Genomic DNA, 144179 nt, shown 5'->3' on the forward strand with positions numbered 1-144179 from the left:
ACTCCCATCCGGTCAGTGGCTTGGAGATGAACTCACACTGGACAAGGCTCAGAAACTTCGTCCGCCTGTTGAAGGACAGGCCTGCTGTGAACTCAGTCCTCACATGGAAGAATTAGGAACTTAGGGTACTCCTTTCCTGGAGTGATCAAATGAGCATCACCCCACGCCCTGGATTGCTTCCGTACAGATGACTTGCTCATGGTGAAATTGATGGCCTTGATGGTAAAGATATTTGGGGATAGAGGTGCACTTTTTAATGTCTCTTAAATCAAACTGTGACAGTAACTGTCTATGGTTCAGTATAAAACCAATGTGGTTGGAGGGCTGGCCCCATGGACGTAGCCAGAGAGGTCCTCAGCAGCAAAGCTCCTGCAGCCTCTTTGCTCCCTTGCTTCACCTCCCTGGACCAGCACAGTTAACCTGGCATCAATGATCTCCTTCGGTCCTCTCAATAGCCTCACAAGGGAGGTGCTGTTGTCATCCCCATTTTGCAGAATACTCACTGAGTCTTAGAAAGGTTAACTGTCTCACCCAAGTTCACACAGCCAGGAAGTGGCCAAGCCAGGACTGGAACCCAAGGCTTTGCCTTCACTGTCCTCTGCTGCCTGGAACAGTGCAGGTTTTGCACCGTTGTCCCCCTGAGAGGTCCCATGCCGAGAGCCAGGGAGGAGGTCTGCCTGGGGAGCCATCCAGCACGGTCTGCAGTTCGGCCATGAGGCTGGCTCCCAAAGGAGCTGCAGAATGGGGCAGTCATTAAGAATTTCTATCGGAATTATGAAGGAAAGAAACAGCAAGGGTAGGAGGGAGGAGGAAAGAAAGAGGGAGGTGGAAAGAAGGAGAGGGGTAGGCCAGGCAGGACAGGCACCCACTACGTGCCCCTGTCCCTTGAATACTTGCCCCGTGCCTCTAATTTCCCACACGTGGAGCCTGGGCGCACACTGTTACAGTTAAAGTGCGTCAGCGGTTTCATTAGAACCCAGATTTTGATTTATAACTTTCCCTGCAAAAATGTGCTCCTGGCTGAAAGCTGGCGTCGAGGTCTTGGCCCAAAGAGCCATTTCTATAGACTTATGAGACACGGTCTAGGAAGGAGGGCTCTCTCTTGAGTCCAGCTTTCCGGCCTGAAATAAAGAGAAGGGGGTAGGGGCCTTGTTTAGAATCTCAAGGAATCAGCTTCGATTTCAGGAGTGCTCCAAGGGTCAGTTTCTTCATCACAGGCATGCATAGATTTCGGTGAAAGTACGTAAAAACTGCCCATAGACATGGTACTTTGGAGTAGTTCCCTCTTGCAAATATCATTATGAATAATCATGATGAAAATAATGATCATGATGCTAATATTCCCTTGTGCAAGGATGCTTTAATCTCATCACAGAGCTTCCACGTGCGTGGTCTCACCGAATCGGCAGTCCTGAGATAGTTGGGGAGAAATTAGCATCCCCATTTTGTAAATGACAAAACTGAGTCCCCAGAGGCTGAATGGTGTGCTTGGAGACGTGACACTCAGTTCAGTGTCCTCTTGCTTCAGCCCCCCATCTCAACCAGGACTTCGATAACAGAAAAGCAACGTAGGTCTGGGTGCCAGCTGTTCATTTTTATTCTTTCATTTTTATTTTAGAAGAATACGCATCGTTGGAAACGGGTCCCATTTGAAGCCACAAGAGGCTTGAGAAAAATAAATGTGAAAATAAAAGTGCTATTTAATACAAGCATCATTATTACTATTATTATTGCAAAGAGCCTATTTGGAACTGCCTAAAACCCTAAAACTGAATAATACTTTTAGAGCATCAGAAGGTATTGTTTTCCAAATATAAATCCCTTTCTCCCAAATGGTAGAATAATCATAATCATAATCATTATCGTCATCATCATCATCAACCCTTCATTAATTTATTGCTTTGTACCCAATTTTCCATGAATTAGCACGTTTGCTGCTCCGATATCCCCATTTAACAGATGAAGGGATGGAGGCTCAAGAGCGGATAGGAAAGCGGAAGAGGGTTTGAGACTGAAACTCAGACGGTCAGCACGCTCACCGCTAAGGCTCTCTGCTTCCCACAGCAAATGCTTTACGGGGTGAATGTGTTGAAGCCCGAAATTGCACTGGATCAGAAATGAGAAAACAGTTCACCATCAAGGATAGAACGAATGCAGCAAAGCCAGTCGCTGTGGGGACAGATGTTTTAGTGACAGGTCCCTCCATGTCTCACCAGCACGTTCACTGTGCATGGGGTCCAAGGCCCTCCTGCTGGAACTCTGTCCCATAAAGTCCTGCCCCAGGGGCTGGGAGCCGGGCGGAGCTCCATCCCTCCCACTGAGCAAGACTTGGGCTGTCACTGTGCTGTTATTTATGAGTCCCCCTTGCCCAATGAGTGGCCTCGAAGGGGCCCAGCCTGGGCCTGCTGTCTGGCCACACTTGTCACACGTCATTAGATGTTTGGTTGCCGCTGACCCCTCTGCCATCTGGCTGAGTGGCCTCGGGGTGAGGGGAGGCAGGCGGGAGCTCCTCGCACAGCCCCTGAGTCTTTGTGGTGCTCAGAAAATGGAAGGGATTCAGAGCTGTCGTGCTAAGCTGCTGAGGAGAAGCCAGAGAACTGGAGGACGCTCTCTTAGAGAGAGGGGCCCTCCATCAGGCTCTCCCAGACTTGGCACTATTGCCATTTGAGACCAGATAATTCTTTGTCGTGGGGGCTGTCCTGTGCGTTGTGGGATGTTTAGCAGCATCCCCGGCCTCTACCCACTAGAGGTCATTGGCACCCCTCCCCTCAATGGTGACAACCCAAAAGGGCTGCAGACATGACTGAATTGTCCCCTGGGCGGAGAGGCATAGTCCTCCCCTCCAAGAGCCGCTGGCCAGCTCTAATTGTGAGATAAATTGGGCAGTGGGTACCTTAAGCAATGACTGTGGCAGACCTGCAAGGCCCCCAAACAAGTACCATTTACTGAGCAGCAGAGATAGACACCAGGTGTTTGATAGACAGCGTTTTGCTTCCTCCTCAAGACTATCCATTGTGTGGGTTGGAATTCCTGACCCACTTTGCAGATGAGGAAACCGCAGTTCAGAGAGGGAAAGTGGTTTGCTCGAGGCCACTCAGCTGGGAAGTGACAGGGCTGGACTTGAAATCAATATATCTGATGTCCCATTCTGGATCTTGCTGGGGCTTTGTGACCTGTTTCCTGTGTAAGGGCTTGGTAAACTCAACACATGGGCCTCCCCATATTTTAGCATCACCCACTTGGCCTGGGGCAAAGGATCTTTGTAGCATGTCCTCCCACTGTTTCCACTGCCCCATGCAGGCCTCTTTATCCCCATAGCCCACCTTCCCTAAGGCTCCCCCTGCCCCCACAACAGTGCCTGACACAGGACCTAGGATGGTGGGAGGGCCTCAGTACCCCTCCTAGGGACACCGACATCATACAAAGATCCCCAGGGAGAGGAACCCAAGCAATGCCGCTCTGAGTGTGACATGTCAGTCACTTTACCAGGTTGGTATAGAACCCTCGGGCAGAGTATTCAGAGCTCCTTAAATCACAGTATAAAGCTAGGGGATCAGTCACCATAAAAAGTGAAATATTTATATCAAAAAAACGGAAACTTCGTTAAGTGGTTGCCATGGCCATGTTAACAGTTGTATGTTAAGCCTTCAATTATAAGTCACCTCAAACTCTCTACTACGTGGCAAATTGCTGAACCTCTTTTGTACTTGTTATGTGAAACGGACGTGTCCCCAGAAGTGTTTCATGGATTCTGGAATAAGCATTAGGTTATATATAAGCCACTAAAACAGTCCCGCCCTACCTATAAATTGCACGACCCTGAACTCTTCTCGACCCCCTTCCCTGAACCGCGTGTCCTGCGTGCTGTCTAGCAGGCTGGGGCGCCCTGCTGGGTCCTGCTCTGGGTGCAAGTGTGGCTGAGAGCCTGGTTCATGGCCTCCCCCAGAGTCTTGGCCTTCCCTTCGGCACCGGTGGCTAATCTGAGTTTCAGGCTACTCCAGCCACTCTTGCTTCTCTGATTTTGATGAACAGATCACCTCCTTTGCCAAATAATTAATTTGTCGACATTTCTAATTTCTGCTTATCCTCCCTTCAGGACATGCAAACTCTATTTCACGTCCCCCTGTTCTGCAGAGCCACACAGGCCATCTCGGGGGTGAGATGTGCAGGTAGAGCCAGAAAGGGTCAGACATTTGTGCTGGAGGGACGCAAAGAAGTGCTGGAAGCTGGCAGCCTCAGCAGCTTTCCTTAAGCCAGACTATTCAAAAAACGCTTTTTTAAAAAATTCAGACTCGAGGTGAAAACTATTCACATCTATGTTCAGAAGTAAGGCTGAAAGCATGTTCCAAAGCTAAATAGAAAGGACTATTGAGTTAATTCCAGGATTGTATGGGCTGGGGGATCAGAGCAGGATGCAAGAAGGAGCGGTGGGGGTGCTTACATAGCTCGAGGGGAGAGAAGGTGCATTGTGGGGAGTGCCTGCTGGTACTGATGGGGAGTAGAGGTGCAGGCCAGGTTTCAGGGATGGTATGTGGCTGTTAGAGCCAAGCCCTGAACACCAGGTGAGGCAGTGTGGACTCCATCTGTCTTCCTGGCAGGGAAGGCAACAGGCAAAGCTTTTGAGAACCAGCAAGTTCCTTGAGCTCCTCCCTCTCTCATGCCTCTGCTTGCCGTAAGACCTCAGGATGCTGCAACAATCTGAGGGGCTTCCTGGGTGATCAAATAAACAGGTGATGTAATTAAGTTGAGTTTTGTGATTAGCAAATTGTAATACCTTGGAAACGTGGATACTAGTGGCACCACCTTCTTGTTCTGTGATGTACACAACTCAGCACACCTCCATCAACTCATTTATTTGGACCACAGCATTGCAAAATGGGGAGGGATGTGTGAGTGTGTGTGGATGGGGCAGAGGTGGGGGTGGAGGTGGGGGTAACAGGTCCAGACTGGTGACACCAGCTGTCCAAGACCACAACGAGAGTCGCCTATGGGTCTCTGGGACCTGTAGTAGTTGTCTGTTACCAGAATGCTCAGCTTAGGAGGACAGCCCTAGGCTTTGCCGGAAAGCAAATCTAGGACATTTCAGGCCCTGGCAACTGCCACCACCTGAAGCCTTCAGCCCAGCTACCCTGCAAAACAGAGCCCTGTGGGCATCCACAGCACCCTGGGTCTGGGGTCGGGCAGGGTGCAGGAAAGGCAGGTGGTCACTCAGGGTTGAAACCCTATCAGTGGGAACAGGCCACATAAAAGGAAGCTAGGGCTGCCAATTTCCATTTTCATTGGAGTTGCTGGTGCTTAGTAATCCAGAAGCTTTATTTAAGGGCTGACCTCCGACCGGGCCTGTCACTCCAGTGGCGGGCGCCTGATAGCCACTGGAAATCAATAGTCGGCATGAAGGTCACTTCCTAGAAAAACTGGGGCTATCAATGTGTCAGTTCCAATGAAAGATTGTAACCAACCAGCAGAGAAGTTTATCTGTGGCTGAGAGCTCATCTGGCTGGGCTTGTTGTGGCCTGTACATGTGCACATGTGAGTTTCTATGCATGAGTGGGCATGTGTGCATGCATGCATGAATGTGTGCATTTATGAAACAAAGCATGTGTGTGCATGAAAGAATGTGCGTATACATGCTTTTGTGTTTCTACATGAATGGGCATCTGGGTGCATATGAGTGGGCATTCATGTTTGCATAGGCGTGCAGGTGTGTTTAAGGGCATGCGACAATGTGTTGTCAGCGAGTTGTGTGGATGTGCTTTTGTGTATATATTCATTTTCATGTATGTTTATGTATATATGTAAGTGGCATGTGGGTATGTTGAACACATGTGTGCCTGTGTGTGCATGCATAATGCGTGGTTGTGTGTGTGAACACTCACATGTTTAGGTATATGGCAGAAAAGGTGCATTTGATTGAGTGCACACATCTTACCACGGCCTGTAAGGCCTGAAATAATCTGGCCCCTGTCCATCCCTCCAGGCTCACCTTTGGTCTCTCCTCTCCCCTCGTGACTGACTCCACAATGGACTTTCACTGGCCTCCTTTCCCTTCCTTGAAGATGCCTGCCACCTTCCTCCTCTGGGTGCTGGCACATGTTCTTCCCTCTGCAGAGTTTCCTCATCTCACTTTCCCCATACCTGGCTCTTTCCCACCATGTTGTTCACAATTTAATGCCAGCTCCTTAGAGACACACCCCCTGCCACCCTGTGGCTTTGCCTACGTGTGCTTCCTCCATGGCAGTTTTAACAATGGGTGAGAATTTCAGCTTCTTATTTAGTCAGTTCTTTGCTGCGGCCTCCTCCCAGGCCCGCTCGCCTGCTCTGCACAGCGGAGCCCTCACTCAGGTCTCTGGGCTGTCCAGCCAGTGTCTGACTCATACTGGTGCTCAGGCTTCAGTCTCTCTCCAGAGAAGGGGAATTCTGTCTGCTGAGGAATTCCACGCCAGCCCTGTGACCTTCACCTCCTGGCCTCGGTTTTCCCGGCTGTAAAATGGCGATGCTTGCCCTATCTACTTTACAGGATGAAACGAAATAAATGTGGTGTAAACCTCTTGGGAAGCACAAGTTGCCAGGAATGTGTAACATATTTTCGTTTGATTAAGGGTTCTAATTACTCAGAAAGAGATCTACAGATCGGGCAGCAAAGATAAGCCAAGGAATTCCAAACTGAGATTCCAGAATGGTTTTCCCCAAGCCATTAATCCACTTTAGATACACTCCCAAATCCAGATGCCACCCCCAGGCCTCCGTCAGCTAAGGTCTCCGTTTCCTGCCTGGATACCTGTTTTCTGGAAGGTGTCCTGTCTTTTCCGTTCATGAACGAGTCCATTTGGGGAGGGTGAAGAGTGTACGCAAATATATTTCCCCTTAAAGAAAAAAATGCAGCAATATAAAGAATGATTCAACACTACCCAAAGAGGATGGTTTGTTCCACAAGGTTGCCATGGGAACCTGCGGCCGGGTACCAGGCCTGCTTGAGCTCCACGATTGTTAAGCAGCTCTGGACCATGATTTGGGAGCTGGAATCTTGTCTCCACCGCACCACTGCTGAGCTGTGGGACTGAATGCCATCATCACTGAATTCCTTGGGCCTCAGTTTCCTCATACATAACACTAAGGAATCTAAGACACGAAAGGGGACTGCTGGTCCCTTCCTGCTTTGCATATGTAAAATTCTAAGTCACATCTCTTCCCTGAGCCTCAGTTTTTCCATCTGTTCAGTGGGAGTTGCCTCCTGTGAATGGTTAAAGGGCAAGGGGTAGGAAATGAGAGCACAAGTTAGAAGTCAGTTCCCAGTCTTCTGGATCCCCGAATGGTATGTCCTTGTTCCTACGACAGACCCTTATGATATTTGTTCTAGTAGGTGCAAATTTCATTCGTTTGTTCATTCATTTAACAAACTTGTAATCAACAACTACAGCATCATAGTGTCAGGCACGATGGAAGGAGCTGAGAATTTGGAGGTGACAAAAACACAGACTCTTCTTTCAAAAAATTTGCCATCTCATGCAGGAAACAGACAGGGAGAGAGCTGACGTCAGAGCAGAGAGGGTCCAGTTCTATCTGAGGTCAATACTGAGTGAGCAATAGCACCTTTGAGACTCTCCTTCAGGGTCATCCCTAGGTGTAGAAGGAGGAGGTGACCCGTCCTCCCAGCCCCAGTGCCATACTAACTGTCTAACTGCGTCTGAAATTCTTCTTAAGGGCCTGTGAAGACCCTTACCTCTGAGATGAGCCCAATGCTAGTGCTAATACGTGGAATCACAGCGTTAATGCTGGAGGAACTCTCAGATCTCATTTGAGAGGATGCTAGGGTCCAGAGTGGGAGAGAGACATACCCAAGGTCACACAGCCCAGAGCTCCTGGCCAATGAGCCATAGCTGCTCTGATCCACTCTGGATTTTTGTGGCTGGATTCCAAACAAATTCACCCTTCTCACTTCCACTGGGTGGGGAGCCAACACTCCTGATTCTCTCTATGACCTGAAGTCATGGGCAGAAGTCCAGTTATAGTCATAAAGAGAAGTGAGTGGAAGCGTGCTTTGTTCTAAGTCATAATCCTCTCCATTCCCTGAATCCAGGCCTCTGTGGGCCATCAGGACCCAACATGGCCTGCTTTCCTCACATGACTGTCCCCTAGTCCAAAATCATTCCTCCTATCATTCAGCCGCCGTTAACTAAAATCCCTTCCTTCAGATGCCTGGGTACTGGGCAGCTGTCAGGGAGGAAATCCTTATTAACTCACAGTAAGATGGGAATGAGTGACAATCAGCTCTCCAATTGTACTTGTGTTGTCAAAGAGCATGTCTTGGGTCCAAAACACACCTAATTCTTTCCATGTGTTGACAATTATGGTTTTAGAAGTTTTGCTCAAATCTGGATTTAGTCACCTAGGAGCTTTGAACTTATTAAAGTCATTTAACCTCTCTGAGCCGCAGATACCACATTAGGAAAACAAGGATCATAATTAGACCCCAAAGTATCAGGTGAGAATTAACTAGACCTGCAGCATAATCTCTGACTGGTTATAGATGCTTAAAAATAAATGCTAGTTCCTTTTGAAAGATGGAAGTTGCCACCCATGGAGATTTTAGAACTCGCTCAAGAGCACTGCCTAGTGGGAGTCAGGCTGCAACCAGGAGTTCAGCAGCTTCTGGTGGAGTTGCAAAGTCCCTCCTTGCAGGACAATGGCATTGGCCTCATCTAATGCCATGTGTCTGAGGCAGGTGGTTGGGTACTGGGAATGTGGGCAGTGGGAAGAGGCTGGTGGTGGCCACATGGGCCCGGTCACAGAACATCATTGCTCTGGGGGTCTTCAGGAAGGAACAGGCTCCCCACACCATGGCCAGGTTGGGGAGATCAGGGTGGCCCAAGGGAGCCTTAGGTGTGGGTCGTTGGTGCCCGAGCAGTAGTGTGGAGTTGTTGATGTGCCAGCTTATCTTGGGCAGAGTCTCTTGGCTTTCCCCTCTCCTGGGGGCTGTGAGGGCCAGGCTTCATGGGGAATGAGCTGGACCATCCATCACTATGTTCTTGCAGCAAGAAGCTGCTGAGGGCCCCTGTATCCTCTGCCGGGCTCCACACCTGGGGGTTGGGAGGGGAAGGCTGACTCACTCTTGGGGAGGAATCATCTCCTCCTGAGCCGAGGAATGAGTCCTGACACCACCTTGCATCAGCCACGAGGCTCTCTTTTCTCTGCTGTCTTAAGAGCGGCCTTTGAAAGCAGAGCTGCTAAGAATCCTACCGTAAAGCAGAGCCTCCTTCCATGGGCTCAAAGTTAATTTTTGATTTTATGTACGAGGTTTGCTGAAAATGAGACCCTTGTTTTTCTTAGGGAAACCTGGGCTGAGGACTCACAGCAGAGAAAAGAAATTTTCTTCATTATAAAAGTAAAACACATCCATTGCAAAGGATATGGATAATATGAGAAAGGAGAAATGTTAAAATGCACAGTGTCACTGTCTCCAAACCCTGATAACATTCTCTGCATTTCCTTCTACGATTTTTTCCACATCCATTTTTGCAGGTGCAATCTTAGTTTGTTCTCTGCCTTTTTCCCACATGTATAAACATTTTCCATATTATTATAATCAGTTTATACATTTCCTTCATCTGTTCTTTTCTCCCCCAACATTTTACTACGAAAAATTTCAAACATACAGCAAAGATGAAAATTTTTACAGGCAATACATCACCATCCAGACTCAGCCATTATCATCTCTTCTCTCTATGGATATTTATCAGGGGCCCAGCGTATGTTGGTCCCTTGTTAAGAGTAGGGATTCAGGGTTGGGTAAAACAGAGTCTCCACCCTCAGTAATCAGAGTGTCTAGCAGTTAGGCAGACAGACAGACAGACAGACAGACAGCCACACATACTCTTTGTTAAGGTGGAACAATACACGGGGCAGGTGGGCCCTGGGAGAAGGGAGGTCTCAGACTGACAGGTGTTCATGGCAAGACATGGACACCTTTTTGCTGGCAGGTAAGTTTTCTCTCTCCACCTATTAAAATGATACTGTGAAGAGCATCTTCATGATACATAGTCTTGATTCTGCATTGTTTCTTTAAGTTAGAGCCCCAAAATTGTGTCAAAGGGAATGAACTTAAAAAAACTGTGATACGTGCTTTTTTCTAGGGTGTTTTCCAAAAAAGATTGGGCCAAAGAGTTGTGTTCCATCTGAACGGGGACCAAAGGAGGCCCAAGTCTCCCCATCAGGCTTCCTGCAGCGGGGCCTCTGTGCAGAAGCCAGACCGCCTGGGCTGGAATCTGAGCTCTCCTGCCTGGAGGACCTCGGGGAAGTGAGAGAAGCTCTGAGCTTCAGTTTCGTCCTCCGTAAAATGGTGACTCAATTGCATCCACCTCGCAGAGCTGTCACGAGGAGAAGATGAGCTGATTTACAAAAAAGGCTTAAAAAGAAGGCGCACTCTCAAAGGGCTGGCTGCCCATTGTTATCCTGCAGAAGGAAGGTTCCGTGAGGACAGGGGTTTGTGCTCACCGATTCCTCTTCCATGGCCCTGGAGCTTGCTTAGATGACAAACACCTCAAGGACAGGACACACCTGCCTCCCTGACCTGGGAGAGCTGCTTCCTGTGAAATAGGAACTGAGCTCTGGTTTATTAAAGGTGAAGATCCCATGTCACTTCCCCCAGCTGTGTGCAGAGCTGTCTCTAGGAGGGCATGGGACACACACGGAACTGAACCGTGACTGCAGAAAGTAGCATTGGCGGCAGCCCGAGCCTCGCAGCCACATGAATTCTCTACCCCGGCTCCCTGTCCACATCCCAGCTACGGCTGGAAGTGAGGGAGGGAAAGAGGGGACGAGGGAGGGAGGGAGGGCTGAATGCTTCCTGTATGCCAGGTCCTTTCATGAACGTTTTCTGTTATTGAATTCTCTCCAAGATCCTAGAAGGACACTAATAACAGATAAGGAAACTGAGGCTCAGGGTGGCAATGTAATATAGCAAGCCCTAAGAGGGTCAGCAAGTGCTCCCCTGTGCAGACAGGAGAGAAGAGGAGAGAGAAAGCGCAGCTTGTCTTGCCCTACGGGAAGCTACGCCCACAGCAAGCCACCAAAAACCCAAGGAGAGGTGGGGAATCTGCTGGAGGAGAACCCCTAACAGAGGCAGAGCAGAGACCCCATGGGCACATAAGAAGCCAGCAGGAGAGGATATAGCAGCTCCAACTCCCCTGGAAACCCAAGGCCCGGGCAAGCACCAGAATGAGAGGCAGTGAGAGGCTGTCCCTGGGGACCTGGGTGCTGAAAGCCTGGATGCCCTGGAGATGTGTGCAGCTGGGCTGCAGAGACAATGCCTTGGCCAACCCAGACATTCGGCAAGGAAAGTACTGGTGGGTGAGCAATCACAGGGTAAGGGGGTCCTCACCTCCTCCTCTAGACAAGTTTACACAAACACAATGCTCAGGCAGGGCTCTGCAAACCTTTCTGGTCTGAGCCTGAGATTAAGATACACATTTCACTTTGTGATCACATGCACACACACACACACACACACGTGTTTCCTGAAACCAGACTTCACTTTACTATGCATGATGCATCCTGGCATTTCCTACGCTGTTTGCTTCTATTCCTCCTTCTCTTCCACCTCCTCCTTCTCGTCCTCCTGGTCACAGCCCACGAAATTGATTTCACAGCCTGTGGTTTGAAGGAGAAAACAGGTGCAGCCAGGAGAGAATCAAGTGCTCTGTGATGCATGGCAGATTGTGTCAGCTACACAGAGCTCAGAGAAGAGAGAGATTAGAGAGCGCTGGAGCAACCCAGGAAGGCTTTCTGCTGAGGAAGCAACTAGAGCTAGACCTGGAAGGGTGGATGATTCCACGAACAAGTTTTTATAGCTCTGTCACATGCAGGGCTCTGCACTTGGCCTGAGGTACCAACAGAGGAGGGAGGGAAATGGACATCCAAACCTGGGCTCATAAGTAAAGGCACGGGGGTGGAATGCTGTGGTATCTGGGGGCTGACAGGGTTGCCCATTGTGTGGAAGGTGGGTTGTAACGCTACTTTTTTTTTTTAAAGATTGGCCCTGAGCTAACATCTGTTGCCAATCTTTCTCTTTTTCTTTTCTTCTTCCCCTCAAAGCCCCAGTACATAGTCGTATATTCTAGTTGTGGCATGTGGGACACCGCCTCAGCATGGCTTGATGAGCAGTGCCATGTCCGCGCCCAGGATCCAAACTGGTGAAACCCTGGGCCACCGAAGTGGAATTCGCAAACTTAACCACTCGGCCACGAGGCCGGCCCCAGTAAGGCTACTTTCAACTAACAATCACACCTGTTGTTTGCACAGACCCACAGCATTTTAGACATATGCACACAGAAAAATGACGAGGTGTGGGGGCTGGCCCCGTGGCCGAGTGGTTAAGTTCGCGCGCTCCGCTGCAGGCGGCCCAGTGTTTCGTTGGTTCGAATCCTGGGCGTGAACATGGCACTGCTGGTCGGGCCACGCTGAGGCGGCGTCCCACATACCACAACTGGAAGGACCCACAACGAAGAATATACAACTATGTACCGGGGGGGCTTTGGGGAGAAAAAGGAAAAAATAAAATCTTTAAAAAAAAAAAAATGATGAGGTGTGTGAGATTTATTGTTATCTCTACCTCCTAGGTAAGCAAAGTGTGGCCTACGGACCTGGTAATGTGGCCAAAGATACACCACTGATATGTGGCAGAGCCAGGCCTGGAGGTCACATCTTCTGGCTCCAAGCTCTCTCCTCTTTCTGGACTTGAGATCCAGACCTCCTGGATTGGAGTCCTGCCTTCCCCAAGACAAGTTATTTCACTTTCCTGGGCCTCCGTGTCCTCATTTATAAAATAAGGATATAATAGTACCCGTCACATAAAGTCCTAGTGAGGTTTCATGAGTAAAATTTGTAAACCATTTAGAATAGCACCTGGCACATGGACAGTGCTATTTAAGTGTGAGCTATTCTTACTGAACAAATATTTATTGAAGACCAAATCCAGACAGGTCAGGGTGGGAGTGGGGAAGGAGGTACATTGAATACACAACCACACAAATAATTTAATTATAATTGTGTGAAGTAATGAGGAAAAGCACAAGATGCTATGAAATAGAATAACAAGGGGCCCTACTGTAATCTTGGAGATCAGAGAAGGCTTCCTGGAGGAAGCAACATTTAAGCTGACATCCAAAGTACTAGTAGGAGTGAGCTGGACCCCAAAGGAGGGCACAAGCTTTCTGGGCAGAGGGACTGGCCTGTTCAGGAGTCTGTTCCAGGACATTAGCAGCATTCAGAGAACCATTTATCTCCCTTCTGCTGGAACAGTCAAATCAAAATGCCAGAAAATCTCATCTGCTCATCCTCATGTCTCTATTACCTAGCTGGTGCTCATGCGGTGTTTATTGAATCCATCACTTCCCGGACACAGGTAAAGATCCCTGTCACTCACATATATCAGCAGGACACTGCCAGCAACAGGGAATGTTTGTAAACACAGGGGTGGATCCAGCTAGCGAGAGGCCTCTCTAAGTACTGTGTGCTCATCAGAGTAGTCGTGTCTGATGGCATGCCATTGGCACAGCGTCTGTCCATTCTCCTCACCTGAGTGGGGTGACCATGCCACCCAGTTTGCTCCAGATAGTCCCAGTTTCCTCCTGTGGCCCCAGCATGATTATTCAGCGTGCCTCCTTTCACTTCCTAAAGTGGCCCTGTTTGGATGATAAACTATATGGGCGTCTTAACTCTGGAACACATAGAAATATCCTGGTAGCCTGACAGACGTATCCAAAGGTGCCACTTGGCCAACTGATGTTCTATTTCAGGAGTTCCCAGTTCTGTGGGGTTTTCAGCCTCTCAGTCTCTGCCAAGAAGTCCCCTCTTTTTCCAGAGTTATTCCAGCCCCTTGAAGGACAACTCACACTTATTTCCACCTTGGGATGCTTCAGCCCAGCTACAGGAAACCATTCTGCAGTGCTCCCCTGGGCAGCGAGTGGAGTGGGAAGAGGAGAGAAGGTGCCCGGTGACCTGTGTAGCTGTCAGCCCCAGCTCTGCCATTCCTGGCTCACGGACCTCAGGCACATCCCTTGGAATGCCCAGCCTTGGGGCTTCCCTTTGTTGAATGGGGATAATAAACACCTCGCCCTGTGTTCCTACCTTATGAGGGTGAGGTGCTCCATACACAGGCAAGGAGGGAATACTGGATGTCCCGGCGTGGGACCTCTGGCTATGGTTTGGAGATATTGATAATGGGAGAAGTGGCTTACTAATCAGGCTAATGATAATAACGCTTAAAACACCAGGACTGCCCCTTCGGAGGCTGTTCTCTGAGCAAGAACCTGCACCTTCACACCACCCTGACTTGACTCCCATAGCCAGGATTAAGCCCAACTGTCAGCAAAGAAGGAAGAAGATAAAGGCCTGGGTGCACATGGAAAGGGGACTGCGTGGGCAGAGGCCATAGAATGTTGCTCCAGCCGCTGCAGAAGCCATCTGGGATTCAGAATCCTGGTTGCCTCTGACCATTTTTTTTTTCTTTTTGGAAGCTGGAGATCCCCGTGCCAAGCCCTCGAAGCAGCCCCGACTTTCGGCGCAATAAAGCGGCAGTGAGAAAGGCTCAGAGTAATTAAGTGGCTGACGCACAGAAGAAGCCGTTACAAAGAATTGACTAAATTGCCCATTCATTAGCAGCTCGGCATGGAAGGAGAATTACAAATAGACGGCGGAGCCCGCAGTAATTCAATCTAACCTTGTACTTACAGAAAACAATGAGATAATGAACAGAAAAATTACCAGGCACATATTGTATTTTGTTAAAGGGGCGGGAGGGGGGCGGGGGGAGCACAGGGACGGACCGGCACATGCAATGCTAATGGCCTCGCTCAAGCTGAGCAAACGTTTCTCCAACACAATCATAGTTCTCAGTCTAAGGGCCTCTGGGGAGCTGAGATGAGGCAAGATCGCGAACAAAAAAATGTAATTTATAAGGCGTCTGTGGACTGGAATTTATCATCGGATCCGCTCGCCGCCGCTCAATTGATATGTAGTTGATTTCAAACAACACCCCCCGGGCGCCCAGAGGGAACATTTTTTAGATTTTACGCTTGGATATATCTGTTTAACTCGCCATTTACCAAAACAACGGCTGATGACAGCACAAACCAGTCACTCTGGAGAGAACACGCACACGCTCTCCTACACACGCGCGCACACACACAGGCGTCCAAGAGCAGCGGCAGCCATAATAACAGCAGACAAACCTGCTCAGCCCGCAGAAGCCTGCTGTGAATCTGGAAAGGCAGGCGGGAGGGAGAAAAAAAATAAATCCAAAAGATCTAGCCTTTCTCTGTGGCTTCGCAGGACTAATGCTTGTAGTTGGTGTTGATAACTCACCCCTTGGTTTTCTTGCCTGACACCTCCCACCCTTCTTGGTTGAGCAGCTTAGAAAAGCTCACTGCCGTCCCAACTCACCTCTTCCAGGGTCTCAGGCATTGCCGGTCCCTGTCTGGGACCAGATCTGGCTTCACCTGGGATCCACAAGACCCTGACCCTCAGTAGGGAGGAATGAGTTGGGTTTCCATTAAGGGGTGAGGGGAGAGGATAAATGGGTTGCAGACTGAAGCACTGATGGTCTCTTCCTGGTCCTCCAGATGTGGTGTTGGCAAAGGGCAGTTTTAGAAGAATGTGGATAAATTGCCCATCACTCCAAGAATGAGAGTTCATAGGCTAGGTCAACAGTCATCCAGTTTTGAAGACACCAGCAGACGTGGCCCTTGGTGCTCAGGCTGGGCACAGAAGGAGGAGCATCAAGTACATTTCTGGCATTAAAGAAAAATAATTCGCCAGACACTTGTCAAAAATGGTGAGATAAATTTTATTTAAGACTATTGCAATAGGGGAGAGAGACTAAACTCAACTCTGAATACAACAGGGACCCGGGGGGTTTATTGCCAGGGGGTGGGGTGAGGAAGAAGGGGGACAATTGCTAAGAGGAACTTGTTTAGGTATCAAGAGTGGAGGAAGAGGAGTTTGATGGGATATCAAGGGGGCGGCCTTCTGGATAAACTGGGTTAGCAGGATTCCTTGCTAAAGCTGCGCTCTGCAGGCCCGGGATAAGGGCTAGTGGAGAAGAAGGCTCAAAGGAGCCTGGCTGAAGTTTGGCCAAGGGACTGCTGGTCACTGGGTCCAGGGAAGCAGCGTGGGTACGAAGTTAGCCGCAGCCTGAGGACTTTGTCTTCCTGCAGAGTGCCTGCTCCTTAGACAAACAGCTAGCACGGGGAAAGAGGAGGGACAGATGAGACAGTCTCCACCTGCAGAATCTGATAAACACGGCGGCTGTGAAAGTGGGAACTCATTCCTTGACTACACACCTTCCATCAAAACAAACGTGCCTCAGAGCACCAGCTGCCAGAAGATGCTTGCAACACTGAAACATTTGCAACACTTGCTACACTTGCAGCCTTGGGACTTGTCACCAGCCCAAGCTCCAGGGGCTAGTGGCCATGACGGACAGCCAGTAGGGGGCAGTCCAGCCCAATGGGAAGGATACTGAAATAGAAATCCAGAAAAATCCTGATTTTATTCTCATTTGGCCACTGATTTACTGTGAGGCCCTCAGTACATCATCACTTCCAGTCTCCGGGCCCTATTCTGTGCATTTATAAAATATCCCTAATCTGCCTGACCTTAGGTCCATTTAACAGGGATGATGGGAAATATCTGGGAAGTAGTGAAGCTGTGAAAAATCTACGTAAATACTAAGTGCATCAGAGAATTAGACCAGTATCTCTCAAAGTGTAGTCTGGGACCAGCAGCAGCAGCATTACCTGGAAACTTAGAAATGCAAATTCTCAGGACCCACCCGAGACCTACTGAATCAAAGACTCTGAGGACAGATACAGGGATCTGTTTTTAACAAGCTCTCCAGATTCTGATACATGTTCCAGTTTGAGGACCACTGACCTAGTGGATACAGACTGTGTGACCTACTGAGAGTACAAAGGTCAGCTGAGAAAAATAATTTGGGAGGCTGGACAATCCTTTATAGTCAATCAAAAAACTGCTCCAGAGATTATAATTCATACTACTAATCAAATATTAATGTTTGTGTTTGAATAATGTTGTGTACTTTTCAAAGCATTTTCTAATACCCAATTTCATTTGATTCTTTAATTCATTCTGGGAGGTAGGCAAGACACATAATATTGTCCCAAGAAGCACAATGATTCAACAAAGTTTCCTCGGTAACAGTTGGAGGAGTGGTAATGATGAGCAGAATAAACTCAAGACTTTGCAAGACCCCACACTGCCTTTCAATCACAGCATTATAGATCTTTAAACCCAGAAGGAACCTTAAAATTGGTATATCTTCATATAGAAAATTTTCTCATTTTTCCCCTTTCTTAAGAACACTCTCATTTATGACCACATTTCAGCTGATTATCAAGTATCTGTGTAATTCTTTGACCTGTGTGGAACTCCAGAGAGCTGGGGAAAGAAGTGGATTTTGTCCTTGACCTCAAGAGGACCATGGACCCAGCAATCTAGCAAACACTAAAGGTACCATTGTTGTCTCCATTTTAAAGATGAGCAAGCCAAGCATCAGGTGATGAAGAAATTTAAGGTTACATGGCTACTTAGAGAGAGAACCGAGACTAGAAACCAGGAGTCCTGACTCTTTGGTGAAAGACCCACAGGGATGTGGAAAGCAGGCTGGAACTTGATATCTTCAAATGCTGATTGTTAAATAATAGCCACCAAGTGTCCAGAGGGCTTTAGGTATTGACTCAGTCTCCATCTACTTTTTGTGTCTCTCGGGTACATGTCCGCATCACATACATGCTTGTGATGTCCTACAAGAGTCACGGCATCTTGGAGATCATGTAGCCAAATGGGCAATCTGGCTTAGGAAATCTTCCTTCCTTGTGGGTCGTTCCACCTTCTTCAATATCTGCTGTGATGGAGATTTCACTGTGGCACAAGGCATTTGGGAGGTGCCGCACCAAGTCATCATGTGTTTCTCAGAAAAAGCTTTGGGGATCCTATGCCAATTACCCCCATCCCTCACCTCTGCTCTGATGTGTTTCCTTCTTCCAGTAGCTCATTGGAGGTTGCAGAGTCCTTGGGCAGTGTCAACTTAAGTCATCATTGGCTGAATACCTGCCAACACTTCATGAGGGAACCCAGGGAACACCATGTCTGGAGTTAGTAAATGGGTAGCATGAATCCTGTGTGGAAAGAAGACTCATTGTGATTAGGGTCAGAGGAACCCTCCCATGACTTTCAGCTCACACATCTCAAGTCAGCGGTTCTCCACACAGTTCGCAGGAACTCCACTCCTCATCCCTAAACCTGTCAATGAGGAAGACAGTTTTGGGATCCTTAGCGAGCCAGTGATGAGATACAAAGGAATCACTGGAAATCCACCTGGGGAGCCACTGGTGCCCAGCCCAAATAAGGGCTTTCATTTTCTTAATCTTTCAATCAACTTGATAACCTCGATTTGCCAGCCCTCGCAATGGGAGCACGCACAGACTCTGTGTAACAAGTCCTCCTGGGCAAGGGGCCACCATTTAGTGGGACTGTCAGTGAGTGACCATTCCTAGGATCATTTTGCCTATGAAAAGCCAAAATCAGCCCAGATCTGACTCAAAAATCATACACACAGAATTAATTGGATTATGTTTTTAATGATATTCTCATCCCATGCAAAGATTAACGACTTACCCTTGACGTGGAGTGAAAGACACCTTTTTACGGAGGAACGATAAGTTATCTCACTCTGCCCTCCTCATCAGGCGGCTTCCTTGCACTTCTTCCATTTCCTGCCACAGGTCCACTCAGGCTTTGGAGGCCAGGAGACGAGGAGGAAGGGAGCTTTTGAGTTCACCTGCCCTGTGTGACCTGAACCACTAATGGGCCAGGTTATGTCACAGAAGGGCAATGCTGGGATGACTGTGTGCACCAACGAGCACCATTTTCCAGAGTGGAGGTGCCTGGACTGTCCGTGGGAACTGGGTCCTATTCATATAGCAACGCCTCGTGTCTTCAGCCTTTCCGAAGATGGACTGGCCCCACATCTGAGTTTGCCTGAGCATGATATTTCAGCTCTGATATATTTTCAATATTCATCGATAAATATCTCTTCAAAATTTATCACATATTTCCTTGTCATACAAATAACATTTGCCAAGTATAATTTACCCTTTTCTTACTGTAATTAGCACCAACGTCTTCTTGCATTAACGAGCTGAGTCAGAAAAAATGATATTGAGGTATTCGGGGTTTTTTTTTATCCCTGCACCGAATGGCCCCAGACTGCTAATACTTTGGCACTTTGGGGTCTGAGTTTAATAATCCTATTTCTTTCCTTGCTGTCAGCCTTTCATATATACCAAGAAGCACAGTGACATGGAAAGAAGAGTAGAGAGGGAATCCATAGGCTATAAGACTATGAGCCCAGGGAGCACCTTTTCTTGCTCCCACATGTTTACGCAGTGCCTGCTCTAGTGCTTGGGACAGAGCAGAGGATCAATAACTAGTTGATGACTAAATGACTACCATGACTTAGTTTCTCATTCTGGTTCGCTACTTACCAGCTGCATCACCTTGGGCAAGCTCTCAGTCTCAGTTTCCAAATCTGCAAAATGGAAATAATAATCATACCTTATTTTCAGGACTCCTACAAAGATCAAATTTATTAAATAAAGGAAATTGATATGAAAGTGTGGACTACAGAGTGCTATACACAGCCCCTGTTTCTAGTTTATAACGAGATCATAATTCACAGTATATAGCACAGGTTTCTGGAGAGTTGTCTGCTCCTCTGGAAGCAGGTCTGATATCAATGACCTTGGTTGGTCCAGGCAGGGGTAAAGGGCCAGGTGGTTTCAACATGGATGCAGTCGTTGTTGTGTAGTCCACTTGGCTCACCTTGGTGGGTGACGTGTCCCAAGACCCACTCCCCCCTTCCTTGGCCCTGCAGTCACCTCATTACTCCTCCCTGTCCCCAGGCCCCGCATGTGTCCTGTCCCTCTGGTCTCACTGGATGCGAGGAACTCATCCCTGAAGAGGTGAATGGGACTTAATCCCAAGTCGCGTCCCCGGAGATCTAGATTGGGATCACTAAAACTAGAGACCTTTAGGCCTTCTTTCTAATCAGGATTCACATGGGTTTTGATTAGGGACAGAGCACTTTCTAGGAGCCTCTCAGCATCATCAATCTCCCTAAAGAATTTTCAAGAGTAGGAGATGTGCATTTCAAACAAGGAAAATGAAATGCTCAGCCACCTAAAATGAGTAGCTAACAGTGGAATTTCCAGGAAGCATCAGCAGATAGAGAATATTTGGGCCATAGGTGGGCCAAATCTCAGGAGGCAGGGGTCTAACCTATCACTTCTCAAATCCCTCAGTGAAAGGGGCTACCTATCTGGCCAGGAATTTAAGATCTAAGAACCTGAGTGACACTGCACAGAATCACATCCCAAATGCCTGGCATGTCCTGTTCATCTGGATTCCAAGACAAGCTCAGATATCCTGACTCTCTTCCAGCTTGTGATGAGTTCCCTCCTCACCCTGAGAGGTCAGGGCAAGAGCCTAATGCTAACAGTCTGGACATCTCACACCTTACTACTTCAAAGTCCTTATTAATGTTGTTCCCGGGGGTCTTCTTTAAGGAAGATTCAGATACTAGCTACAACCACTATCAGCATTAGCATCACCACCAAAACCACAACCACCACCATCATCACTCAGCACCACCAACAACACAATCATCACCATTCCCACCAACAACACAATCACCAATGCCAACAACAACACAATCGTCATCACTCCCAGCAACTCCATCATCACCGTGAATGAACAACAACAAAATCATCACCACCACCACCAACACAATTGTCACCAACAACAACACAATCACCACCACAACATGACAATCACCACCAAACCCAGGACTTGGTTTGAATTAGATTCCAGTCAGTTCTTAGGTTTGTGACCTTCTGAAATGTATTTAAACTGAGTCTCAGTGTCCTGATAATAGTAACTCCTAGAGCTATGAGGATTAGAAGCAATACATGTACAATAGCACAGGATAGCCACCACGTACATGTAGCTACTATTAGGAGGGTGCATTTGTCAAGAGAAGACTAAATTAATTGCTCAATAGTTAATCATTTCAGGGAAAAAGGGCAAGTTCTCACCCCAGAGTTTTGGGGCTCTTTGCCAGCTTGAGAAAAGAATGTATGTCTAGTGGGGTCTAGCTCTTGGCCCTGCCCTGTCCTGCCAGAGTGTGCTGACTGCTTTGTTTCCTTTCTCGGTTCTGTTTCCCCCAGCCTGGGGAGACACACTGTTAGAGAAATGGTGAATTTGCTGGAGGAGATGCCTCTATTCTTCTTCCATCACTTGTTGTAACAGATATGCACAATATGACAGCCAGATTTACCCTGCCAAATTCCGGGAGCCTGGGGCATTTTGAATACAGAGATGCCAAAATGTAGAGCCCCGTCCAGCTTCCTCTAACTCTTGCACCATCTTGGGAACTTGCTGGTTGACACACTGACCTGGGAGCCACCAGGCCCAGTCAAGCACTATTGCTGGGTAGCATTCTGCCTGCCTACACCCTCCTTCCCTCCCTCCTTTTCTCCCTCCCTTCCCTCTTCCTCTCTTCCTTCCCTCCTTCCACCCATTCCTTGTCATTAGTCCACAAACCACTGCTGTGTCCACAATGGCCCTGAACCCGAGGGCACACTCCCTGTCCACATTCTCCCTCTCGCTCTGAGGCCTGCATGATGGCACCTCTGCCCACCCTCCATCCTCTGGGAGGGCACAGCTCTTGGCAGATGCTTGGTTGTGAACTGCCGGAGGCGCCACTCCGTGTGCATGCCAAACACCATCTCCTCTCCCTCCCGGCATGCCAGGCTCCTCTGACAAGGAAGGGTAAAGACCCTCCAGGGTTCTCAAGAACATCAATATGTTTTGTATTTAATGTGCTGGCTCTGTTACAGCAAATTAAAGCGAGGGGGCCTGGTAGAAGGGAACACAGCCCACCATTCCCCTGTCCCTTGTCGAGCAGGAGGCTCTGGAAACGGCACTCCAGTGCGGAGAAGGAGTGCACATTACACCCCCCTGCAGGAACAGAGCAGACATTAGACAAAGCCCCGAGTCTTAATGGGACGCATCCGGCAAACATCTGAGCTTGGGCCTTCAATCACAAACGCTGCAGGATTTAAAAATGAATAAACTTCACATTGTGTTTCTCTTATTTATCCTTTATGCAAATTGTCCCTGGGAGGACCCATTATGCGCACTGCATGGGGACAGCAGAGGCCGGCTCGAGGCTTGTAGGACCACTTGCAAGCAATTCCTGGAACGCCAGGCCCGTCCTGGTGCTTTACAGAGGGAGAGAAAGTGATCATAAAAGGGAAATAAACAGATTCTGAGTGGTTGGCTCATGCAGAAAGCACAGGCGTGTGCATGCACACACATAGTAACACACCACACACATGAGCTACGCATGGACCACATTCAAACAGCCACTGCTGACATGAACTAGGGTCTCTGTCCGGAGAGCGTACGTCATCCCCCTATTTACTTTCTTCCACTGCTAATTGGAGAAAGGGGGGCCTTTTATGAGACAGAGGGAAGAGATGGGCAAGACAGTGAGGTGCATTCACATGGTTACGGAGCAGTCACTGTGAGCCAGGCACTGTTCTAGGGCAGCCCCAGCCCCTGCTCTGGTCCTGCTCTTGGCTCCCTGGGAGCTTCTTGGCTGAGGTAGAGTTGGGGAGCAGTGGGTCAGGGAGTTGGAGCTGTGAGCCTGGACTGAGGAGCCAAGAGTCATCAGAGTCAGACCAGGGAAGCCCCGGCCCAAAAAGTGGAGAGCCAAGTCCAGTGACACCATGGGGCTCTCAGGAGGGTGGAACCATGGAAAGTGAAGAAAACTGAGACTGAAGTGGAAGACGCCTGCCACTCCCTGTCTTAACGGGAGCCGTCCCCTGCTCCATCCAGTCACTCTCAGGCACCTGTAATTGTGACCAGAGCTCACCCACTGCCAGCTCCCAGTTCAGGAAAGACAGCAGCCGGTGCCTGCCCCAGAGTCAACCCTGTGGCCATTGGGTCTGGATGGCCTGGCAGCATGCCCTTTGCCCCGGCACAGGACCGGGTGCAAGGCAGGTGTGCTGTAGAAGCTTGATGACTGAGCGGACATCAGGTGAGCACCGGGCTCTCTACTGGGCTAATCCAGCTGAGGAAGCTGGTGTCGGAAACAGTCTGCTAGTCTGGCATAACAAGTGACTCAAAGTACTCAGATAGACACTGTAAACTGAAATTGATCACCTGGTACCCTGGGACCTCATCCTGCGGGACTGCTCCTTACATCTTCTGGGAACGTGTGACTCTCAGAATGTTTCTGGTCCTCCTCCACTCCTCCTCTGTCTGTTTATAGCCTGGGTGGGATTTTCTCCTCTCTAAAGAGCATTGTATGTAGATGGGCACATGCTCTGCCCCCACTTGCACCCTCACCCTCGTCCTCAAGCTGTTGCCATCCCTCTGTCATGGGGTCAGAGGAGCCACCACACTTCCAAGCTCAAGATCAGAAAGCCGGGCACCACGTTTCCAATTTCTCCTGCTCTTCCATCCCCTCTGTCTAAGCAGTGGCCAAGCTCACCAATGCTTTTCGCAAAAGGTCCCTGCGTCTCACACCTCCTCTCCACCATCCTCCCCTCCACGGCCACTGCCAGCCCCTCCTCAGCCCTCCTTTCCAGGTAGCCTTGCTCTGGCGCCCCCTTCAGCTCACCCCCAGCACAGCTTCCTTGCTGAGGTAATGCTTTGTCCATGTGCCCTTCCTCTCAGAGCCCATGCTGGCTCCCTGCTCTTAACACATCCAGCCAGAGCCTCTGCCTGATTCTTGAGGGTCTTCATAATCCCTGCCCACAATTTACTTAGACCACGCCTAAAACCAACCACCTACTTAATAAATTAAATTCCTCCCTTCAATCACTCAGTAAACTTTTATTGAGCACCTTCTGTGTGCTGAGCTCTGTGCTTATCAGAGGTTCACAGGTGAAGGAGGCATAGTCTCTCCTCAAAATGAGCAGAGTCTTTGGGGAATACAGTTTGGAAAATCAACTATTATCACATAATGAGATCTTTTAAATTCTCAAGATGGCGGGAGGAGGAGTTGAGAGAGAAAGAAAAGTAGGTGGAGGTAAAGAATGGATCCTAGGCAAATATATCTTGAAGATAATATCTTTTTAAATATGCCATTTAAGTTAATAACGTATTTTTCTGAAAAAAGCACAATATGATTTTCTATGACAAAGTGAATAGACATTGAGACTAAAGTGAGCATGGACGAGAAGAAAAGGGGGATAGAAATGTAAATTCTTTGGACTCACCTGCCTTATGACAGACACCACACTGAGAACTTTACATTTAAAATCTTATTTAAATGGTACAGAATTCCAGGAAGTTGGTGCTGAAAAGGACTTTGAGTAATGCTGAGTGATTACTACCAGACAGGGCAGGACAAGGCAGCATCATAATTCAGATCCTCAGCGCTGGCACCAGATGGCCTGGATTCTAGTGCCATTTGGTCCCCTGTTGGCTGTGTGACCATTGGAAAGTGGCTTAACCTCTTTGTCCTTCCATTCTCTTGTCTGTTAAATAAAGATAGCAATTGCATGCATTTCTTAGGGTCGTTGTGTGGTTCACATGAGTTATTATAAGTGAAGCTCATGCAATAGTGCCTGGCACAGACTAGTGCTAGCTGTTATTACTGTTCTAAGTGCTTTAGATGTACGAATTCATTTAACCCTCACAGTAACTTTTGAGGTAGATATATTGTGTACCCATTTCACAGATGGGGAAACTGAGGGACAGAGAGGTCACTCAGTTGATAAATGGAGGATCTACGACTTGAATCCAGCCAGTCTGCCTCAAAGTCCACTCCTAAGTTCTCATGTAGGCAGGGACACCTGTAGAGGTACAAGAGGAGCTGCCCAGGACATAGGCACCACTATCTAAGAAAATGTCCAGTTTAACCTTGGTCATATATTGGCTTTCTAAAAAATAAAAATTAAGAAAAAGGCATTTTTTGAAATAATGTTGACAGTGCTATTAAAAAAGATTTCGAAAACTCTGACCTCCATCTAGCCCACATTTCAGGAATGAACAGAGGTTGAGTGGCAGGAAGTGATCCTCTCCAGATGGAGGACTTGGTGCAAGACCGTGGTCCAGGTCTCCTTGCGCTCACCTCTGGCCCACCTTCACCCCTGATGGCTTCAAGAGCCCTTACAGATTAAAAATGTCCCCTAGTGTCCATCCAGGATGACCACAAACATGAAGGTCACGATGGGTAGGGTGGCTGGTGCTGCTAGTTGGGGACCAGGTCTCCCCCAGAGGAGCCAAGAAGAAGGACAGTGGACCTGGGTTTGGAGCGAGCCTGCAGAAGCTGCCTGGGCGGCTGGGCCTCCTCCAGCCTGTCTATGCAAATGCAGGGGAGCAATTTGCATAGGGAAAATGTAATTACTCAAATTGGAACAGGGCCAGGACCTCAAGGCCTGGACTGGGGAATGCTGGAGGATTCTTCCGAATATAAAAGCTGCATCTCTTTTCTCTGCCAGCCCCCAACCCTCCCCAGGCCAGGTCAGAGCAGCCTCGGAAATGAGAACATTCCTACTGAGACCCTTCCATTGGTTCTGGCTGTCCCCTTCCTATAGCCTCAGGGCCGGGAGACCAGGAGCCCTGGAGTCACTCCCATAGAGCCAGGGGAGCTTGGATTTCTATCCTCACCCTCCTGCCTCTATTTGACAGTGACAATACTTGAGTTCTCAAGTCAGAGTGTTTGTTTTGTTTAGTATTTTAAGTTATCGTTAAACTGATGACCGTCAGCTGCGTTCACGGGGAAGAGCTTCAAACCAAAAGAGATCGTGCAGAGGTTGTGCATCCACAAACCCCAGCCCTGGAAGGCAGGCAGTGACCACAGTGAAATAAATCTCTGGGCAAGAAACCTCGAACCACCTCGGGCACTTCCCTTCACCTTGATGTTCCCAGTCACCAACTAAGGGAGTTGAACTTAAGGATCTCCACTCGTCAGACCGGCTGTAGCCTTCTAGTCTTCCATGACCTCCCATTCCCCATGGGACTCATGAACAGGGGACCTATACAAATACCCCTACATCACGTAATGAAGACTGTCTCAGCCACACTTCCACCAGCAGGAGATGAACTGGACATTCCAAGAAGCCTGTAATACTCCATCTCTCCATTCATCCATCCATTCAGTCATCTATTCATCCCATTCCTCGAGTGAGGAAGTCAGTGAGCAAACATGTACTTACTGGGTAGTAGGTGAGAAGCTATAAATACAAAGGTGATTAAGACCCACCTCTCCTTGGGTGCTCACCTTGAGTGGGGCCAAGGTGGTTTTCCTACAGCTGCCATTAGCATAACGTTCCTGCAAGTGTTGACCTGGGGTAACCCAGCCCATAGTTATTCTTTTGCTGGGAAGGGAGTGTTTTGTTTAAGGGCCCCTGTTTGATTTCCAAAGCCAGCACAGTCTCTTACGGGAAACAGCGGGGTACTGCTCCAAGCATGGAGAGGAACCTTTGCTCAGGGCAAAAGCTGCTATTTGGTGAACTGCTCTCCCTTCCCTCTGTGCCAGTGTGATTTGAGGGAACCATTAAGCTTTAACAAAGCAGAAAATAAGTCCCAACTAAAATATATGCACCTTAAAAGAGCCTGAGTTCTCCACCCAACCTGCCTTCCCATCTCTGCCTATCACTAACCTGACTTTCCTTCAAGGCAAAGTTAGGGGACCTCTTACTCCAATAAACCTCCCCTCATCCTTCTCAGCCGGAAGTGATCTCTCAACCACCCGTAGACATTAGTTATCAAACACCTATGGTAGAATTTGATTTGGATTGTAACCAGATTGGGTAACAATGTGAGCTAACAAGAATGGCTTTCCATTTGCTTTCAGTTTTGTATTCCCATTTCATATTCCCCTGCCCCGTTCCTAGACATAGTAGGGACTCCTTAAATGTTTGTTGAATGAATTAATGAATGCACTTGGCTGTAGAATCAGATACCTTTTCTCCTAGCCCAACCCAAACCCAAATCCACAATGCTCAAGATCTCTAGCAACGGCAACCTCCATTGAACCCCCAAGAAAACTTGCCTGGTCCCAGCTCCAGTCTGCCCTACTCCTCGAGGGTCCCAGCCCTCGGAAGACCCTCCATGGACTTTGATCACATTTGGCTGGGACTCCCATTTGACCCCTACCTCTGTCTTATTGACCTCTAATGTCATTTACCTCCTGCTCTGCCACACACTTTTCATCTGGTTACAATCTGTCTCTCTAGCTGGGAAATAAAGTCCTGGCCTTTAGTGACTTTAGGGGACTTTATCTTGCTGTCCCCTTTAGGGACTAGAATTGTGCTGAGTACAAATAGGTGCTCAATACATATTTGCTAATGGATCGACCATCTGGCGCTCACGATTTGGTCTAAACATCAAAGCAACAGATAAGCAGAAACTGTTTTTGTGCTGAAACATTTCTCCAGCTGCCCAAAGAAAAAGGGATATGGAACAAGAAAGGTGTTGGGGAGAAATACGGGAAGACCTTGCCGTGAAGCTCTTTATTCTACAGAAGACCGTTTCCCCTGGGTCAGCAAGGCCTGACCGTGGCTCTGGTCTCGGCAACCTCTAACCAGCGGTGGATCCTTGGGCAAGTCATGACCTCACTCGGCCTATTTTCTCATCTGTCATTCTTTCTTTTCACATTAAATACCAGGTCCTGTCTTAGTTCCTGGGAAAACAAAAATAAATCAGACCCAATTCCAACCCTAATAAACAAGTTTCTAGCTAGTGGGAGAGAGAGATACGGAATCAGATAAATTACAGTACAGTCTGGTACTGCAAAGAGATATGCAAAAAATGATACGATATGGGAAAGCTTGGAGATCACAGCCACCCCCTCTGCCTGTGGGGATTTCAGAAGTTTTCCAGAGGAGGTAGCATGGAACTAGGCAAAGCAATTGAGGAAAGGGCCTTCTAAGCAGAAAACGTGACGAGTATATTAGTTTTCTATTGCTGCTGTAACAGCAAATTTATTATCTCATAGTTCTGTAGGTCAGAAGTCTGACGTGGGTCTCATTGGACTAAAGTCAAGGTGTCAGTGGGGCTGCATTCCTTCCTGGAGGCGCTAGGGGAGGATCTCTGGAAGCTACCCAAATTCCTTGGCTCCTGATCCCTTCATCTTCAAAGCCAGCAACAATGGGTGGAGTCCTTCACAAATTGCATCACTCCAGTCTGCTCTTCTGCCTCCCTCTTTCAATTTTAAGGACACTTGTGATTACGCTGGGCCCACCCCAATAATCCAAAATGATTTCCCTATTGTATGGTCAACTCATTAGCAACCTTAATTGCACTTTGCCGTAGAGAGTAACATATTCACGGATTCCATGGATTAAAACAAGGACATCATTAGGGGTCATTATTCTGCCTGCCACAGCAAGGGGAAAGGTACAGAGATGTGCCAGGACCTCTTCTATCTGGTGATAGAGAAGGGTTTAGAGGTCAGTGTGGAGTGGTTGACCAGGAAAGAACAAGATTATAAAGGTTCTTATATACCAAGCACAGTATTTATTTATTCTTTTATCCACTGTGGCTTTGAAGCAAGAAGTGACCTTGTCTCTCTCCTTGTTTTCTGAACAATCACTCTAACAACGGGATGAAAGGAACTAGAGAGAAGTGAGGCAGGAGACTGAAGGAAGTAGGAAGCTACTGGAGTAGTCCACGTAGGAGACAAAGTCTGAACTAAGGCAGTGGCATGAGGATGAACAGAAGGGATGGGTTTAAAGGTACTTTTGGAAGAATAACTGCCAGGATTTGAGGATTCTAGACGTGGAATACAAAGGAGAGGGAGGGGTCAGGGATGACTGAGATTTCTAGCTTAGGGCCCTGGGTGACGGTGATTCAGTTAACCGAAATGGAGACCATAAAAAAGGACACACTGGGCATGGGTGATAATGTAGAATTTTAGGTACCAGTGCAACACCCAGGTGAAGAGATCCCATAGGCAGGTCATGAGTTTAGGGGATGGGAAATCTCCTGCCCACTTCAAAAGGGCATTGCAAAGACTGACTAAAAAATCATTCATGCCGATGCAAGAACGTGGGTAAACACACCATCACTCACCAGTTCATCATAGGTATCTGAAGACACCATTTTGTGGCTCATCAATAAATGTTTTACTGGCCCCTTCTCTGTGGGTGCACCAGCCTAGGTTCTACAGGGAACCAAAGGGTCCCTGAGGTGCTCCTGTCCTTGAGGTGCCGGGTATCACTGGGGAGCCAGGACGTGTAAGTCAAGAGAAATGTAATAATGTAAGTACCCAAGGAGTAGCCGGTCTGGTCCAAGCCAGAAATCTGGGTGTGGTGTAGATGCCTCCTTGCCTCTTACCTCTCACATCCAAGGATCATTAAGTTCTCTGGATTTTATCTTCTAAACCCTTCTTGAGTCCACTCTCCCTCCTGCTTTGAGCTCAAGCCTTTTTATCCTCATTTGATTTAGTAGAAAGACCTCCTGAACTGGGCCCCTTGCCTCTATCTTGTTCCCTTCCCATCTTTAAACGACAGCCAGAGAATGAGTTTTCTAACTTTAATCTGATCTTAACAGTACTCAACTTGAAATAATTCAATAAAACACAGGGAGAAAATTCTAAATACAGGAGTGGGGAAGGCCTTTCTAAACAGAACATAGACACGCAATCCACAGAAGAAAAGAATGATAAGTTTGAATACATAGAATTAACGTTTCTTCCTTGGGGAAAAAAAAATGCCATAAACAAAGTTAAAAGCAAACAAAAAATTAAGAAAAAAATATTTGCAACAGAAATGAAAAGGCGTGATAGCCTAACTATATAAATGGTGCCCAGAAATCAATAAGAGAAAAACCTAACAATCCGACACAAAAATCGGCAAAAGAGCATGAACAAAAAATGAAATATATGACAGAAGCTCAAAATTACAGTCAGAAAAATGCCATTTTCTTTAAAATTAGACACCCTCAGTTTGGCTGTGTCAAAAGGTTTGATAATGCACAGCATTGATACGTTTGAGGGAACAGCCATTCTGAAATGCAATTGATAAGAAAGTACTACTACTTGGAAAACTGTCAATATCTATCAGTTTTTTAAATGCATATATTCTTTGAAATTATACATCTATAAAATTATTCTATAGGCTCATACAAAGTTACATACGTATGCCAACATAAAACTGTGTATAAGGATATTCGCTAAGAATATCTCAAATGTCTTCAACAAGGAGTTGTTTAAATAAATCATGGTATGCACATAATATAGAATGCTACACAGCTATTAAAAACAGTGAAGGAGGGAAAAAGAATGAAACAGTGTCACATTGTCAGTGTAGAACAATTTCCAAGATATAATAATGGCAATAAGAGAAATACTTACATAGCATCTACTATATGCCAGGCACTATTCTAGGAGCTTTTTATATTTATATATATTTAACTCATTTAATCCTTATAGCAACACTATAACACAGTTATTATTATTATTGATATTTTTATTATTCACATTTTACAGGTGAGAAAACTAAGGCACATTAGAGGTAAATAATTTATCCAGTATGAAAATATATGCATTTCTGTGATTTTTCTCTCTCTGTACTTCAATGTGGATATTTATGTCTAATCTATTTTCCAGTTCACTAATTTTTCTCTCTGTATAGATTTTGTATATGTATAAAATATAAAAAATACATACAAAATGTATATGTATAAAACTTTTTCTATGTATAATTAATTGAGTTCTTAATTTCAGTTAATGTGGGTGTTTTTTTCTTTTGGTTCCATTTGGTTCTTTAGTTCTCCAGTAATATTATCAATCTTTTCCTTTAATTCTTTGAACATGTTATTCATAGTGATTTTAAAGTCCAAGCTTGATGTCAGTACTTCCTGGGTCTGTTTCTAGTGTCTGTTGCTTATCTTGGTTTCTCGGTCATCTCTTGGCATCTTGTATACCTGGTTAAGTTTAATGAGTGTCAGACTTGCATATGAAAAGTTATGGACATAATTTGGCCCTCCAGATGAGGTTATCTTCTTCTAGAGAGGATTTACTTTTGCAGGCAATTAGGCAAGAGGCACTATCAATCCCAAATAAACCTTGTTCCAATGAGGAAGTAAGACAACTCAAAGTGGGCCTTCAGTCTGTGAGAACTGGTCTATTTGTGATTCATTCTTTCTCCTAAGGTCTAGCCCTTTGGGGTCCCAACCGAAAGACTGGGTATATACAAGGGCCCCTCTTCCTTGAGGGGCTCTGAACTTCCATTTTTACTTCATAGCCCTATGTGACTATTGAAAGCTCGGCTCAGCTTCTTTCCTTCCTAGTCGCTACTTTTGAAAGCATCATTAGCCTTGAGGGAGAAACAGGCTTCGCCTTCCGGCCTTATCTCCCTGGTCTTCCCTCTTCTCCTAAATCTTGGACTTGGAATTCCTCAGAGCCTTGAAAACACTCTAATATCTTCAAAGAGCTTTTCTGTTTTTGCTATTTTTTCTTTTTTGTTGTTTGTTTTTTGTTATTTTTTAAAATATTTTGTTTGGCTTTTCTAGTTGTTCTCAGAGAAAGACTTGGTTGAAAACAACTCAGCACCCATCCACCAGATATGTTTTTAAATAGAAAAGAAATTCAACAGCAGAAACCAGTCAGGAAAACTTCCCAGGCCAGACAGAAATAGAGGAAATTTAAGATAAGAAAGTCATTTCAAATGTGTTGAATGAGCTGAAACAGCAAATAGGGAACAATGAGGTGATCTGGTGATCGAGAACATCAGAGCTGGGGGAACAGAGGGAGGAGATGAAGTTATCAGAGCTCAGGAGCCAGAGCCACCTGTCCAGAGCTGGGACAATGGCTTGCCCAGCGAAAGCGGGTACCACAGAGCCACAGAGTGCCAGGGATGCTGTTCAAAGATGAGGGGGACAGGGGAACCAGGCTCCCTGAATATCTGCTCCTCCTGCCCTCCAATAGCTTTCCAGCGCCTCCTATTGACCAAACTTCACAAAAGGCGGTGGCCAAAGCAGCTTGGGAAAAGCAGAGGAAGGCAGGGGGTGAATCTGAGACCAAGCAGGCAAATGACTGGGCACCATGCACACTTGGAAAGACACCTGAGAAACTAGTATCAGTGGTTGCTTCTGGAGTAGGGGAGGATGGAGGATTGGTGGACAGGGAGGCTGGGGTTGAAAAAGACTTAACACATGCATGTATTACACGTTAACAACAAATATGCACCAATGAAATGTCACCTCATACCCTTAAATGGCTCTCATCTGCCACAGCAGCATTTCCCAAACTTCAGGGTGCATTAAAATTACCCACTGTACTAGAGAGAATGCAGACCCTGCGAATCCGCACATGTGGGGTGTGTCTCAGGAAACTGCCTTTTAACAACCATCTCACATGATTCTGGTGTGGTGTGTCCACGTGGAACACATTTGAGAAATGGCCGCCATGGGGGCAGAATTCCAGCTCCTTCAGAATGACCACAAGTCCTTTTGTGACATGCACAACCACCTCCTCTTTGAACTCTTACTTATTAGGGAGGGTAGAGGTGGGCCCCCACTTCTCTCCTGCCTCTGATCCTCCTGTACAATGTCATCCAAATTTTCACCACACTTGGTTCTAATAATTTGTTTGTGTGTCTGCTTTCCTCATTAGCACCTGAGGGCAGAGGCCTTTTCTTATTTATATTAAATCCCAGAAATGCCTAGCCTCATACGTGGCACATCTGAGGTGCCCAATAAATGATGGTTACATGGATTGACTGGCGGTTTTCAGAGAAAGGAGGAATGGAGTCGACTGAGGTGCCCAGGAAGGGCTTCCCAGAGGAGAAGCTGTCTTAAACAAACAGAGTGGAAGGGAAAATGCATTCCAGACTGGGAAAGGGAATACACCGAGGTACCAAAGGCAGGCAGGCTCATTTCTATTAGTGAGCAACCCTGGCGATGAATATAAAGTGCTTTGGTGGGTTTTTTTAAAGACAAATTCCCTAAAACCATACTCGGTAGGTTGCGTATCCCCCCTATCTGGGGCCATAACTTCCCCAGATGTTAATGAGTACTTCCAGCATTGATCAAGGGGAGAGAGACCCCTACGGGTTTATAAAACATGCAGATGACTGGTTTTTAACGAATGCAAAATGTCAAACAAAAGCGGCATCACAGGCCAGTTACTCATGCATAGTGAAGTTCCCAGGGAAAAAGGAGCAAATAAATAGGGAAAAAATACCTTGGCTGGAACCGTTCCTAATAGGCAATGGACAATTGGGAACAGCAGGGGTATGCAGGGACACGGGAGCAAATAGCAAATACATTTGGAAGATATCAGCAAGAGTGAGATCAAGGCTGCACAAATGGCCTCTGGCTTTTGTTTCCATGGGGGTACAGGGCTTGTGTTCAGCCCTCCCTGATATAAACACACAGGGCGACGCTTTAGTTTGTTTGTTAGTTAGATGGGTGGGTGGGTGGGTGTGGGGAGATGATGAAAGAGGAAAATTTGGACATACATACAGTGTGAGGAAAGCAATTTTAGAAATGGTGCTGTTTAAATGGGACTTTTATGTGTCTCATTTGGAGCTGGAAGCCACTGACTTGGACTTTTCCTTCTTTTTACAGTCATGTGTCACTTAACAATGGGGACACGTTCTGAGAAATGTGTTGTTAGGTGATTTCATTGTTGTGCGAACATCATAGGGTGGATTTACACAAACCTAGGTGATATAGCCCATACACACCTAGGCTCCATGGTACTGATCTTACGGGACCACCGTCGTATATGCTGTCTGTCGTGGACCAAAACGTTGTTAAGTGACACATAACTGTATACGGACAGGACTTAGCTTGACCCAGACCTTGTGCTCTCACATAAACTAAATTTAGGCTTTTCACAATATGTCCAAATGTGGTCATATGCATACAAAGTTGCCGTATTTGTATATGCAGTTATGTGTATTAAGGGAATAATTTGTTATATGTAAACAGTTTTTGTAACCTCATTTCCATTTACCTTTGTTTTTTAATATACCCAGAGCTTTGAAGCCTGCGTGTGGCCCTGGCCTCGTTCAACCCTTGTCTGCAAGATGAGCTTTCCGCTCGGGTGGTGCAGGTGGTGTGATCTCAGACGCACTGGGAGGGCGCTCAACCCGCTTGTCCCCTACACCCCCACACACCTGCTTAATGATGCTTGGGATCCCTTTGTCAGGGAGCACTTTCCTTCCATGCCAGGCAATGAGCCTTAGGGAGCAAACTCTCCAGGGAGAGGAGTCCCAAGGCCTCACGTTTGCTGGGAGGTCAGTGGGTGTCTCTGAGCCCTTCTGGGGAGCAGGCTTCCTTAGGGCCGTGCTCCTCACACATTTCACCAAAGTGCCCCTTGTGTCATCGGGAGGGAAGGGTGACCCTGTTTAGCAGAGTCTGCAGGCTTCCGCAGAGAGGATACAATAGAAGGAAAATGTCTGTGGGGTCTCGAGTTTTATCTTAAAATTTCCTGCAAATATTGGGCTCTACTTCATCATAAATCCAAGTTTGTTTTAATATTAAACGGTGTTTGTAGTGGACACTTTGATGCTTCCCCCGGATCTTCTTTACAGGGCTAACACATTCATTGTCCAGCTGCCAGGAATATTAGCTGCTGACAGCTCACAGCTGTGTCGCTCTCTGGGCATTGACCCAGGCTCCAGGGAACGGCTATGCCCAAGGTTATGCCCCCTGCTCAGGGGGTGGCCCATGGCTAATGACTGGCTAATAGGAAGTACAAAAACCCAGCCCTTTGCCTCAACTTGACACAACTCTGAGGGGCCATCTCCGTAGGATCAGCTGAGATCTTCCGTTGTTGCCACCACAGTGTGGGCCAGCTTCTCCCTCTGCCTGATCCTGCCATGCTCACTTCTCCAGAGAGCACTCCCCGAATAAGACATCTGCCTGCCACTCCCCATCTCAGACTCTGGGCCCAGGGAACCCACACTAAGACAGGTGCAGTAGCTGTAATCCTCAGAATCAGGCTCTAAGATGGGGGTTTGGAGCTGGAGGCATCACTAGTTGGCTCGCAATGGGGACCCCATCACTGCTGGTCAGTGGAGTACAGATAGCGCCTGGTATGCTGTAGCAGTCAATTGCTGAAACATGCAACAGAGGTGAACTTGTACGGATCTCGATGGAAGAAGATAGACAGGCTAGCGTAATATCTGATGCTTGAGAGCAATGAGTAAAAGTAGCTACAAGGACTATGGAATGGGTTGGTGGTTGCTGAGTGCCATTGACCCACTGAAGAGAGATAATGGCAGGCTCAAGGTGACTGATCACCAATCCTAAGCAGAGTGTGAAGACCAGAGGACCTTCTTGGCAACATTAAGGAATCCACAAGCTCCTACAGCCAGAGCAGAGGAGCAGGCGCAGGACTGCATTTTAAGAGCGGAAAAGCTTCAGAGAAGGTGAAATGCTCAGCCCAGCAGGTCTACAGCTAGGTCAGGGCCTCAAACCGTGTGGAGTGGGACCCTGAGACTTGGAACACGGATATCTGGGTAGATGCCACTGCAACCTTGAACTCTCAGACCCCACTAACCTGCAGGGGCTGCAGAATGGTCCCACTCCCTCATCTTAGAAGATCTAGGAGAGAGTGATTTCCCACACCCCCTTATGCTGGAGCTTCAGATGAGACAGGTGCCTTTCAAGATAATGTTTGCCCTCATTAGGATCTAGCCCCACCCCCCCTTCTGGCAACCAGACCAATCACAAGGGCCACATCCTGACACAGCCAGATGGAGGATATACTGGACCTTCTAAGGCAGGAGATGGACTCTCTAGCTAATAAATACCATCGGGAGCAGGGAGAGTGCTGGACCCTGAGAATGATGGCAGGGGTCGGGGGATGGGCAGTGGAACATAAAGTTGGATAAGGGAGAGTTTCTCAATAGGGGAATAATCTCCCATTCGTTATACAGGATTTAACACCCCAGCAAGAACCCAGGAGACAGCAGGAACATGGGCTAGGATGGTTCTTGAAGCTTAGAAAAAGTGAGGCCACATTTAATGAGATAGAAATGCTAGAATTTCCATGTCAGATGGTAGAGAAAGAGGTCAGAAAACTCAGGTAAGTGAGCATGTATATTAGTTTGGTAAGGCTTCTGTAACAAAGTATGAGAAACTGGGTGGCTTATGAGAAATTTATTGTCTCATAGTTCAGGGGGCCAGAGGTCTAGAATCAACATGTTGGCATGGCCATGGCCCCTCTGAAGGCTCCAGGGAACGATCTGGTCCAGCGCTCTCTCCTGGCTTCTGGTAGTTCCTTGACTTGTGGCAAATAAGTCTGATCTTCACATGACATTCTCCCCGTGTCTTCACATCATCCTCCCTCTGTGTGTCTGTCTCTGGGTCCGAATTTCCCTTCTTTATAAGGACACTAGTCATATTGTATTAGGGCCCATCCTAACGACCTCATCTAATGATCTAGTCATCTTCAAAGTCCTTATTTCCAAATAAGGTCACATTCACAGGCACAGGGGGTTAGAGCTTCAACATAGTCTCTTTTTTTGGAGTGGGGGACACAATTTAGCACATAGCAGTATGCTCATGTAGCAGATATATATGAGGCCAGGAAACCCACCAACCAACCACATTTTGCAGGCGGGCCTGGAGAAAACTCTATTTGCCAAAGTAATAGGAGTGCCCCGGTGAGGGGCACGAGCGTTATAGAGAAGGTAGCGGTGGCTGCCCTCTGCGGGCCAGCTATGAAGGTAGAAGATGGTGTTGTGGAATTAGGATGTCTGATTGCAACAAAGACGATAGGATCCTGAAATAAAGAGGCCAGGTGCTGGCACCTCACTGTCAGAAGCAAGGTGGCACAATTATCACAATAGGCACCAAAACTATTCTGACAGCTTTAGGGGCCCAACTTTAGAGAGATCTGGATGTGGTATCCCCAGAGGCAAGATAAATGGGCAGCCAACAAGGGTCCTGATTAATTTTTACAATAGAAAGAAATCAGGGACAGATGATCAGGGGGCTGAGGGTTGTCGCTGTGATAAAAAAAAAAAAAAACTATGATTTCTTCACCAGTTTCTGGACCTGAGCTACTTTTGAGACCCAGAACGTACCGACTGAAGGAGAGGCTAGGAGAAGGACTCTAAAACATTGTAACAAATATATGAAGTAGCAATTCCCTCAGTACTTTCCTACTGTGACCTATGGCTATTTATGTTTCTAACTGTACACTGGAAAAAGAGGAAAACATAGACCTTTCAAAGAGTCTGAACTGACGTTGATACTAGAGGATCCAAAACGCCACCATGATGCCCCTGTTAGAGAGAGAACATGGGGCCCGATAATGAATGGAGTTTTGGCCTAGGTCTGGCTCGCAGTGAACCCACCGGATCCACAGACACAGCTAATGGTCATTGTCCAGGTCCCTGAATGCATCATCAGAATGGACATACTTGGCAGTTGTCAGATTCCTCTGTGTGGGTTCCTTGAAGTAAGAGCCATGATAGTGGGGAAAGCCAAGTGAAAGTCCTTGAAATTGCCTGCTTCCCTCTCCCCCCGAGGCTGGGAACAGGGAAAAAGAAACTACCACATAGAAGGAATGACAGAGACAAACCCTACCTTCGAAGACTTAAAGAATGTACAGGTTGTAGTTGCCTGGCTTGTCTCCATTTAATCTTCCAGTCTGGCCCTACAAAAGCTGGATGGGTCATGGTGGATGACAGGGGACTGTTTCAAACTTTACCAAGTAAGATCTCTAATTACAGTTGCTGGCTGGATGTAGTGTCTTCACTAGAGCAGATTAACATGGCCTCTGGCATGTGACATGCAGCCGCTGATCTGACAAAGGTCTTCTTTCCCATCCTTATCAGAAGGAGCATCAAAAGTAGCCCACATTCACATGGAATGATCTTGATCTATCTACTCTCTTGCCCCGGTTACATGACCTCTCCTGGCCTCTGTTGTAATACAGTCAGAAGAAACCCGAGCGCTCTGGACATCCCATGGAACACCAAGTTAGACTGGATGAGCAAAAAGAGGCAAGCATGTTGGAGACCTTGCTAAGACACAGGCACCCAACTGGAAATTGAGGGATGCTCTTTGTAAAGGACAGCACGCCAGGACACAGAAGAGTAGAAAATGGGTGGAGGTTTTGGGGGACGGTGGCAAAACGAAAATACTAATACAAACTCCAAGGAGACACATCATATTTATCAGGGACATCACATATTCTCAGGCCTGCCGCTTAGTACCTCTAAAGAGCACCCGATGTGGTTTTAAGGGGAAGGACTCTGGGCACCTTTAGGCCACATGTGTGGGTGAGTCTGGGGGAAGCCGTGTGGCTTAGGCATCACTTAACAAGGATGAGGGGTTTAGAGGAAGGGCTTGGATGGGGCGGCTTGGACCCTGGTTGCCAAATAGCATTTTCCTGAGTAAAGGAAATGCAGCTGCTCATAGGCATCCATGATTTTTCTTCCTCCTTCCGTTAGGCCAACAGGGAGACGGAGGCCGGAAGGGCTGAGGCAGACAAGCTACCTGGGAAGAGAGCAGTGAACAGCATGAAGATGTGTGTCTTGGAGCAACTGGATCAACAGGAGGAGATGAAGTGAGGTCAGTGCTCAGGTAATTAGAAAGGATTTTGGAGCCCAAAGAGGAGTGAGGCGAGCGCTCCAAAGTGGCGTTTTTCACTCCGAATTGTTACAACCTCGTCCAGGCTTAGAGAGCAGCTCCCGGTTTTGACTCATCATTAGCTATCGCAAACTGGATTCCTGACGTTGGTCAGTCCACCAATGCTTATCAAGCGCCATGCTCAGTGCACTAAGCACTTTGCTGCCCTTGTGTAGGTCCCTGCCTTTCCAGAGGGTTCTGTTTTGCTTCCCACAGGAGGCCATCTCTCCTCTGGGACATTCCTTCCATGTCAGTGATCTGGTTAGAGTTAGCAAGAAATGACAACAGGGGGAAAAGAGGCCCGAGCCTCCAGCGCCTGTAGCCTGTCTGGAATCACCAGAGGCCGGGTCTGCGCGGCCTGCTCTCCAGGTCACATTTCACTCTGCCGCCTCAAGGGGGTCTGTTCCCAGTCTCTGTCAATCAACCACATTCATTTCTTGGCAGCAGCAAAGCTTCTACTTCATGTTTGAACATAGGAGCTCAAGCTCCTATGTTCACCATCAAGCATCTTCCCAGTAAATGGGACTCTGTCTTTTAGTCCATTTCTATCTCTGAGTATGTTCATTGAATGATTATGAAGTTGGATTTACACTGGCGTGCAGGCCAGGGCCTGGGATCAAAGTATTTGGGGTGTGTCTTCTAGTAGGGGGTCTAAGAACCTGGCTCTGGGAAGGCAGTGTAGCCTCTGTTCCAGTTGGCATCACTGCTGGTTCTGACCCTGTCCTCAGCTCCAGGGTGACATTCCCAACAGTAGCTGGACATCTCTTCCCAAAGCACTGACCAGCTCAGTGATGGGTGACAGGCAATTCAACAACAAAGAGAGGCATGTGACCTTGGCCCTGAGGAGAAGAACAGCAAATACTCCTCGACTTCGGGTGAAGCAAAAAATGAAAGAGAAGGCATGTATAAATGTCATTAGCACTTTCACAGTGATAAAAAAAATACTTTTAAAATAAATGAGGTGATACTAAATAAACGAATCACTTGAAAATATACACGTGGGATAGCGAAGATAAATTAAAAAACAGATTAAAGTAACATCTGTATATTAACATCGTCATAAAATGGAATGATAATGGGGGGAGCGTGCAAGGTATTATAAAACAATAATCAGAAACATTATGTCAATTATTGAAAACCACATCACCGATGGAGGGGTGTTACTTAGTCTCTGCAGCGCGTTTTCCCCCCAACTGCTTCTATAGGAAGGGCCTATTTCATTTCTGACAAACACCCTTAAATTCTATCACAATATAACCCCACCTCAGGTACACCACATGTTTAATCAATTCTTATTGTTGCCAGTAATAATGGATCACATGACCTGACAGCTAAATGCTTTCTCCCTGCCATAGAATGGTTAAATACCCCTATTCAACGTGGCCAAAACCATTAGGAGATAACATCCGATTTCTTGCAGTATTCATAACAAAAATAGCAGCCATCAACTTTGCATCTGTAGACCAATTTTTTTTAAAACTTTTAACCCACTTTCCCATCTGATCCTCGTGGCAGACCTGTAAAGCTGCATTCCCATTTGAAAGATGAGGAGATTCAGCCCAGATGGTTAACGTGACTTGCAGCAAGATGTTGGTAAGTTCTGCACCAGAACCCAGGCCCCCCATCCCCCTACCCTGCACCCCTGGCATTGCTTTCCCTTTGCCCTTTACAGCCCCTCCCAGCCCATCTCTCCCCTCTGCCTCGCTGACTGCCCATGTCAGTCCAGGCTCCAACCGTCAACTTCACCCTCATCACAGACTCCTTCTGCTGCCTCAGCTCTTCCTCAGGGCTAGTCAGCATCTTCTTTTTTATTGGTCCTATTGGAGGTACAAGCCAGGGCCATTTTCCCCTGGCCACCAATTCAGCCCCCTGCTCCCCATCCTCACTAGAAAATCCCCTCCACTAACTTACAGAAAACAGAGGCCATCAGAGAGAAAGAGTCTCATGCTTTCATCTCAGCATTGTTTTTCCCGCCCTGCCAACCTCCCTCCAGTCTCAGACAAGTCCCCTCGCCTCCTCACAAGCCTTCCACACGTGCCCTTGCTGTTTCCACAGATCGACACCATCAATATCCTTCCTTTCACTGCATTTCTCTCTCCCCCTTGATGGCTCCTTCTTCCAGTCCCACAAGTGTCCCTTGTCCTACAAACCATTTCTTTCAGCCCTGCTTGTGCCCTTCCTTGGGCTTCTGCCCTATCCTCCTACTGCAGTTCACGCACAAACTTCTATAAAGAGAAGACAATGCTAGAGGTCACATCTGAATCATTTGGGGAACTTGTTAAGAATACAGATTCCTAGTTCCCACTTAAGAATTATAACTTCCTTTTCTTAAAAAAAACACACTTTAAATAAAATGGCATAAATAGGTTAAAAACAAAAGTATGGAGAAATCTAACCACATAAATCCTAATCAAAAGAAAGATGAAATGGCTATCATAGTATCACACAAGTAAGCCTTCAGAACAAGTAAAATTACCAGGGATGAAGAGAAACATCATCTAATTACAAAGGGCATGTCAAGAAGACATGACAATCCTCAACGTGTAGGCACCTACCAGCAGAGTTTCAAAATCCATGAAGCAAAAATGGCAGACCTGAAAGAGAAGTAGACAGATCCCCAGTTATACTTGGAGACGGTAATACTCCTCTCACAGTAACGCATGGAACAAGTGGATGTAAAATCAGCAGGGGTATAGCAGAACTAAAGAACTCCACCAACCAGCTTGAGCTAAGTGACATTAATAGAACAGTCCATCGGAAAACAACAGAATGCACATCCTTTTCAAGGGCACATGGAACATTCACCAAGTTAGATCATACCCCAGATAGTGACAGAAGCTTTAACAAATGTGAAAGAATTGAAATCATACAAAGGATGTTCTTTGAGCACAATGGAATTAAACTAGAAATCGGTCACAGAAAGATGTCTGGAAAATCCTCCAAAATTTAAAAATTAAACACACTTGGCAATAACCCATGGGTCAAAGAGGAAGTGTCAAGGGATATCAAAAAATACAACATTTCAAAATTTGTGGAATGTAGCTAAACAGTGCTTAGAGGAAAATTTATAACACTAAATGCTTAGAAAAGAAAGCTCTCAAATCAACATTCTAAGCCAGAGTTGATAAACTATAGCCTGAGGCCCCGTCTGACCTGCCACCTCTTTTTATAAATAAAGTTTTTTGGAAGACGGTCATGCCCATTCATTTACTTATTATCTATGGCTGCTTTCCTCCTAACAGGCCAGCACTACCCTAATACCAAAACCAGAAAAAGACATTACAAGGCAAGAAAACTACAGACCAATATCTCTCATGAACTTAGATGCCAAAATTCTGAACACTTGGCAAATCAAATCCAGCAATATATAAAAAGGATAATACATCATGAATAAGCGGGCTTTATCCCTGGCGTGCAAGACTGAGTCAACATTTGAAAATCAATTACTATAATTTATCATATTAACAGACGAAAGAAGAAAAACCGTATGACCATCTCGATAGATATGGAAAAAGCATTTGACAAAATTCAACATTCACTCATGATAAAAACTCTCGGCAAACCAAGAACAGAAGGAAACTTTCTTAACCTGTTCAAGAGCTTGTACACAGGTGGTACCACTACATACTTATTAGTATGGCTCAAACCAAAGAAATGTACAATACTAAGTGCTTGTGATCATGTGGAACACATGGAACTCTCAAACATTACTGATGAGGATGCAAAATGGTACATTCGCTTTCATGAACAGTTTGGCAATATTTCATAAAGTTAACCACACACTTACCATGTGACCCAGCAATCCCACTCTTAGTTATTTATCCAAGAGAAATGAGAACTTTGGTTCACAGAAAGACCTGTATGTGAATGTTTATAGTGGCTTTGTTCATGGAAGCAAGCCAGATGTCCTTTAGGGAATGGATAAACAAACTGTGAAATATCTACATAATGGAATACTACTCATTTCATTGCTACTCAGCAATAAAAAGGAATGAATTATTAATGTAGAAATCAACATGGATGAATCTCAAATGAATTATGCCAAGTGAGGGAAGACAGACTCAAAAGGCTGCATATTCTATGATTCCACTTACACAACGTTCTGGAGAAAACAAACCTATAGAGACAGAGTAGATCAGTGGTTGCCAGGTAGAGGTTGACTCCAAAGGGAATTTTGGAGATAGGATGGACTTCTTCTGTATCTTGATTGTAGTTACCTAACTCTGGGGATTTGTAAAAACTCATAGAACTATACACCAAAAAGAGTGAGTTTTACTTTATGTAAAGTAAAAATAAATAAAATTTAGAATAATACGTGCAAATAGAATAACATCTAACATTATGGAAAAGTACAAAATTAAAAACCAAAAATAAAGCAAAAAAATTGACTACATGGTAAGTCAGTGTTTAAATGTAAATGGTTGCTTGGAAGAGCTATATTTTAACTTGTTCATAGCCATTAATTCCTTAGTTCATGACTAGTTATGCATATTGTGAGAAAGAGGAGCAAGTCCTTAAGGAAAGGGGACATTGTACAGACAAGGTTCAATGGGGTGGAGTAGAGATGAGGCATATCTTGTTAGGGCAGACCCTGGATATTTTCAAGGCCTCTGAGGACCTAGTATTTGACTATTATTCCCTTCTACATTCTAGGTTCATTTTTTTCTTTTTAGGAGTTTGTCAAAAACAAAAGGACACCAACTGCACATTTATTGTTGATCAAACATTTCCCCAATGTAGGTGTATCTATTCCCACTTCACAGATAGAGAATCTGAGGACAGAAAGGCTAGGAGACATATTTAAGGCCTCTTGGCTAATAAGGGCTAACTTTTGATAAGAATCTAGTCTGCTAATGCCAAAGTCTCTGTAGTCAGAGCAGTAGGAAGCAATTCCAACAGTCAGGAAGAGTTCTTTTGCCTACTTGCATGCTTCTTGATCAAGGAAGCCACACAAATAGAACTGAGCTTCTGAATTCAGTGAGGAGGTGGGTATAGATGATAATAGGACAGACTGGAGACAAAGAGACCATCCTGGCTTTTCCAGAGTTATTGTAGAGAATCATTCAGCCCTGGGCAGGCAGAGGTGAGAAAGGAAGGATTAGACAAAATGCCAGGTGTGACTCCTTCTCACCATTATATTCTTCTTCTTCCACCCCTTCCCAGTGCCCTTCCTTCCTACTAAGACGTGGGTGAGGATTAATAAAAGTGGCAGCATCTCAGTCTCTGTGATTGACCAGTGGAGATGTTGGATGGTATCTCTGAAATAAACCATACCAATCAGAAATATCCAGAACACGGGTATTTGGTCTCCAAAGTCCCCAAATGAGCTGCATCTGACAAGCCTCTCAGGCCCCTCATTCATCCACTCATTTATTTGGTCAGTGAGTGTTTTAGTTGATCCATCAGCAAATTTATTAAGTGCCTACTATTCGCCAGACTCAGCCCAGAGGACCACAGAAACCAGGTTCCACTATTGCTATTGGAGGGGATCCACCAACAGTGATTTTAGGCAGGAAAAGCCAATAACTTAACAGTTATCTCTATCTCCTGGTTATTAATAAACTAGGTATTTCTTGAGAAAGAATTCTAATTCTTACCTACCTCACAGAGATGCACAGAAGGATCAGTTAGCTGATGTTCACTGAGACAAAATGAAGACAAAAACAGAAAATGAGAAGCTGTATAAATGGGCCTCTCCTCTGTTATTATCATTGTTATCATCATCATCATCATCATCATCATCATCATTATTTCTGCTGAGTTACTGCTTCATCAAACTATTCCTACATTTTCAATCAGGGGAGAATAAGCCTGAATGTAGCCTGGAAATTGAGGAATTAGGAGCATTTGCAACTAAATGTGGAGAGAGAGCTTTTCTTGGTTAACTGTCAAATCACCCCTTACACTTTGCATTGCTGCCACTGAGTTTATTTGACACTGAGGGAGGCCTAACATGGAAGTGAAATTTGACGTAAAGAGCCCCCCCTCCAAAAGTCCAGTCCTGGCTCCACCCCCAAATACCCATGCATCTACACTGAGGCTGTCTTTTCTCCTGTATCTTTAAATTCCCACCATTCTAGTCATTCATGGAATTTTCCACCAAAGCATCATCCCCAGAGGCTGCAGCTGAAATAGTCAAGGATTAGGTGGCCCTAATGTCCTGTTGGCACAAATGTCAGAGGGCACCAAAAGCCTGGCCCAGGAAGTTGCTGAGGGAGAGGGGTGACCCAGGATGCAGTAATGGCAACGGGGTCCGAGGAGAACTGGGGGAGCTGTCCAAGGTACCAGAACAGTGGTCCAGCTGGGAAAGTGTGCTGTGGGGCGAAGCCTGGGAAGAAGGCTGTAAGATGGTGGCCCTCAGGAGGGAGAACCCTCACACAAAGTTTGCCTCATCCCTCCTTTTTCCTGGGACAGCGACATTCCATGACATTCACAATCATAATGTGTCATGGAGCTGCAAGAGAGGGCCTTAGAGAGCACAGAGGCCAATCCTGGTGTTAGCGGGTTAAATGGAGAGGCGAAGTGATTGCCCAAGGACACATGGGCCAGGACTCAGAAGGTGTTCTCAAGCCCCTACTCTTCCAAGATGCCCATCCTGACCTGATTTCTCCCTCCTCTTCACACTTGTCATTACTTATTCAGGGACTATCTTCCCTTCAAGTCGGCAAGCTCCATAGGGCAGGGATGGTGTCTATCTGGTTTAGTACATATCCCTAGTGCTAAAGTGGGTGGTGACTCTGTGTATGTGTGTGAGTGTGTGCATATGTGTGCATGTGAATTGGTGTGAATATGGCACATGTACTGTCAACTTTCCTGTGTTCATGCCTTGTCTCTCCTGGAAAACACAGAGCCTGTTCTGTACCTCTTTTTTTTCCGCACTGTCCTCAGCAGAGTATTTTGTTTAGAGTGAACATTTGCTCCATATTTGATAACAATTTGTTGATTCCAAAAGAATCTACAACTGAGCAGTGATGATCATACCTAGATTGGTCTAGCTCTATTTAATTTTAAGTGCCTTTGCATGAGCGAAAATTAATTGTTCATTTTTAGCACATTTCAAAGCTGTTTTAAATGCAGCATAGTTAGTACCTAAATTAAGTTGATAGGCACTTTTTGTCTCTTGTAGGGAAATGGGAAAATGATGTACTTAGTAGAGAAGGGCTTTTTTTCATCAGGTTCAATTTGAAAAGGTCTGTCACTCCTCCTTCTGAGGGGATACAAGAGAAAGACAGAGCTGAGATGGAACTCAAGTGCTGTCACCTACTGACTGGCTTACTGAACATGTTTCGTAAATTCTCTCTGTCTCAGATTCTTCATCCATAAAAGGAGCATAATAATATGTCATTCCTAGGACTGGTTGTGAGAATCAGGGATATATTCTGGACTGTGCTTAGCACTTAGAAGGCATTCAGTAAATGCCAGCTCTCTTCTCCTCTCTTCTCTTCTCAATTGGGGTAGGCTTCTTGGAAGAGGCAAGCTTTAAAACTCTTCTGAGTAATGAGAGAGGACCCAGACACTTGCCTAGTGTCGTTCCCCTGGTTTCCAGAATCCCTCTCCCCTCCCTTCTACCCTTGGGAACATTAAAAAACACCAAGACCACCTTCCTGCAGTCTTTCTCCAGCAGAGTCTTGTTTCCCCTCTGCCTCGCCCCATTTCTCCCATATGAAACTCTTGAAAAAGAATCACTCCATCTGTCTCTATTTATGTTTGTTTTTCCAAAACACCTCTTGCGAAATGCAAAGTTTTAATAACAGGGAAATGATCATTTGGTGGATTACAGAGCAGTAAAAGCTAGGTGGGAAGCTGCACAGACACCAAAATACGGGGCCCATTTGATGCTTACAGTGAGGAAATGAAATATTTAATAAACCAAAAAATGCAGGAAATATGAACCAGGTTTCTCCTTCTCTTCCTTCTCCAGCAGAAATTAAACAACTTTTACACCCCACACAGTCTTCAGTAGAGGATGCTAATGACGTCCCTGATGCCCTCTTCAGATGACCAAACTTTATTGTCTGTGTCAGGCTGCCAATTAAAGCAAGTCTCTCCTATCGCACAAACTTCCCAAGCCACCGTAAAGGTTAATTGAATCACGTATATGTGATGCTCTGGTGGACAGGAGGCTTTAGAATTCCTTCCAGACAGTGGATCAGTTGGGAGAACACATAAAATATAGTACGATTGTTGTGCAGCCAAGTGGAGGCTCCTGGTAGGGAAGAAGTGACTGGAAACTATTTTCTTGCCTCAGCCCTTCACCCCCTTGTGTTCAGCTTTCTCATGCCACCACTTTCAAGTTCTTGGGAGCCTTCGCCATTTCTCCTCCTCTCTAGGCAGTGCCATTCGCAGAGAAAAACAGAGGTTGTCTGAGGCAGGTCCATCCTGGGGACTGAGTCTGATCCAGATGGCCAGCCATAAGCTGGCCCCCAAAGCAAGCTTTTGACTGAAGACCTGCCTCTTCCAGTGTACTTCCTCGAAATGAGTATCACACTGCTCAGAGGATGGTTTCTAAGAGAACATATTTATGAGATTCTGGGCCTCACTCAGGCTAGAAATTATAATCCAGACATGATAAACTGCAGTTTTCAGGATTTGCTGAATGAGTAACTAGATCATAGAATCATGGACTGTTGGAGCTGGGAAGGTCCCCAAAGATCCCTTAATTCGGTGTTTATAGACTGCAGATGAGGATCCTGGAGTCAGAGGGGAAGCATGGCTTTCCCAAGGGCACAGGGACATGGAGTAGAGGAAACTGTTGTAGAATCTTGGTCTCCTGAATGAGGGAAATCCCACGGACAGGACTAAAGTTGCCTAAGCCTGTTTGTGAATATGCTCTATGCTCAGCCACCTCAGGGACATCTATCTTTATACAAGACTGAACGTGCTACAAAGAACTCTATGAAATTCATTAAATCAGATCCCACTCAATGGCATCCTTAGTCCCCAGTAATGTCTTTAAAAATTATTTGCTTTCCTGATTTTGTTCAGATTGCTGTTTCCCACAATTCATCCAAGTGGGTAAAGCCCATTGGTTAACAGAACTGACTTCTTTTAATTTATATGAGGCTTAAAATATGCCTGCTTTCAAGAATACAGCCCACAGTAGACTTTTCTAGAGCACGTGCTGAGAAGATTGTGATAGGGCGTCCCGATGGGGAGACCACAATTACAGGCTCACCATCAGAAATTCATAGGATCTCAGGGATAGACTTTTCTTAAAGACCACCTTATCCAACTGATCCCCAGCACAGTTTCTGGGCCTCAGTAAATAACTGGTGAATGCATGCAAACAAAAATGGGTAGATGGATGGATGGATGGATGGGTGGATGAGTTTCCCAACTCTTACGTTCCAGGGATCAAAATGTGATCCTTCACTCTTCAGGGTGGTTAGATTACCACCTAGTGAGTGGGCCCGGACCACTTCAGTCAGCTCTAACTGTTGGAAAGTTCTTCCTTACAAAGCTCAACTCTGTCAATGGTTTATCATGCCTGAGGTTCCAGTTCTATTTTGAAGGAAAACAGAGTGAATACATCCCTCTCTCATATGAAACTTCTTCAGTTATTTAAAAACAGTTGCCAGGGGCCAGCCCAGTGGTGTAGTGGTTAAGTACGCATGTTCTATTTTGGTGGCCTGGGGTTCATGGGATTGGATTCCAGGCATGGACCTACACACCGTTCAGCAAGCCATGTTGTGGTGGCATCCCACATACAAGACAGAGGAAGATTGGCACAAGTGTTAGCTCAGGGACAATCTTCCTCAAGCTAAAAGACGAAGATTGACACAGATGTTAGCTCAAGGACAACCTTCTCACACAGCAAAAGAAACAGTTGCCAGATATACTCAAATCTTCTCTTCTCTAATTCAAATAGTCCAGTTCCTTCAACCATTCATATAATAACATGTCTACATTATGAGATTATTTTAAGTATTGAATTATATGTTTACTAAGTGCCTAGTATATAGAAAGCACTCAGTAAATAATAGGTATTATTATTGTCATGAAGCCTGTGACCTCAAACTGTCCCAATATTATAAAGTAAGCTCAGTCTCCCAGACATTTGCATGAGGCTTGGCTACTAAATAGGCCAGCCTGAACTGAGATGGAGCATAAAGGCCATAGCTGGGCACAAGAAGGGTTGCGTCAAGGACTGGGAGCTCACCTGCTTGGATCAGAACAGGATTTCTTAAAAGGAGGAGGAACAGAGACCCATGAAATCAGCATTCTGCAACTGTGTCTTAGGCAAAGAATAGCTTTGAGCAGCAAGTTTCAATAAGGTTGGTTAGTAAACTTTGGAGTATTTTAGCAAATCCATTGCAAACAGGAAGACCAATCACAAAGACCTTGATGGTGTCTTGGTCCCAGAATGGTTTATATTCTCTGGACATGCCCTTGTTTGTCATTCTCTCTTGCCAAAAGACCAGACAAGGATACAAAACCTCCTGTGTGGCCCAAACTGGTTCCTGTGACAGAAATCACTAGCTGTTCCCCAAGATCCATTCTCCCTGTCTTTTACTCAGTTTCATGGCTGACTCTATTTCCTAGCCTTCTTTGGAATTAGGTATGGCCATTTCTAAGTTTTATCCAATGAAATGTAAGAGGATGTTGATGTATTCCACTTCTGTGTTTCTAAGAGAGGAGATGTGATTCCTCTTCTCCATGCCTTCTGTCCTCTTCTATCAGCTAGTATAGATGACAACCCAAGGTCCTAGAGTTTGACAGAATCTCAAAAGAGAAGGAGCCTGGATCCCTGAGTCACCATGTAGAGTAGAGCTGCCCGGTGGCCAGTAACATCAAACTTGTCCTATTACTTAAGCAAGAACAAACTTCTATTGTGCTTAATACCTTGAAGTAGGTACTGTTGTCTCAAAACTCTAAAATACGTAGCATTGGCTTAGGGGGTCAGGTGATGAGTATCAGAGAAAGAAACACTGGAAGCAGGAAAAAAAGGAGATCCATGTGAAACATTTGCAAAATATGTGATAGAACTGTGATATTTAGTAACTTGGAAGCCAGCCTGAGTGTTTATAGGACCTGCAGCTCTAGGGGAAGAATTTGAAAAAGAGCCAGAAGGATGGGTTTCATATACTTATACTGAATATTCATATATTCAGCAATAAAAGAAAGATGTGAGTTCTGGCATTTCAGAACAGGGACGGAAGGGACTAGAAGAGAGCCCTGAAATTTGAGAGTTCACATAGTTGGAAAAGTCAACTGCTCCTAAACCAGAAATAGCAGGAGATAGGCTCCTGCCTTCCACTCAAGTCTATTGTTTGAGATGTCCTTGGCGTAGCCTCCTGGGAAGGAGAGGCACGAAAACAGGTCTAAGAACGATGTCCAGCATAGAAGTCTGGGTGTGATTTTTAGCGTGTGAAGTTGACTGGAAGCAAATGGACCACAAGTTTTTGAAGGAGTTGTACTGTTGAAAAAAGGCTGTTGACAGTATGAATCCTATAACTCCAGGTCTCCAAACCTGCATGAGCAGAAAGAGGACTATGAATGCTGAACAACAGCCAAAAGAGGCATGCAGACCACACCCACTTCAGATGTGGCCATGGAAGATAATGGACAAGGAGGAATACCTTGGAAAGTGAAGTCAGGGACTGCAGAGAACAAGGGATGAAGGGGGAAAACCAACGTCTAGTCAGGAAACTTCCTCCAGGATAAAGGCAGGGACTCTTCCCCAGGCCCATCCACCAGGATTCCACCATTGCTACAAACCAGGGACTGCCATGTGCTGCTGATTCTCCCATTCCCCAAATGGCAGTTTCTACTGTGCTTGCCTTGGTGCTGCTCATCATTGTATATTGTGTGTGTGGAAGGGGGCAGAGAAGTGATATCATCAGCCCAAAACAATCACATCCAAATGTGTGGCAAGACTTTGTGTGGACACAAGTTTTCCCTTCTCTTATGTCATAAGGTAAATGTATGTTTAACTATGTAAGAAAGTGCCAAACTGTTTTCCAAAGCAGCTGGACCATTTTGCATTCCAACCGGCAATGTATGAGAATTCCATTTGCTCCACATTCTCACCAACACTTGGTACTATCGGTCTTTTTAATTTAGCCACTGTGGTGGATTTCTAGTGGTATCTCTCTATGGTTTTAATTTGCATTTCTATGCAACTTTTGACTCTTGGAAAAATCACATTTACTTTAAAATACAAGAAAACTGGAGATATTTGATGGCTTGTACCTAGATTTTGATGAGACTCCCCAAAGAAGATTCTAATTATACTGAGCAAAGTCCACATGGTGGGAACACACATAAGGCCTTCCAATGGGCTACTTGGAAGGATAGCAGCCATTTGAACAGTCATACTTTGAACTAATTGTTTTTAAAACTCAATCCTGTCACCTTGTGTACTCTCTGGCAGTCACGGCATGGTGATTAATAGCAGACTCTGGGATCAGTCTGCCTGGGTTCATGCCATTCTTTGACCTCAGTTTCCTCATCTGTAAGGATTATAGGGATTAATATATGTAAAGGACTTACAAAATCTCTGGCACATAGTAAGTGCTCAACAAAAGTTAGTTTTCACTGTATTTATTTGAATTTTTTTCTTTTTGCCAATAATACTTTTTGTCCTGTTTTACTCTTAACAATTCTGAACTATCCAGCTTATTCTGATCATAGTGCTCAACAGAACTTGAGCAAGAATCTTGCAGCAATTCAATCTGGTGGATTGGTACTCTGAACCCATAGGATGGAGGGATGTCTCAACCTTCCACCACAGAGAGACAGGGTAAGAAGAACATTTGGAAAGAGAGAGGGGCAATTATTTGCTGACTCTAAGGACTTAAAAATTAAAAAGGGGACTAATATGAATTGAATACATTGAGAATTTACAATGTATAGGATGCAAATATCATTTATCCTCCAAATCAGGCCACTTTTGAAATTGAAAGGGGTGCTATTAAGACAGCAGGTGTACACTAAGATTGTCCCAGATTAACCAGAGCATGTAATCTCCCTAAAAATGTACCAGGCGCTGTGCTAGGCTCTTAAAATATTTTATTTAATTGCTGAACTGATCACATTCAGGTAAAAGTAAATATCATTATTCTTACTTTGCACCTGGGAAAATGAGGTTCATGAGAGGTTAATTAACTTGCCCCTCCAATCACGCTGTAGTGCGTGAGCAGGAGAGCTGGGTTTCAGAGGCGGGTCTCTGAATGCCAGGCTCCCGCCCTGGCCACGGACCTTTCTGCCGTCAAGCCCTCAGGACTTCTCCCCATCCGACTCGCCTTTGCTTCTTTGCTTCTCTGCTTCTCTTTCTGTTTAAAAAAGTATTAATGAAATTTTTCAGGCATACAAAAAGTTACAGAAATCATGAAAGATCACACACCACTACCCTGCATGAAAAATAAAACATGACAAATCCATGTGCAGTTCCCTGCGTGTCACTTCCCAATCCCAATTGCCCCTCTCCCCCAGGGCAGCTGGAACTGTCCTAAACTTGGCTTTATAATTTCCATGTAAATCTTTATACTATTAATGCATGTGGATGTGCCTACAAAGGGCACACAGTCCAGTTTTGCAGGCTTTTAAACTTGGATGAATGGCAATATGCTGTGCCTAGTCTCCTGCAACCGTCTTCCCTCATGCAACAGTGGTGAAGCCCTGGCTCATTCATGTTTAGTGCCGTGTAGTATTCTACTGTGTGAACACAATAGTTCATTAATCTGTTTCCCTCTTGACGAGTAATTCAATTGTGCACTATTAGTCTTTCTAAGAAGTTTCTTGTACATTTGCGCTCATTCACAATCTGCACTAGGTTCTGTAGAGTGCAGACCTAGGAGTGAGTTTGCTAGGCATAAGTGTTTGCATATCTCCAACCTTACTAGATATTACCAGATTGGTCTCCAGAGTTATTTTGGCATTTGGGGAATAGGATTGCATAGGAGAAAGAGCACAAACTTTGGAGTCATACAGAATTGTGTTAAAATCCTGACTCCAATATTATAAACATGAATAGAATAGTAAGGAAATATTAGGAGTAACTTTATGCCAATAAACTCAACAACTTTGATGAAATGGACAAATTGTTTGACACAAATGACAAAAACTGATTGGAAAAGAAATAAGAATTCTAAAAAGTCCTACATCTATTAAAGAGATGGAATTAGTAATAATAATAATAATTTTTAAAACTTTCTCACAAAGAAAATACCAAGAAGAAATAATACCAATCCTTCATAAACTCTTTCAGAAAATAAAGAGGAAAGAACATTTCCCAAAGCATTACCCTGACACCAAAACCACAGACGTTACATGAAGAGAAAACTACAGGCTCATGAATATAGTCATAAAAATCCTTTAAAAATTATTAGTAAGTTGCATATGGCAACATACAAAAAAAGGGTAATGCACCCTGGCCAAGTGGGATTTATATCAGAAATGTAAGGTTGATTTAGTATTCAAAAATCAATCAGTGTAATTCATCATATCAGCAGAATAAAGAAGGAATACTATATGCTTATCCAAACAGATGCAGAAAATGCATTTGACAAAATTCAACACCAATTCATGATTTAAAAAAAAAAAAAAAACAACTCTTTACAAACTAGAAATAAAAGGGAAATTCCTTAATCTAATAATCTGTGAAAAATTTATAGTTAACATCATACTTAATAGTGAAATATTGAATGCTTTTCTCCTAATATTGGTCACATCATGAATACATCCATTCTCACCACCCCTATTCAACATAGTACTGGAGGTCTTAGCTAGTGCAATAAAGTAAGAAAAAGAAACAAAAGGCTTATAGATTAGAGAGAAATAAGTAAAAGTGTCTTTATTTGCAGAGAACATGGTCAGGTACTTAGAAAATCCTAAGAAATCTATGAAACAGCTACACACGCCCATACAAAAACTTGTACAAAAATGTCCATAATAACTACTTTCAAATTGTCAAAAACTGAGAAAAATGCAAATGTCCGTCAACAGATGAATGGACAAACAAATACTCAACAATCAAAAGAAACAAGCAACTGATACATGCAAAAAGATGAATAAAATTTTTAAAACATTATACTGATTGAAAAAAGCCAGATATAAAAGAGTATATAGTGTATGATTTCACTTTTGCAAAGTGATAAGAAAGAAATCTGATCAATGGTGAAGAAATAGATCAGTGTTTGTCTTGGAATGGAGTGGGAATTGATTTGGTAGGGGCACAAGGAAATCTTCTGGAGTCATGGAAATGTTCCTCATCTTGATTGTGGAGTTACGTGGATGTATACATTTGTCAAAACTCATCACACATACACTTCAAATGTGTGCATTTTATTGTTTGAAAGTATGCCTCAGTAAAGTCTATTTTTAAAAACATTCTGTCCTCATCATTTACAGAGTGACCTAGACCAGCTAATTTATCCCTCAGAGCCTCAATTTCATAAAATAGCAATAATATTTACTTTGCAGATTTGCTGTGATGATCTAGGTAAGTATTATGGTAATCTAAGTATGGTGCAGAGTGAGTGAGAACTTAATAAAAACTAATTTATTAATAAGTTATATCTGAAGTCACAAAGAGATGAATCTCTAATGGCAGAATATCAGATATGACAAGAAACGTGGAAGATACATTATGGCAGGGACTATTAGTTAGTGCTCCTCAAAATGACCATTTTTCCTAATTCCTCCAAGCTAACCATAGATCTGGAATTTAAATTATATCATCTTATGTTTTAAAGCAACTTTATTTCATTTGACTCCCAAAGTCATCTTTGGAAATAGGTAGAACATAAACTATATGACACTAGAGGGTGCAGAGAAGCAAAGGGACTTGCCCGAGGTCACACAACTCACTTGAGCCTAAAACCCAATGACTGAGAATAGGCTAATGTATTACGCAGAGAGGGATGGGGAGGAGATTTCTGTTTCTGCAGAGCAATGGAGCAATCACTGTGTTTGAAGCACTCTACTTTAGAGATGAAGGGTCATTCCCAAAGTCACAGAGAAAATTAGTAGCAGAATGAGACATCTGAAGCTCAGCTTGGGTTGCTCTTCCTGCATCTCCTACCTCCCTCTCCCTCTTGGAAATGGTGATGGACCTTGTATTGCTGTTGACCTTCAGCAGGGCTGAGCAGCACAAGATGCCCTCCTCCCATGTAGTTTTTCCTTGTCTTTTCTGGCAATGTGGTCTTCTGCCTCCCTTGCATACTCCTGCTGGGACAAACAGCTTGGGCTGATGAAGGTCAGTAGCCTGTTAGCCCAGCTGTTCTGGCCAGGAGGATGCCCCACTCCTGGCTGTCAGGAAGCAGGAGGGGCGGAGTAATTAATTTCTATGCATATCATTGCCAGCATCACTTACTGGTCCGAGGAGGGAGATTAGAGATGTCACCCTGTAAATTGAGTCAGAGCCTTCACCTCAGTGCTCGACTGGCAATTTTACACAGCGCCTGACACGGTAACAAACGCAGGGTACAAGAAGGCAGCAACTCCCCTGCGTGATGGACGGGGGGAATTGGCCCAATAAATTGTTCCCTGTAAAAAGCCATGTTTCCCTCATTAAAAGGCAGTGAATTCTCTATTGCTTTTCATTAGCTCTGGCCTTGCTAGACATGAGATGTAATTGACAGTGTGGTTACAGGAGGTGGGCCCCGAGGTGAGAAAGACAAAGAAGCTAAAAAGAGATTCTTATTTATTAAGGTGGAAGTGACAGGCGACTGCTTAATAAGTTTTTGGCGTGGGGACCTGGAGGTGGGAGAGTAGTGGGGTCCTCTGAGGGTTGCTCCAAGGGCATTACATCCAGGAGAGTAAAGAGCTGACCAGACTCAGGGGAGAAGATGGGGCCTGGAGCAGTAGTGGGGTACAGGCCCCTCATGGTCATCACTTCCACCCGGCCTGGGGGAGTCATGAGCTCTGGACCAGGATCAAAAGACCTGGGGTCTGGTCCTGGACTTGTCACTGACAAGACCACTAAGCAATCTTGGAAAAGTTTCTACATCTTTCTCAGTTTCAATTTCTCCATCTGAAAAATGGGAAAATGGGATCCAGTGAGAGTTCCTCTCTGTGAAAGCACTTGGGGGAAAGTTTAGAATATTAGAGACACATTTCCAATTCCTATAACCATTTTCTTTTCTTAGTATGAGCATGGACCCAAGAATTCTTTCTTTCTTCCATGGGTTATAATTCCTTCTTTTCACTATTTATTGTAATGTTCACTTGTCCCAAACTTGGCCCCTGGGAGCCTTCAACCTGGCTCCTTCTCACATGTCTCCTTCATTCTTGGAGCCCTTCCTTACCTTACCTTCCAGTACAACCAGATGCTCCAGACTCATCTTAAACATATTTTTCTTTCCGTACCCCAGCCCAGGTTCCTTTTAGTGGGCCAAAAAGCAAAACAAATCGAATAGGAGCTGTCCCTCCACATTTAAAAGTGTAGTGTAGACCACCTATGAAGTACTTAGCCTCACATACTTCAAGGGTATAAGAGGGCTGATGTCAAAGTGATGAAGGATTTTTCTGCAGAAAGAGCTGTGGATGTTATGAGTCCTCCAATTCATGGGAGAGGCAGGAGGTAGCCTCTTTTTCACCTTGAATCTAGTGAAAGGGGCTTTAAAGAGGACAATTGGAGAGCGTGTTGTGTCCCCAGCAGTTGGAGGCACACTGGGCTGGTGCATGACACATGCCTGAGGGATCAAGACAAGAGGCTGTGACTCCCAGCCTGGGGTAACGGAGATGAGAAGACCACCAGGCTGCACTGGAGCTCCCAGGGCAATATGAGCTCAGTGGGGAGCCAGCCTGTTGGGACCTAGTGGGTAAGGTGTACATGGCCCACATCACCCCTCACAGGAAGCACCGTCAAGGGTTCCCTGTGGGAACCTTCACAAAAGAGTCCCCGAGAAGAATCGGTTCAGAACATTGGCCAACTTAGAGAAGGTCAATGTGAAACATCAGATTCAAGACAGGGAAAATCAAGGCCTGGTAACACTGGTTCCAGATGAGTAAGACCTTTCAGGGAATCCGTCAGTGCCTCTGGGGCCAGGGTGGGGGACAGGGAGAAGTGGAGAAGAAGCTGACTACAACCTACCTACCACCAGCCCCCGCTGATCTGGGCTATGGGAGGGGGAAAGATTTGGAATATTTAAACATTATTTTACCAGACATTTAATTCCTAATATGAGATTATTCTTCTGACTAGATGGCACCTAAAGACCATTTGTTATCTGAGAACCAGCAGATGAGCTCTGGGGCCTCCAAGATTTCACTCAGGGGCAGCGAAGGCTTGAGCCCCAGGGAGCAGATTTGTCCCTGTTAATGGGATGAAGGTGGAGTGGAGAGTATAATTATTCCCTCATGGAACCCTAGTGGATTAGTTTCCTGGGGCTGCTGTAACAAATACCACAGCCTGGGGGGCTTAAACAACAGAAATGTGCTTTCTCACAGTTGTGGAGGCTGGAAGTCCAAGACCAAAGTGTTGGCAGGGCCACGCTCCCTCTGAAGGTGCGAGGGAAAGGTCCGTTCCAGGTCTTAGTCCCAGCTTCAGGTCGCGTTCAGGTAGCCCAGCCTTCCTCGGCTTCTAGATGGCTGTCTTCGCCCTGTGTCTCTTCACATCGTCTTCTCCCTGTGTGTGTCCATCTCTGTGCCCAAATTTCCCCTTTTTTAAATAAGGATATCAGTCATTTTGGATTATAGTCCACGCTAATGACCTCATTTTAACTTGATCACCCAAATAAGGTCCAAATATTTGGAACTTATTTCCAAATAAGGTCACATTCACAGGTAAGGACTTCAACATCGTTTTAGGGGACACAATCCCACTCCTAACACCTAGCATTCCTGCGTGTTTGACAAATCCTTCCTTCCTGAGTGCCAACCATGTGTCAGATGCAGTGCTGGGCACTGGGATGTTAAGTGCATGACCTGGAGAGACCCACGGTTGTGGGGAGCACAGGAGAGCAGTGACTGCATCAGCAGAGTGGACCTCTCCTGCACCCAGGAGGGGACATCTCTCTGGAGGAAGTGACTCTTGAGTTGAGCCTTGAATTTCAAGTTGGCAGTAGCCTGGCAGAGAGTTGGGGTAGATAGGCCAAGCTCAGGGAGGGTTATGGTGACCAAACGCCCTGGTTTGGCCAGGACCAAGATAGTTCCTGGATGTGGGACTTTCAGTGCTAAATCAGGAAAGTCGCAGGCAAACTGGGCATAGTTGGTCACTCTAGACAAGGGAGACTCCTGACTTCAACAAGCTGAGACAATCAATCAGAGTAAAATTGAAGGTGAGATGCAGTAAAGCTCGTGCGAAGGCTCTCTGCACAGTTATGGTGGGGACAGAGTGCTGTTGGCTGGAGTATCTTAGGAAAACTTTGAGGGAGAGGTGGAGTTTAGCTGGGCCTTTAAAGATGAGAGGATTGGATAAGGGGGAGAGAGGTTCTCCAAGTGGAAGGAGCAGAAGGAACAATATGCACAGGACAGTGTTGCACCTGTAGGGGTTTCAGATGCAAAAGGAGGTACAATTCCTGCCCCTGGCACTTAGAACCTTGTGGGAAGAAAGACAGAATCATGCCCAGGTACAGAGATGCTGTTAAGAAGGCAAAGCCAGGCCAGCCAGCAGAGTCCTTTGGAAGTGAGGCATCCACTGGAAAATAGTGGAAATGGCGGGCCACTGGGGAGAGTGGTCCAAACTCTTCCAGACTCCTCCTGGGGAAAGCTCTGCTTTGCTCCTAAAGAATACCAGAAGCCAAGTTCCAGGATTCTGATGAGGCTGGGCTCCCAAGGGCTAAGAACCCCTTGGCAACTTAGGGAGATCCTTTTCTTCTCTTCCTCCTTATTGACTTCATTCATCCTTCCTTCTACCCATCCAATAACTATTAAGTGCCCATTCTGTTCCAGGCCACGTACTGAGGGTCAGGAGCACAACAGTGAATGAAAAGAGAAATAGCCTCTTCCTTCGTGGAAGCTACAGTTCAGAGGGTGGAGGCAGACGCTAATTAAACACTCAGATAAATAAACATGAAATCACAACTAGGATCAGTGCTATGAAGACAACAGACAAGGGTCCAATGAAAGTATAGCAACAGGGCTAGGACTTGGTCTGTTCACCAGGACTCCCCAGCACAGCGCAGAGGACCATCTCAATCAATGGAAAAGACCGAAGAATGAATCTGAGAACTGGTGAGGAGTCAGGAGAAGGTGCTGGGTGGTAAGAGCCCAGGTCTTGCATATTCAGGAAAGAATTTTAGCAGGAACAACCCAAGGACTCTTGAGACAGAAAATGCAATAATTCATCTGTTTTTTCCCTAATCAATTTGACCTTCTCCCACATGGCTACCCAGGTAATTGCGGGAACCAAGAAATTGGATCGAAGGCCATTTCCTTGTAGTAAAGAGCATGGTTCTCTCCGCTAACATTCCTCCCTGAGTTTTTAATTCTCCTCCTTTCCCTCCTCTTCCTCCTCCTCAGAGATGCTCAAGGAGGACCAGCCCAGATGCTTGGCACTCCACGCCTTGTTGTCCTCAGAAGAAATACTGGCAAAATGGGAGCCTTAAAATTAAATAGCATGGAGTGTCCAATAATTAGATTTTATACCCATTGTTTATTTAATACAACTTTAAAACTACATTAAGAAGGCAGAACTGCGCAGTGTAGCATGAAAATGAGCTGGAAGCTTTCCAAGTGAAGGCCAGGAATTAGCAAATTGGTCAGATGTGCAGGATGGCTCCAACTAAAACGTAATCAAGAAGCCACACTTCTGGTGTTTCACCAGCAAGGGATACTACCCCAAAGCACTCGATTTCCAGATCTCCAGGCTGTAGAATGGCCTGGGGCCACCTAACCTGCCAGACTGGAGTCAATATCAGCTATGGATCTCCAAGGAGACAGTGCTGGGGCATCCCAGAGCCAAACGGAGGGAGGCAGGATCTGCGCTGCTCCCTCCATGATGGTTAATTTTATGTGTCAACTTGGCCGGGGCACAGGTACCCAGATATCTAGTTAAGCATTATTCTTGGTGCGTCTGTGAGGGCATTTCCAGAAGAGATGAGCATTTGAACCAGTAGACTGAGTACAGTGGATTGCCCTCCCCAGTGTGGGTGGGCCTCATCCGATCCACGGAGGGCCTGAATACAACAACAGGGTGGAGAAGGAGGATTCACCGTGGCTCTGCATGATTGAGCTGGGGCAACAATCTCCCCCTGCTCTTGGCACTCCTGGCTCTCAGGCCTTCAGACTCAGACCGAATCTACACCATCAGCTCTCTAGCTCTCAACTTTGAACTACACCACTGGCTTTCCTGGGTCTCCATCTTGCAGAAGACAGACGGTGGAACTGCTCAGTCTTTAGAATCATGTGAACCAATTCCTTGTAATAAATCTCTTTCTATTGTTTTTTTTTCCTCTGGAGAACACTTACAAACATACCTTCATCCAGATGCTATTTGCTCTAGATTGCTTGCTGCTATCTGGAAGAAGGACCTTGAAAAGCCCCTCTGGGCCTGGTCTCTGCCCCTCCAAAGGTAAACTGGGAGCTCTGGGCATGATGCAGAGCGGCCTCGGTTAGCAAAGGCTTGGTGCCTGGACTCAAATACCTATACCCTTGGTGTCTGTAGCCTGGGTGTCTGTACCTTGGTGCCAGTACCCAGGTGCCTGTACTAGGCCCGTTTTCTATTGCTCTCTTGTCATTTGGTTTCTGTGACTTCCCTGGGTTTGACCATCTATGAGCTTCCTGATCACCCTGTCACCGAACCCTAAACACAGCCTTTACCTGCCTCTCCCTTGCCTCTGGGACTTCCTGGGAGCCTGAGCGCAGACTCAGGTCTTCACCCTCCTACCCAGTTTCCTTCTGATGTCCAACCACCACCTATGACCTCTTGACCCTTGATGTCCAGTCTACCCCCTGGCCCCTCAGACATGTGGCCTACTGCGGGCTTTAGGACCCCGCGTGGCTGCCTGCAATCTGACTCACTGCACACTCACCTGGTTCCAAACCCTTAGCTCCACCTCGACCACCGGGCTGTCAGACTCTCCCCAGCCCCACCTCATCCCCATCTTGACCTCATATTCTGGGCTTTCAGCCTTCCTCCATCTGTTTCTTTCCTGGCTCCTCATCTGCTTTCACGACCTGTGACCTTTGACCAGCTGTGGTCAGCATCTGCCCAGAGCAGTCAAGTCTTTCTCAATCCCCTAGCTAGGCCAGTTGACAACACTCCTCCCTTCCCTGCCACACACGCTCAACCTCAAGCCAGGATGTCCTCAGTCAGAAACGCATTAACTACAGAGTCCAGATACCCTGGTCCAGGCTAGCCTGGTTGCTGGTCCCCATAAGACCTGGGTGCTGCATCACACCTTCTTCCTGAGGCTGTGTCCCACGTTGTACCCCAGTTTTGGTAACTGGGCCCCTTCTTGTTCTCTTGAGTCTTGGTCCTGATAACTGGCCAGAAGCTTGGCTTTTCTAGTCCCTGGGCCCTGCTTTGGTCCTGTCAGCCCCACTCTGGGGCCTGGACCCCAGCTAAGTATTCAGGGCCCTGCCAATGCCTGCTGCTACCTCTCCTGTTGCTCAACTCCCATGAAAGCCAGATCCAACATCCCAACCCCTCTGGCTGGGCTGCCCTGGTGCAGACTGGCCCATTGCTCTTCAGCATATGCTCTTGACACTGCCTTCGCCCCATTAACTACCACTGGTGTCAATCCCTCACCCCAAGTTCCTGCCCAGGGAGGTGTATGCTTCAATGTCCCCCAGCTCCACCCAATCTAGCCCACCATCTGGGCAGTAATATCTACTCAAACAGTCTTTTCTAATGACTAATTTCTACACTATCAATTAATAAAGCCAGAGTGTTGAACTAAACCAGTGGAAAATGTCATATCAAACACCTGGTCAGTTGATTTTTCCACCTGAGTTATAATTAGAGAGCAATGGAAGGCCACATTTTACCAAAGACTGGAACATGTGTTAACGACTCTGACTGCAAAAGAGTTAAGAGAAGGAAGGGAGAAAGTCAGTGTGGGCTGGGTCAGACATATGTGCTGTTAGAGCCCTGTGGGTTAGAGACGGGGCGGCTTAGTCTGCATTTTCTCACACCTGGGACAGGACCAACATTATTGTCTCATACAAAGATGTGAAACTTTTCAGACAAATTTATTTATTTATTTATTAATTCCCCGATCATTTAAACATTTATTGAGTACCTTCTATGTCTCATGCAAGGTATTGGTCTCTGGGGATTTAAGTGAATAAGATGCAGTTGCTCAAAGAACTTGCAATCTAGAGGGGAAGACAGACAGTTAGGGAGTTATTTGTGTCCAGTGTGGTGATAGAGACATGCAAAGTGTATTATGTGAGCAACAGGAGTGGGGAAGAAGAGATGAGACAGGAAGGCTTCCTGGAGGTGAGAATGATGAGCCGTGGCTAAAAGAATAAATGTGGCTTAGTTAAACAAAAAGGGATAGAAGTGCTTTCCGGACAGAAGGAGCTGCATGAATAGAGGCATATGGTAGAGCAATAATTTGGGGAGTGTATGTGTGTGTGTCTGTGTGCGTGTGTGTGTTCAGTGACATGGGAGAATTTGAAACTGATCAGGATTCTCAGAACACGAAGTTAAAGGCAGAAAATAATGCGAGATCAGCCCAGAGATCTGCAGAGGCCTGAATCCCCGATTAAGAAGCTGGGAATTTCCTTACCCACAGGAAAGAGAAAATCACTCGATCTCTTAAATGGAGGAATGACAAGGTCAGATTTGGTGTTAGAAAGCTCACAAGACCTAGAGGATGGAGAAATGGATTAGAGGAGAGCAATTCTTGAAGCAGGGAAGTGAAACAGGAAGACTAGTGCAAGGGTTTAGTGAGCAGGGATCCAGATGAGGGGTCGTGAGGACCTGAACTAGGCGAGGGCCTGAGGGCCTGGTTATAGGTCAGATAATAACATGGAAAGACAAAAGGATGGAAAATACAGAGGAGAGCACAGGAGCCATTTGGGACATGGTGACAAAATTAACTTCTCTGGGACTGGAGTACCAGAGCAGAGAAAATCCTTAAAGCAGCCAGAGGAAAAAGAAATATTACCTTCAAAGAGCAAGAATAAGACTTACGGCTGACTTAGAGCCAACTTCTCAACAGAAATCACGAAAGCCAGAAGACAGGGAATAATATATCCAAAGTCCTGAAGAAAGAAACTGCCAACATGAAACTCCCACATTGAATACATCCTTCAAAAGCAAAGACGGAAAGGGTTTCTGCTTCCTGGTGGGATACAGCAGCTTGAGGCAGACCAGTGTTCCTGCCAAGAACAAGTGGATAGGCCAGATAAACAGGGAAATCATTCATCTGAAAGCATTGGAGATCTGCTGAGGAAATGAGAACTGGGGGGCTAAGATTCTGGCTAGGTAGGAAATTTAGAGAGGTGAGCTGACTTCTGCAGCCAGCAGGAGTCTGAGAATGGGGTTTTGTGCCAGTGAAAGGCTGCTGGTGTGGACCAGAGAAACCAGCCGAATTTTAGGTGAAACTCTGGGGTCTCCTAATCTCATGGCCTGTTTTTCTTCCAGGCAAAAATCCCTCTGACCAAAGCTTCCTGCTGCACTGGCTCTGCAGGAAAGACGGGGCAAGGCCTTTGCTTCCTCATCCCTATCACGACGCCCTCCTGGATCCTGCCAGACACGGCAGTCCAGGTACGCATGGGGCTGGATTCTGCCCTCCGTCCTGGCCAACTTTCCCTGGAGCTCAAGTGGACGGCATTCATCATGGAAAGCTTTAGAGGTAACAGAGCTGTTGGTTGAATGAGAGAGTGAAGTTCAGTGTTAGGGCTGGGAGCACAGGAGAAGAGTTGAGTGCAGGAATAGGCCACACCTGGGCCAGGTCTTGGAGGCCATGATTAAGGGAAATCCAGAGATCTGAAATACTATCTCTTATCCCCAGACTGCACTCCTCCTGGCTTCCCTCATAGGCATGAGAGATTCCATGCTGCTTCTTTGCTTATTATTCTGCTCTTCCTGCCTGAAATAGCCTTCCAAAACATCCACTCCCTCTAGCTACTCATCATTTCTCCTATAGACCCAACCACCACCTTGAGGCCATCCCCATCCCAGAAGGAGCCCTCCCTCCTCAACACCCTCAGATCACTTAACCTTGGTCCCAAGCTCCCTTGTATGGTTGGCACTCAAACCCTCCATGCACAGCTCTCAGCTACTCCACCAGACTGCAAGCTCCCTGAGGGCAGGGGCCAGCCCCAGCCCAGGGCTCTTCACAGAATACACATCTGATGCACGATGCTTTGAGTGAGGAGAGAGATAATGACCACAGTACTTTCAAGCAGCAAAGTATCTCGGTGTCCAAGGTCAGGGCAAACGTAGACCCTCAGTTCTTGAAGGCAGAGGCCTTGTCTTCTCTTTCATCTATTCCTACTTCTAACTCCTCACTCCCTAGAGCATGCTAACAGAAATTAAATGCTGAATGAATGAATGAATGAATGAATGAATGAAGTCACTTTTTCCGGGTATCTTTATAAATGACCTGTTCAGGGATGTTTTTCCTTCTTCTTCTTTTTTCTTTTCTTTTTTTTAACATCAGCCTCATTTTAACCTTGATCTTAACTTTTCGGTCATGGATCCCTTTAAGAATCTAGTGAAAGATACAAACCCTCTCTCTAAAAAACGGACCTCCCAGGGCCAGCCCAGTAGTGTAGTGGTTAAGTTCATGTGATCTGCTTTGGCAGCCCGGGGTTTGCAGGTTCAGATCCTGGGTGCAGACCTACACACCACTCATCAAGCCATGTTGTGGCAGCATCCCACCTACAAAATAGAGGAAGATTGTCACAGATGTTAGCTCAGTGACAATCTTCCCCAAGCAAAAAGAGAGGAAGATTGGACAGATGTTGGCTCAGGGTCAATCTTCCTTACCAAAGGAAAAAGAAAATGGACCTCCCCATATACCAGAAAAAATTGCATATAATTTTGGAAAGTTCATAGGACACTCCCACCCCCAAATTATAGAACCCAAGCAGTGGTTCTTTTAATAATTTGTGTCTTATTGAGTGAAGTGGGGATTGTCATGGAGGGTCAGTTCCCATCAATGAGGGCACCTGAGGCCACAGACACTCCCCTCCAAGTAGAATTTATTTCCAGCCCATTTAGGTGCCACATGTGATTTATAAATTGACCACCCATTTATAATCTTGGGCAAGTCACTAGACCTCGGTTTGCAAACTGCCCAAAGAGAAAAATAATCAGATGGCCAAGACAAAGGAAGCCCTACTTGATTCCAGGGATGATTAATTTAAGATCTGTAAGACCAACGCCATATCCTTTGCCCCCGCAGAGAAATCCCAACATTGAACCCAACGACAGTCTCAATGTCAATTGACCCTGGACTCATCCTCTTGTTAGCCTTAGGTTCTTTGTTTCCCAGGAGCTGGCAGATCTGCCTCCTTCTTGTTACCAAGTGTCGGAGGCTGAGTAATGGCCTGCAAAAATAGCCAGGTCCTATTCCCTGGAACCTGTGATGTACCCTATATGGCAAAATGGACTTTGTATATGTGATTAAGGGTGATTACCTTAAGGGTAATGAAGAGGTGGTCACCACAAACTCAGTGGCTTCAAACAACACAAATATATGACCTTACAATTCTGTAGGTGAGAAGGTCAACACGGTCTCCCCGGGTAAGAGCAAGGTGTTTGCAGGGCTGAGTTCCTTCTAGAGGCTCTAGGAGAGAATCTATTTCCTTATCTTTTCCAGCTTCCTTTCCAGTTGCTAAAGGTCACTTGCTTTCGTTGGCTCATGGCCCCATCCTTCAAAGCCAGCAGTTTTGGGCCGAGTCCTTCTCTTGCTGCCATCTCTCTGATTCTACTTTCCAATGCTCTCTTCTACTTTCAAGGATCCTTGTGATGACATTGGGCTCAAAGGGATAATGCAGGATAATGTCCCTATCTTAAGGTCAGCTAATTAGCAATCTTAATTCCCCTTTGCCACATAACCTAACATCCTCACAGGTTCTGGGAATCAGAACATAAACATCTTGGGGCAGTGGGGGATTATTCTGCCTGCCACAGAAGGAGATGGTAAGGAGAAAATTGCAGGCATAACGGAAAAGAATAAGCCAAGGGCTGTAAGAAGAAAGGTGATGTAGGTTTGAGGGACAGTGAGGGGACTCATGAGCAAAGAAACTAGGGTTCCAGAAGGAGAGTTGTGAGAATAAGACTAAAGAGGTAGTTTGGAGCCAGATGGTGGGCAAAGGGCTTCAAAGGCCAGGATGGAAAAGAGCTTTTCTGTACACACAAGAGGGAGCAGAGGTGCCCTGATGGAGTGTGGTTTAATAGCTACCAGATGTGGTGAAAGGCTGCACCATACACAGCTTCATGCCTTTGGCCTATTTCCATCATGGCCCTTGGAAGTGAAGGGGGGACCCTGGGCACAATATGGGCATCTGTGGGATAGATGTAGCATTAATACAACCCAAACTGAAGGACACAGATAAACCCAGAGAAGGTGGAAAGAGAGAGGCTAGAGAACAGGACAGAGTTTAACCCCTTCATAGCCCGTTCCTGCCTTTTAATTCCCATTGAATAGGCCTGATTCGGTTTTGATAGAAAACATGCCCGGTGCATGGTTCAGAAGGCTATAGAATTGAGAGCTATTAAATACTAAAAAGACAAGGTGAGAAACAATTTGCAAAATCTCCTCTTTTTATAGACTGCAGCGATTGAGAAAAATTGAGTAAATTCCCCAGCTGCCTCAACTGCAGTCTGTTTCAAGATTCCATCAATTTTTTACGGTACAATCAATATTTATGAATCCCCAAAGAAATGTCGCAAAGAGAAACCCAGCGCAACATTTTCTCAGTGGTTTGCAGAGATGTAACAGGGGGACCTAAATAACTTTTAAAATAATCTCAATGACAATCAAAGACTCTTCCATAGCCAATATGGTTTAATGTCGGTGTTCATATTAGCGCTGTTTGGCCCAAGGTGGGGGTGGGGAAGGGAAAACGCTGGGAGTTTAATCCGTCCAAAAGATGACACTCGGCTGTAATAAGTACTCTGTAACATGGTACTTAAAAATTCAAAGGAAGTGCTATATTAAAAAGTCCCTGGATTTTTTTTAATGCATTAAAATATCCTCCATTGGTTAAGCAATGGATTTTTTCAGTCAGCTGGAAAGAAAGATTTCAGGGGGAAAAAGAAAAACAGACAAACAAATCCACATTGCTTTAATGGCTACTTTAGGTTTAATATCTAAACTTATTTAAATAACTCTGAGGCCTCCTGCTGAGAAATATTGAAACTAATGGATTTCTTTGTGCGTAATCTCCATTTAAATGTAGAGTTTAATTTCCCTTTCGGCTAAACCTGTGTGAAACTAGTCTTGAAATGTCCCTCTAAAAAAAAAAAGCAAGCCCCATACAGAATATTTAGGGGATTCCTTTATTTTATTTAAAATTGGTTTGGGGCATTAAAACTAAACAGCCAGCCAACAGTGAGCCCACAGACCCCTGAAGTTTGTACCTGGAGCCCGAGGTGGGTACTGGGGACCTGCAGTACCCACAAGAGCAGGTGCCATGTGCGCCATCCCAGCACCATGGCTCTGCGCAGATCGGGCACCGTCTGTGGGATGTGCTTCCAGGGGCACCCAGCAGACCTCGCTCTCTGCCCCCAACACTGTTCCCGTACTTCCCATAATAATAACACTGGAAATTCCACTACTGATGCTTCATCTCTCAGCTTATGGATTTGATTTCTGTTCCATGCAAATTGCCTCAGGCAGGGTCATACTTCCCGTGTGGCTGAGGACCATTTTGTGTGCATGAATATGCATAGAGTCCTATGATGTCAGAATGGAACCAAGACCTAGAAATTGATCCATGCTGCCCTTTTACTCTGCAGGTAATGCAACCGAGGCCCAGAGAGGGCTAAGTCACTGATCATTGGCAGAGCTGGGACAAGAGCCCAAGTGTCCCGGTTCCCAGGCCACCAGGCTCCCTTTGCAGGGACATATTCTACACCAGCAGACTTCTAGTGCCTGTGTCTTGCACATCCAGGTGTTAATTCACATGCTTTTTCACCCTTGCTAACTGAGAATTTAACTGCACATGTGAATACGCCTCTACCTGAGTGTGTGGGTTGAAGTATGGTATGTTTCTTATAACCACTCCAACTGATACGTGCATGAGAATATTAGGGTTGTCACCCAGGGATTCCTTTAACTGACTTCTCTCAGGTGTGTAGATAAAACACAGGTTATAAAGATGCAATTGGCGTATAACTCTTTTCATGACACCCCACTGCATAAAACCAGCCACACCTGCTTTTGCCTGCCTCATGATAAGCTTCTACACTGGCCAGGATAATTCATGGGCAATGGATGTACTAACGGCTTAAAGCTGAGAGTGAGAACAAGATGAAAGTCTGTAACACAAGGGCTCTGTGATGGAGAAGAGCCCTGTGAAGAGGCTGGAGTCCGGGGTTCTGGGCCCAATTCCTTCTCTTAACAACTGTGGGAGCTGGGCAAGTCCTGCATCCCCTCTGAGCATCACTTACCCCATCTTTAAAATGGAGAAGATGATGATAATAACTAAGTACATCACAGACAGGACCCTGGACCAGATGATTTGGGGGGATTCTTCAGTCTACAGGATTTGATTATATTACATTATAACATGACAGCAAGCTGAAGAGAAGATAGAATACTTGAGGTGTAGTTTTAGCATGTGCCACACAGCAGCTCTGAAGTCAAGATCCATGTCACAGACTTGCTTACTACAGATGACAGAAAACATGAGGAGCAGCCTAAGGTGGTCCTGCAAGTAGAAAGCTCTGTGCCTCTCCTGTCTCTCAGCCTCTCCGAGTCCCCTTGTAGAATAGCCTAAAATGCCAACTGGCTTGGCAGTGTAATTTGAGGGACACCATGAACTCCATGCTCTAAAAATTTTACCCCCAGCAGCCTGTCTCATGGATCATGAAGTCTAGTCATTCCTATGGATGAGAACGTCGAGAACTTCAGTCCAAATGCAGAATTCGTACCCAGGGGAGACGTTGTTATTAGCCATTAAGACTTTAGCTAGAATCACTTCTCCTGACACCTAAAAGGGGCCTTGAAGATTGCAGAAAGTTACACGAGAAGAGGAGAGAGGCATAGGACAGACCTCAGCTGCCATCTAGGAAAGGAAGGGCCAGAGTGGACAATAAGGGGGTCAGTGAAAGGCTGGGCAGTGGAGAGGGTACTCGTGGGGGTGGAGGAGGAGCCTGAAAACAAGCTGCTTACTTCAGAGCGTTCTGAGGACTGGCACTGGCACCACCATCACTCCAGGGCCGTGCCCAGCTGCTGTGCTCTGCTCAGGGTTGTGAAGGCCTCTGAGAAACAGAAGGAATGGCTCTTGCTTTCAAGGAGCTTAGAGTCCAGCTGGGGAGACCAGACACTACAGAATTCAGTACCAACCTAGAAGGGCATGATGACTCAGAACAGTGTGGAGGCTTAAAGGAGAGACCAGGCTGACTGGGCAGCGGGGAAAGGCTTCAGAGAGAAGGGGGCAGCTGCAAAAGACCATCAAGGACTGGTCAGACAGAGGTGGGCGGAGGGAGAAGCAAAGGGGACAAGGGAGAGGACACAGAGCTCACGGGCACAGCTCTAGAATGTCACAGCAGTCACAGGGCCTCATTTTGAGCTGAAGTGTTTTGTGGATCCTAGGCCATGACTCAGACTCTACCCACAGTAGCCAGAGTCCAAACCACAGGCGAGTAGATAGGAAACCTTCCCTGTCTACCCCAGCCTGCAGGGCAGCTCAGTCCTAAATCCCGTGCTCAGTCAACACAGAAGCCCTGACTGAAGACCGGAGCCTGGCAGCCCTCAGAGAGCTTCTCACCCACGAGCTCTTACTGCTGAGATCACAGTCCCCTTAAGGATCTGATGAAAGCTGTGAACTGATCCTCTCCCACAAAAACACAACCTACCAAACACACATCCAATTTCACAACGTTCAAAGACTCCATGGAACTGACCCTTGAACCCCAATTAGTCAAATCTAATCTAATCCTTTCATTTTTCACAGAAGAGAATCTGGAGTCAAAAACCAACGTGCCCCAGGTCACACTCTAGTTAGAGCTGGGACCAGAACTCAGGTCCCTCTTTCTCCCAGCGCAGCGAACTTCAGTATTTTGCACATGTTCGTTTGTATCATTAGGTATCTTTTCATATTTATACTGATTACCACAAAAATGCTGTGATAAACCACCCCAAAACTCTGTGGCTTGAAACAATAAGCATTTATTTAGCTCTTGAGTCTGCAGTTTCAAGGTTTAAGCTGGACTCAGTTGGGTGATTCTTCTGGTCTCAGTTGAGCTTATGCATGTGGCGCCAGCTGGCTGCTGACTGGTCTGCACTGGGCTCAGCTGGAGTGACTCGGATGACTCAACTCTGCCCCACGTTTCTCTCCCTCCATCAGGCTGAGCATGTTGGCAGATGGCAAAGGCTCAGGAGAACCCATTTCAGCATCTCACTTGCTAACATCTCATTGGCCAAAATTACAATGGTTGAGCCCAGTGTTGAGTGGTGGGGTAGTTCACTTGTCCAGGATGAGAGGGCATTAGACGTTATAGGGAAAAGGGTGTGGCTACAGGGGAGGGGGAAGAATTGGAAACATTGCAATCTTTCACTCATGGCTTATATCCCTCAAATATATTATTTGGTACCCAAGGACCAGTGCTGGATCTCATTCATCTCTGTAACCTGGTGCAACAGAAGTGCATTGATTGCTGGATTGGGTGATGTGTGTGCTCAGCATAAATGGCCCAACCCCACTCAACTGCAGGCAGAGGAAGACTGAGTTTCTGTGTATTTCAGCCCTTCCATAGAGCAAACATACTATGGGCAATGACTAATCAAGGGCCTCAGCCCTTGAGAAAGTGGGGGGTGGATTGACCTAAATAAATTTCAGGAAGATAAAATTAACTATGGCATCTTCCCATTCTGTGTCCCTCTAGCCTTCTGCTGATGCTGCCTGATCCTCTCATACAGGATGTTCCTGCTGCACCCTAGCCGCAAAAATTCCCCATTGCAATTTCCTGCTCTAGCCCATTCCCAACTAGTTCTCTCAGATCCAAAATGACCTGTTTCCTTACTACGGAACTGCCAATTCTCTCAGTGCTAGAGGTTAGGACAGCAATCTGATTAAACAACATTTATACGTGACCTCAAAATTACTTTTATAACCTGCCAGTTTTACATTTACCCTCTCCCCACCCCACCTACCAACCATGCACACATTTCCCTGCTTCTTTTCACCTGATCCAGCCATTTCTGACCCCTTGTAGATAGACTTTCTGATTTCTGCTTAGCTGTTAAAGAGGAACGTTACTACTTATTTTAGCCTCCCAATGATCCTCTAGCTTTCTCCAGGGGATGGGGCTGGAAATTGTCCAGGACAGGCTAAAGGAAGGACTTTAGCCCACTACATACATGGTTTCCTTCAAGGATGGTGGCCCACCAGCAAGTTCTTTCTCACAAAATAGGGTGTTAAAAGAAGTCCTGTAGCCCGCTTTGTTGGTTAAACCACCCTTGCTACCCTAGTCATGGCAAATCTGATCCTGTCCAGTGCACAACCTGCAGCAACCATGGATGGCCCAGGCATCAGGCTGCTCCTAAGGTAGCCTGGCTTATAGTATTCTGCCATGCAGAAACACTTCATCACAAATGCTGCACGCTGGCCCACCCCAATCCTCTCTTTGGGAAGACTGAATATTGGCTGGACAAAGAGAGGATGGATCATAGAATTTGTGGTTGTTTTCCTGAGTGGTACTGAACTCCTTTTTCATTTCTCTATAAAGTATGATGCACACCTTGGTGTTGGAAGAGCTGCCACGTCTTGGGAGAACTTTGTGGCTAAAGAGGACATATCTTAAGCAGCTTCACATTCCAGTGTATCCTTCAATATGCCTACAACACTGAAAGCGCACAGCTCTTCCCCAGTAGCACTGGGACCCTAATGGTGGAAAGAGGGGAGGGTGACAAAACGTTTATTCTAACCTACATCTATGCCCATCCACAGGTGATGCCATAAATCTTGTCTTGACTAGGTTTTAAAAAAACTAATTCATTTTATTGATGTCACTGACTAGCTTACCACTGGCTCTTAATTACTTGCGTTCAATAAGAGTGTTATCAAGTTAACTTAGTCTGTGTTTTATGTAATTACAACACCAAACTCCTCCCTTTCATTTTCTGCCCTTCCAGCCTATTGGCCAAAGCCTAGTCATCACCTGTGACATGAAACACTCAGAGGGCACTGAGAGTGAGGGTGAGTGTCTCATTATCCTTGTCAATTTGGCCCAGAGTTAGATTTCCTGCTGGTGGTATTACTTTCCAATATATGGGACCTGTGTTCACGCTGTTGGAATGTCTCTTAATTAAGAATCTTTTTTTTGTCTTATGCATAAATTAATCAAGGTAATTATTGTAGCATTATTATTATTACATTGTACTTATAGAGCACTTACCTCTGAGGTGCTCAAAGTAGTTTATAGATTTTTTTAATCTAATGAACTCTAATAGCCTCTAGGCAAGATGGAGAGCAGAGCGGGGATGATTAGAGCCACAGTGTAGTTGGAGAAAATGGGTCAGGCCAGAAGCAGGGGTGGCTGTGGGGTGCTGCAAAATAACTCTCTCAGATTTGCTTGTGTGCTCAGATCCTTGTTCTCTGCTGTCAACGGAGGTACCAGGGCAAGAGGAGGGCTGCCTTTGGATGTGATAGGAAGTGTTTCATCTCTGTATCTAAAGAAGCTATATTCAGATAGCGTCTTTGGAGCCCGGAAAGCCCTTCTTGTAGGGTTTGGGCTTAGAAAATAGACCAGAAACACTATTTTCCCCATTCTTTCTTCCTTCTTTCTTCACCTGCCCTTAAGTCTGACTGAGTCCTTGAACCAGCTGCTACTCTGTGGAGCTGGAAGCAAAGAGTGGAAGGAGAGAGGAGGAAAACTTCCTCAGCACTTGTCACAGGGCCACCTGACTTACTCTGCCCCTGACTCGCATGGTCATGCTTTCATGTGTCTCCCTGTGGTGCTCCAAGTTCCTTGGGAGCAGAAGAGCCTGGGGATAGGCACAGAGCAGGCAGCACAGCGGTCTGGGGGAAAGCCAAGTGCTGATAGAGATGCGGGGAGTTTCCAGCCCACTCTAATTCGACTAGGGGGCAACATGGAGGCGGCAGCATTGGCTAAGAGCCTTGGGCTAAAAGTTCCTGTATTTAGTACTGATAGTAATAGTAACAAAAATAACATCAAGGTGGCAACTGTATAGGTCTATTTCCAGGTACAGATAATAGGCTTTCCCCTCTCTCATGAGATCGCTAGACTATGTTTAGCTATCAATATCTGCATTGTTTTCTTGTTCTTTGAATAAATACCCAGAAGCGAAATAGCTGGATCATACAGTAGTTCCATTCTTAATTTTTTGAGGAATCTCCATACTGTTTTCCATAGTGGCTGCACTAATTTACTTTCCCACCAGCAGTGCACGAGAGTTTCCTTTTCTCCACATCCTCTCCAACACTTGTTATTTCTTGTCCTGTTCATTACAGACGTTCTACGGGATGAGGTGATGTTTCATTTTGGTTTTGATTTGCATTTCTCTAATAATGAATGATATTGAACATCTTTTCATGTGCCTGTTGGCCATCTGTATATTTTCTTTGAGAAAATGTCTGTTCAGATCCTCTGCCCATTTTTTAATTGGGTTATTTGTCTTTTTGTTGTTGAGTTGTATGAGTTCTTTATATATTTTGGATATTAACCCCTTATCAGATATATGATTTGCAAATATCTCCTCCCAATCGGTAGCCTGTCTTTTGGTTTTGTTGATGGTTTTCTTTGTTGTGCAGAAGATTTTTAGTTTGTTTTAGTCCCATTTGTTTGTTGGTTTGAGATTTTTTTGTTTGTTATAAAGAAGTCAAAATATAATGATGTATACCAGAAATTTATATAATATTATAAACCAATGTTACCTCAATTAAAACAAAAAAATCCACATTGTTAGAGCTCAGCAGGTTCCAGTGATCACTATTCAGCATATAAGCAACTCAGGGTGCTTGCAGGGGAAACAGGTGGTAACTAAGGGTGAGCAAAAAAAATCTAATGATATGCTCAGTAACTGTGGGGGTCTCTGCCTCCAGGAAACCCTCATCCATTTCATTAAGCAGGTCTAACTCGTGGCAATTTACTTGTTTCCTTGACATAGAAAACCTCTTCCCTCCCCTCTCCTTCTCTGCCTAGCCTAGTACAACTCACTCTTTAAGATCCAGCTCAGACATCATTCATTCATTTCACAATTATTTTTGACAATAATACCTTCGCCTTAAAAAACCGGCACTAGTCTGAGCACTGGGGTAGAGCAGTGAGAAAACAAGTTTCAAAGAATCCTTGCCCTCAAAGGATGGGGAAGGGGCTAAGACAGATAATAAAGAAAGGGCAAATTATCCAGTGAATTAGAAGCTGTAAATGCCATGGATAAATATTAAAGCAGGGGGAAGGTGATAGGGCATTCTGGCAGTAGAGGCGCAATTTCAATAGGGTGCTTAGCAAAGACCTTTGAGTAAGGACTTGAAGGAGATGGTAGAGTAAACCATGCAGATTGGCGGGAGAAGAACATTCCAAGTAAAAGGAACAGGAAGCACAAGGCAGCAAGACCAGAGGATAGTTGACCTCTTCAAGGAAAAACAAGAAGGAGAGCAGCTGTCAAAAAAACAAAAAATAGCAAACGTTGGCAAGAAGGTGGAGAAATTGGAACTCTTGTGCATTGTTGATGGGAATGTAAAGTGGTGCAGCCACTGTGGAAAAGAGTTTGGCAGTTTCTCAAAAAGTTAAACATAAAATTACCATATGACCTAGCAATTCCTCTCCTAGGAATATACCCAAAGGAACTGAAAGCAGGGACTTGAAGAGGTACCTGGGTGCCAATGTTTATAGCTGCATTATTCACAATAACCAAAAGGTGGAAACAACTCAAGTACCCATCAATAGATGAATATACAAACAAAATGTGGTCTATTAATACAAGGGAATATTATTCAGCAAACCACCATAAGGACTTTGGCTCAGACCCTGGGATGAGAGTCATGGGTGGGAAGAGGGTGGAGCTGGGGAATGATATGATCTGACAATCTTTTAATAGATTTCTATGTTAAGAGTCAACAAAAGAGGGGCAAGGATGGAAGCAGAGAGACCAATTAAGAGCAGACTACTGCAATATTCTGGACAAGACATGACAATGGCTTAGCGTGGCAGTGGAGGTGATCAGAAGAGGTCATGTTCTAGATGTCATTTTCAGGTAAAGATAAGCATAGTTGCTGAAGAACGTGGAGTATGAGAGAAAGAGAAAAGTTAAGGGTAATTCAAAAGTTTTTGACCTGAGCAACTGGAAGGATAGTGTTACCATTAACTGAATAAACAGGAAGATGGCAGGTTTGGGGATTAGGAGATCGATACCTCATATGGGACATGGATAGTTTGAAATGCTTGTTAAACATCCAAGTAGGGATGTCTAGAAGGCAGCTGAATATATGAATCTTGAACTGGGAAAGCGGTTCAGACTACAGGTAAAATTTTTAGAGTCCTCAGCATACAGTTGAGACTGGATGAGACCACCAGAGGAGTGAGTGTAGCTAGGGAAGGAGAAATCCATAAATTAAGCCCTAGGGGACCCAATATCAAGTAGTCAAGGAGATGAGGAGGCTGAGAAGCAGCAGCCAAAACAACAGGGGGGAAAAGAGGAGTGTGGGGTGCCCTAGAAGCCAAGTAAAGAAAGTGTTTTTAGGAAAAAGAGTGATCAACTGTGTTCAATGCTGCTGAGTGTTCGAATAAATGAGGACTGAAAACTGGCTATTAGCCCTAGAAATATGGTCACTTGACAAAAACAGTCTCACTGGAGAGGAGGGGGCAGAAGCCTAAATGGAGTGAGTTCAGATGAGAATGGAAGGAGAGAAATTGGAGATGGCAAGTAGAGAGAAGCCCTCTGAAGAGTTTTGCTGAAAGGAGGATCAGAGAGATGGGGTAGTAGATGGAGAGGGAAGCAAAAGGGGTTGGAGGCTAAGAGAGCTTCTTCATCCCTTCCGGCTCGTTAGGTGTCCCTCCTGCGGGTTCACACCCCTACCTATGGGTGTCTACCTCCCCAAACAGGCTGTGATCTCCTTGAGGGCAGGAAGTGGCTCACATTCATCTGAGTCACTGAGTTCTAGAACATGGCTCACAGCCACTGTTTGCTAAACTGAACGCAGTATAGACTGAGCATGGTCAGATTGATGTACAGAGGAGTAAAAATTGGTGGAGAAAAAAAAGAATATTCATCAAGTTGTCTGAATGAAATTCAAATTAAACCCTCAACTCTGGGACCTGCTTTAGATCTTGGAGAGGAGACTTTGTGCCTGTAATACACAAGATGTATCTCTCAAATCCATTTCCCTTCATCTAACTCAGCTCTCTGCCATGGTCAAGTGTAGACCAGTGTAGCCTGTAAAGCCAGTGCCACTAGCAAGAACGCACCATATGTTAACAAGATACAGCTCTGGGGTCAATGCCTGATGTCATCAAAGGCTTGATTCATTGGCCAAATTCAAATCAATTGTCTTGAATTAGAATTCAAGCGGCTAATAGAGGATTGCCAGTTCTGCTTATTTCTTGACTTCATGTCACTTTTATGGAGCTTTTTATACCATGAACATTTGGATCAAGAAGATCAACTTGCACTTATTTTTCCACCTTATAATGAGAAACTAGAAGGTACCATATCCTGTACAGAAAACTAAAAGCTATAACCCTTACTGTCCTCTTGGCTAAGTGACAGCTTGACAGCTCACCCTCGCCAAGCACTATATTAAAGGCTTTTGCATGTATTAACTCCTTTAACCCTCTCAACACCTTTATGAAATAGATTCTAATACTGGCTCTATTTCCCAGATGAGAAATTAAGGCACACAGAAGTTAGATTAATTCATCCAAGGCTGCGCAGCTTATGAGGAGTTATCTGGCTCCAGCATCCATGCTCTGAACCCCATCCTGCACTGCCTCCTCCTCTGAAAGAGTCTTAGGCTCTTAGGAAAAGGCAACGAAATTTGCTCTTACTCCCATCTGGTGTATTGGTGTCTCCACGTAAGGGCCCACCTAGTTGGAAAGAAAGAACCAGCTCTTGGTTCCACCTTGGAAACTAGAAAACTATTCTTCAGGAGATTAAATAATCATCACATGTGTGTCATTAGATGAGTCATTAACCTTCTCTAAGCCTTAGCTCCCCACCCAGGAAATGAAGATCATCTACCTGCCTAGATGTGTGGTCTAAGAGAGAGAAGACACAAGGCCCAGGTCTGGCTCTGCCTCTAACTTCCCATATGACTAGGAAATGTTCTTGAACCTCACCAACTCTCCTGCCCTCAGCTGCAAAAAGGGGATCTAGTCCTTGATACTCCATATGGGCTATATAGTCCTCTAGTAATCTAATAGTCCTCCCAAAACAACACTCTCCATTTTCTGTAAAATGAAGAAAAACAAGGCGTGGTTCAGTTTGCTGGGGTACTGTTCCTTTCTGTTGTACGTTCAAGCTGCCGTTGGCCATAGCACACCAGACCATCTCCACCCTGGGCCCATCACTCGGTGCAGCTTGGAGTCTCCTTGTAACAGGCAGAGGGCAATGGCACTGTACCTGCGTGTGCCCATGGAGGGACTCTGAAAAAATAGCACACTAAGGGGCCCCAAATCATTTTTGATAAAGTGGGTTTATTGGAGTCTCTTCCAATTTACAGACCTTACAACTCTGAGAGAAGCCTGGCATTTGCTGAGGATGCAGGAGGGCATAAAGAAATCTTTTAGTAAACCCAGACTGCATTCGAAAGGCTAGACACTTCAAGAAAATATTATCAACATATGGTTTAAAATTATTCAAATTCAAAGTTCTGCTGGTCAAATTGTGTACTGGTGTAACAGGATTAGATGATCACATGGGAGGTGGTCCTGTACTCTGCCTGACCTTGAAAGAGGGCTCCCCTATTGGTGTTTCCATGTTCATGGGCTGCCATTTTCTTGATTCCACCAAAACTGTGGCTAAGGGCTTGCCTCAATGACCACTATGGTTCTGGGATATTCTCACCTGTCTTCCCAGGAGGCTCTGACTCTCCCACTATGTACCTGTGCTCCAGCCCCACGATAGAAACTAGATCACTCAGCCTTTACTCCTTCACATGCTCCACACACATACATGGTAATACCTCATTTCCTGCCTCTTGGGGAAGGTGCTGCTCCACCGGATTGTGGTCTCAGATGAGATGAGTGCCAACGCCTGCTTGTTATGTCCATCGAGATGAAAATCTTCCCAAAGCAGCTTAGGCTTCCCTGCCTTCTTTTTAGAGTAAACCGAATACGAGTCAGGCTCTTTATTTAGTGGCACCTGGAAATAGGCTCAGAGACTGTAGAATGGCCAGCATAGGTTTTCTATGGAATGCTCAACAAATAATTACAGGAGAGCAGAGCTAGAAGACCTTAGATTTTACCCAAGTAGTGCCCCATTGCCTCATTGTTGGCACCTGTTTGACACTTAAATGTTCTTTGAAAGAAAGAATGAATAAGCGAATTTGCACTGAGCTATAATGCATTAATTCCTTCAAAACTGAGAAAGTATCTAGGGCCATCTGCCCTAAGTCTCTTCATAACCCTGAGTACCGTACATCTTTGAGTTCGTATCTGCTTTCCGTAAGTGTCCTGTCTCTGCCCTCTTCGGGGGGCTTCACCAGTCATGTATCACTAGGGTCACTACCTTCCTCTGGCAGCAGCTTCCCTTTTTACTTCACTGATTCTAGTATATCGATTATCCAGAAGCCAGACAATTGGTCTTCCTTCAGTGGTACAAAAAGTAAAGGTGCCCAGGCTCTGAGACAGGCCTAAGAGGCTCCCCCATTGATAAAGAGCTTGAACTTCTGTGCATCAATAGGTGAAATTTACTTTGGCTGGGGCTTACCATTTACTCATTTATTAATCCAATATATATTTGTTTCCAAAAATTTGGGACCACTGCATAGCTGGGTTTCAAAAGAGTGAAATGTCACTCCTGAAGTAAAAGGCTCTGGACCAGTCCATAAAAACCAGCTCTATCTGATGTATTTGATGTGACATGATCGGATTCTAAGAGGCCCTCCCAATACAGGCCCTTCGTCATGTTATCAGCTCTAAAGTCCAAAAGCCGAGGTGGAAAAAAAGATGATCATTTTGAAGCTCTAAAATTGTATTTTATTAAAGTTTTTAGTCCCTGGGATTTCTTTAAGGCTAATTGCTTCCAAGGAGTAAATTGAACCTGCTTTTGAATTTTACTCATCTGGCCCATGAAGACAGGACTGAGGCTTAATTAACATTTCTTAGTATTGATACTTCTAACCAAGGTACACCACACGACTTAGGGCAACAATGTGCGTTCTCCAGAAAGGAATTGCTAACAAGGCCTTGGTTCAAGGATTGTCTTCCCAAGGTCTTTGAGCATAACCTGCTGATGGTATGTGTCCCTAAGTCACTGAAGAAGCCGGTCTCATCACTTAGTCACTTGTCCTCTACTTAAGTGCCTGCTGGCTCTCTGAGGCTGCAGCACAGTCACACTCTGATGTCTAAATATATAAATGTGCAAAGACAGTTAACTAGGACTTGTTTGTGTCTTGGGAATTAAAAAAAGTAATTAACTGGTATTTTTAACGCATTTTCTCTTTACAGGATGATCTAGTTAAATGGTTCAGTTATAAGATCAGGGAATTCGGTACCTTTTGAAATAGCCCATCTTAAGTGGTTCCAAAGTTACCTTAATGGGCTGGTAGCTTGTACTGCGTCTCCTAGAGACGCTAAAGGAGAGAACAGAGCTGATCTGAGGAGCAGAGGAGAAAGACCCAAGTGCATGGCGCATGAGGGTGTCACAGTCGACACCCACCATGATCAAGCCAGAAGTAAGTAATTTGTTCCCTGGGCTCAAGAATGTATTTAAAATATTATTTCAGATTTTTTTTAAAAAATTTCCTCCTCTCACCAAAGCAATTAAAATATTCACATTGCAATATTTAAGAAATGGAAATATGTCTAATTTCTTCAGACATCAAGCACCAAATTCTACATTTGGGTCTGTTGGTCGGCTCACACTGTTTGCTTAAGGATCAAAAAATTCTAGTTCTGTATAAGGTATGCTGCCCAATAGCATTTACTATGTATAAAATATGCATAATAACATCACCCTGGCAAAAAAGATAGAGCATGTGTGGTAGCCAGGCTCCAAGATGGTCTCCAATGACCCTGCCTCCTGCTATTCACAGCTTCATGTAGTCCCCTCTTATACCAGTGTTGGTCTACGTGACCAATAGAATATGGTGGAAGTGATGGTATGGCATCTCTAAGATCAGGTTATGAAAAACACTACAGCTTCTGTCTTGTGCTCTCTCTCTCAGATCACTTGCTCTAGGGGAAGCCAGCTGGCATGAGAGGCTCACGTGGTGAGGAACTGAAGCGTCCTGCCAACGGTGACATGAGCGAACTTAGAAGATCTTCCAGCCCCTTCGAGCCTTCAGATGATGGCAGCCCTGGCTGACATCCTGACTGCACTCTCCGGAGAGACCCTGAGCTAGAGCTGCCCGGCTAAGCTGCTTCTTCATTCCTGATCCTCCGAAACCATGTGCTGTCAACTGCTTGTTATGTTAAGCTACTAAGTTTCGGGGTATTGTCTCACACAGCAATATGGAAGTAACGCAGAATATGAAAACATGTCAAAGTCTAAATTAGCACACAAAAGTGTAGACATGTGATTAGATATAATTGGATGGTCACTGTGGGTCATTTCTGCCCTCTCATATCCCAGGGTGATAATACCCTCAGACCCCCACTTCCTCTTCTCCCTGAAAATTCTGCTCAGGACATGGGCTTCCAGGAAGCTTGTCAAAGAGAGTGTCTTTGCTTTTCAGTGGCTTTATTTATGGGGTCCCAGACTATTAAGGCTTGTAGGGGCCCAACCTATTATTTATGGGGGCCTAGCCCATTAAAGCTTGTGGGAGCCTAGCTTTGGGCCTGGTGCTCTAAGACATCAGCTCTCGTGACCAGAGAGACCCTGGGGCCTAGAGGATCTCTCACTTCCTAGCACATAGAAGCTGCTTGGCCTTCAACTTTGTCTGCACATCTCTGAGGAATTATAACTGGTCAGGGCAACACAGGAGAGAAACCCTATGTACTAAAGAAGCAATTGTAAGCAAGATCCCAACCCGGCCCACTGCCACTCCTGCTGCTATTTCTGGTTAAATATGTTGGTTCTGACATGTGCAAGCTGTTAAGGTCAAAGAGTGAAGGGACATCCCTATAGGTGGAGGAGGCAGTTCTCTGAAGATGACAAACATTTCCTGGACTGGACATCAGGGGACAAGTGACCTGAGACAGGAAAGCAGGCTTTAGCCAAGTAAATGAGGGTATCAGTTGGAGTTCATGCAGGAAACAGAAATCATTCCATTTATATGAAGCAGAAAATGATTTAACATGAGCAATTGGTGGTTACAAAGTTGCCGGAAGGGTAGCCTGGCTCTCCAGGAATGACCCCCTGAGCGTGCAAAGCGATGCCAAACTGAGCAGCTCACGGAAGGTGGAAATCGGAAGCCTCCAGCGGACCTATTGAATTTAAGAGCACACATCCCCCTCGTGCAATCCAGGGATGAGGAGGCCATTGCTGCTCTGGCCACAGCTGCCCCTCAACACCCTCAGAGCTAGTGTTTGCGCCCAAACCTCTGCTGCAGGAACCCAACGTGTCCACACCATGCTTGCCTGCAGCATGAGCCAAACCCTCGGGAAAATCTCCCTGGCCTCAGTTCTACCTTCCAAATCTCACCCAAGTATACCTAGTGGAAAGAATTTAATTCTCAACCAGAATTCTAGCTGCAAAGGAGTCTTAGAAATGTGAGTTTTAGCTTCCCAGACTCTGAAATTCAGACAAGCACATTACAAAGAGGATCCCAAGTGAAGAGGAATGAACTCAGTCTCATTATCTGTGTTATCTCATTTCCTTTTTCTTCTTTCCCTTTTGTTATCTACGTGCCTTTAATAAAGTCTCATCTAAATATTCCAGCTGGACTCATGTGGAATTAAGAGAAGATTTATGTGACCGAATTAGGGGCAAAGCACAAAAAGGGAAACAGGATGTGGCAGCAGTGATTATAGTGAAAGCTTTGCAAGGGCAGTGAGGCTTGCTGACCACGAGTCAGCCACATCCCATGTGTAGACCTTCTTCTGCGTTAGTGGGTCTCCTGACAGCGGGAAACCACAGGTCGGACTCCGCCCCTCACCCCCATTCACATGTATGAAATTACACAAGTCTCTTATCATTGCTGGACCCTAGCTGCCTTATCCCCAAAGGTCAGAGGCTGGACCAGAGTTGCTCTCCGGTTCCTCCAACCTCTAAGATCCATGAGTTCAGGCTCTGCGTTTATATTAGTGGAATAACCAACGAGGATTTGGGGGTGCTGATGCCTCCCTTGAGGGTGTCAAAAGGCCAGGGACAGGACCTGAGTGAGACGAGTGAGGTGCCAAATGCACAAATTAAAGGAAGAACTCACACTCAGGGTCCTGCACACGTCGACCTTGCACTTTCTTAAATTTTGCACCCTAGTCGCAGCCCGTAAAGAATAATAGGAGTCATAGGGCTGCCATCTGAATGAATAAAATAGGATCATAGACAATGGGGTATGAATTGATGGGAAAAGGCAGCCCCTCCTGTGCAAACATGTCCCCCCACATCTGGAAGGGGAGCTGGCCACTTGCGTAAGCTTGATTTGTTTGGCTAATGTCAGCTGTTCGATCTCCAGCTCCCTGTGAAAATGTGAACACTCTAGGACTGGCCTTCAGCAGCCAACAGCTAGCCCTTGGTGGAGAGCAGTCAGCTGAGAGGTTTGAGCAATAGGGCACAATCTTGGGCTCCTTAGGGGAGTCTTGTAGGATAAGACAATTCTGAAAGGGAGAAGTCTTACGAAGACCAAATATGATGACTTAGCAGTTGGAGCCAGCCTCAGGGTCCAGGTCAATGGTCACCTCCCCTCAGCACAAGTTTCCCAAAGGAAACACCTCTATGTAAGAAGAGACAACAAGAGGCAGATCTCACACAGTCACTGGGAGAACTCCTGACCCCACACTGCAGGCCAAGGCCAGTGGCCCTCAGAACAGCCATTTTTCAGGATCGAGTTCACGCTGCCACACCCAGTGGAGGTTAACCTCTCTGGGGACCAGCACTCTCTTTACTCTTTCTGAGCACTGCCTCCAGGACTAACTCAGCCCTCCACACTCAGAGCACGAGAGAGCAAACCCCAGAGTCCCTCCTGCCCTCTCTGCAAATGCGTCCACTGATGTCTAATATCAAGTTAAGACAGGGGAAGGGAGAGGGGAGAAAAGTTAATTTAAGGGGAAAATTATCTCTATTCTCTGCTAATGGAACCTGTAAATTAGGGCATTTAATTACCAAAGACAATTTGTTCATTTTGGATGCTAATATTTACATTAGCAACTGCTTTGAAAGCATGAAATCTGATGAATTGGCAAAACACTTTTACTCCTTTTCCCCAAATTAATCAAACGAGCTGTGATCAGGCTATTTATAAGTCTAGTTAAGTATACCTCCCTAGTGAGGGATTTTTTTCCTCCCACCCCCTTCACATTTCGTGAGCTCTCGCAGATCTTCAGCTTTTCACCTAGATACTTGGTACCAGAGGAGTTCAGTGGGAAGGTGTTTGATCTATTTCTATATTTAATGACACATTTCATCATAGCAGAGCAGAGCATTGTGCCTTTTTTGTTGAAATTATATTTCCGCAATAATCCCTTCCGTTTGTACAACCCCTGGTGACTTCCAAGGGGCTCTAAGGGAGATGAGCTCACCTCCAACGCCCGCTGGTGAAAGCCCCAGCTTCAGACGCTGATGCTGACAGCTGATAGGTTTAGATGGGCCCTCCTCCTAAAAGAGCCTGGCTGGGGAAGAAAGCATTAACCTTGGAGGGGAAGGGGCCAATGGACGGATCCAGGATGCACAGTTGAGGCAATCTTCAGAACAAGGACTCTCCAGGAGCCACAGCCTCCTATGATGCTGGCCATTATAGTCTCAGATGAGCCTCTTGCCCTGGCTGTTGACCTTGATGCTAACCTACCCTATTCTGGCTGTTGACCTTGATGTTAACCTACCCTATTCTCGCTGTTGACCTTGCTGCTAACCTATCCTATTCTGACTACTACTCTTGTTCACTTGATCCTCAAAGGATTTACTCTCTTTGGCCAAGTAGCATCAAGGGAGGTGGCAGAGATATCAGACCCATCACCCTCTCCCCTGACTAGTTATTCTACTACTATAAACACTCAGCCTGGACTCATAGATCTTAGAGTTGGGAGGAACCTGGAGAGATCATCTTGTCCAGTCCGCTGACATTTGAGGATGAGACAGCTAGGGTCCAAGATCTCAAGGCTGGATGTAGACCTGGATGGGATGTCAAGGAGGGACATTGAGAGTGACATGTGGTTGGGCTCTTTGACCTTTAATATCCTCTCCCCAGGCCTGAGAAGACCCACTCTGAGGCAAGACTGTCCACTGTTCTCCAAGGTCCCCAGCACATGGATAAAGGGAGAAGCGCACAGGTGGTGGCTTTGAGAAGAGACTGGATGTTAAGAGGAGTGAAGAAGGATGGAAACAGGGTCACCAGAGCCCCTGGCCTGATCACATGGGATCTCAGTAAAACACCCTCATTGATTAAAAAAAATCAATGATCAAAAACTCCGTAGGTATTCACGTGCTGAGAACCTACTGTGTGCCTAGACTGTTCTAGGTGTGGGTAAGGGGGTGGGGGAAGCAGACAAGTGTAAGACACATGACTTGCCCTTGAGGCATTGACAGTCCTGTTGGGAGAAAGAAAGAAGTGTGACAAGCTGGCTGACCATGTCAGTCCAGACACGCTGGGAGGTAGAGAGAGTAAGTGCTGGAAGAGGGGAGAGACTCCTTGAGGTTGTGTGAGCAGGTGGATTAGTCGGAATAGGCCACGTTACACTGGGGTAACGAATGACCCTAGCTACCTGTGGCTCACATAGCTCCAGTTTATATCTGATTTGTTTCTAACTTGCTCTTCATGGGCCAGCTGCACCCTGCTCCATGCCCTCTTCATTCGGGAGCCCAGGTTGATGCAACAGTCTCCATTAAGGACACTTCTGTGTGTCATGGTAGCTGGAAAAGAGAGAACCAGCTGGTAAAGCTTCTGCTTGGATGTGCTGCTTGTCATTTCTGCTCGCGTTTCATTGAGTGAGTTCCACATTGAGTGTCATTCCACCCATGTTATGACTAAAGTAAGTGACATGGCCAAGCCCACCATTGACAGAACAGGGAGATCCGGAAAGTATTTGTGAATAATAACACAATCTCCTACAGTGGGAAAGCTTCCTTGGAGAAGAAACAAGCTGGGCCTGGAAAGACAAATACAAGGAAAGGAAAGAAAACATTAATCCAGAAAGGTAGCATATTCTAAAAGTTGGAAGAGTGAGCTGTGGAGACAGACTACCCTGGATTAAGCTCCCTGTACCTCAGTTTCCTCATCTGTTATATGGGACGCTAACAAAACATACTTGACAGGGTTGCTGTGAAGCTAAATAAATTCATACAAATAAAATCTTTTCAGAATGGTGCCTGGAACATAACAAATAAATACCAATAAAAATATAAATAAATACCAGCTCTTATTATTATTTCAGATTGTGTAAGCCCAAAGGAGTGAAGATTTGGGCATGTTTGGAGGGCAATGCATTAGAAAACATTTTCGTAGAAGTAAAGGACTCATGGTAGGTGAAACCATCAGACAAGCCTCAAAAACGGGTAGAATGGAGCTGATTATAGAGGACCATGGATCTCAAGCCAGGGGGCTTTGACTTGATTCTGACCCACAAACATATGGATCAAAAAGCCCATTCTCAGTGGTCACTTGGAGATGTGGTGGTTCCCATTAAGGCCCAACCAACTCTCCCATTGCCACAGGGAAATGGTGGTCCCAAGTCACAGTGGCACAGGGCGTTTCTGTGTCCCGGCTCTTTCTCAAGCTGGCTGGATGACCCTGGACAAGTTCCTTTACCTCTCTGTGTCCTGAATCTCCTCATCCGTGAAAGGAGAGGTGGACTTGAGGGTCTACAGGGGCCCTTCCAGCTCAGCCATCCCTACCAGGCATCTTGCCACGATCCTCCACTCTTTCTCCCAATCCACATTGGGCCTGGAGTTTTCAAATGCCCCCTGACATCTCATCCTGCCAAGCTTTACCTATTCCCTCCCACCCCCACCCCCAACAACTCAGGCTTTGTGTTTCCCAAGAAACCCCCTTTTTGCCAACAGTGCCCAGAGCACAAAAATGCAACCCAAGCAGTCCAGGAAGCAGCATCCCCCGTCTCCACCCAGCGGAGCACAGAGGAGCAGGCTGGTATTTAATTAGTTTGCAATATTACATATCTTTTAAATCTTTTAATCCATTTAATAAAGAAAAAGTTAAAACACACACACAACTAACCAGCTAACAATGGCCCCAATTTGTGTTTTGTCTGACGGGGAGTAATATTCATGTCTACATGAGGATGGCATGTAATTAACATGTCATAATCAAAATGACTAAGTTTGACACATTATAATCACTGCATGGAGATTATAGCATAGCCAGGGGCGATCCACACAGCCTATCTTAATATCATTTGCATAATGAAAGCATGGTGGCAGTAATAGCTTTTTTCTCTTGTTATCATAATTTCACCCAGGGCTGCAAGGGGCTCCCGCACTGTCAGATGTTGCCTGTTAAAAGTCATTGTGACTTGAAGAAGGCAGCAAAAGTGACCCAGGGCCTTCCCCTTGGAACAATAGCTCAATGGCTGGCCCCTGATGGACAGAATGGTGCGATACAGGGGATGAGCCCCCAGAAAAAAATCTCCTATGAACCCACACCCAGCAGACATTTGGACAACCTGCTCTCCCCAGACTCCTAGTTTGCAGTGGGTGTGAGATTACCTTCTGATCAATGGCAAGTGCTGACATTCTTAGACCCCAGACAAACTTGGCCAGATATGCAAATCCTCCAAAGGAGACCCCTTGCAGGTTGACTGTTGACTGAAAGGGGTGCCTATCTAAGTATGATGATCTAGGGCCATGATGCCGGACATAAGGTCAAAGTCTTGGGTCTAAGAGCCACACAGGCCAACAGCTAGCCTCCCTTTCATGGCCACAGACTCTATCCCTAACCTGGGCGAGTGGTTCCTCAGGGAACCAATCAAGGGGAGAGAGTGTGGGACGACACCCTTCACAGTGTCCTCTCTTCCCCTAATCTGCCACAGGTCTCGTTTAAACCTGCCCCTCCTACAGCTCCTTGCTTAGCCCCTCCTCTAGCCCAGCCAGGTACACTTGCTCTCCATCAGTCCCCCGCCCTGCCCTCCCACTGTGCTTCCCCACCTCCTGCTGCCCCAGCCCACTCTGGTCTTCCCGAAACCTCAGTTCAAGGCCCACCTTTATTGAACCTGCTGGCACCTCCTAAGACCCATCCCAACCTCCCAAAGCACTTTGTACGTGGATTACATTTTAATCGCAGAGAATCACATTCCTTGGGACATGATGAGTTTTTTTGATTAGGAGCTGGATTTGGAAACCATATCCCCCGAACAAATTTAAAGCGTAAAAAATAGTCACACTCGCCTCTAACAAATGAAAAGAGGGAAATAGTAACTTTACAAGGAGAAACCTGCAGACATCACTGCAACCAAGAGATCAAGGCCATCATCACGAGCGAGAGCTCGTGTTGACATCATGTAGCCCTGACATCATATGATGGAGAGGGCGCTTCATCTCCGTGGTCTTCCCCCAAATGCAAAACTCCAGGCTCATCATGAGAAAACATCAGATAAATCCAAACTGAGAGAAGTTCTTCAAAATCGTGACCAGAACAATTCCAAAGTGTTAAGGTCATGGAGAACAAAAGGAAAGACAGAAAATTGTCACAGATCAGAGGACTCTAAGGGGACAGGAGGACTACATGTATCACGGCTTCTCAGACCAAGAAAGGTTCTCTGTGGAAAACTAAGGAAGTCTAAAGAAAGTTTAGTTAATAGTTTTAGTTAATGGTGTTAACTATTATGTACTATTATATGTGTAACTATTATAAATTATGCTATAACTGTAATAGCATAACTACAGAATGAACTGTAGTTTGGTCAATCATACTGCACGAGGTTAATTTCTCAGTTCTGATGAATGTGCCATAGTTACATAAGATGTCAATATTACGTAAAACTGGTTGAAGGGTATAAGGGAATTCTCTCTTTGCAACATTTTAGATTATTTACACTTTATTAAAATATAGTTTAAAAAATGCTTTCACAACCGGCCAGCCCGGAGGTGCAGCAGTTAAATTTGCACGCTCCGCTTTGGCGGCCCAGGGTTCACCGGTTCAGATCCTGGATGAAGACATATGTACGGTTCATCAGCCATGCTGTGGCAGGTGTCCCACCTATAAAGTAGAGGAAGATGGGCACAGATGTTAGCTAGAGCCAATCTTCCTCAAAAAAAAAAAAAACTTTCACAAAAAATCCTGAAACTGCAGAAAGCTCATAAGCTTTTAGCAAACTGTCACAGCATCAGGTCTGAGTAGAAGTCTTTTTTCTCAACTGTAGTGGTCTGTGGTTTGGCAAATTCTGCCCACCTGGCTGAGAAGACGCCTGTGATTCCTGCCTCTGAGGACACTGTGGAGTGTGCATGAGAGGGTATGAAGGAGAGTCTGAATCTATGATCAAAACCACTTCAAAATCTGGAGGTTTCTCATTCTATGGAAGCCTGTCAACCGAATAGCATCCTACCCCATCTGTGATCCCATGAAGATACAGATGAAGATGAATCGACAGAGGTTAAAATGCACAAGAAGAAAGAGCCTGCAACCGGATGTCACAACAGAGCTGAAAGAGACCTTGGAGCTCCTGGGGCTGACCCTCCATTTTCATATGGGGAGACTGAGGCTTAGAGAGCTCCAGCATTTGCCTGATGTCCCACAGCAGGTCAGCAAAGAGTTGGAACTGGGACCCAGCTCTTCAAATTCCCAGCCCACAAGTCAGAGTAGAATCCTAGCAGCTCACATCCAGGGGGGGCTGCAAGGTGGCCTCCTGGCCATCCACCTGGCTCCTGAGAGACAGGGCACTGGCACTCCACGCTTGGAAGCCATCCAAGACACACTTGCTCATCTCGCTGTTTCTCATGATTGTGCACCCCATCTCTGCACTGATGGCCTCTCTCACTGGTTCTACTTTCCATGGGACCAGTAAGCTGTTCTCCTGAACCTGCCCAGAGATGCACTTTCTGGATGTGGCTAGATGCTTTTCACTTGGCCCCAAAGCTAAGAGCTTTGTTACCAAGCCAGGGCTGTTTTCCTCCCTGCCAAACCCCCTCCCTTATTTGCAGGGCTTGTCATTCACAGCTGCCTGCCAGTCATCCGGGTCCTGGGAAGGAAATGAGGCCGAGGAACTCAGGCGCAGAGCCCCCTGCTGCGAGGGAAATGTTGACTCACAGCCAATGCATTTTAACACAGGGAAACTCCCAGGAAAGCCAGAGGGTTGCGCAGGGGCTCCTGGGAGCACAGCTTTCCGTTCTTCTGCGGGCCTGGAATTAATGCCATCATTCCCTCCCGGGCCAAGAAACTGCAGGAACCTCTCCACCACCGTGAGCAGCCCTCCTGCCAACCGACTTCTCTGCTGCTCAAATTTCACAAACATCTCCTGACTCAAGAATGGCCTTAAAGTTGGCAATATTATTTGAAAAGACTCCCTCCCCTCAAAAATATCTCCCACTATCCCCTTTCCTGGTGCCTGGAATGCCTCCCTTTGATGTGGATTCCTTTGAACTCAGAAGAGTTTTTGGGTTTTAATCTTCTCTGTAGGGTTGGTTGCAAGGAACAGAATCCTGTCAAACTCCCCTAAGCGAAATGTGGATGCGGCAGTAACTTCTGGAGCAGGTGGACAATAAGAGCTGGCTGGCCCAACAAGGACCCCCACTTCCTCGGTGAGCTTTGCCAAACCCGTAGACTAATCCGGATGCCTCCTCTATTCTCTCCTAGATCTATTTAACTTCCCTTCACAACTCTTGGCACAGCTAATAATGAGACACTGATTTGGGGGAATAGTTGCTTCTTTTCTCTTTTCCCATTTGAATGTGGTCTCCGAAAGGTCAGGGGCTGTGTGTGCTTCGACTCATCATGGTGTGCCTGGTACTAGCACGGTGCCCAACACAGAGAAGAAGCCCAGTGAATATTACAGAAAGAAGGAATGAGTGAACAAGAGGTTCGCCTGGCTTTAGTGGAGACAACAGCCCAGGGAGAAGTAAGAGGATGTGGCCAGGACCCCCCTTCTCCTCCCAGGACACAAATAGCTAACATGACACTGGGTCACATGGCCCAGTGTGGCCACCTGCCCCATTCTCTAGGATCAGCTGGATAGGTCACTCCATTCCCGACATTGTGAGATAAAAATTAACATGCCTGAAAAGCAAACTGAATTCTTCCACATTAGAATTCTGTTTTCCACTTGAATCGTTATAGAGATCAACTTCCCACAAAGAAATCCTGCCTCTGATCAATATTGGCCATGTGCAAAGACAAACTAAATGGGAAATAAGCACATGCAGCCACCCCCAACCAGAGGGACGCACGTGCCCTGATCTGCTATGGGATGTGTTCAGAGGAAATCAAAGTTTTGACGGTGTGGAGTCGTTTAATAGGTTTTATTTTTATGCTGTTTTCCCCCTAGACCTCTAGCACCACCCATGAAAGCAAAGAAACACGGGCTTCAGTTCACCCATAAGGAGGAGAAGACATATTTAGTGTAGCTTCCATACTGTCCACGTATTCTTCTCACAGGATGTCAAGAGCAATTGCCTACCTAGCGAATGTGACAGTTGCAACGGATCATTTTTAAAACTCCTCTTTACAGCAAAACTACCTTCAGCAATACATTTAAATGAGCATATTTCATTACATGTTTTTTAACGAGCATCGTACCCGGCATGGAAGCTAATTCGGAGAACCCCCAACAAGTTCATAACAGTCCGCATCTTCTTGTTTCGCTTTGAGTCTAGCCGTATCTCCAAGCCTTGTACCTATCCCTGGGTTTAAACAGTAGATTTAAATAAACAATGATAGCACAATGATTATGAAAGCAGAGAATTCGAACCCAAGTCACTTCAATTCTGTCATTCTATATGACCACTTAGAGTTTCTAATGTGTGTTTAAAATTGAAAAGAGCAAAATGGAGTGACTAGCACCATCAGTTAAAAGTTATGCCCAAATGAATCTGAACTTAGGGGAAAACTTTCTTGTTTACTCTCGAAACAAACACATGCAGTTCAGTCCATACGTGTCCCGTAGGTGACCAACCGTCGCTTACAGACACGTTATTCAAACTGCACAGTAACCAGAGCGGTTGTGCAGAACTTAGACTAACAAAAGATTTATTTGGGGGAGGAGGGATATTTTATCGCTGCCTTTGTTTAGAACTGGTGACACGAAAAGAAGTCTGACTTCCAGTTGGTTTTACCATGGTTTCAAAGTCTCTACCGACAATGTTGCCCCTTATTGCCTGCAGGCCATGTGGATGCCTTCCACCCTTGGTAAGCCACTCATCAGGAGGAACGGGCCCAGGGTTCAGCAATACAGTAAGAGACCCCAGTTCTCTCCCCATCTTCTCCCCACCAGCTTGGCCTGTTGGCTTTCATCCTTAGCTTCTCCCTTTAGTCACCAAATGGCAGCTGCACCCTCAACCATGACATCCACTTTCCAGCAAGGACAAGCAGGAAGGGCCAAGGGACAAAGGCAAAGGGCAGGAATAGCCTTATCAGTTCCTTTTTTGTATTTTTTTTTTAATTTACAAGGAGTAAAATAGACTTATATTGTTGTTGTTGTACTGTTTCACGCGTTTTAACAAAGGCATGGAGTTGTACAAGCACCACCACAGTCAGGACACAGAACAGGTCACTCACCCCTCAAAATTCCCTCGTGCTGCCCCTTCCTAGTCACCCTCCCTCCCAGCCCTAAGCCTGGGCAACTCCTGATTTCTTTTCCTTCCTAATAGTTTTGCCGTTTCCTGAGTGTCATATGGGTGGCATCAAACAGTGGATAACGCTTGAGTCTGGCTCCTTTCATTCAGTGTAATGCCTCTGAGACACACTCAATTTGTTGCACACAGTAGTAGTTCATTCCTGTTTGTGCCAAATAGGATTCCATTGTAAGGACGTGCCGCAGCTTGTTTATTCATGCATCTGTTGAAGGTCATTGGGTTGTTCCCAGTTTTTGGCAGTCATGAATAACCCTGCTGTAAATATCTACATACAGATTTTAATGTGAACCAAAGTTTTATTTCCCTAGGATAAATACCTAGGAGTGGGAGTGCTAAGTCATGTGACTGGAGTATGTTTAACCGGATAAAAAACTGCTGACTGTTTTCCGGAGCGGCTGTGCCATTTTGCATTCCCACCAGCACGTGGCAGAGCCAGAAGGACCTACAGCTAGAATATACAACTATGTCCTGGGGCGCTTTGGGGAGAGGAAGAAACCAAAAAAGAACTGGTTGGGCATACTTGTGTGGATTTATTTCTATGCTTTCTGCTCTTTTCCATTGGTCTACGTGTCTGTCTTGATACCAAAGCCACATTGTCATGATTACTATAACTCTATCGTAAGTCTTAAATTCAGATACTATGAGTCCTTCAACTTTGGTGTTTTTCAAAATTGTTTTGGTGCTTGTAGTTTCTTTGCCTTTCCACATAAATTTTATAATCCTTTGGGGAATATCTACAAAAGATTGTGCCAGTATTTTTATCAGAATTGTGTTAAACCCTATATGAATTTGGGGAGAATAGACATCACAAAAAATTTTGAGTCTTCCAACACATGAACTTGGATATCTCTCCAATTATTTAGGTCTTTGATTCCTTTTACCAGAGTTCTGTCATTTTAAGCATATTTTTAAAAATATTGTGCACACATTTTATTAAGATTTTCACCTATTTTTTGGAGCTATTGTAAATTATACTTTAAAAAATGTTTTTTGGTTTCCAGTTGTTCACTGCTATGTAGAAACATGCTTGGTTTTTTTGCATATTGACTTTGTACTCTGTGATGCTGCTAAAATCACTAATTAATTCTAGAACTTCTCATACATTCTTTGAAATTTTCTATGTAGACAATCATGCCATTTGAAAATAGTACCAGTTTTCTTTTTCTTTGCCAGTGTATATGCATTTTATTTCTTCTTCTTGCCTTCTTGCACCGGCTAGAACTTCCAGTAAAATATTGAAGTGGACTGGTGGGAGTGACCATTATTACCTTGTTCTTGGTCTTAGTGAGAAACCACTCAATCTTACATCATTAAGTATAATGTTAGCTCTAGGTTTTTTGAAAATGCTCCTGTTTGGGTTAAAAAATTTTCCTTCTATTACTAGTTTGTTGAGAGTGTTAATCAGGAGAAATGTTGAATTTTGTCAAATGCTTTTTCTGCATCTGTTGACAGGATCATGCAGTTTTTCTTCTTTAGTTTGTTAATATTATGGATTATTTTGATTGATTTTCTGATGCTAAACTGAGCTTGCATTCCTTGAGTAAACCCCACCTGTTTGTGATATAGTATCCTTTTACCATATTGCTGGGTTCAATTAGCTAATATTTTATTGAGGATTTTTACATCTTTGTTCACGGGGACATTGGTCTCTAGTTTTCTTTTCTTGTACTATTCTGGGTTTACCTTCTTCATGTTTACTCATTCTTTCCTCCGTCATCTCCATTCTCCTATTATGACTCTCCAATGAATCTTTTAAATTTCCATTATTATAATTTTCAGTTCTAAACTTTCCATTTGTTTCCTTTTTACCAGCCCTATTTCTTTGCTGACAACATTTCATCTTTTCACTCATTTCAATACTGTCTGATCTAACTTGATGGTTATAATAGTTGCTCTAAGCCTTTATCTGATATTCCACATCTGCGTCATCTCAGGGCTGGTGCCTGGTGGTTATCTTTTCCCTGGAGATCTGTTGGGAGTTACCCTGCTCTTTGTATATCAAGCAGATGTGTCCTCGTGTCTTGACTACTATATTATGAGATTTGGGGTCCTGTTAACATGCTTTGGAGAATGTTGGTGGTGGTGGTAATTTGTTTTAATAGGCAATTCACCCAGTTAGGTTCAAAATACAAGTCCTGACCTGCCTGCTCTGGGCTGTGGTTCCAACGTTACTCTTCTTTTCTAAGGCTTTGCAGTGTTTATCTGGTCCACCTTTCATATGCACCATTCAGGGCTGCCTGGGTGGTGGTCTACACTGCAGTTCAGTTCTCAAAGCCTTTGCTTTGTTGCTTTTGGTCAGTTTCATACATGCACAACTCAGGGATGATCCCAAGTTTCCGCACATAGATTTAAAAGGTCCCTTTCTTAAATTTCCACCTCTCTGTGATTCTCCCCCATTTTCAGTTTCCAAAGGACCCTTTTTCCCAGTGCTCTGGCTAAGAAGCCAGGGTTTGGCTATCACGTCCCTACCATAACCAGCTCCAACTTGGAGCGAAGTGGCAAGAAAAAATGGGCATTACCTCTCACATACATTCCTCAGACCCTGGGAGCCCCTTTGCCCAGTTCCTCCAGTCAGAGAGAAAGATTTCCTCTCAGAGTTATAAGTGCCTGTGGGGTCATCCGTGTCATCACTCCTGATGCTACTGTGACAGGAGTGCAGCTATGTGACTTAGGCTTGCCTTGGGACAGGCTGGAAGATTAATGAGAGAAAGAAAAACAAATGGAAAAAACCCATGACCGCCCCACTTTCTATCCTGCAGGAGCCTCCTTCCCAGTCCATTAGCCAGAAAGAAAGAACTTTTCTTGGAGCCTTTTCTGTCTGTGCCATTTTGGGATTAGGGCTGCCAGGATCTAAGCCGGGATCCTATGAGGAAAAATAGGGGGGAGGAGTCACCGAGCTGTGAATCGTTCTTTGAGTTTGGATTTCTCTCCCCAACTCACCGACTATTATTTGCTTTTCAAAGTCCTCAGATAGTTGTTCTGTGTATTCTGTCCAGCGTTTTTCCTTGTATTTTGAGGGGAAATAGGATCGAGTATTCTTGCTCCATCTTAGTTAGATCCAGAAGTGCCTGATCCATTTCTTTGCCAAGGGTAAGGAAGGCTTTTCTGAAACCTCAAGAGAACAAACAAAATCCCTTTCGCCACGATTATGTCCCATGCCCCCAGCCACCCCTGGGTTTTCAAAATGTGATCAACATTTAAATCAGTAGACTTTGAGCATATCACCCTCATAATGTGGGTAGGTCTCATCCAATCAGTTGAAGGACTTAAGAGAAAAGACTGAGTTCCCTGAGAAGGAAGAAATTCTGCCTCCAGATGGCCTTAGGACTGCCTTCGGACTCAAGACTGCAACATGGATAGACTCCTGCTGGCCTCCTTTGCATGTTTCAGACTTGCCAGCCCTCACAATCACATGAGCCAATTCCGTAAATCTCTCAATCTCTCTCTCTCTCTGTCTCTCTCTCAGATATATGTACATATTCTCTTGCTTCTGTTTCTCTGGAGAACCCTGACTAATACACAGCCCGGAGCCCCAGTTGAGGCTGGAGGTGGAGATTAGCTTGAACAGGTATTCATTCCTGATGAGCCTAGGAAACGATTGGGTTATTTTTAGTTGTATTTGTGATAAGTATCTTATTATTTTCTAGTTTGTGGTTTGATTTGTCCATTTCTCCCCAAAATGATATGCCATTAGAGATGAGGACTAACTGCAACCTGGTTACTTGAAGGTTCTGTTTAGAGAAGTTTTGTTGGTAAAATAATGTCCTATATTGTGGATACATGCCAAATACTTTGGTTGGTTGGTTATGGGTATTACATGGAATAGACTTTTGCCCTGTCTAAGATAATTGAGGAGTTCCTCCTCCAAAAACACTCAGAACTTCTTACCTTAGATGTAGAGTGGGGCTGAGGGAAGGAGGAAGATTTTTAGTGGTGGATATTTGGGCCCAAACAAACTTCTGCTTGTCCATGGCCTCATGTAGCCTTGAATGGCGGTGAGCAGAGAGCTTCAGGCTTCGGCTCATGAGTGTCTGGGTGCCTAGCATCCCTCTACTCCATCCCTAGCCTGCAGCCAGGGAGTAAGTTTGCCTTCAGATACATGGTGCCCCACAGTGGAGCCCACTTCTGACACAATTCCAGTTTAGTTGTGTGCCTTTTTCCTACTGTTGCTATGTTGTTCAAGTTGATTGAGAGGACAAGAGCACAGTGTGTGCGTGTGTGAGTGCACGCGCACGCGCACACACACACAAGTTGACGCTGATTAAAGGTTTATGAGAAGCAAGAAAATCTGATAGGATTTGGGCAGAATCCGACCAGTTTTAAGTTTTCCATCCCTAAGCCATTAAGTCCTCACAAGCCGTTATTTTTGTCCTTGATGTAGAAGGGAGACTAAGTTGGGGAATGTAAATGGCAAGGCCCAGGGTTTTCGAGAGGATTATCAGATTTGTACAAGATTTGCTCTGCTCTTTGAAAAAGATCACACACACACACACGCAAACGCTGGTTTTCGGCAACTCCAACACGCCGGTCAACTTAGCAAATTTGACTTGCAAGTGAGAACCGTGAGCAGGAGTGCTGCCAGAACTCCATGTCCAGGCAGATGAACCGGACAGTCAGAGAATAAGCTTCCAGGAATCTTCCAGACCTCCCGGGGCAGCCCTGCCCAGAAGAAGGTGAACAGGTCCATCCCTCCAAAGGAAAGTCTTCCCGTTCATCTAAGGCTTGACCTCCAGGGAGTCATTCCTTTGTGTCCAGGGTCTTCTGGTCTTTCAGAGCCCCCTGAAAGGCGAACCCCCATGCAGGCTGCATTTCTAAGGACTAGTAGACAGCCTGAAAGCCAGGTGATAATAGCAGCTACTGCTTTTGAGCACTTAGTGTGGCCAACTGACAAACGCTCTCGTTTGTCCTTCAGCCCCTCCAGCTACAGCCCCTGGTTGTCAATTCCCTTTCCCAGCAAACTTGTGGACAAGTTGACTTGTCGGTATTATGACTGCCCTCTCACCTCACGCTGTCTCCACAATCCACTCCACAGGGCATCAACTGCACATGTCACCAAAACCTCATCAGTGTCACCAAAAGCTTCGGTGTTGCAATATGCAAATGAAATTTTCTATCTCTTGTGCTTAAGCTCCCTCCTAGAAGCATTGCTGTCTCTGGGCTTCCACAGCATGTCTCTGTCCAGGATCTCCTCCTTGCTGGCCACTCCTACTCACAAGCTCACTCACTCCCCTCTCCCCTCAGCCACACTGTTAAGTGTTGGTGTAGCTCAGGGCTCAGACATGGGCCTCATTCTTTTCTCCCATCTATATGTTCTCCTGAGGTAAAACTACACCGTCCTATGGTTTACACACCACCTCTTGACTCATACCCTCCTTTATTTCTCCCATCCTGACTTCACCCCTGAGCTCCATCCAGTCTCAGGCATCCAACCATCTCCCTGATCACCCCACTTGGACGTATTCCTGGCCTAAGTGGCTTGCCCCAGATCACACAGTGAGTAAATGGCTGAGGCAAGACCTGAACTTGGGCAGGTCTGATCTCAGGGCCTGCATTCTTAACCACTCCTGGTCCAGAATCCAAGTGGATGGATATAAACTGACTGAGGGAAGAGGTATGTCCACCCTAAGATTTGCCCAATGGCTAGGACATAATTATTCCATCCTTTCTCACTCTGTGGGACCGCCCCCTTGAGTCAAATTGCACATTACCTTTCCAGCAATTTCAAACAGGGCAGGTACACCATGGATCCACCAAGGAAACCTGGCATGCCTTCCTGGAGCATGAAATGTACTCAAAGATTGACTCAGAAAGATGGGGAGTAATGGGGGCAGGAAAAATTGTTTTCCTACAAAAACAAGATGGATACATTATAGGGAGGAAATGAGATCCACCTTTTCATAAGTTAAAAACTAGACTTCAAAGAGACTTCAAACTTGAGGTGGGCAGTTTTGTCCTGCCCCTCGATCTGAAGGCTAAGTCTGAGGAGGCCTAGTTGACAGGCCATTGGAAAGTGGGAGAGAGGGAGTATCTGCAAGACTCCCAGTCTTGATCCTCACAGTGCTCAAGTCCTACTTTCCAGAAGTTTCTTTCTAATACCATCAGCCTTCATCTTAAACCAGATGGGCAGTACAGTCCTTTAACCAAACTGTCTGTGTGCCTTGGAAAGGGGCTTACAAACACGGAGACTTTTGCCATGTCTCTGATGGCTTTTGCTAAGCCCAATAAATCTGGAAAGAAAAAATATTTACTTAAACTTCATAGAGGAAGAAAATAGAAAGCCTTTCAGAAGTTCCCAGAGAAACAATGGCTATTTCCAAAACGAAGTTCGATTAGAAATTATAAGAAGCCAGAGGTAGTTTTGAAAACCAGTGGAGGTGGTTCAGATAACCCTCGTGAACTTAATCAGGCTTAGCAAGGCAGACAGAGAAATGCAAATCCAAGGTTGCCCCTGGACAGCTTGGCCAGCAGAATAAGACCTAGAGGCTGAATCAATTTTTTCTGTCAGATTAAAACTGCAGAGGTAGAAAGTCAAAGGATCCAGAAATTCTTGGAAAATGACAAGTGAACTCCTTGCTAAATGATCCAGAGGCAACATCAGATTCCCATTTCTCTCTCTCCCTCTCTAAGTCGGAACACTTTAACAAGCCCTCTCTGATTACACCTTGGTAATTCAGCAAGCCAAGGCTCTCCATGGGTAAGCATAACTTGCTAAACCTTCAGATACCACTCCTCCATCAACTCTGTCATCGTGGGTTTCCAAAGTGACCAGAGGTGAGCACACTCAGCCCTCCTGGCATCCACATCGGGCCTGTAGTTTACGATAAAGTTGCACACCATCCCCCATGGGTTATGCTAGTGAGGAGCAGGATTCTGATGTTGACCCGCCTGAATCTGAGTCCTAGCTCCACTACTTACTAGCTGAGTTATGCTGGGCAAGTTATTTAATTTCTTGGAGTCTCAGTTTTCTCATCTGTAAAATGGTGTTCGTAATAGTACCTTATTAGTAAGTTTGCTGAGAGGATGACCTGAGATAGAGCAGGAAATTATTACTACAGTGTCTGGGGCACTACTTGTAAGTATTCAACAGACAGAAGGTATTATTGTTGCTAGAGGTGTCCTGGTCAGACGTATCCGGCCCAGTCATAGTAATTTTTTAATCCATGGTGTTTTGAGTGTGCCTTCTGTGTACAAACTTTTGGCCAGGATACACTGAATGGTGCCAGTGATCCCTACGTGCACAGGCCCCCCGCCCCCCCGCAGCCTCTTGGGTTGCTGGCATTCCTACCGCCCCCAGGTCCCTGCTCAGGGAGAAGAGCAAGTCCCTCCTCCAGAGACTAGAGAAGGGCAACAACTTCAAAGAATCCAGAGCTAGAAACCGAGGACTCAGACTCTAGAGCAGGCAGCAGACTATGACCTGGGGGCCAAATCCCTCCAGCCCCCCGTTTCTGTAAGAAAGTTTCACTGGCACACAGCCACACCCGTTCATGTTCACAGAATCACCCATGGCTGCTTTCATGTGACAAGGGCAGGAGTGAGTAGCTGCTTCAGAGACTGTGTGGCCCACAATGCCTAAAACATTTACTATCTGGCCCTTTATAGAGAAATTTGTCACCTCCTGCTCTAGACACCCCCTTCTGAGCCATGGCTTCACATGCTCGTGGACGGCCCCTTCGTATTGTCTTCTGATGTGGAAGCTGTTGCTGAGAAGGGCTACTTGCCTTCTGTCTAAAGATGTGGCGTAGTGAGGATAAGGACAGTTTTATTGGTTCCTCCACCATCCGCCCCCATTTCTTGAATAGACAAGTTTCTCTTAAGTTAGACTATGTGACTGACCAGCGATGGTGACCCCTCAGCTGCCTTTCTCAATGTGCCGTCTTGCACCTCCTTCATCAGAGTCACCTGGATGCTTGTTACACATGCAAATTTCTGCTCCCACCCCGCATTTTCAGAACCTGAACCCTGAAATGGGGCCCAGGAAACTCCATTAAATAAAAACAATAATAATACTCCCCAAGATGGATCTTAAATCCACTGAAGTTTGAGAATCTTTGTTCTTGGGTTCTAAAGTTATATCTGATTCAGAGATTTCGTTTCAGCAAACTATCATCCATCACGTAAGATTTAAGTTGTTAATTTGAATGTTATTAGTTTTACATTTTGTTTGTATTTTACTAGTAAATGTGTTAAATTTATACTAGCAGAAAACTAATACTTTATTTAAGCTTGTCCATATATAAGTAACATTAAATAAAAATAATTTTAAGTAACTTTGAGGGAGGGAGAACTCTCGGAATTATTTTCTCTTTAAAAGAGGTTTATCTATGATTTAAGTTTGAGAATGACTGGCCTACAAGACAAAATTTCTATGCCATGACATGTACACAGTCTCCCATCACCTGGCCCCTGCCTACCCATCTGTCCACGCTCGTCCCTCGCCCCTTCAATCACCACATACTACCTTGATGCACCCGTACTGTTGTAGTCATTTCCCAAACACAGTGGTCCCCCCATTCAGTCAGGATTAGGAGGGAGAAAACAGGGCACTCATCTCAGGCATAGACTTTAAGGGGGTACCAAAAAGCTCAGTAATCAAGATAAATTATATCTTAATGCAACTTTGGCGGGGGTGAGGAAGATTGGCCCTGAGCTAACATCTGTTGCCAACCTTCCTCTTTTCACTTGAGAAAGATTGTCACTGAGCTGACATCTGTGCCAATCTTCTTCTACTTTTTGTATGTGGGATGCCACCACAGCATGGCCTGATGATGTAAGTCCACGCCCGGGATCCAAACCTGTGAACCCCAGGTCGCTGAAGCAGAGCATGCAAACTTAACCACTATGCCACCGGGCTAGCCCATTAATGCAATATTTTTAAAAATCAAAATTAATAAAAACCAATCTCTGACCCACAAAATATCAAAATATTAAATAAAGATGGGATCAGTACTTCTGCTTTGAGTTTTGTGTATAATCTTGCCACTGCTTGGAATTCTCTCTTTCTACCTTATCAGCCTGGCAGAATACCCCTGACTTTATTACTTACTTGCCAAGTGGCCTTGGGAAAGGCACTTTACTTCTTTGATCCTTATTTCCCCCATCTGTAGATGATGACAATCTCATATATGGTTTTGAGGATTAAATGAGATAATGACTGTAAAATGGTTAGCACATGCCTGCCACATATCATTACTGCTGTTGGCAGTATTGTTATGATTTTCTCAGCATGGCCTCCCCTCTGGCATCTTCCTAACAATCTTGACATCCCCAGGAAATTTTAGGAGAGCTTTTTCTCATGCTCCCATTGTGTATTGTACACAACTCAATCATAGAAAAAAATTTATATCATATCATATATTATAATTGCTTCCATATCTTTTTTCCCACTAGACTGTAAATTAAGTCCAAGATTATTTTCATCTTTGTTGACTTCTGACGTGTAGTAGATGTTGAATAAATAACGAATAAACAAATAAATAAAATGAAATGTAGTCCAAAGATGAATGAATCTACAAAACAAAATCTTATACAAGGATGAACCCGTATTCACTGATAGATTTGACAAATATTTATTAAGCACCAACCACTTTCCAACCACTCTGTTAGGAGCTGGAGCTACAACAGTGAATAAAATAAACACAGCCCTATCCCCATGGCATTACGGTCTCCCAGAGAAGACCGAGCATTAAAAGCAATTACAAGAAAGTGTTAAAGTGTGTTCAGGAAGCTGGAAGAAGCTCCCTCTAGCTGGAGCATCAAGTGCAAGGCAGACAGTGATGAGAGATGAGGCTGGAAGGAAAATGAAGCCAGGTGGCAGAGGTCCTTGTAAGCCTTGCTAAGGAATCTGGACTTTATCCCAAAGGCAATGGAGGATCACTGTATGTGTATCAACAACAAATGGGAGAAATCCCAACACCATTGAGTTAAGCAAAAAGAGATTTATTGGCACGAGCAATTGAAACTGGGCGGGGTGTTGAGCTGGCTTTATGCAGAGCTGGAATCAGGGGCTCAGACCAAGCCATCAGGACCTGGCCTTGCCCTCTCTCAGCTCAGTTCTGCTCTCTTCCAGGAGCTAGTTTCTGCCTTGGGCTTCATTTGGGCTCCAGCCTCACATCCTCCCAGATTCAAGACCAGAAAATCCTTTTTCACGTGGTTCAAACTAAAGCCCTGGGGCCTGGCTTGGCTTGAGCAAACCATCCCTGGGCAACCATGTGGCTGGGGCAGTGAAATGAGATGATCTGTTTATGGTGAGCTGACATGTTGCCTCTACTCACCCACTGGACGTGGGCTGAGACGGGGACTCGGGGGAGGGGCTCCCTAAAGGGAAATCAGAGCTTCGTTACCAGTAGAATGATAAAGGGATGGATACTCGGTGGCAAAAACAAAAACACAAATCCATTTACAGAAAGATTTTTGGCAAGGAGTGACTTTGTTATTAGTTTTGTAATTAAAGACAAACCACCAAACAACCCCACACTGTTGTGGCAATGTGGAGAATGGGTGGGTGGGGAGATACTGCAGGCAGGGAGGACAATAACAATAACAGGCCACTGCAATGAACCAAATGAGAAACGATGGCTGCCAGAGGAGGTAGGGGCAGTAGGATGGAGAGAAGTGATGCTTAGAAGTGGAACTAATAGAACATGGAGACCCAAACACGAGGGCTTGCAGGAGAAGAGCCGGTCAAGGGGAGGAGAGACGAGTTCCGTTTGGGTAATGTGAAATTTGAGAGGCTCAAGGAAGCTGCTTGTGGAAAGATCCAGAAATTGGTTATATAAATGGTTCGGGAGCTGAGGAGAGTAACATGAGCTGAAGATACAGATTTGGGGGTCACCAGGACACAAAAGGCAACTAACGCCAATGATGTGTAGGAGATCTCCCAGGCAGAGAATTGGAGGGCAGAGAAAAGGGCTGACTCAGAACCACCGTGAGGACCAACGCCTAAGGAGTGAACAGAGGAAGAGGAACCAAAGCGGAGGAGAGCCTTGAGCAATAAGAAACCAAGAGAAAATGAAGTCACAGAAGCCAAGGGAAGGGAGGATTGCAGGAAGGGGACGAGGTCAGCAGGACAAGATGCTGCCAGGAGGTCAAGCAAGATGCATTGAAAATGAGCCCATTGAATTTATCCGCAAGGAGGTCACTGTATCCTTGGAAAGAGTGGTTCCAGTGAAGTGGTGGGTGAGTTGAAGAGTGAGTGGGAAGTGGAATTGCTTTTTCTAGAAGTTGAGTTCTTAGGAGAAGAGAAATTAGACAGATACTGGTGAGGGAAGTTGGGGTATTCTGTTTAAGATGGGAGGTTGGGCGTTTACGAGGATGCGTGTTCTCCTTTGTACATTTAGAAGTACCGGAGCCTTTAGACGCCCCTAACTTATCTTCAGCATTATCTCCTTCTCCATTTACTCTTATGGAAAAAAGAAGATCAAAGCAGAAAAAGTATTTAGAGGTCTTTCTAATCCCATGCCTTGTTGCTACAGATGATAAAACTGGGTCTAGAGTGATGAAACAACTTGTTCAAGGTTTCATAACAAGCTAGTTGTAGAACCCAGGGCTTCTGACTTCTAGGCCAGAGCTTGTACATTCTCTCTCCTGCTCCTTGTGGGCCCAAGATCCTGGGATACAGGACCTCCTCTAGACCCACCTGCCCAGCTGGGCCTTTGGCTTGGACAATCTTGTTCTAGTTGGATCCCTCAAGACTCACATTCTGCATTATGATCTCTCAAGACCCTACTCACTACAAAATTAATGCATGCCAGTAGTTCCCAGTATCTGTCTGCATTCTACCGGCACCTTCAATGGTTTAACTATGAACCTAAGGAAGTCCCCTAAGGGTGGGAACTTCAGCCCTAGGCAAAGTAGACATTTGGGGAAAAGAAAGACACTTTAGTCCTTAAATCCTGCTGAGCAGTCTGTGCCTGTGTGTGTGTGCGTGTGCGTGTGTGTGTGTGTTGCTGTGTCCGGAAAGAACAAGGATATACAAAGCCATACCCCAAACAAAAGCATATATTTCCTCATTCAGAGGGCTTCCCTACCTGTGGAATGCTCAAGTGCTCACCACATCAGCTTTCAAAGCAGATGGGTATTTACTACGCACAAATGTTACATTGACTTTGGAATGTTCTCACATGTGCTTTGTAGATTAATGAGCTCCTAATATTGTGATAATAATCATTTTCCATAAATATGCATAGTCAGCTTTTAAAAGTGTCACGTGGGGTAATTATTAGCTGTCTGGGTGCTAATCACTTAGGGAAAATATTTACTTGCATGGGAAATGGAACTTGTGTTTGTTTTGTTAAATGCACTGCCTTGCAGCAAGCCCAGAGCAATTACCAGCCTGATTTAAAGGGACTTCAATGCCAGGAAACCAGGATTGAGGGATGGGGCTTTGCCAGTTAGCTGGGTTCTTATCCAGCTTCAAAATCTCACTCACAAGAACTTGTGAAATGTTTGGTTGGATTTGGTCCAATAAAAATAGTCTGAGAACCTACTATGTGTAAGGTGTTTTGGAAAGAGCAGCATCTTTGAAGCTAGATAGAGTGAGCTTAAGTCCTAGCGCCTTGTGACTTTGACCATGTTGTTTAACTTCCCTTCACCTCAGTTTGTTCATCTGGAAAATGGGATAATATCTACCTCCTAAGGTTGTTAGGATATTTAAATAACACACATAAAGCACCTAGCACAAAGCCTGACATATGTGAGGGCTTCAGCAAATATTGGATCTTTCCCTCTTCTCATACACATGTGATGGTGGACACACGGATAACGAACACATAGCCCACAACTCAAGTACCTGGATCCTTCCACGTCAAGTCTCCATAGGACTGAATCCAAGGAGAGCTTGATGAAAGATGTTCCACTAATTGTTGGAGAATGCAGAAGCGGGAAAGATATCATCAACTTAAGGGACAGCCAAGAATGGGTTCAAATCTGCAAGGAGAACTGGCCTTGCCCACAGACAGAGGACGTGGCATGGTTTGGGGAGCCACCCACATCCACATTATCTTCCTCAATGACACTTGAAATTTTCACTTTCATCAACTCATGTCTGTGAAACATACATTTTCCTTCCATACCTTCTTGCAGGGAAAGTGAGAAAATGGCCCCTAATACTTCAGGGTGAATAAGTACATCACAGTTATAGGGCAACAAGACAAAGCGGACCGGGGCTGAGGAAAGGGGGATTTAAAAAGCCATTGAGAGGGGAGATAAGAGCAGGAAGACGATCTTTTTATCTTGGCTTCCCCCACTTTTCCTCTCCCTTCTCTCTTGGACTAAGTGGGAAGTCTCCATTCTATAGACTACAGCAAACCCATGGCCTCTTCCTGCCTTGCTAACCTTGGGGCTTAACAAATAGGCTAAAATAACACATGTCCATACCCATCCTTTGGAAATCCGTGACCGACAGAGATAAAAGAACCCTTGCTCAACCTGCTCGGCAAATGGTCCAGGTAAGATTGCATGGGGTGGGTTTAACTGACCCGAGAAAATGAAGCACTTTAAAGAATGTTAAAAGCCTTCATTTACCTGCAAAAAATGCCTGGATGGTTGATCCAAACTATTCTAATTTTTAGAAGTTTGCGTTATGGCAAGTCTTCAAAGGATCTGAACCCTTTATTAGTTTTGTTGAACTAATGTGTAATTGAAAATAGTCCTGCTGCATTTTCTTCAAACTTATTTTCTAATCCAAATTTTCCCTTATCCAGACCATTTCCTCCACTTGCCATGAACCCCAGCACCAAGAGATCAGGATTCCAAATAGAAAATAGAGAAGTGACCGCAACACTGAACCTCCTTGGGCCTCTGTTTTTTCATGTGTAAAGCAAGAGATTTGCATAACTCAGGCTCTTCTGGTTTCAACAAACAGACCCACTCGGTTACTCCATGTAAGAAAACGTTTTACTTCTGATTCAAGATGGCAGCCTGAGCACATATATTCATTTCCTTGCCCTCTTGGAATCTCATTGAAATTAAAGTATAGAAAAATGAAAAGAAATAACCTTTAACAGTGAAGAAATTGGGAATGGGGTAGGAGTAGGTTTACAAATGAATGAGAAAATTCAATAGACTTCTAGAAGACAGAAAGTGGATGGAAGCATGTTGTTGGAGGAAAGAGGCCGAGAAAGTTGCAGGTCACACTGCACTACAAAGAGGCTGCAGGAACAGATTCCACTTGACCTGGGGAATCATCTTCCTCGCCTCTCCATGTCCCTCTAACTGATGGTGCTAGCAGGAACAAGAATTGGAACTGAAAGCAAGGAGATTAGCTGAAGGCCCCTATCTAGAACAACATAGCATTTGGTATCCCATCTCCTCATATTCCCCACCCACCTCCATCTTACCTCCTGAGGGTGGATGCCCAGTAATCTTTATGCCAAAATAATGTAGTGGCTCTTTTCTACAGGCATTGAATGAACTAACTGGAGACTACCAAGGTTTCAGCGATGCCTGTGGGGACCATAGAGTAAGATCATTCTGCCATTGTGTGTGTATTGGAGATGGGGTGGCCTGTTTGATGTGTTCCAGCTCATGCATTTTAAATTAACATGTGCCAGCCAAGTGGACACACCAAGGAGTTCCAAGTCACACATCCCACTCAAGGGAGACACTTCCAAGGTGAGGAGAAAAGACGTACTCCCAGCAGGGGATATTCGTACCAGCCTTCCTTCAGAATGAATGGACTGCCCAGGAGCATGAGGCCCGTGAGGATGGTCAGCAGTGTGCAGGATGAAAACAAGCAGCAACACTGATTCCCTGAGAAAATCGAGGTGATTCAGAAAACATTTAACTTTTTCAAACTGAAAATTCATCAGAGAGATTTGAAAGCACGTTCTATCCAGTTAACAAGAACAGGGTGCTATGAAAAGTAGAAGGATTTTTTAAAATAATGAAGAAAGAAGCTCTTAGAAATGTAAATAGTGTCATCTCTGTTTAAAAAAAAAAACAGAAAGATGCAAAACAATTAAAGATAAGGAATTTTCTCAGAATGTAGCCCCTCTCCAAACAAGCTAAAGAAAGGGAAAATATGAGTGAAATGATAAGAGACTTATCCAGGAGGTCCAATATTTGACTAGTAGGCATCCCAGAAAGAGAGAACAGAGAATACGGAGGAGAGGAAGTTACCAGAGAGACAATGCAAGACGATTTCCCGGAGCTGCAGCAGGAGGCCGGCATTCAGACCACAGGCTCTGCACCATGAATGAAATGAGGCCTTCACCTAGCAGAACCTCATGGGACTTCAAGACCACCAAGGACAAGAAAAGATCTTGAAAGCCTGCAGAAAAGAACAAAGGAAAAAGGCTCAGACACCGCTGTGTACTGAGAGACAGTAAAGCAATGGCAGATGAGTTCTGAGGGAAAATTAGGCAGAATCTAGAGCCTCCTACCCAAACATCTAGCAATCTGTAGTGAGGGCAGAAATAAAGACACTTTTCAACAAGTAAGGACTCGGAAATCCCACCTCCCAAATATCCTTTCTAAAGAGTTTACTTGAAAAAGGAAAAGCTATAACTTGAAGTTGTATTCCAACAAAACAGTGAAATAAACCTAAAAAGAGGAGAATGTAGGGTCCAGGAAACAATGGTTGGAACTCTCCAGATGATGGCTAACTAGCAGCTGATGGGACAAGTCTCAGGTCAGAGCACAGGGATCGTCCTGGCAGGGAAATCTGGGGAGTGGGGGTGGAGCAATAGATTGCAATAGATTGTATAATTAAGAACATTCTTTGAAAAGACGATGATATGATAAAGTAATATTTTATAAGACAAATGAAAAATAGTAACTAGAAACTTCAGGGGGTCAGGGGGAAGCTGTACAAGAGAGTAACGCTCCAAATGAGAAGTAAACTGACGTGAAGCACAATTTTAATGCATTGATGGAGGATCCCCGTGACCTCAGTGCCAGCCAGGAGAAATGTAATCCTGGTCCTTCTTTGGCCCAGCAGAGTACATGGTCATAATGATGTAAACACTGTTTTCTGCTTTAGTGCTAGCTTTTAACACGTGAAAGATTCAGTTGGCTCTACAGGCAGTATGGAAATGTTAACACCCTTGATCATGTGTATTAGTCAGGATAGCCCAACCATTTTATTAAACAGCCCTAAAAGCCCAGTGACTTATCGTAAGGGTTGATTTCTTTCTCATGTCATGGTTAATGAGGGAAATGGTAATGAGGAAGTGGACGTGGGGTTTCTGCTCCATGAAGTGACCCAAGGACCCAGGATCTTTCTATCAATAATAATGATACTGTCATTTTAAGTATCATTTTAGTATCATTTTTAGTATCTCCAAGTCCTCCACCAGATTGTCCACATTCATCCTGCAGACTGGAAAAGAGAAGGCGTGGAGGACCACACAGGATGTTTTTGAGGCCAGAGCTGGAAGTGGCACGCACACCTCTGCCTTCCTTCCATCGGCCAGACTCAAGCACATGGCCTCAACTCACTGCAGGGAGGCTGCCAAACACAGTTGACTTGTGGACCCAGGAGGAAAAGGATATGGGGATTCAGTCTCACTTTGCCACGTGATGCAAAAGTCAAAGCGGCAGAGGGAGAGAATTAGAGGGAAGAGTCGGGGCTTCACATCCAGGTCCTACACAGTGCAGAGTTCAAAGACTCTGATGAACACCAAAGGGACGAGGAACAGATGTTTAATGATATCACTTAAAGTTATAAGGATTGCCAACACCAGACCAAAAATAGTCCTGTAACTCCAGAGATCTGTCAACAAAGGGCTTTGTTATGGGTGGACTTATATACCCCAAAAAGGTAGCTTGAAGTCCTAACCCCTGGTACTTGTGAATGTGACCTTATTTGGAAACAAAGCTTTTGCAGATGTAATCAAGTTAACATGAGGTCGTTAGGATGGGCCCTAATCCAACATGACTCATGTCCTTATAAGAAGAGGAGAAGGCGGAGACATACAGGAAGAAGATGGCCATGTGACAATGGAAGCAGAGATTGGCATGCCGCATCTACACGCCAGAGAACGCCAGGGATTGCTAGCAGCAGCAGAAGCTAGAAGAGGCAAGAGAGGATTCTCCCCCATGAATTTCAGAGGAAACATGACTGTGCCAACACCTTGACTTCAGACTTCTCGCTTCTAGAACTGACAGCCAATAAATGTCTGTGATTTTAAGCATCCTAGTTTGCAGTCTTGCGGCAGCCCAGGGACACTACTCCAGGCCCATTCTCACCTGCCCAGAGTTGGGGGTGAGTTAGTAGCAATGGAGGCAGGAAAGCTCTTGGCGTGGAGGGACCAGGAGAGGGTCTTGGTTGGGATCTTGGGAAGACGTTAGATGGGGAAGAAGTGGCTGGCCATGGAGAGATTCGAACTTGATCTCGCCGGCAGTGTGGAAACATCAGGAGGCTCTTCCAGGGCGGACCTGGTATCCAGCATAGCTCACTCCTCTCCCGCCTGTTTCCACGTGATCACGTGAGCTTCTCCACCTGGCCTTGACATTAAAGGGGGGGTCTTGATGTTAAAGACTTAAAGAGACTAGAGTTGACTCCTTCTTCTCTGGCATTCAACAGCCAGCATTGCTAACTTCTAGAAAATAGAGGAGCCCCAGGGAAATCTAATAACAGCCCTACTTAAGAGCACACGACAATTATTACCTCCAACTGTGAGGGAGGCTGAGTAATTAAAAAGGGTTCTTTATTTTGATTAAAAAGATTCCTTTTAGTGTTTCTGAATCTTTAGTGAAAGCCCAGAACTCTATTTTTAGACACAAAACAAGATACGTGGCCGGGGGCAGGGGTGTAATTTAAAACATGGAATGAGCATTTGTAACCTGAAAAATGAGCACACGCCCCCAGTGGCCCCCAGATCGAGCCCATCCTCACCCTTGGCTTTCAGGAGGCACAGCAGCATGGCAGCCCCAACCCTGCCGCCTGGATTAATAGGAGGCCCAAATTAATTGGTTTTAATCACTATAAATTTCCTTCCCAATAAAATTTCAAGAATTTCCAATCATGCTGATTTATATGTGTAATTAGAAATCCATTCACAGATGTCACACTGCTAGGTGGTGGGTAGCATAAGCCCCGGCTTAACTCCAGCTTGAGGCCTGAGAATGAAAAATGATGAAGGGCGCTCTGCAGGAAGCTGAGACAGGGAGCACCCCCCACCCTTGGAAGCTCCACACCCAAGGGCCACACAGGGGCTACTGACCACAAGCTTGGGGTTTGCCTTCTCCAGCCCCCACGGCTTCCTTGCCCCAGAGACCCCCCAGCCTAGATGGGAGCAGACTGAAGGGGCTCTGCAGTACCAAACAGACAGGCCTTCCTGAGATGACTGTGCTGGGTGCAGCTGCCCCACAGCACACAGGCCTCCCTTCTGCCAGAGCAGCAGTGAGCATAGCTGTGGGAGGAGAGAACCGTGGGAGGAGATAACCATGGGAAGAGGGAGGTCGGCCTACCGACTTCTCACTTCCAACAGGTAAATCATTGCCTTTGCAAATTGTCCACATTTCAGGTTATCCAAATCCAGGCTCGTCTGCAGAAGAGGCAGACACACAGGCTGGACTCTCAACTCCTGCTCACATTCTCTCCTCCTCTGCTGCTGGACTTTCCGCAAATGGCCCAATGTCCCAGTGGGAAATGGCAGCAGACCAGGCTGCATTTCAGGCCCTGAAAGGATTGCAAATCAGTAACCTAAGGAGCCACCCTGCCCGTACAGTGAAAACAGGAATAGGAAAGTCTATAGATGAAGAAAGAGGCACCGAGAGTTTTATGCGAGGACTTTAACAGTTTCAAAACTGGGCAGGTGGGGAGAAGAAAGGAAAGGGAGATGGAGGGTCAGAGGACCGGCAGTTAGCACAGGGAGTGCAGACCTCAGGGCTCCAGAACCTGCAGGGAGAAGCAGGCAGAGTCAGGTCCTGGTGGGAAAGATGAATTCCAACAGGCGGGGCAGTAACGGTGAGAAAGCTCTAGAAAGTTCTAGACTGAATGTCAAAGAGGGGGAGAAACCAGAGTCAGGAATACCAGCTCAGAAGTGTGGGCAGCAGCCTAAGAAAGGGTGGAGTTTGCTCCTGAGCTGAGCACTGTCTTGGACCTCAGAGCTAGCGTAAAGATAGAGACAAAGGTAGAAGAGTAGAGTGCAGGCAGGGTATCTGGGGTTGGGCCCCAGCTCCAGTCACAATGGCCCTGGGACCTTGGGCCAGTCACCGGGCCTCACCTGTGGACTGAAGCTCATGATTCTGTCCCTCTGTCTTCACAAAACATCACCATTACAAGTGCACATTGCTTTATCTCATTATTGCCAATTTGCAGAGATGGAAATTGAGGCTCAGAGCGGCCATGTCACTTTTCGAGGTCACTCAGCAAGCAAAGAGAGGGGAAGGGAAGGAAATGAACATTTATTGAATGTCTACTATATGCCACATTTTTTTTGTGGATTATCTTCACTAGAATCTCAAAAGGACAAAAAAATGAAGCTCAGATAAGTTAAATATTAAACCTCTTGCTCACAGCCGCACAGCGCACTGGAGGTAGAGCCTTGGTTGGGTACTCACCCTGAACAGCATGTCAGCTCCAGTCTCAGCTCCCACCTCCCTACTCAGCTGCCATGGGCATCACACGCAGGAGAGTCAGCAAAGGTGGTTAGTGAGCTGAGGAGGGTTTGTAAACGGGAGGCAACATAAGTGATGGTTCAGGATGCAGCAGTCTACCTCCCAGCTGGACTGTGAGCGCCCTGAGAGCCGGGATAACTTCCTTGTGCTTCTTCTTCTCCCCACCCATTGCCCAGTACAGGGCTGACCTGGAGTCACTCCATCGGCTTAGCTCTGAGTGTAGGGTCCGGGGAAGGGGTGATGAAAGGCTGGGTTTTTGAGGGTATGAGAAGACTTGTGATGGGACCAGCCCAGTGGCGTAGCGGTTCAGTTCACATGCTCTGCTGTGGTGGCCCAGGTTCGCCAGTTCAAAACCTTTGCACCACTTATGGAGCCATGCTGTGGCAGGCATTCCACATTTAAAATAGAGGAAGATGGGCACAGATGTTAGCTCAGGGCTGGTCTTCCTCAGCAAAAAGAGGAGGATTGGCAGTGGATGTTAGCGCAGGGCTAGTCTTCCTCAAAAAAGAAGACTGTGACACCAGAAGGGAAGACGCAGGAAGCCGTTCAGTGGGGAGCTGGAGGGTGTTAGACCCAAGAAGGTATAGCGGGCTCGGGGAGTCCATAAGAAACACCTTCCCCTTCCCTCAATTTCTGCATCAACTGAGAAATAAGACACGAGGGGCAGACAAAATAATAGCATTCTTGGTAAAGCTGGTTTCGAAATATGACTTGAACCACCATCTCCCTGATACTTGACTCCTGTATTAGACATCCTTCCTCTCGGCCCAGATACAGCTGTGTGTCTCTCTCCCCACACCAGGCTGGACCTGCCTCTATAAATTGGCGACAGGGAGGAGGTGAGACTGCGCCTCCACGGGGGCGGCAGAGCTAGCAAGAGAACTGACCCCTGCCCTGCGTCTCTGGAAGACGATCTCTCCAATACTTGCAAATGGCGGGAGCTTCCATCCTACAGGCCCAGGCGGGAACCCTGGAGTGGCTCCCCTACAGGGTGGATGGCACTTTGACAAACAGGAAGAGGGCATTGGTGGCACTGAGTTCAAACCTTGCCTCTTGCCGGGACCTGACCCTGTCTGCTATCCATGAAGAACTTCCAGTGCCTGTGTAGGCCACAGAAGCAACTACCTGGGCATCAAAACACTAGCTCTGTAACACTCCCCCGCCCCCACCCCACACCCCACCCCAAACAAACCCAGACATACTCAGAATTATTTTCAATAGTGCTCTGTCCTTAAAAGTGATTGGCTGATTTGCCCGCTCAGCCCACCTCCCCGCGAAGAGAGAAGAAGATCATCTTTGCTTCGGCCTGATCCTTTAATGCGCCTGAAAGCTGTTGCTCTGTTCTAAGCCGACCCCAGGCCCTGAACAGGGAATAGGTGGAGAGGTCTTAATGGGGAGATTAGCATCTGCTAGGGCAATGCCAGAGCGGGGTCCTAAGTGGAGATTTTAGAGGTTGGGCAATTTTTAAGGGCTTAAATGTTTGATAATGCAGGCTCAGTTGTGTTTATGCATGTTGGGGCCTCTGCAGCAATGTACCATCCAGGGCGTAATGGATGTTGCAAGATTTGATTTTAGTAGTTTAAAAATATCGAAGTAGTCTGCAGGCTAATGGCCACTGGACAGACTCATTAGTGTATCAATAATCATTCGGCATTCTGAAATCCTTTTAATGCTCTGGGACAGCAAGGAGCGGGGCAAAGGGAGGGGGAGAAGGTCATGGGGGACTTGTGGGGCCAGTTAAACAAGTGAAGACAATGAATGACCTGGGGATGTTGTCTGCCACCACCCGCAGCCTGGTTTAAACAATGTGTCTGGTGGGACCTCATGGTAACAGATCGAGGAAGGGGGGTTTCAGGAAAAGCTTAAACAAAGCCTCATGAATCCTCTTACAAACCAGCAGTTGGAATGGATTCTGCCTAAACCTTGCTCTAGCCAATCCATTCTCCACAGCCTCATGCTTCCATTTTCTCCTCCTCACGGCCTTACCCTGTAGGGTAATTGTCTCCAAACAGCTGACTTCCCGCCTATCCTTCAAGTTCCCACTTCTGCCCAAGACTTCCTCCGTTCCCCACACCACAGGACCCAAGCACGTGGCTCTGTACCATTAGTCACATCTCAGAGGCATCACCCTCACCTAACTGTGAGTTCCTGGTGAGCAGCAGTACCTGCCACAGAGTAGGTGTTCTGTTAGGCCTGAGATGACAGTTATCAATCTCTCTGTTGTTGCTTTGGCCACTGAAACTCTTTGAGTATTGACCAAGCTGTGGACCATTGCACATGTGCACAGAAGCCCATAGACAGATAATATTGCACATGGGCTCAGGGGACACACCCATCATGGTCCCTTCCCAGATCCTCAGGGATCAAGCTCTGGAGAAGAAAGAAGCCTTCGCAGGTTGGGTGGTTCATTGTAAAGCTCTGCCATTTGAACAGGAGACAGTGATTTCCTTGAGATAATAAGCCATGGCCCCGAGGAGCAGTGCATGGAGCAGTTTCTGATTTTGCACCTTAGGGGTCCAAGGAACGGCCTTAGGAAGGAAGGAGCTTTGAACACCCTTGCGGATGAAATGCTCAATTGTCAAAGATGCTCTTAAATTCCTTTTGGAGCAATGGGCCCTCTCCACGCAGCACTAGGGACCAGCAAGGTCTCAGCTGTGGCCAGAAGGAAGCTGTTTCTATCCCTGTGCATCGCACTCACTCCCACCCAGAGTGGCAGCCTGGCTGGGGTGGAGGCTCTCAGAGGGTCCAGGTGGGCCTCAAAGGAGAGAAGGAGGGCATGGGAGGGGAGCAAGGAGGTGCTCTGAACAGATTCCCTGGCCCTGCAGCTTTGCTAGTGAGCCTTGTCAGATTGGCTCCTACTGGGTCATCACTGTGCTGGAAGGACAGCCTCCAAGACACCTGCCGGCACTTCTCATCGCCACTTCAGTCTGCCAGCTATGCTCCCTGCTTCAAGTCTACGACAATCTTGCTGGGCAGGGACCAGGTCTGAGAGCTCCCGCTCTGCAGGTCGGGAAACTGAGGTGCTGACCAAGGACAAAAAGCAGTCAAGAAGCAAACTTGCAGTCCCCATTATTGCTCCAAGGAAAATGGTGCATTAGCTGAATTGCCTGACTTCCTCTCTTGTAAGCCTTGTCCAGTCCCTCCCTTAAAACCTGATCAAGACTTCCCCTTCCAGGAAACAAACCTGGTGAGCTCTACCCAGGCATCACCAATCATCCATCCAGCCAGCCAGCCATCCATCCATCCATTCATTCACCTGCTCATCAGTGCTTCCAGGGCGCCTCTTATGTCCTGCTCAGCCCCTGTCTTCACTGTGTATTCGTGCATGCTCCCGTGATTTCTGGGGGCACCCTGGCCCCTCTTAGATTATAAACTTCCTGGCAAGCAGTTCCATCTCAGGCACTTATTGCATCTATCTTTCATTTGATAAGCTTTTGGCATCTACTATGTTACAAAGATAAGGAAGATAAAAGGCCTTCCCTCTAGGAACTCACAGTCTGGAGGGGTGATGGAGACATGAAGCAAACCTTGAGGGGACGACAGGGACAGGGGAGGCACAGGGAGGGAATCCACTGGGACAGGGGGTCTTGGGAGGCTCTCTAGAGGAGGGGGACACCTGAGCTGAGTCTTCAAGGCTGGACTGCAATTCCCCGGGCATAAGGGATGGGCACAGGGAGAGCGGTAGAGGGCTCTCCAGGCAGTGGACGCAGTGCAGGAGCAAAGCCAGGAAGATGAGAAACACTGTGGGCTATGAGGGCCCACTGGCTGCAGCTGCACCTGCGAGGCAGAGAGTGGTGAGAGCCGAAATTGAGGCGGAAGGCAGCGCTTAGGTCCTTTCTTCACTCAATCCTTCAGTTATTCTACAAATATATGCTGAGCCAGGCTTCCTTCTAGGCGCTGGGGGTACAGCAGTGCTCAAAACAGATAGTGCCTGCCCTCCTGGGCATTCATTCTAGTCGATAGAGAAAGTCCATTAAAACACACACACACACACACACACACACACACACACAGAATAAACACATAGTATATCGGGGCGACACATTTTACAGCTGTCAGTGGAGGAGTCTCGTAGATGAGCACTTTCAATAGATTACTGTAGGCCTCCTGTCCTCACTAAGCAGCTGAGCTGTAAGGTGAAGACAGACCCAGCTATCTCCAACCCCACACTCAGACGTCCTTGAGCTTCTTTCTTTTCTTGTGGAGGGGGGGAGCAGCTTGCTACTTTCTTTTTCCTGATACCCACACTTCTCTCTGAGCAGCTCTCACTGCAGAAAAACTAATAAGGCCAGCATTTTATGATCCCCCTACCTCCGATGACAAGAGGCAATTTGAAGTCAATAAAAGGTGTGCTGCACCAAGGGTGTTTTATGGCTCATCAAACCCCGTGGCCCTGTGACCAGGGTGCCAGAGTGGGGCCATGGAGTAGATTCATCAGCCCTCTGTCCAGGAGGACTTCCAATTTAGGATGGTGACTGACAGATGCAGGAGGAGGGGGTAGCTCTATGAAGGAGGCCCCTCCTGAGCATGCTGGCTGCTGGGCCCAAGCTTTGAGAGGTACCCCTCAACAGCCGGGGCCCTCTAGGTGTGATTATAAGAGCCCTTGGTAACTCCCACATACTCCTGCACCAAAGCACTCTTCATCCTACCCTGGGGATATCTAAAATCCCTTTCCCATTGGTTCAGCTTTCTGACCACCCTAAGGCCTGTGGCCTAGTGCAGCAGCTGCCTTTTGGTCTGAGAGCCATTCTACCACCTACTGACTCTGTGACCTTGAGCTAATCTCCCATCTCACTACAACTCAGTTTTCTCCTTATTCAAACAGGGATAATGATGTCCATGTGGCTGGCTTGTTTAGAAGGGCTGGCACCAAGAAAATGCTCATGATTTGAAATCTGTTAGGAGAGTGGAGGCACAGCTTCCCCTAAGAGAGAGAACTCAAGTCCTCACATCCACATCCAATGTCACTGATAGCCCTTGGGACATTTTCTGAGAGCATCCATCCATCCATCCATCCACCCATCCATCCAACCACCCATCCATCCATCCAGCCATCTATCCATCTATTCTTCCACCCACCCACTCACCCATTCATCCACCCATCCATTCAGCATTAGACAATGGATACTCCTCTGTGTGCCAGGGACAGTGCTGGGGTGCAATGCTGAGCCAACACTAAGTCCCTGCCTGGTGGAGGTTACATTCTAGTGAGCAGAGAGGGTCCATATATAAGGTGAAAATAAGTGCTATAAGGATATTGCAGAGTCAGAACAGTAAGATGAGGACACCCTGCTTTCAGGGACTTAAATACTAATGACAAGAAATGGACAATAAACCATGAGCAAATCAAATGTGTGTGTGTGTGTGTGTGTACAAATAAGGTGACTTGACAGACAATAATGGGAACGTCAGTGACATTTAGGCCAAGGACTGAAGATTGAGAAGGAGCCAGATATGCAAATAGTCAAAGGAGAGGGGTTCCAGGCAACGGCAGCCCCTGCCGTGGGGAGAGGTCCAAGGTGGGAGACACTGAAGAGGGTCCCAGATGTCTGGATGGGAAGGCCCTGCCTGAGATGATAGTGCCGCAATGGAAAGGAGCCTGACTGCCGGGATGACCGTCTGTGCCCAAACAGCACTGTGTTCTCATGTGATTTTGCAGCCGTATTAGTTTCCAAATTACCACAAAGTTAGTGGTTTAAAACAATGCTAGTTTATTCTATAATAGTTCTGGAGGTCAGAATTCCAAAACGAGTCTTAAGGAGCTAAAATCAAAGAGTTGGCAAGGCCGGTTCCTTCTGGAAGCTCCAGGGGAGAATTTCTTCCAGCTTCTAGAGGCTGCCGGCACTCCTTGGCTCCTGGTGACATCCTTCCAGTTCCCGCTTTCTTTGTCACACTGTGTTCTCTGACTCTGTCCCTTCTGACTCCCTCTAATAGGGACCCTTGTGATTACATTGGGCCCACCAAAATAATCCAGAATAATATCTCATCTAAAGAGTCCTAACTTAATCATATCAGTGAAGCCCTTTTGGACATAAGAGGTAACATACTCATAGGTTCTGGAGATTAAGACATCTTTGGAGGCCATTATTCTTTCTACCAAAATGGTGTCTTGTGGCCCACATGTGGCTGGCAGAAGCTAAGAAGGGCCTGCAGAGTCCAGGGCCCCTGGGGTAAAGTTATAGCTTCACAACCCAAGCCAGAGCTACCTCTCTTTGACAAGGGGCTGTTGTTTCCACCCTGATTTCAGTTGCCCACTCTGCTGTGGAGCAAGGAATTCTTCTGCCTGGACCTGACATTCCCCACCCCCCCACCCAATGCCCTCCACCACCATCACAGCCCCAGCCATCTCCTCCTTCGTGGCCTCCACCTCTAGCTCATGACCAGCACCAGAAGCTCTCAGGAGAGGGAGTCTCCCTCAGGCCGTCTGACTCGACTGCATCCTGACTCCGGCCTGTAGGAGATTCCCCCTCCTGACTCCCCAGGGGACGCATCTGTCCCTGGCTTGTGGGCCCAGCCACTCTCACAGACCCCCACCAGGCACACCTCTCCTCAGCGGCTCACTGAGCCACATCGCTCTCCACTCCTTCTCAGGTCTCACTTCTTCTGGGCACTCTTCCTCATCATTTACCTCTTTAGTCAATAAAGACATGTGGTGGCAGGACACAGGGACACAGGGCTCAAAGCCGAGGACCCTTTATCACAGGTGGGAGGAGCAAGTGAATACTGGGTAACTTTTCAGGGAAGGATGGGGGTGCTCTGGGAATTCAGAGGAGGTTCACACGGCTAGACCAAGGCTTCTCCCCACAGAGAGCCAGTTGTTAAATGTTTACCAGCACACCAGGGGCATTTCAGGGAAAGGAAGTGGCTGGGGGCAGTCTGGCAGATGCCTGGCTCCAGCCCTCAGTGACTTCTCCACTGACCACACAGCCCGCACCTGGTGAAACAATATCTTGTGTCTGTTCTCAACAGTCCATGCAGGTGGGCAGTTTGAAGGAGGGGTCCTGGGCATCACTCCTACCACACAGGACATGGTGCAGAGCAGGTGCCTGCACAACCTCAGCACTTGTCTGCTTAGAGCCGGAAAGGTTTGGAAAGATGGATGCAGAGAGGCAGAGAGGTGGTGGGCAGGGGGCCAGTAAGGTCCCTCCCTTGGCTCCCCCTGGCTAAATCTGACCTGCCTCCCCTTCCAGTCCTCATTGATTTTGTAATCACCAAGGCCCCTGGCTCCTTCTTGTCCCATGTACGTAAGCCGGGGCCAGGAGGCCTGGGCGGCTCCTCCATCAGGCATTAGGGATAGGCATTAGCCAGCCCTGTGGCTCCATGGGGAATGCTAATGCACCTGTTCTTTCTGGAAGCCAGTTCCCTCTGCCCTCCCCTACCACCTCCCTGACTCCACCCTCAGACCAGGCCCCTGCTGCCCTCTGCCAGGGAGTGAATTTCCTGAAATGATGGACCATTCCATCTCTCCTGCTCCCCATCTTGCAAGGGCTAGGACACATGTCCATGCAGCTGCCCCAACCTCACCCATGGGTGGGTCAGAATCAGTGGTGTGCTAGTAAACTTTTAACAACTGGCTCTCTGGGAGGAAAAGCCCTGGTTTGTAGTGTGTGCCAATTTTCATGGTGTAAATGCCCCCACTGTGGCCGATTTCAAGTTACCTGTGGACTGACGCAGAGTTGGGAAGAGATGCCATAAGACCCAGCTCCAGCACAACCAGACAGTGTTGAAGTGACCCACCAGTCCCCACAGCCTGGCACCGTCCTGTCCATTAGAGTCACTCCTGTCCGTGAAAGCAGGGTCCTCTCCCCGCCGGGGTGAGGTGTTAAGGGTATGGTCTTTTTTTTTTTTAAAGTTTTTTTTTTTTATTTTTTCCTTTTTCTCCCCAAAGCCTCCCGGTACACAGCTGTATATTCTTCATCGTGGGTCCCTCTAGTTGTGGCATGCGGGACGCTGCCTCAGCGGGGTTTGATGAGCAGTGCCACGTCCGCGCCCAGGATTCGAACCAACGAAACACTGGGCCGCCTGCAGCGGAGCGCGTGAACCCAACCACTCAGCCACGGGGCCAGCCCCAAGGGTATGGTCTTTTGAGTCAATCTGATACAGGGTGAAATCCCAGCTCTGCCATTTAATAAGGTGGATGGCTTTGGGCAAGTTGCTTAACCTTGTCAGACCTCAGCGTCCTTATCAGTTAATAAGATTAATATCACATGATTACACGAGCTGCTGTAAGTCAGTGAGCACAATGCCTGCATAGTAAGCGCTCAATAAACATAGCCAGTAGTGGGGAATGAGACCCATGAGCATGCTGCTGTTTGAGGAATCTACAAGCAAATGTCGAGGAAGGCCCAGCACCTGGCACAGACCTGGCCTATTGTCTGAGCCCTGTACATAATTCTTGAGAATTAGGCTGGGATTGGGTCTTTTCTTAGATCAGAAGATGATGTTGCTATGTCCAACTGGAAACAAAAAAGATCAGCTTTATGTATTTACTGTGCTTCTTACATTTTGTCATTTCAAGGGCACCAAGTAGAACTCCTGTCCCAAATAATACCTTTTTACACCTGCTCCATGACACCTGAAATTCCACCATCACAGCATCGTTCTAACACTGAGCTGTTATCATTCACCCATTCCTCAGGGTGTGTGAGCATCAAGGTGAAAGCATTAGATAAAAGAACCTGTGGTCACCTGAGACTTGCTGGCCTAAGGAGGGCATCGGGTGTAGGGGAGAGAAAGGTGAGGCTGGGGAGGAGGGGGCTGCTAGACCAACGTGACAGTGTCCCAGGTGCTCAGACAAGCCCCAGTCCAGAGGGAAGGGGATGGCAGCAGCTCCAGGCATCTCTGTTATTTGGGGGAGTACTCAGTGTGGGGCAGTAGAGAGCAGGGGTTCCGAGGGCAGTGGCTTACCCAGCTGGGAGCCAGCCAGAGGTCAGCAGAGGCTGTGCAGGGATCCAGGTTGGCATGATCCCTGGGGTCTAGAGTGGCTGAGAATTTGCTAAGAATACAAAAGATTAGTTTGAATTCCTCAAACTCATTCCATCACTTCCAAGACCCTTTTAATGACATCTGTGGGGCAGGGGAGAGGCAAGAACAGAGGAAGTAAGGACTGAGATAAAAGAATGGCTTAAGTAGTTTGGTTTGAAATAAAAATCCTACCCACACAATACATGGGCCAGGCAGGGCCAAGGGAGTGACAAGGAGAGGGGCCCTGAGTTAGAGAACATACAAGACAGATGGATGAGAGGAAGGGAGGGAGAGAGGGGGAATGGAGGAAAAAGGAGAAGGACAAAGGAAGCGATGGAATAAATGGGAGGAAAAGGAAGAAAAGAAGAGGCAGGAGAGAAGGCACAGAGGGAGAGGAGGAGGAGAGTGGGATCAAGGTACAGTGAGGAAGGAGAGCTGAGCTGGGGGGGGAGGGGCAGCAGGAGGAAGAGAAGGAGGGAGAAGATGAAGACCTGGAGAGTCTTACATCTTGATCAAGGCATGACTGATAACATTCCAGAGGACCATCTTTCAGCCCCCTTGTTTGATGACAAAGCTCATCCCCCGTCCACCATCCATTATCGGCTTTCCCTCCCCGAGGCGAGAGCATCAATAATGCTCCCTCTTCAAGATGCTGCGCCTCCCCCACGCTGCATGCAGGCCTGGCCATCGCTGGTGGGCATTCCCGGCCGTACGTGATTACCACCCTCCCATCCTTCCCCCACCTGCCAGGCAGCTGACCATCCTCCCGACATCCCACTCCCGCAGCGAGCGCCTCTTCCGAGGGCTGGGCCCCAACCCCCGACAGGCAGCCAGTCTCCACCATTGCTGGTGGATGATCCCTGACATCTTGGTACCAAGCCCTGATTTTTAAAAATGATTGTTTAGCCTCGTTTTGCTTTAATTAAGAGGGAGACCAAACTTCCCCATTCTGGTTGGCTCTTCTAAGAGACCTAACAGTTTGAATTTGAATGCAAACATCTTCAAACATCTGTTGCCGTAATTTGGTTGGATTAACTGTCTAGTTTGCTGGGCCATCTGCTCTTCTCCCCAAACCCTATCACTGCCTCTTCCCCTGGCTGGGCCGACTATCTCACCTGGCTACCCCTAAGAAGGGTCCCGGAAGATAATCCCAGTCAAAGCCAAAGGTCTTCTCCCAGAAAAACATGGAAACAAGCTGACCAGGCCCCACTGGATGCCAAACGCCACCAAGGGGCACCTGGGGAGGGAAAGTTGTGTCTGGGCAGTGGGGAGGTTGCCCCTCAGAACTGTGTGCCCTAAAACAGGCGTTTCCTCCTAGACTATCTGAGCCCTCCTCTCCCAGGCCAGGGTGCTGTGCAAGGATGCTGGGAGTGCACCCTACAAGGCTCCGCAGGCACTGTTCTACATGAAAGGCACCCCTGGAGTTGCACAGTAGATAACCTGTGCAGCTGTGCATGGCAAGCCTCCTCTGAGTCCCTGTAGGACCTTCCCTCCCTTTGCTGGTCCGTCTTCTACAGGACAAAGGCAGGTGAGTCAAGGAAAATCCAGATTTTTCCTCTGGTCCCAGTGTCAAGCCAATGTGATAAGTGCCTCCGCCCGAGTGAGGTTCTCCCAGCTCCTGCCTAGACACACCCTCTCTGCCTTGGAGTTGCTCTTCCATGCCAAGCTGACATCAGGTTCCTGCGGCTCCCTAGCTCTCTGGTCTGGCTCTGCAGGGACACGGCGCAGGCTGCCTGGGCTCCTGACCACCTGGGGACAGAAGGCTGCCTTCCAGACAGGATTCAAAAGGTGTGTGTCAGGAGGGTCTTGAGCTCTGATTCAGAGGCCCAGCTGGGACTCTGTTCGCCACCTGCATGTGACCCCACGGCTCGCTTCAGTGGAGCCCCAGCCAGAATGCATGGCTTGGCGATGCTCAAACTGGGGAGACAGCAAAGTTAGCGGCAGACAGCAGGCATTCGGCTCTTTGGATTTGCTCTTCCTCCACAGCCTCCCTTCACTTAATCTCCACCCATCTTCCAAGGTCCAGCTCAGGTACCTCCTCCTCCATGGAGCCCCCCCGCAACAATGCCCCCATTTCAAATGCCCACAACATTTGTCAATGCCACACGGGTGACAATTATCATCTACTTCTTTGTGTTACTTAATTACCTGTTTTCATCTGCACACACATGCTCGTGCAGTTGTAAACACGCATGGCTGATGAGTGAATGGACGAAGGATGAAGGATGAGTGAAACCATCTGACAGCAGCGTTGTAACCAACTGCCCCAGTGCCCTTGCAAACACCATGTGCATATTCAACATACAGACGTAAGACCTACAACCCCTTAACACTTGCAACTGATTCCAGGGTGTGCAGGGGTTGGCGGATGCCAATGGGAAAGCAGTCCATTTCACTGGTAGCTGCGAACAAAGTCAGCCAGTTAATAGAAACCCATTTCTAATTGCTTGACATATAATAGCTACACCTCCAACCAGCTGAGACCGCCGGCTCCCATTCAGAGCCCTGCTTCCCGGCTTACACCTAAGCCTTTCATGTTTTATTAGAGTTCTGCACATTTCATTTCCTTTTATGTGGGGAAGAAAATGGACCCTTGGTTCTAGGAGGGGATATTCACAGGCATACTTGTACTTGTTGAAGGGCAGCTTTGTAGAAACCCACCCCCTGCCTCAGGTTTGTGAAATGTTCAGCAAAGGTAGAGAAGACAAGGGTCACTTTCTATCCCATAATATCACCCAGAAGCATGAAGATCCCAACTGCATGCAGTCCAGGGTCAGACCCCATGTGGACCGAATGGTGCCAACCCCTATTGCACACACGGCCCCCCTAGAGCATAGCAGCACCCCAACATATCCCAGGCTAGAAGCTGTGGCTAACATCTCCACAGGGTGGGAAAATCAGCAACTTCGGTCACAAACCAGGACTCTCGTAGCTCTCCGATGGGCCCCTGCCTCCCCCAGCCTCTCCAAGCCTGGACATTGAGACCACCCACAGCTACACTGGCAAAATACCAGCAACCTTGACCTCACCAGCCTGCAGCGGCCTGGAATCCATCGTCCTGCAGAAACTGGGGCATTTCCTGGGGCTGTAAGGGCCTTCAGCCCCCAAGGGGCCCCAAAGTGGAGGACTCCCAGCCTGCGTCCGTCCTCCTCCGATCAGAATAGCATGAGGGGCTTGTGCCCCTGCTCCGTGCCATATCTTCCCATCCCGGAGGATCATGGTATGGTACACTGGCACAGTACACAGTAGCACACACAGGCCCAGCTTCTGTCCTGCCTCCCCAAACCACACTCCTAGTCACAGCCACTATCCAGGTTTCTGCCACAAACAGGCCGCTCTCCCCAAAACATGGCGAAGAGAATCGCCTCTGACATGAAACTTTTCCCACACCCAAGCCTCTGTGAGCCTGAACTCCTCAGAGGAGAGCCGCTGGGACACTGGGATGCCCACCGGCTGGCTCTCTGTAGCTGGGCCAGGGCCCTCAGCCTCCCACCCACTGTGCTCACGACGGCAAAGCCCTTGGTTAAGTGTCCACATGTTGGCAGCAGTGGAGCTGTCGAACCTTTGTGAAACCATGGGTATGCGCGAGGTTCTGCCTTTATTCGTATCATTGTGATCAGTTTCAAGAGCCTCTGAAGCCCACCCCTGGGACTTCCACACAGTAAGTTCCCTGTCCCAGTCACACAGCTACCACACGGCCAAGGGGAGATCTGAAATCCAGTGTCCAAAGCCGGGACTCGGCCCACACGACCATGTTGCCTCAGATACAAGGAATGGAGACCTGAAAAGACTGCGTCATCAGCACCACCCATCTCCCCGGTGCCCTCCTGGCCCCGCTGCTCCATGTTGGTGCCTCCAGAAGCTACCAGAGCAGACGAAGCAACGACCTTCCTAGTGGGACAGGGTCATGTTTCCATCAAGGGTAAATGAAGAACAGGGCTTGTCTGCAAGAGCCTCCAAAAATAACAACTGCAGCTAAAGCACTTTAGAGAGAGGGGCAAGGGTAAGTGTGGAACTGGACCCGGATCAAGGACAGCAGCCCCACTGGTTCTGCGTCCAGACAGGGAGAAGCAGGGGGGACCAGGGAACTCTACCCCCTCACTCAGCCACAGCGAGCTCGCAGGGGGCACAGTTGATCCCATCGCTGCCTGTTTAAAACCCTTCAGTGGATCCCCAGGGCTCTTAGGACAATGAACAGAATCCCTGGTGAGCCTGGTCCTGCTCCCCTCAGGCCTCTTCATGCACCACAGACCCCTCACTCCACGCATCCCAGCCCCACCCAGTGTCCTGTAGCTCCTCCCACTCCTTCCCCGGTTCCCACCTGCCCTCTGCTCCTGGGCAACACCTTAACCTTCACCCTGCACTTTGCAGCTCTGCTCTAGGTCCCTGGGGGAAGCCTTCTCTGAGCTCCGGAACAGATCAGGCCCCTCCTGCACATTCTCATCGTGCCTCCTGCTTCTCTCTTGTAACCATCACAACCATTGGCACCTTACTTTAGTTATTTGACTGTTTGGTTAAATCTGCCTTCCTAGGGACTGCAGGCCACAGGAGAGCCAGCGCTGTGTGTTTCACTCCTCATGTTATCCTCAGCATCTAGCTCAGTGCCTGACACACAACAGAGCCGCTGGTTGCATGAGTGAGCAAATCCAGGACTGCTTCATCAAAAAGCAAAGGTTTAGAGACTGGGACATGATGGAGTGGGATAGACACTGCCTGGAAAACTGGAGGGCAAGCCATGCCATGGCTTTGGAAATGTATACTCCATGCTCAAAACCTCACATCTATTCCAGCCCTGCCCCGACTCCAGGAACTGGTCCCAGTCTGTGCACACGTTTATAGTTTACAGCTCGCACATCTGAGGAAGCACTCGCATGTACAACACACCCCATCCCATGGAGGCAGACATTATCAAATAGTCCCATATTTCAGATGAGAAAATGGAGGCCCAGGGAGGCCAACTGACCAGCATAGTGTAACACGGTATTAAGTGGCAAAGTCAAACGTAAGCATAGGGCTTCTCCCCACACATCTGGCGATGTTTTTCCACCAGCACCCAATATGTCAATGATTCAGGTACAAGGAAGGGTGAGGGGGAATGCTGGGGGTTTGGTACGAGGCCTTTCACAGAGCCCCCTGTAGTCAGCTGAGTGGTTCATCACACCCTCCATTGGCCTGGTGTCAAGTATGCAGCCTCTTTTGTCGAGCAAATAATATACCTCTACAAAAGGGAGGCGATGGGGAAAAGGAGGGATGTCTGGCTGCACGGGGAGGGGAGGAGCCCTGGAGAATCCAACTGCTTTTAAACAGACTTTCAACCAATCCCCATGCAGCCTCAAGCGTCATTCTCAACTTTGGGGATAACCCGGATCTCCGCGTGGTGCGTGGGCCCTCACAGGTCCTTTGGGACAAACCGCCCACTTCTCTCGGATCTTCTCCTCTGCAGACTCTCAGACTGTATCGTCCTCCACTCCAATATCTGGAGCACATGCTTCAATCCACTCTCCATCTCTGAAGACATCATTAAACCTTCTGTGCTCTGTTGTCAACTCTCCTGTTTCCTTTGTCATATGACTTAACCTATTTTTTTTATTTCTCTACAACCATTGTAGTGAGCATTTTAAGGTAGGAGAGATAAGTGTGTTTTATTGAAAAAGTGTTTTACTCAATAAAACTTGGATGCTGCTAAAATCTTCAACTCTGATAACGGGTCAAGTTATTATCTCCATCAGTTCTATCCCATTATAACTCCAGCTTCCGGATGAATACTTCTTCCTGTCACATGGCAAAAAGCAGAAGGCCCTGCAAACTTTCCATTCTTTGTCCATGACCCCACCATTTTCCAAGATACTCAGGCCTTAAAAATGTGAAGACATCATATCCTTCTTTATCATCCTGTTGGTGACTATATTGGGTTGAACAGTGTCCCTCCAAAATTCATGTCCTCAGAATGTGACCTTGTTTAGAAATAGGTCTTTGAAGATGTAATCAGATTAAGATGAGGTCACTTATGTCCTTACAAGAAGAGGAAAAATTTGGATACAGAGACACACTCAGGGAGACGTGATGATGGAGACGGAGGTTGGAGTGACGCCTTTACAAGTCAAGGAACACCAAAGATTGCCAGGAACCACCAGAAGCTGGAAGAGGCAAAGAAGGATCTCTCCTAGAGAGTTCAGAGGGAGCATGGCCCTATCAACACCTTGATTTCAGGCTTCTAGCCCCCAAAATGATGAGAAAATAAATTTCTCTTGTTTTAAGCTACTCAGTTAGTGGTACATTGTTACAGCAGCCCTGGGGAACTAGTATGGTGACCATAGCCATTTTTTTCTTTGAAATGTTTCTAGATTTTGCCCATTTTTTTTCTTTAATCATTATTGAGCCCCTACTGTATACAAAGCTAGGCCCTGGAGAAACAGAGATGATTAAGGTCAATAAGTACAAATCAACATCCTCAAGAAGTTTAGGATTTAGTCAGAATAGAAGATACATATGGAAATGCCCAAGTACAAAGCAGTGTGTAATAAGGCCCTATGAGGGACAATACATTTGCTGGGAGAATTCAGAGGACGGGGGAGGAGTCCTTCTAGGAAGAAGATGCTATCTGGGAACAAGGGAGATTTAAGGTGCATCTTAAGGATGGCATCGATTTTGCTGAATAAAGCTGAGAAGTACATTCCACGTAAACGCAAAAGCATTATATTTGGGGAACATTTGGGGAATCGCCAGACTGGCTGGGGTGGTGAGTAGTGGCAGAGAAGTCTGGACAAGTGGACTGAGCCTAGATCACGGAGCACTGGAATGCCAAGCTAAGGATTAGGGCTCGCTCCTATAGGTTGAGTGGGAGGAGAAGGGCACTGCCTGGTTTTTGTCGTGGGTGACACCATGCAAACTGTGCTTCAGGGATATTGACCAAGCAGCAGCTGTTTTACTAACGTTTTAAAGTCTTAGAGAAAGAACCAATAGAAATGGCTGCAGTTACTGCGTTAGAGACACACTCCTCCGCTTCACCCTTGGAGTAGCCGGGCACCAAGTCCACAGAACTGCTTCTTTCCAGACAGTGCTTGCCTGGCTCTGACGAAGTGAGCTAGGGAAAAGTTGGGTGGGAGACAGGGCACTGGGAATCCCATAACAGTCGGGGGTCCTATCGGAGATCAATCAGAGTGAAGAGAAAATAGCTCTGTGTCATTGCAAAAATGGGATTCCAGCGACCAAAATGCAATTTGCACCTCCCTTTTATCCAGCACATGGCTCCAGGGGAGCCTAAATGATGAGCTTAGGAGAACACTGTCCTTCCAGATGCCAGGACAAACCTGGGCAGCCCAGGGACTCTCTCATTTGGCTTTTGCACAAGTTCAGCACTGGTGTTTAACTTTTTTCCTTTTTTTTCTTTCTCCCTGTTATTTAAATGGTTTTAAACATGAAACTAGGCCAGGAAAAGGGGGTAGCATTGTTTTAATAATTAGCAATTACGATCGCTGCAATATTAATTGCATATTTCCATAGCAAACACTTCCCTAGAGGGCCGAAGGGAGTGGTGGTTAGAGACTGCCAGAACCTAAAACTGGAATTCCTGAGAACAGAAGAAGGAGAGAAAATCAACTTCTTCCATTTAAGCAAATTACCACGGGGACTGCGGCCCTCTAATTAGCCCAGCTCAGTAGCTGGTGAGCAGGCTGGCGTGAAGACTCACTCGGTACCGCCAGGCTGCCGGGACCAGCACTTTCCCTCTGATTTCTTTTATTTTTGTCATTTGGGCAAGACAGTAGCTTATTTCCACGGGGCGGCTGGGCTGGGCTGGAAGACAACAATCCAGATCTCAGTGCCCCCGGCCCCCAAGCTGGGGCCCGGGGTTCGTTTGTGCCAAGCCTGACCACAGGAGGGCAAAATGGGACAGGACCGCAGGCAATTCCGCGCGGGGGTGCTCAGCTGCGTTGTCAGCTCTGTGACACAGATTGAGGGGTTCAGGGTGGAATTAGGGGGATGAAAACGCAGGGGGCGGGGGAGAAGCAGGAAGGAAGTGGAGGAGGAGAGGGGAGGAAGGAGGGGAAGCCCCAAGAGAAGGTAGTGGTGTAGAAGGAAGAAGCAGCAGCAAATAGAGGACAGAAAGGGGGAACTGAGCTAGAAGGCAGAGGAAAGAAACGAGGGAGAAGCAGGTGAGGATTCAAAAGAAAAGGCAATGGAGCCATCAGGACAAAGGTGAGATCAATCAGAGGAGACTTCCTGGACGTGGGAGCCTTCGTGACTGCTTTGCACTCACCCAAGGAAGGACTTTTACGAGACTGAGGCACCCCGACTGCAGCCCTCAGCTTCCAGGAGGACAACAGGCTCACGCAGAAGTCCCCAGATGAGGCTGGAGAAGCAGGACAGGGGTGAAACCAACCAACCTCTCCCTGGGCACTGTGTCAGGGGAAGGAAGAGATGAAAAGACAATGAGCTTTGAGCCTGCACAGGACCTTGCATTTGTGTATGTCATGCATGGCACATACGGTAGCACATCTCATCTTCACAGCAACAATTAAAGCAGGAATTATTATCTCCATTTGACAGGTGGGAAGACTGAGAAACTCTGCCCAAGATCACATCCTTAGAAAGAGACAGAGGCTGATATTCTTTCCGACACATCCCCCATCTCCTCAGCATCACCTTTCCTTAGCCTCTGAGTCCTTAAAAGCAAACTTCCTAACAGAAGCGAGCCCTGTTTGGCTGTATCCACGGCCAGAACCATCTCACGGGATGTGGGAAAGTCTCATCTACCTTGGTCCTGGTCCGTTTGCCCAGGATACACAGTGTCAAATTTTAAAGTAACTTGCTAAGCAAAACTCTAAATTCACAGAAAGAGACAGTACAGGGCAATAATTCTCATTGTAAAAGGGTTCCCCCTAAGGTGCCTTTAAATGGGTGAGCTCCCCTTTGCATGGAAGCGTTTGTTTACAGATCATCGACTCCTCGATGGAGAAGCTGGGAGGCTTCACAGAAACTTACAAACAAAATGTCTCTAGCTGCTTCCTGTGCAAAAAGATAAACAAGGAAAGTAAAGCGAATGAATGCACTTCAAGAGAAGGGAATCCAGTTGTGCAATAATGATGATGGTAATACTTCACGCACACAAGCACCTGTCTTTCTCAGCGCTCTCCATGCCTCCTGTCCCCTGTTCCAGTCTCCCTGTCAGGACAGCAGTGATGCCACCAGCCTGTCCATTGGCGATCCCATAAGGAAAGGCAGAATTATTATCCCCAAAGGGCAGGTGAGGACAAGGGGGTCCGGAAGGTCTTGATGCCTATCGGAGGTCACACAGCTTGTGTGTGTAGACTCTGAACCTCTCCCCAGCCCTTGGTGTCTCTGAGGCTGTTTTCATCCCCTTCTGCCCCTCCCATTGATGAGGTAGAGATTCCTGCCCTAGGGTTATGGGGATGGCCGAACACACAACACCCACCACTGGACAGGAGAGATGGACGGCAGTTTCTTAGTCATGTGTGCTCAAAGCCCAGGGGAGGGGGACATCGCACGCCACTCAGAGCCACATGTGGGGTGCACTCAAGAATGGAGCAAACAACCAGAGGCTGTGGGAGGCAGGCTGCAGTAGAGAGGGGGAGGTGACCCCTGGTTCCCCCGGGAAGATGTGATTGGCTCATTTGAATAATTCCGAGGCTGGCCGGGAACGGAAACCCACTCCTCAGGGTTAAGAGGGAACTATGCGCGGCCCCTCGAGGAGAAGGGTTGTCTGTTTGGGGGAGACTTATCTGTGGGGGCAGTGTGTGAAAGGGAACATGCACTGAGGTTATTTGGGTCCCTCCCAGCTTCATCAGATCTCAAGGCAGCACATAACATAAGACCTTATTCTTAGGCCTTATACCCGAGAGCTCCCCTTGCTGACTAGGCCCAGCTTTCTGCAGCACCCCAGAGAGCCCATTTTTCAAAAACATGGCCATTAGCTTCTAAGAAACAATCCCAACCAAAACCCAAACGATGTTGAGGAACAACGTAACCACCATCAGGTCCAGGACCAGCAGCACTGTCCCCGAGCAGCTTCTCCCGGACTCCAGGCTGGGATGGGGACGTTATTCAAGCCCCGGCCGACAGAGGCCGACAGGAGGCACTCTGCCTCTCACCTTCCCCTGTTAACAAGTCTGGAAGGCTTGGCTCGCTCTGTGAGTGTACAAACATTACCCGGGATATTTCTGATCTTACTTATCCCTGAGCATCTATCTCAAAGCCGCCTTTGGAAACTCCTAAGTAGGATGTAATGCGTGGATTTCAGCCTCGGCTCCATAGTTTGCAATGTAGTTATTCCCTAAGCCTTAGCATGCAGGAGAAAACCAAAGCAGAAACGTGTTTAACCAAAAAGCAGCTTGTGGGGGCGGAGGTGGGGGGAGGAACGGAGGGAGAAGGGAGAGACGAGGGGGCAGTCCCAGTGTAGCCCTGAGCCTGCTTGTTCCAGGAGTTTGCTGAATGATTTCTATCCACACATCCCCAGTAGGAGCTGCACCCCCTCGCCCCATCAACTCCACTTTCCTTGGCCAGAGATGCTGGGCATGGTTGGGGGAGGGAAGTGTGAGCGAGGTCCAGAGGTGACCATCATGAGATGACATGGACAAATGCTCTTGACATAACATTTAAAGGAGATTTCAAAGTTTGAAGAGAAGAGCAACAAACATGACTCCACTATAACTACAAAAAGTAAGCACGAATGGCACAAAAATTAAACAACCTAGAAAAATGAAAGCACTTAGTAGCAATTGTGTGGTGGGTGGGACTGTTTGTTTTCCTTTTGAAAAGTCCTTTATTATAATGATAGTGTTTGGATAATTATAATATTCTGGTATAATTATGAACAGTTTGGGGATAACTGGTAAGAATCAGGAAAAGGAAGAAAAAAAAGGATGTGTTATCACCCTCTGAGAACTAATAATCCAGTTGAAGATACAACTTGAAGCCATCACACAGATATCTTAATTAAAAGAAGGCAGAGGCAGTGCTGCGTAGCCTTAAAATTAAGGCTTGGCCTCTAAGCAGAGGTGGCCACTGGAAGGAGGAAGTGCCGGAAATAGAGAGAAACAGCCAGACAGATTCTCCTTCAGCTCACCTTCTAATCAGGCCAGCTCTCCAGAGGCGATTGGCTTGTCTCCAGTGCCTTTTCTTCCTTTGTGGAAGACCAGAGGCTCCCCAAATCACGAAAGAACCAGAACTTGCATCACAGGGTCCAAACCGCCCCAGTGCAGGACCCTGCTGGAGGACAGGCGAAGGTGAGGAGGCCCAACCAACCGCAACCAAGGCGTCCCAAATGGCTCTGGGAACCTTGAGGGGAGGGAACAAGGCTCAGAATGCCCTCTGCTGAGCTTTGCTCTCTCAGTACATAGCCACGCTTTGTCACCACACAGCGAGGTTTCCAGAGAACCCCCGTGCTGAGGATCTGGAGAGATGGCAGCCACGGGAAGCTCAACTGTCTTCTTCATCACTGTTCTCATGCCTCAGATGGATGCCACATAGAGATCAATGAATGTTTACTGAATGGAACTGGGAGGAAGCAAGGCCACGAGGGCATGGGATTGGGGTCTGCACTGCTCTGTGGCTGATTTAGCACAAGCGTGGGGACAGGTTCTCCTGGGCCAACAGCTCTAGCCCCTGAGGTCTTAGCCAGTTTCTCATAACCCTGTATCCCAGCTCCCATGACACGACTTCCAGTACCATTTCCCTGCCTGGCCCCCTTCCCCGTTTCCCACCCACTCCCGCCCCGTGAGCATTATGTATCAGCACACACTAGGGCTTCCCTTGAATGGCCGCTCCATGTTGCACCTGTGTGGAGTCTTTTATATTAAATTATATTATATTCTCCAATACTATTGTATTCTCCAATAATAATATTATTATGGTCTCCAATATTATTATCTCCAATATTATTATTATCATCATCATCTCAAATCAGTGGAGTAATTGTCATAAAAGTAGATATCTGGGTGTGCATGGACTACAAAGGTCACTCAAGGACAAGTCCATGCCTAAGGCGACAAGTACTTTTGGATGGACAGGTCAAAGGTCAAGGAAGGTCAGGATCGGGTTAGGACCTGAGAAGTTGTGAGCAGGGGGCAGGCAGGAAACAGCAATGGTGCTTGACAAGCCCAGGCGTTCAGTATTTACTTGCTGAGCTGAAACGCACTGCAGCGACAGGAGAAAGGACAAGAGCAGACCTGGGTGAGAGGACAGCCGGAGACCAATGGCTCTCATTTCCTCTTCTGCCCAATGCCAGGCCCACTATGAAGACCGGGAGATGCTGTGTGCCATGGAGGGAAAGAACAGTGGGGATGGACAATAGCCTCAGATTATTTTGGAAATGAGGGGAAGCAGAAGTAAGTAAGTAAATAGATTGACAGAGTATAGAGTAAATTTTCAAAGACAGAAATGTCAGAGCTTGGAAAGAATATTAAAGATTATGTTGATTGAGCCTCCAGGTCAACAGACCAGGACATCAAGCCCCATGGAGCTGCGGGGTTTCCCAACGTTAGTAATAGATCCAGGATTCAAACCAAGGTCTCCTAATCCCCAGACCAGTGTCTGTCCACGCCCCATTGTTGGCCCTGGTGTGGCCCAAGGTCCATTGGCGTGATATTGCTTGCCATCCATCTCCCCGACAGGAGTATGAGTCCCAGAAGAGCAGGCACTGTGTCAGTTTCGTCTCTCCAGCACCTAGAACACTGCCTGGCACATAGTAGGTGCTCATCAAATGGAATGGAATCCAATGGATGGAATGGAACAGAATGGCTGAAATGGATGGAATAGAGGGAATGGAATAGAATACAATGGAACAGAATAGAGTTAGCAGAGCCAAGACTAGGATTCAGGTCTCCTAATTCCCATTTAATGGTACAGGCAAAAGAGAAGCTAAAACGTCCTCTCTCCTGTCCTCTCACCTGTGGGATGCACCTCCTCTGTTTCCACTTTCCAAGTGTCCAGTCAACTAATCTCTCACCCCAAGCAAGTGAGGACAGGGTCTCTGGCACAGGCTAGGGGGCTGGGAAGCAGGAGCCAGCCCTTTGCCTTGGGGATGGAAGACAGAGGACTGAAGCCCACATCCTTTGTGAGAGCAGCTTGGGGAAATGAGGGGCAGTTGGTCAGCCACAGGTGGAGAGGCAGACCCCAGCCCAAGTTGACTCTTTAGCCAGAGTAGAAGGAAGAAAGCAGAAGGAAGTCTCTGAAAGTGGAGCAGAGGGCCATCCCCTGAGCCCAAGCTACAAAGACTTTCATAGGGGGTCCCAGCCATGCTGTAGAAGCAGAGAGACCCCCGAAAGTCCTGGGCAGGTTTGGGTGCCACCTCTCCTGTTCACTAACTTCTCTCTCCAGACATAAATCGAGATCATGGCCAATCCACCAATCCCACAATACTACTAGATAGCCTTGAAGGAACTGGACCCTCAGACCTGGAAGGAGCTTGAGTGAGGACGGGGGGACATTTTCTAGCAACCAGAGTCATAACCCCTTGTAATTCCCTTGCATTAGTGTAACAAGGTGCATTTCCACAAATTCACACGTTGGCCCACTCTAGTCTCCCTGGCACTGGGGGCTGGATCTCTGTCCACTTCTATTCCTGCCCCCATTACGATCTGTCCCGACCCCAATCCCACACTCACCATTCATTGGTCGTTAACACTTCATTGTCTTAAACCTGTTCCCACTTGTGGAGTCCAGGCTGACCGTGTCCTCAAAATGACTCTTGCCAGTGACACAATTCAGGCAGGGCTTGTGAGGCTGAGACAGGCATGGGCTCATTGCCCCGCGTTCTCGTCACTGCTGTCTTAAGGCAGTGGTTGGGACTGCCCGCCTGGCTTTGGAGCCATGCCCTGACCTCAGGAATCTGTGTGCTCCTTGGTTTTTATCATGTGCCTTGCCTGACACTGTCCCTAAATTTCCGCTCTGTTCATCTATCCCTGATGTCCACCTCCGCCAGCCCCCACCAACATCACACCACTGCATGCCCACCACTACCACACCACACCTGCAAAGCCCTGTGATCTCTCGTTGCTGTGTGTCCACTGACCCGATCAGCCCTCCTGGGCTCCAGAGCATCTGCCTGTGTCTTGACTGTTGGTTTCCAGGTCCTTATCCCTCTGGCCTTGCTCTCAGCCTTGTCTCAACTCCATCAGCTCTGACTGCCCATCCAGTCACCCACGTAGCCCACCACTGGACATGGCACCCCTCTGCAGCCCACTCCTCACTTCACCTGGGAACCAGAAACTAGCATGCCATCCACCACCACTCGGCCAGGGACGGCGGAGGTGGAAGAAAAAGAGCCAGCAGGAAAACAGGCGATTGACTATGGATTCCATTTCCATTCCCGCCTGTGGCTATCTAAACAGTTAGAAGACAGGCTTTGCTCACTATGTGTGTGTACACGTATTAGCTACACTGCCTCCTAGCCTGCTTATCCACGGGAATTTGTTCAAAGCCGCCTTTCGGAAACTCCTAAGTAGGATGTAATTCGGTGGATTTTACGTCCTGCTCACTGGCTGGCAAAGTAGTTTATTCCACAAAACCCTGGCATACCAGAGAGAAAGAAGACAGATGCATGAAAAGTGGGGCTTCTCTGTGCCCGCACACCCTGCCGCTGTCCCAGAGCTGAGGAGGGGACCGCCCCGCCTAACAGAGTCTACGTGAAGCTGCTCAACCTCTAAACTTTCACATTCTCAACTTCACTAAGTCGGGTTGTTAGTAGGAAAGAAACAGTCTGTAAATGGCATTTAAAAGCAAATTGGATTTCCTTCCCCCGGCTGATACAGCCCCCGGTGCTGCTTGCCAAAGGATGCAGTTTACTCCTCATCTGAAGCGGCCATTTGTCATGTGTCAGAGGATCTGAAATAAAATTCCTTTGTGTACGACTGTCTGATAAAGAGGTTCTTAACGTTAATAATTTACTCCAAATGCCATTCACACATTGTTCCTCTCATACCTTCAATCTAAGGTATCGACGCTGAAAGGTGTACGAGGATTTCTGAAGATCCTAAATGTGTGTTCTGGAATAACATTTACCAAACATCCACCTTCTTTAGATGCGAGGCCAGTGGCTCCGCTTGTAGGTGTTACTGTGTATCAGGAAAGCCATCCGCTCGGCAGGGAGAGAGCGCACGTCCCTGGGACTCAGGGAGGGGGTGGGCGGGAGGGCAGGATCAGAAGGAAGACAGCAGGAAAGGGGCGCTCAGCCACCCCACATCCATGTTTACTGAGGGCCTTAGCGTGCCCGACTCTCCTCCTGGCAGCAGGGCCACAGCACAACCCTAAAGTCTTCTTCACCTTCAAGACCTTTCTGGAATGAGGTGGGACACCAATCAACAAATTAATTGACAAACGTAGACTGACATACTCCGCTTGTAGACACGGCATACGTGTCTCCTGTCCTGGCCCTCCCCATCCCAGAAAACAGGGGTGTCCTTCCTCTGGCTCCCCTGCCCCTCAGACACCTTTCCTTTGGAACCCTCGTCATTGTCGTTTATGTGGGCATCTTAGTCAGTTCTGGCAGCTATAACACATTACCACAGATTGGATGGTTGAAACAATAGACACTTATTTCTCCCAGTTCTGGAGGCTGGGAAATCCAAGATCAAGGTGGCAGCAGGTCCCGTGTCTGGTGCGGGCTTGCTTCCTGGTTCACAGACGGCCATCTTCTCATTATATCCTCACTTGGTGAGAGCAGAGCGATGGAGAGCAAGCGTTCATGTCTGTCCTTATAAGGGCACTAATCCCGTTCATGAGAGCTCCACCCTCATGACCTAATTCCCTCCCACAGGCCCCCCTTCAAACACTATCACATTGAGGTTAGCATTTCAACACATGAATTTTGGGGGCACACAAGCATTCAGTTTATAACAGCCTGGACAATTCAAGGTCAAGGACTAATCTTCTTGTCTCTGCATCCCCTGGGACTAGTACAGTGCTTGTCATGTAGAGAACACCCAACAAGTAGCTGTTGAATGAACTAAAGGCCGAGTGCCAGCTCCTGCACGCTCCCCATTTCCAAGGAGGGAAGAAGCAGCAGCTATACCCAGAGCTGCCAGAAACTCTGCCCCAAGGCCAGTTAGATGCTAGGGAGTCACCGGCTCCATCCCAGCCCAGGGATGCCCAGGGTCCAAGGACACAGCCGGCCTTTCGACACACTCACTGCCTCCTGACGTGGTACTTACATTCTGAGAGGTTCCAAACTCACCCTCCCTCTCCCTGCAAGATGCAAGCCTGAGGAGGGGACAGTCACGGCGGCAATCAAGCAAGGAAGGCAGAGACACAGACCCTCTGAATGACCTGCCAGGGAGACTGTGCGAGGGAGACTCCCAGGCAGATGAGTCAGCCTAGGCTAGAGATGTCAATCGCGGCCAGACACCTCCACAGCGCCTCCTGAGGCGCAACGGCCAGGGCAGAGCACCTGCTGCCCTCACTGCATGCTCTGTGCCCTGGACCCCTGGTCTCACCCGACGGGACCAAAGGTGGGCACCCAGTCCATGGGCAGCCACACCTTGGGAGGGACAGTGACCTGTTAGGGCCTGGTGTGAAGAGATGAGCTGAACTCTCTCCTTCGGTTTTGAACCATAGACTGCTAAGGGACTGGGCCCAGATTTCTGTTCCTGATCCGATTCAAAAATGGCTTGACAAAGACCTTTTGTTTCTCAGTCAATCTCTATCAGTTACAACCAGAGGAGTCTATCTTGGATATACCCATGGAACAAACATCCACCGTGTGAGGGCCTCAGGAGGTGGCACAGAGCAGCAGAAGAGGCCAAATCCAAGAGGTACAAGTTGACATGCGACATTTCCAGAGTGGATGAAACCATGGAGGGCGGGGGTGGGGAAGGAACTTTCAAAAGAAGAGGAATGAAAACTCTGAGATACGTACAAAATACGACGCCCTTTATAAATCTAAACATACATCAGTTAAGAATATTAAAGTGGACCGTTCAATTTTACTAATAAAGTAATCACCTTACTAACGTATCTATCATATACTTGTAAACATGAAAAGCTAAGGGTGGGAGTGGAAATTTTAATGTGAATATTTTTGCCCAAATAGTAATTTATTTTTCCATTTTCCTTTGGTTGTAATTAGGTCCTTTTTTAGTTTCTACTGTTGTTCATTCGTATCACTTCTGTTTCGTTCTCATCAGTCTTGGCAAAGGATTGTCTATTATGGTGGCCTTTAGAAAAGAAAAAAAGCTTTTGGTTTTATGAATTAATTCTGCATTTTGTTTTCTATTCAACTCATCTGAGCATTCATCTTTATTAATTGCTTCTGTTTACTCTCATTTGCTTTATGTTGTTGCTCTTTATCTGATTTCTTGAGTTGAAATCTTAGGTTTATTTATTTTCAGACTTGGTATATTGTAAGTAATGAATCTAAGCCTTTAAATTCTCTTCTAGATACCCACACTGCACGTGTTTTGATATGTTGTGTCCTTGTACTTATTCTAATAATGTGTAATGTCTACTGCCATTGACCCAATAATTACGGGACGATGTTATTTAAATGACAGGTGCACAGATTTTATTTTTCCTATCATTTTGTTGATGATTTCTCATTTTATTGCATTACTGTTAGTGAATGTGACATTTAGGTATCATCGTCATCTTTAAAAATGTATTAATATTTTATTTGTGACCGAACACATGGGCAACTATGTGAATGTTCCACGTGTGTCTGCAAGGGACTTGTGTTCTCTGCTTGTTCAGCACATAGCACACATTTTATTGATCGTCAACCTTGTTGATCTTGTTATGTGCATCCTCCACATCCTTAGTTGGTTGTCTTGCTGGTCTACCTGGTTGATCCGTTGAGAAGTAAGTGAAAGTCTCTACGACATTATATTTATCTATTTCCAGCAGTAGTACTATCAATTTTTGCTTTATGTATTTTTAAGTTTTTTTGTTGTGTGCATAATGTTTCATGATTATATATCATCTTACATATCATCTTAATAGGGTATTCCTTTCACCAGCATAAAATTTTCCTCTTTATTTTATTTACTACTAATATTGCTATTCCTGTTCTCATTTTATTAGCCTTCCCTGAGAGATATCTTTACATCCTTCCCTTAGTTTTCGAGTTTTCTATTAGCTTCATCTGTGTTTCTTGCTAGAAAACCTGGATTCTTTCAAAATCCAACTTGAGAAGAATTTAACTCATTCACAAGAATTGCAATTGCTGTGACATTTAGAGTTATTCTAACAATGTCGTGTGTGTATATCTCCATATGCATTCTATTCATCATGTTTTCTGACTTGGTTTTTACCCATTTTTCTGCCTGTTGGCAATCTTTTTGATCTGTCTTCATTTGATTGCATTTTTTCTAATATTTTGAAAGTGATACCCTAGGTTTCTATTTTTCTAGTGTTTACCCTGATAATTTTGTCAGTCACCCCTTGCATTTCTATAACAATATCTATAAATAATCAGCATCTATATTCATCCCCAGTTCCAAGTAAGAGCAAATTAACAGCCCACACTCCCTCCCGCACCACCTCCACCCCACTGTCTCCTGTGTTTGATAGTATCTGAAATATTTTATCCGATTTTTACTTTTTAAAATATTTTTACAGTAACAATGTTTCACTCATTTCTCTTCACTTTATTGGGTCTTCCTCCTGGATTCATTTTTGGGTACTTGCTAGCATGTGAGATACTTGGTTGTATGAGTCCTATCTCAATTTTTTTCAGATATATTTTGGGGGAGAATTATGTTCTTTTATCCTACACGCATTGAGAGTTATTGAAAAGTGTCTCAAAAGTGATTTCATGAAGGAAAATATATTTTGTCCATTTTATCATTTCAGAGTAAGTGTGGCTTTAGCAAAAAGCCCACAAAAAAATAGCTTAAAAACATAGAGGGGCTGGCCCTGTGGCCGAGTGGTTAAGTTCACGCACTTTGCTTCAGTGGCCCAGGGTTCACCGGTTTGGATCCTGGTCATGGACCTACGCACTGCTCATCAAACCATTCGTGCCACATAGAAGAACTATGTGGCAGTGTCCCACACAGAAGAACCAGAATAACTTACAACTAGGATATCCAACTGTGTACTGGGGCTTTGGGGAGAGAAAATAAAAAAAGAGGAAGATTAGCAACAGACGTTAGCTCAGGGCCAATCTACCTCACAAGAAAAAAAAATGTTGGAAAAACAAGCAACACAGAAACGTATTTTTCTCTCAAGTAAAAGAAAGCTCAGAGCGAATCCACCCAGGGCTGGTGTGGTCACTGCCTGGGATCAGGAACTCAGACTTCTTCCATCTCATTGCTTCACAGAACACTGCTTCTGGTCCCAAAGACCCTCATGGTTCAATGTGGCTGCTGGGACTCTGGCCATGACACCTCCATCAAGGCAGCAGGAAGGGAAAAAGAAGGGCACCCCATCCTTTTAAGGAGACTTCCCAGAAGATAATAATACTACTTATATTTATAAGCCATACCTAGCTGCAAAGGAGACTAAGAAATGAGATTTTCAAAAAACTGGATGACTAGGTGCCTACATTAGGGCACAGTATCATAGTGAAATTTAAGAATAGCAGGAATCAATAGAAGATCCTAAAAGCTTCCAGAGAGTAGAAAAAGATCACATTAAAAATAAAAGGTTACCTTCAAATGATTCAGAATCAGAATATCTCCAGCCATCCCGGAAGATAAAGGACAATGGAGCGATACTTCAAAAGTCTGTGGGAAAAGGTTCTCCAGCTGAGAACTCTGTGTCCAACGAGAGCCTCCAGCAAGCGGGCTCTCAGCTTTCACAGGAGGCTACTGAGCATTGCCACTCAACAAAATGAGGAATCGAACCAAGCAAAGAAAGACACAGGATCCAGGAAACAGCGACCCAACCAAGAAAACCAGTGAAGAAAAAGCCCAGGAAAACAGCCGATAGAACGGTTAGCACGTTAGAACACAGTGAGAAGAGATGTTCACGTCTGTAGGAGAATTCGGGAATGGATTAGCAATTTGTACTAACAGCTATACAAACGAAGCAAATAAAAACCAAAACAAGTATTAATCCAGAGGGAAGAAGAAAGAATTATAAACATCGCACACCACACGGCTTAGCTGTGAATAAAATTTACATGGTCACACTAATGGAAACACCCAATAGTGCTTTTAACCAAAATTGTGACGGAGACATATAGGAGGATGGGCAGGGACAAGCGTGTGGGGGGGGGGGGGAGAAATCGGCACGTGAGAGAGTTAAGAGCTAATTTTCCATAGTTGAAAATCCGAACTTATCCAATAGATAATTCTTGACACTGAGAAATCAAGAAATAGCTACCCACACAAGCAACTGAGGAATACAGAAGTAAATAGCAGAGGAAATAGCTAAAAGAGTTGAGAGTGGCTGCTTTGGGGAGTGAGAATTTAGGATGGAGATAGACAGGGTGGCAGACTGCTATTTCACATTATACCCCCAGTAATACCTTTTGTCTATATAAATGTTTGCTAAACAATATAAATCAAATATATTTAAGGAAATATATTCATGCCAGGCAATTTGGGGTTACTCTTTCTTCGTTGGCAGGCGAAGTGACGGGGGAAGGAAAGTATCTTACACACTAGCCAAACACAGTAATTCTTCCAAAGAAGACGAGGAAGGCTGGTAAATGTTCTGAGTCCGCACTTGTCTGCTATGCCTTCATTTTACCCTCACACTTGAATGATAATTTATGTTCAAAGCCATTTCCCCTCAGAGCTCTGAAAATGTTGCTTCATTATTTTCTTGTCTCCAACTTTGCTGATGAGGAGGATGATATCAATCCAATTCTGGTTCCGATGTGTAGTGGGTTGAATGGTGTCCCCCCGAAAAGATGTCCAAGTCCTAATTCCCAGCACCTGTGAGCACAGCCTGATTTGGAAAGAGGGTGTGCAGATAAGATTAAGGGGAGGAGATGAGGTCCTTCAGGGTAGGGAAGTCCTCACAGGCCCTTCCTAGTGCCCATGGAAGAAGAGAGAACACAGAGACACTCAGAGAAGAAGGCCCTGTGATGACAGACACAGAGATTGGAGCGGTGTAGCTACAAGCCAAGGAACACCAAGGAAGGAGAGGAGGCAGCGGCGTCAAGACAGAGGCATGCCAGGGATCCTCCCCCGGACCCTGTGAAAGGAATCAGCCCTGCCTGCCACCTTGACTTCAGGCTTCTGGCCTCCACATTTCTTTACATTACATTTTTGTTGTTTAAGCTACCCAGTTTGTGACACTTTGTTACAGCAGCCCCCAAAAAACTAATACACATACATGTCACGTTTTTGCCCTCTGAAGGTTTTTAGGATTTTTCCCTGCATCTCTGGAGTTCTAAAATCTCACCATGACATGTCTATGTTTGTGGGTTTTAAATTTTTACCAGCCCTGCATGGGCCCTTTAAGTCTCAGGACTTACCTTTTTCTTTGGTTCTGGAAAATTCTCTTCCATTAATTCTTTAAGTGTTGCCTCACCTCCATTATTTCTATTTTTTCCTTTTGGTGCTCTTTCTTTACATATTCTCTGTGTTCAGGAGCTTTTCTTTCATACTTTCTGTCTCCCTACCTTTTGCACTGCATCCCTCGAGAAAGCCCTGCCTTGACCTTTCGGCAATCATTCTTCTTCATCTGTGCTCATTTTGCAATTTAGTCCATCAATTTTGAGATTTTCTTTTTAAATTTCAACCAAGAAAATTTTAATTTCCATGATCTCGAATGGATTCTGATTCTGTGGATGCAAAAGCCTCCATAACTTTTGGAGGCTATTTTTTGGTTGGAATAAGGTTGTAGTGTGTCCTCAGAACGCCATCCTCTGGTACGTTCCTCTGGCCCTCATATTTCCAATCAGGAGAGGAATCCTGAACTCACCTGCTCATTCTGATATTCACGGCTGTTAACTGCGCCCTTGCGAGGTGCCGGGCGACCAGCTGAGCACTTAATGTGAATCATCTTATTTAATACAGTACCTCATGAGGATGGTGACATTAATGTCCCCATTTCACAGAGGCGCAAACTAAGGCAGGCGGAGGTTATTTGGCTCTGATCACAGTAGAGCTAGTCTGTAGTAAAGATGGAATTTGAATCTAGGTGTGGTTGATGCCAGAGTCCGAGCCCTTAGCCACTCTATTCTTTTGCCTTAAATTATGTTACATATATCACATCCCATTTCTAGACAGCAGTTTGTGCATTTGTTCAGGGAGATTAGTGTACAGCAGTGGTTCTCAACCAGGAGTGACTTTGCTCCTAGGGGACGTTTGACAATGTCTGGAGACGTTATTGATTGTCACAACAGGGGACAGAGGAAGGTGCTACTGGCATCTTGTGTCTAGAGGCCAAGGATGCTGCTAAAGATCCTACAACGCACAGGACAGCCCCACAACAAAGCATGATCAGTCCCCACGTGTCAGTAGAGCTGAGGTGGGGACACCCTAGTGTAAGACATCTAAAACCTCTTCCAGCCCTGCGAGCCTGTGGGTGACTGGTCAATAATGTCAGAGGTCAATACAGGAGAGTGTCCCAAACAGACCTCAGCGAACCTGGGCTCGCCACTGTCATGAGAGAACAGACATTAAAGGTCATGGGCATGCGTCCCTCCCATGCCAGAGAGCTGCAGTGGCACACCTATCTGTCCCAGAGGTCCCCAGCCTCACCTACCCCAGAGGCCAAACAAGCCCCTTGGTACCTGGTTAACATTCATTACGCGAAGCCCTGTGGGACAGGACGTGTAGACTGACATATGAAGTTGGGATTTCTCCCTTCGTTTCTTCCTTCTCTCCATTTCAAACAGGTAGCCATGCCCTGTTCTGCTTCTTAGCCCCAAGGATCCTTGCAGGGAGCAAAGCAGAAAAAGACCCAGGGAGACAGGTAGCTAAGGGAGGCGACCAGTGCAGTTTCAAAGCTGCCCTCATCTGGGGCCGCCCAGGGCAGGTGCTGAGGCACCTTCCAGTCCATTTGTTGCCCTCTGGCACCTATGGGCTTGCTTAAAACCACCTGCCTGCCTCTCCTTCCAGCCCCACCTTGTCGAAATGAGTGAATCACAGAGAGGTGGGAAGCAGGGCAGGTGTCCCATGGAGCACGTCCTAGGCCCGGCTGGACCAGTCCCTTCCCGGTGGTGAGGTGAGCCAGCCTGACTTTCTCCTCCATTCTCCACCTGCTGAGGAGGAACCAAGGCCAGGAGGAGGGGTCACCAATGCTACAACGGTTCCCAGTCGGAGCCCCATCCCTGAACCCCCAGGGATGTGCCACACCTCCCAACAGGCCATCTTAATCCCAGGGGGCCTCGCACTGTGCAGCGACAAACAAGAGAATGAAATCTCAGTTTATCAGACCAATATTTCCCTATTGACCCACAGGAACATTCTGGAGATGGTTAATCTTCATTTCTGATTGATTTTCTGTCAATATTTCCCTGCCTCGCCCCCTCCCCAGCCTTTCCATCAAGTAGTTAATGAGCTGTAAACAAACCCTTGGATGTGCTGGGGGAGCGGTTTTCCAAGAAGCCTTTGGAACAGTGAATCACTGATGGGTGACACACAGCACCCCCTGGCTCTGCTATGAGTGCAGGAGTGTGTCCCGTTTTCCTCACTTGGGGCCCCCAGGACTGACGAAGTGAGGACAACCCCTTCCCTCACGCAGGCGAGTGAGTAACAACTACCCAACATGAAGGCAGTGTATCCAATAAACCCCAAACCCCTCTCCTCGGCCTCCCACCGCCCCACAGCGGTGCTCTGGGTTACAGGCTCCAGAAGGTGCCTCTACAGGAGGTGGCTGCAACCAGGCGCACGACGTAGGGATCAGTTTGCCTCCTGGCAGGGCTTCGGCTTAGCTGGGATCAAGCCCAGAGAAATCTGAATGCTGACTTCCTGTGGGAGGGGAGGCCTGGGTGGGGGCCCCCAGGGGTGTCCTCGAGGAGGGGCCTGAGGGCTTGGAAGCTCCCAGAGATGACGGTGGGCTGGAGAAGTCGAGCTT

The sequence above is a fragment of the Equus przewalskii genome, chromosome 7 (genome assembly GCF_037783145.1).
Source record: "Equus przewalskii isolate Varuska chromosome 7, EquPr2, whole genome shotgun sequence".
Classification (NCBI taxonomy): domain Eukaryota; kingdom Metazoa; phylum Chordata; class Mammalia; order Perissodactyla; family Equidae; genus Equus; species Equus przewalskii.